This window comes from Dermacentor variabilis, chromosome 4 (genome assembly GCF_050947875.1).
Source record: "Dermacentor variabilis isolate Ectoservices chromosome 4, ASM5094787v1, whole genome shotgun sequence".
NCBI lineage: Eukaryota > Metazoa > Arthropoda > Arachnida > Ixodida > Ixodidae > Dermacentor > Dermacentor variabilis.
In genome coordinates, this window is record NC_134571.1 from 109,436,177 (window position 1) to 109,559,171 (window position 122,995).

General features: G+C 45.7%; 3 protein-coding genes and 1 long non-coding RNA gene across 8 annotated transcripts in view; 2 read left to right on the forward strand and 2 right to left on the reverse strand.

Annotated features, from left to right (window-relative positions):
• Window positions 1-1,114: 1,114 nt before the first annotated feature.
• LOC142579605 (proteasomal ubiquitin receptor ADRM1-like) lies at window positions 1,115-32,664 on the reverse strand. 3 transcript variants are annotated; one of them, XM_075689993.1, is made up of 9 exons: window positions 32,330-32,660; window positions 28,523-28,639; window positions 24,162-24,372; window positions 21,523-21,595; window positions 20,358-20,596; window positions 15,676-15,729; window positions 12,948-13,066; window positions 5,749-5,851; window positions 1,115-1,395 (listed from the first exon to the last, which is right to left on the reverse strand). In XM_075689993.1, exons 1-9 carry the CDS (start codon window positions 32,531-32,533, stop codon window positions 1,292-1,294), a joined length of 1,224 nt encoding a protein of 407 aa, XP_075546108.1. In that variant the 5' UTR covers window positions 32,534-32,660; the 3' UTR covers window positions 1,115-1,291. The 3 variants fall into 3 exon arrangements, with proteins under 3 accessions (XP_075546108.1, XP_075546107.1, XP_075546109.1); XM_075689992.1 differs by having other exon boundaries at window positions 12,900-13,066; XM_075689994.1 differs by lacking the exon at window positions 28,523-28,639 and having other exon boundaries at window positions 12,900-13,066; window positions 32,330-32,664.
• Window positions 32,665-32,799: 135 nt separating this feature from the next.
• On the forward strand, window positions 32,800-44,958 carry LOC142579606 (pyrroline-5-carboxylate reductase 3-like). The gene is made up of 6 exons (XM_075689996.1): window positions 32,800-33,028; window positions 33,116-33,177; window positions 34,614-34,793; window positions 38,053-38,265; window positions 39,277-39,369; window positions 42,331-44,958. The coding sequence occupies exons 1-6, from the start codon at window positions 32,929-32,931 to the stop codon at window positions 42,538-42,540; spliced, it is 858 nt and encodes a 285-aa protein (XP_075546111.1). The 5' UTR covers window positions 32,800-32,928; the 3' UTR covers window positions 42,541-44,958.
• A 160-nt stretch (window positions 44,959-45,118) lies between these two features.
• On the reverse strand, window positions 45,119-102,139 carry vtd (RAD21 cohesin complex component verthandi). 3 transcript variants are annotated; one of them, XM_075689990.1, is made up of 12 exons: window positions 101,751-102,139; window positions 84,076-84,519; window positions 83,129-83,235; window positions 82,019-82,345; window positions 75,947-76,126; window positions 71,671-72,000; window positions 69,712-70,095; window positions 67,477-67,958; window positions 63,791-63,949; window positions 55,408-55,776; window positions 52,018-52,173; window positions 45,119-51,353 (listed from the first exon to the last, which is right to left on the reverse strand). In XM_075689990.1, exons 2-12 carry the CDS (start codon window positions 84,447-84,449, stop codon window positions 51,231-51,233), a joined length of 2,991 nt encoding a protein of 996 aa, XP_075546105.1. In that variant the 5' UTR covers window positions 84,450-84,519; window positions 101,751-102,139; the 3' UTR covers window positions 45,119-51,230. The 3 variants fall into 3 exon arrangements, with proteins under 3 accessions (XP_075546105.1, XP_075546106.1, XP_075546104.1); XM_075689991.1 differs by lacking the exon at window positions 101,751-102,139 and adding an exon at window positions 94,019-94,192 and having other exon boundaries at window positions 82,019-82,342; XM_075689989.1 differs by lacking the exon at window positions 101,751-102,139 and adding an exon at window positions 94,019-94,192.
• Window positions 102,140-109,373: 7,234 nt separating this feature from the next.
• LOC142579611 (uncharacterized) overlaps window positions 109,374-122,995 on the forward strand; it is an 85,560-nt gene continuing 71,938 nt past the window's right edge. The window contains exons 1-2 of the long non-coding RNA XR_012827427.1: window positions 109,374-109,579; window positions 122,548-122,637. This is a non-coding gene — a long non-coding RNA (uncharacterized LOC142579611). The remainder of the gene's footprint in view (window positions 109,580-122,547; window positions 122,638-122,995) is intronic.

Below are 122,995 nucleotides of genomic sequence, written 5' to 3' on the forward strand. Positions count from 1 at the left end.
TTAAATATTTAGGGGTTGTTGCAGAGAACCAATAGATGCTGTCTGCAGAAAACTAGCTTTCAGGTGTTACACTCTGGCCCATTCCTGGCCCTATTTTCCTCATTCGGAATATAAGTAGAAACGGTATTGCAGATAAAAAAATTGTTTTAGACATTTTCAAACATTTCCCAATTGAACTGCTATGAGTATCAATACTTCAGATAGTACGCTTTCTATTGTGCTAAAAAAAAAAAAGGTAAGCTTGAAAATCGGTTTTCAATCCCTTTAAAAGGACCGTTACAGGGACTCACTCGCATCTCAGAAGAAGAATGGAGCTCTGCCACCCAGAGCTCAGAACTTTCACATCAAACTTGGGCTGTCCAGAGAGCCCACGATGCAGCGCTTAGGCTCGGCCTACCAGTCCCCACGTGGGCGCGGCCCACAGCTCTGCCCTAGGGCAAAGCTTCTAGGGACCTTGTAAATAAAGTTCTTTGTCTGTGTGTCTGTAAAGGGACACTAAACAGAAAAACGATTTCTTCTGCATCAGTAAATTACGTTTCGACAACACCAAAAACACCAATCCTACCATAAGGCTCTTGGTAAGCCAGAAAAACTGCAAGAACGAAAGACGGGTGGCGACGCCTCCATTAAGTTCCCGCACATGGTCGCTGTGACATCACAGATTTTGACATCTTCTAAGGCCAACTTAATTATATAGCGGTACAGACCGACTACATTGTGTTCTAAAGGAACCAAATATTAACCATGGCAAGTTTTGGGAACCTCTACTCAGCCAACGCGGCCCAAATGCAAAAACATACTTTGGAATCCCCGACGTCATACTGGTGTGCCAGGGTCAGGGCTTCGGCGCGAAATTCAAATACTGATACTTCGGCCTTCATTTTACTATTATTATATATCACTTTTATTATCATTTTAATATCACTATTATTTTGAAATTACCGCCTGCAGGGTTCTCAAACAATGCTTTATTAGTCTATATTGACTTATTGTTTCGCTTCAGTGTCCCTTTAAGCTTGCTTATGTGTTGAAAATGTGGGGAGTTTGACTGCTTCAGCAATTCTCATGGAGATTTGCTCCTGAACAGTCAACAGAGAAAGTTTCAATACAGAAGTGAATGTCACCATAATTTTTTTTTTTTGCTTTATTTGTAAAGCACTTTTACACAAATGTCTGATGGAAAAACAGCTCGAAGGGAAAGGAGTGATGTTTTGAAAAGGTTGGTTAGTATCTCCCATCAGTGGTGACCTGAAACTTCGCCATGAGCAAGCAATTCGCAGAAAGGGCCTGTTCAGTCTAGTCCCATGTCTTCGTCGACGTTCTCGTCCTTCTTTGGGGACTTCGCATCCTTTGCAGCCTTCGACGCCTGTAGGGCTTTCACGAATTGAACCATGTCTGAAACGCACATGGGATATTGTATCTGAGCACAGAAACTTCCATTCACACTAACATTCACAAGCAAGGTCAATGAAGCTCATAAGAATAAAGGCACTTCAGACATTTGGCCAAAAAAAAAAGCACTGACAGATGCCATATCTCCAGTGCCCAAATTTTGTCCTGCGTCGCTGCTTTTATGCAGAGGGCAACTATTTTCAGATCTTGCCTAAAAATATGAGTCATCAACCCTCTTACATTGTCCACTTCCTGTTCCTTGGGAAAGCCTTGGGAAATATCAGTTTATCCAAAACTCTTAGTTAAATTCAAGTACAGCAGCAGACGGTGCACCTGCCATTCATAGCATGCCTTCTAAGAGCAAAACAACAAAAAGTTGAACCTTGACAAACACAGATATAAAGGAATTACTGCACATAACAAAGTAAATCTAATGAATATCATAACCAAGGTGTACCGGATGCCCATTTGTTAGAGAAACTACAGTCGAACCTTTATATATCGAACAGCGCAGTGATCGCGAAGTAGTTCTATATAGCCAGAATTCTACATATAAAATCACGTAAAAATGGGTAAAAAACCTGTACAAATCAATCAATGAACCAATCGTGGCGCAGTAAATACTTACTTGAAACTTCACTCATAGTATTTATTTCATTGGCTGAAAGCTACGTGCTTAACCATGGCGTCCTCAACATAGTCTAAACAATCTACAAGTGGTAGGCCGGTGCCTTCTATTGTGCAGCGGTAGCAGCATAGAAGGGCCAAAGCAGCTACAGCCTCAATTTGGGTCAGGAGCGAGGCAACATCAGCGCTTATGGGATCAACCTTGGCAGCATCTTCGTTTGGCCACTACTTCTGCTGCGATCTCCACGTCCGTCAATCGAAGCGTTTTGAAACACTGTCAATAACAAAGTATTAAGTGGCGTCTGCCAAGGCGTCTATGAGTGAGCCCAGTGAGCGCACGCTGGGCTCATTATGGATGTGTCATTATGGATGCAAACCGCCAGTACCCGCGAGGTGCGGCAGACGCAGAACACGGCACTGAGGTGGAATGTTCATGCAAATGCAATGCATCATTGACGTTGTCGAACTAGCCAAGCTGCCGCGTACGTACACCGCTACGTTCAAATGGCGCCCTCAGCGTGATCGATGTGTGCAGCTATAGTGCGCCGAAGTCTGGAACGCACATCGCGCCACCGCTATCTTCAAGGGTGTTGCAGGAAAGCTCACCGCCTGCCAACAGAGCGCACGTGGTCTGGGGTGGCAGAGTTCGATATGTCCATTTCATGTCCGACCCCATTCGAAATAAAAAATTTTAGATGCGTGTGATTTTCCAGGCAATATAGAAAGTGTTCGATATATGCAATACAGTGAAACAGCGTTACTACGAACACCACATTAACAAACTTTTCAGATTAACGAACTTTTCAGAAATCCCTTGCTGGCTTCTTATAGTTGCAATGTAAAAATATTTCAGTTCTACCAACTTCAGAATGCCGAACTTGTCAAAATAATGATCGTTATTCAGTTTCCCTGTGGTGTTAACGCCTCAGTACTACGAACTAATATCCTGAGATCTGGGGATTCTTAGATTTCACTGTATCCTTCACGGCAGCCGAAACAGTAGGCTACCAGATGACAAGGTGCAGAGCGGACATCACGGTGCATGAGTTTAGAAAACTTGAGAGGGCGTCTGCAAAAAAAAAAAAAAAAAAAAGAAGAATGCGGGTGAGCAGAGGCAATGACACATCAGGTTTCGTGAGCGCATGCTCCACCCAGAAAAGTGTCGCCTAGAAATGGAGGCACATCTCTTCCTTCTTTCGCCCTTCTTTCTGTGCACGTCTCTTTCTTTCACGCTTCTTTTTGCGGCCATACTAGCTACACCTTCGTTGAAACGTGGCCTCTGTACTTGCGGGGAGGCCACAAGGTTGCACTTTGCATTTTCCAGACGGTGTCATTTGCGTGCGCTTGTGCTTTCACATACATAGCTCAAGTGTCCACCTTGAGAAAGACAGTGGCGGTGTCCACAGCAAGAAATTTGAAAACAAACAAAAAGCAAGAAACATTGCGCTTTGGAGGCGACACGGAGCTACCTTTTTGTCGGTAGTTTTTTCGGCATCAGTGTCTGTTTTGCGCGCATCGCTCTTACTATACGGTGCTTCAGTGGTGTATGGCGGCGGAATCTATGGAAAATAGCAACAGTGTGTGCCAAGAGCCAACAGTGATGTTTTCGTGGATAGTGCATAAGGTGACAACTTATGAACTGACAAGCTGATGGGTGGAATGGTTAAATTTGGGGCTTTCACTATAACAATCTTTCAGAATAAAAAAACAATTTACTGCAGTCCCCAGATTTATGTTATATCGATATTTCATTGTAATTCAATATATCTGTGTTTGATAAATTGAGGTTTGAATGTATAAATGCCCAAAGCAGGCATTGGACCACTCACAGGAGCACAGAAAGTGTGGTAACAACAGTGTACAAGGTCACCTACCTTGGTCGGTCACATTTCTTCTGTACAACCCACTCCTCTCTACAGGGTGTCTACCAAGTTAACATTTTCGAATTCTCTGAGGTTACCAGGTTTTCGCTGAGCGACACAGAACTTTATTTTATGTCAAGACAGGCTGACACCACATAGCCCGATGCTGTCACTCTCAAGTAAGCATTTTAAGAAATAAAAAAAAACTTAATCCAGTTTGAATAGTAAGGAGTAGTGTATATTTTATTCAAAATAGAAAACTGAAAGGAGGCGATAGTAACATGCACAGCGAATATCTTCGAAAAAAATGATAAAGCCCATTGCAAATCAAGTCGAACATTTTCAAAGGAGATGCATACAGAAGCAAATATTTTTGAAAATGAGCTATTTCTATGAAGTGATCGCAAGATCATTGGTATTAGGCCCAAACTTTGTCGCAAGTGAGATTTCCTCAGCAGCTGGAAAGTCAACCTCAACTGTCGTCGCATACTCTCAGCCCGTGCACAATGCCTCAGTGTTGCCTTTCACTGCTTTAAAGAGTTTATTTTTATTTGGCTAAGGGACACCTGCATCTTGGCTTCAGCCAACACTTTGCTTTTTTAGCTCAAGCTCAATGCGACAGTCATTTCTGTTCTTGTCCTTGTTCTGGCGCACGTTTGCCCCACAGACCTTCTGACGCATCCTGTTGGTCAGTTGTACATTCAACGTCCAATTTTTCGGACTTCCTAGGGGCCACCAAAACGTCCACGAAATCAAATCAGGCACTCCGAAAAAATGAATGCATGTCTTTTACTGCCCCTAAGGGCTCAAATCATCACAGGCACGTCCGAAAAAGCTATGAAGGCCTGCAGTAAACTTACTAGGTATATCGGTGCTTGTACTGGGTCAGGAGACAGCGGGTGCACGCGTGTATAAATATGGAATGCGTACTGTGTCCCGTGACAATTGTCCCTTCCCACGCTTGTGAAGCTTCACCACAGTACCTCCCGTACGCTTCACCGCATAACATTACTGTGCTGAGGCGAAGCTGCCTTTCGGGAACCAGTATTATGCAACGCGCCATGCTTTTTAAGCTTCGAAGCCAATCGAAAGCGACGAATTCTTTCAATGAAAAACACGGCACCGGACGGTAAGAACCTTAATAGCGAACGTCGAAGCAGCTAGGCCTCGCGTTGCTGCAGGGGTGGCCATGACTGCCAGTGGATCTGCGTACGAGAGCGCTGGTTCAAGACGGCGAGATAATCGAAACAGCGGCGTTGCCTTTGATTAATGACATTTTGGGACCTGCGGTCGCGGTTGAAAGTCCGGAAAATCGGACAGCGAAGGGTTCTTGCATCTGAAATTACATACTTTCTTATACATTGATTCTATAAGGCATGTGGTAGTGCCGCGTAGCCGTCAAGGCATTTCCCAAAAATCGGGCACCAGGCAAATCGATCACTGACTGTACACTGGCAACTCCTCCAGCCGACGACATGGCATCAAAGAGAATTCGTTATGAATCCTCTCTTACTCGAGCCAGCAGTAGGGAGACTCATTCCCTTTCAATAAAATGACAGCTAATTTTCCCTGATTGAAGCAAAAATTCTCTGCGTTTTCCCTGAGTATTTCCAAACTATTCATAATCACTAAGAAATCCCGGTTTTCCCAGTTGCTAGACACCCTGTCTTTATAAATGCCCTCGGAGCCAACAGGGTAACTGAAATAAATAATGCAGCCAACCCTTCCAGCAGCTGTTACACACACCTTCTACGTTGGGTTATGAAACACAATGGGACCCAGGTGACAGCGTGGCAGAAAAACACACTAGCAATGTGCACCCCAACATCTCTGCGACTGAAAACACACATGACGGTGGCAAGCTCACCTCCAGAGTTTGCAGCTGCAACAACACTGTCGTCCATACCAAACTGCTGCATCAAGGGCCCCAGCTGCCCAGACTGCAGTGCTGTGCTGAACATGCTCAGTGCCTGGGTGGAAGGCAAGAAGATTCACGTTCAGCTGGGAGCAGTATTTGACCGAGCATGATGAGGCAATAGCACACAGACACAAGCACCGTAGTACAACAAATGCCATTTGCTCGTGTGTGACAAGACTGCTCATGCCTTTGCACACAAGAGGCCTCCAGCTGCTACGATGAAACAAGAGCCACAGCTGGCAACATTGTAAAAAATTTAGAGAAGCACTCAAACCTTACCCCACGCTTAGAGGGCACTTGCAGGAAATAAGGGGGCCTTGCTCAGATTTACTCCAAAATTAGAAATGGCGGCAAGAAAAATTGCAGGACTTCTAAACACAGGTGGTAGGTAACATTTGCATGGACGACGCATACCAGTATCTCAAAACTGTACTGCATCTTTGAGTGCACCCTGGTTTCATTGCAAGATGCTTTACGGTGATCTTCATATCAGTCGGAGAAGGTAACTGCAGTACTTCTGTTAATTTGACTCCGGTTAATCTGGGTGCTGCGTCATGCCTTTTTTTTTTTTCACCTTGTTCAATTTGACCCACGGTATGATTCTATCAATTCCATCGGTCCCGCCAGGGTCGAATTAGAGGAAATAAGCTGCATTGGCCCAAAGATGATGCAAAGTTGAAGCAGTGGGCTCTGATCGACAAAGAGTGTACAGGAATACAGCTACGGGAGTGATAAGCCAAGGGTGGTGGATACTAAGCTTTCTGTTAAACTCACTCAGCTTTATGTTGTTCAAAGTTTCAGACATAGTAGTTCCCTAGGAGCAACTAATGACACAGCTGTTATAAAAGCAGCACCTACACTAAGCAAATCCCACACCACTTTTGAAAAAAATAAAATATTGTGCAAGGAAACAAGTAAGCACAACACAGATCTCCTGCAGCAAGAATTACTTCAAGGCTTGCCATGTGAGCAAGTTGGACAGTTTCTTTGCATGAATGTGAAAGCCTAAATGGTGGTAAACTCTCGCAAGCCGCTTGTCTTACATATTAAAAAGTGAAGCTGGAGGTAAGGGCAAAGAGAGGACATAAAGGGCAGGAAAGTGAAACCATCAGCAAATTACAAGGATGAAATTAGAACCGAGACCGAGATCAGCTTCGCAGGCAGTGATAGAGGTGACATGTTCAAATGCACAGAATACCCCCTGGATAAAATGGAAGGTGCCATGCATTTTTTTCTGCGTATCAGTTGTTGGTGATGTGCACAGCCACCAAGTCACTTGTATACCGGTCACCTGGCATACCAGCCAGTACGCCAGTCACAAGCTTACCAGTAACACTCATGAACAGCTTTTTGTAGCAATAAAGGGAAAGCTACACACGCAAAGCTTTTGCACATGTACAGTAGAACATCACTCATACATTCCAAAAAAAAAAAAACATACTAACTGTGAAAAGTCGCCAAAAAATCTGGTCAACTCAACTGTAGTTCACACTACGTTATGCGAAGCATTACACAAATTGTTGCAGCAGGAGACGCCGACACACGCATACCTTGCCAACCTGGCGAGACCAAAATCGGGAGACGTTTTTTTCGCGCCAACGGGGGGGGGGGGGGGGTGCATTGACTGTTTCAACTTCTGGTGGGACCGGGGGGGGGGGGGGAGGAAGGGGGTTTCGTTCAAACTCTCAGGCAGTGTTCATTCAACAAATCCTTTTGCAGGGACCTTGCAGTAGCAGACTTCGCTCACTTCAAAAATTTGTCAGAGTAGCTTTGCTCAAAATATGGTCCAGACTGGCGGCCCTTCACTAGCAGCAGGTGTTGGAGGGTTGTGTTGCACATTGATGAGCGGAATTCAGTCCTAGTTTTTCACGCCACGCTAAAAATCCTCTCACACTCTGCCTTGCTACACAGTATCACGAGTAAATCGAGCAACACCTCAGAAACTCGGTGTAACATGTTTTCCATCAGGGTTTTTTATTTTTCCAACCACAGACCACTGCACGACCCACCTTTCTTCATTCAGAATGTCCTCTTGAAGACTGTACTACGCCTGTAGCATGGTAAACTCAGCTTCAAGAGCATCTAAAGCGTCTTCAGCAGATTGATTGGAATATCGGGGCAGCAGCTGAGGGTAAACTCTGAATAAAGGAACAAAGATTCGACAGCGATGCCTGTGAAATAAATTTCAGGTTGGCCACCTCCGCATTCTTCAGAGTTGCGTCCACATCCATAACGCTTCACCTCGTCGCATTTCGGAAACATTTTCCATAGAAGAGGCCCAACGTGGTCGATGACACTAAGGGATAGTTTGGGTTCGACAAGGAATCCCGTAAACAGGCACTCCACACGTATGACACTGTCATCACAGTTGATCCGGAGAAAGTTCACTATGTTGTTTTGCTGCTCAGCGGTGCGAACATAGCTTTGATGCTTCACTGTGGAAACGTGCAGTTTCAAGTCGCCTTTGCCATCATGGGACACACTGACTTCGCATCCACACATTGTACAAAATGCAAAATGTTCTTTTCTTGATGTCAAAAAGCACAGAAATACAGAAGTATAAAATCCCAAAAACTTCTGCAAGCACCTCTTCTTGGGCTTTGAAAGCGCCATGGCACCAAGCACATGAGGATTGTAACTTTCCACGGTGCACCACACACACACACGGCCTAGCCGACACTAATCATACACACAACCAGCGGCAACAAGATGCACTATAAAGGAAGGCATGCATGAAATGCAAGAGCTACATTGGCTCTGGCTTTGGTCGGCTTACTAGGCACCGTAGTCAGCTGCTTAGTCGATGATACCGACGGTGCTAGTGCGGCCATTGTTTGTGATGCTGACGATTACAATGTGGCCGTAGATTCCGTGGTGCCAGTTTCGCAAAAACTATTATTACGCGAACAGAAAACACTTTTTGGGAGATATAAGACAGTGATTGTACAATCGGAAATTTAAGTAAAAAAATTGGAGGACGCTTAAGCTTCGCCTTCAAGAGTGCAACGCAACAGCGTTATCGCACCTCGTTTGCACCGCCCACTCATTCGCTCGGCATGCTCTTCAGTCACACAAAGACGAAACGTGCACCTGAGCAAGCGGAACGAACCAAAGAACTCAGTGTCTTGGAGGGAGAAACGATCTACGCGAGCCAAACGTTGTGATCGTCACGGAAAGCCGGGCCACGACGCGCCATGAAGGCGGACGTGATCATGGGGCTGACACCTCGATGGGATCGTCCTCTATCTCGCTTGGGAGCACCACACAGACGCATGACTCCTCGCCAGCAGCACGGCACACATCGCAGGGGAAGCTTTCCCACCAGACGGGCTACGGCTCAGCGATCATGTCAGAGGCGTCCCGCATCGGACGCTGCACCTAGGAATCGCGCTGTGAGCGGAAAGAGGAGCCGTGTCGCCTAAACGCAAGGGTTTGAGTGATGCAAGCTGGAAGTTGGAAAGGGAGAGAGCGAGAAAACTTATTAAACGCAAGGGTATTGGGGCATCCTCGCAACGGTCCCCGCATGGCCCCAATGCGCTCAAACGAGACGTGGGCGAGTGGCGCGGCACCTCTCGGGGCAGCGCCATACATTGAGAGGAGGGGGTCTTCTGTGTTTGCCGCAAGATGGCTCTGCGTGTGCGCCAAGCTCAGGAGAAATGTAGCGGAAACGTACTTCGCTACTCGTTTAATTGCAACTTCTTTAATTTGCATGCTAATAATTACCAATATACACCGCCGTATAACTTTCTACGGCACATTTCTAAGGCAACACCACATTCACTAGAGGTGCTTTTGTCCCGCTTTGAACCATCGAACTCATGGCTGAGTGGTAGCTTCTCCGTCTCACACTCCGCAGACCCTGGTTCGATTCCCACCCAGCCCATCTTGCAAGTTGTTTGTATTTATGAATTGCCTTCCGCCATTTTTCGCTCACGGCCAATGCCGCCGACAGCCACGCCGACAACACTGGCTCTTCTGCGACACGAGCTCCTTGACGCTGTCACGTTAAAATCGGGAGTCCCCCGGGTGAATGGGGAGGGTTGGCAGGTATGCACACGCCAAGCTGGTGGGACTTGAGCAGCCCAACACGCGCATTGTCATTTCTGCGGCTTCAGCAAGCTTAGGTTTGCGCTCCTCAAATTCGGCCTGGGCTAGCAGCTACTTCAAGCGGAGTATTTTTGGCAGGAAGTTTTGACATGCCCATTTGACAAGAATTGTTGCGGCACAAGACAACATGAGGATGCACATTGAGCTTGTGGGGCCCGAGCGACCTGAGGGAGACATCGTCGTTTTTATATTGCGTAATATTTTAACCCTTTTAGGGTCAACAACGTAAATATAGGGTCAACAACATAAATATATGGCGCTGCGAGCAAGCCCAAAATGGTCGATGCCTGTGGGGCTCTCACCCGTGCTCTTGGGACAAAGGAACGAAAACACAGTAGTGCAAACAATCACAAGGGCATTTATTGCACCTTTCATAGACTAATGTTTGCTAGCCGAGTTGCTATCCACAAAACATGCCGATGGGCGCGCGACAAATCGCAGAAGTCAGACTCCCCACGACTGGATAGCGAGCGAATATGTTTGCCCCATGCTGGTCACCAATGCCTGGTCGTTCGTGCGTACGGTCATGCAAATGGTGGCGCGTTCAAACGATTGTGTTCGTCCATTCCGGGATAGGCCCTGCGAGACGGTCTCGCAGAAGCATGAATCGGTGTACGCGCAGAACGTCTGCGCCGCTTCCTGATCCCGAGCCAAAGAGGAAGAGCCTTCTCCTTTTTGCGCCCAAGTAACTCCGCCGTTAGGTGGCGTTATCAGAGCAACACTCGCGCCATCTCTCGTACTACCCTGCGAGCATACCGACCGCCGCAGTAAAGCCACGCGGCAAAACCGGATTACAGGAAACGAGACGTATGCAAGAAAATAACATATCAGGGGACGCGTGAGAGTCACGCATCCCCATATGCCGTATATTTGTGGCACCGTCGGTATGTTTAAAAAGCACGCCTATTTCCTAACTTTCTTTTCTGGCATGTGCTGCCACTATGCGGAAATACAGGGAATTTTTTTCTCATGCCTCCCTCTCTCTCTGTTTTCGTTGCATGGTTTGTTTCAAAGCTAGTTTGCTCCAGCACTTCTACATAGTACCACTCGCACGTGGGGGCACGCATGGGCGGCAGTTTGGGTATTGTTCCGCAGGTAGTTTAGGCTTCTTGTGCTCGCAAAACTGATGGCTCATCATCATCATCATCAGCAGCAGCAGCAGCAGCAGCAGCCTGGTTACGCCCACTGCAGGGCAAAGGCCTCTCCCATACTTCTCCAACAACCCCGGTCATGTACTAATTGTGGCCATGTCGTCCCTGCAAACTTCTTAATCTCATCTGCCCACCTAACTTTCTGCTGCCCCCTGCTACACTTCCCTTCCCTTGGAATCCAGTCCGTAACCCTTAATGACCATTGCTTATCTTCCCTCCTCATTACATCATTACCTCCTATATATAAACTGATGGCTATCTCATTACTAATAGCTCAAAGGGCGACCGGCTGTTTCTCGCTTGTTTAGTGCTCACAGGGGTGGGCATAGGTAGGATGCTGCCATGCATGTTTCCTTTTCTTTTCTTTTTTGTTTTTTGGGGATGCACAAAAACTAATTGCCTCTGGTTGGCGATAAGATGAAGATAAGCGGAAGTTTGTCACACATTTTGCTTTTTTGACGGGCACACAACCACAGTTTTCTTGACTGTGCTCACCTACACAGTTCGATTACGCTGCGGACGTAAATATTAGTGTAAGAGCAGGAACATTTGAGAGTAGCAAAACATTCTCGTATGCACATTTTCCAAGCCTTGAACTATGTGTATAACAACGCATCAAATTTTAAATTCTGATGAGTTTATTTTCTTTTTTATTGATGTTATTCACGAATGAGCAGTACATATATACCAACGCGAAATATCTTTTTCGCACTTTACGGTCACCCTAGAAAAATTACAGAAATTTTTTTTTTCGAGATAGGTCCCTCAGAAGGATTGGGATCTGCAATAAAAAAATCGACCCTGGCCGGTCGCCATATAGTGAAAAAAATCAAACCTGAAAGGGTTAAAACTGCAATAGGAAAGCGAAACAAACTCAAGCTGGTGGCCACCTCCGAAATAGGATGCCACCAGAGCAAAACATGAGGTTCTCACTTCGTGTTGCCTGCAGCAAGGAAAGGTGGCACGTTCGGGTTATCACGAGGTTCGGGGTAGCAAGAGGTTGGCCTCTGTTACACAGAGGGAGCCGTTGCTGGGCGTGGATTTAGACACCGTATTTGGGCACTAATTGCACTCTCCAACTTTATCTCTGACATGACCTTGGTCAGTGTGGTGCTAAGTGCTCAGGTGTGTTCAACTCCTGAGTGAGAATGGGCACGTTAGGTACCCAGTGAGTACCAGTCCGACACGGTATCTTCAGTCAAGATTTCAGGATATCCGAAGTCCAGCACCTTCGAGATAGGGAGTGAAAAATACATGGAGTTGACACAACGGACGGAAAAAAGTTTCAACTTAACCTTATATCTCGAGATATCAGAGTTCTAGTTAAAGAGTATTTACAATATTCTCATGCCAGATGTGACTTCACTGTAACAAGGTTTCGCTGCATCATTTCTAAAAAAGGCCAAGAATAGAGGAGCCGAAACACAAGCCTCAAAGTAGGAAGCATGGCACCAAGTAACCAAACCTGGCAATACTGCATATGAAGGTGTGCAAGTCAACAAATGTCTTTCCAAGGCCTATACTTCCCATGGCCCCTGTGGTAGGTGAATTATGGCTTCACCATACTTCTTCCTAGTAAGTCTGCAAGAGATCTTCCAACTGACGATAAGGAAAGATGTGTTGCAGGTGTGTGCTCAACAGGGCTGGCTGGTGCATGTTTTGAGGGTAATCAAACAGCACAACAGACGGACAGGCAGACAAAGGCTGCCTACAGACAGCAGACCGTCGTCTACACTATGTTCCATCTTTGGGGCACTGTTCAACTATCTCCAACGATGGGGTGGAGAGGGGGATGCTTGGGGAGGGTAAGGGTCATGGGGTGGGGGTACTCGGCTGTAGTACCTGCTGAAACTGTGGGGATTTGATGGTGTCCTGGAGGTGTTCGCTTACGTCGGGTTGCTTGTCAGACTCTATGGTCGCAGGCAGCAGCTTCTCCACGCGCGACATCAGCTCCTTGTTGTCCAGCAGAGGCTGCAGCACCTCCATGTTGATGGTCGTCGACAGGTCCACTGCACCGAAAGCAAATGAATATGTAAGCGCCAGCACAGACGTCACACCCACACACGAAATGCTCGAGGTTAAGAGAATCAGCTGAGGGCCACACAATGTCTCTTTTAGGCCCACTGCAAACAACAGGTACATTCATCGCAAAAAGCATGAAGGCTACCACCTTCGTCATCAAAGCGCGTTAAATCTTATGTGTAGTGGCTATGACCAGTAGCTAGTGGCTTTTGTTGGCAGCAAGAATAACACCCGATTGACCTTTCATTTCTATGTGCCCAAACTTTCGTTATTTCAATCCTAAAATTAACCTTCACCGGATAATTTTGCCTGACCCCTATGGTGACCCTGATGATAACCCCTTTGGTGGCAGTGTCTGCCTCAGCGGAGCTTAGAGGGCAGTGAGTGCATTGAATGCACGTCATCGCTTGTCGAAAACGCTTGTCATCGCTTGTCGAAATTATTTTCAAGCGATAACCATAGCTTACACTGGCTGATTACAGTATTTACCCAATTCTAACAGGTGACTTTCTTTTCTTTTTTATTTTTTAAAGAAGAAATTAGGACGTAAATTGCCTGCGAGGTGCAATCGGATAAGCAAAACAGCCTTTGCAACGTTCGAGTGCTTTACCGCATCAAACGAACATCTTGTGGCAAAGCTAACTCTAAGAAACGTATGGTGAAGCTGACTTTAGGAAACCGGTCACCATTGTGCAAGAATATTTCTTGTACAAAAATCGAGTGCGCATTAGACTTCTACTTTACTCAGGATCTTTAATGTCATTGCTATGTTATTTTTCTACTTTGGACTCATAAAAAGTGGGAACGTGTTTGATTCAGGGGTGTGTTAGAACCAGTCAGCTACAGCCAAATTAATCAGCGATGTGTCTTGCCATTTTTTCGGCATCGTGTTTAATTCAATCAATTTTGCCAGTCCCATGAGGGTATAATTAACAGAAGCCGACAAATTTAATGCTTATAAATTTTGGGCAAGAAAACACTGTGTCGCACTTGCTCAGCAGTCTCATAGCATTGCATAACAAGACTGCAGCAAGCTATCAGTAACTTAGGTACATAGAAATCAAGAGACGCACTTTGTTCTTCTCTTATTAAAGGGAAATCTAAATTAGTATGGCAGTACTGATCACAGCTCAGTTCTAGTATATGAAGGTCTGGAACATACCTTATATCAATAGAATGCCTGCTGAAAGGAATCAAGTACTTCTTTTTTTTCTTCCGAAGCCAAATAACTAGTGATGTTATGATGTGCTGAACACCAATGAGGTTTTCAAATTAATGGTGGACCTGTGTTTTATGGCGACCTTTATTGCACAGAAAGTTTTGTTTTCCAGTTTTTCTCCAAAATACAGAAGTTCTTTCTCATCTTCATGGCAGGTGGGTTACTGTAAGGCCAATATGCACGACATACAAAAGACTGTGCATCACATTACTCTATCATCGCTCCACACATAGCCATCATTGGTGCTGTACGGGTCAACTGCAGCCGGTTCCGACACTAAAAAGCAGGCATCATTTTATTATCAGGTCTGGCGTGATTTGCCACCTGTCGAAGATCCTGAAATCAGAAGGGTCATGGCAAGTTTATGTATGGTGCTTGACGGAGGTAGAGGCTGCAAACAACTTTGTTGCCATCCTGTACACTTGCTTTCGCTTGCTGGGCGGTTTGTCGGCTTTCAGAGTGTCGTGCAGGTGCTCCAAATAGATCTGCATCGATTCGGCACCAAACCACAACTTTAGTTGTGTAACTTTAGTCATCGACACCCGATGACGCAGCTCTGATTAGGCCCAACGGGCTAGACAGTATGGCTAATGATCTGACCACGACAAAAATTTGTCGCCGGACAATGTGACAACAGGCCGCAAACCGTCACAGAAAGCTTGTCACTAACATGTTCCTACAGGTGGCTCATCAGTGAGCAGTCATGAAATCGCAAGTACTGGTTAGAGTGGCAGCCACTGAAGCAGTGTTTGGGCCTGCAGTCGAGCAGCTGGCAACTACAGCAAGCATGTGTGCCAAGTTTGTCTGCGTGCTCACACGTGGATAGAAAGCTCCCAATTGCACAAATCTGTGCGCATGAACAATGAGCTCGTACATTCGATGCAATCAGCATGTCGTTCGGTGGCTAATCAGGCTGGTTTTCGTGCGTGCTCTCATGCTTTTCATAGATGCTGCTGTTGTAGTTCCTTCTGTAAGCGTTGCATTAATCGTTTCGATCAGTATCGTCAACCTGGATGAACCTCGTACTGAGAGAGATTGCATGCTGTGGGAACGATGCGTGCATCAGGGCACCAACCACGGCCAGGTGGTCATTCCCGAAGGTACCAATATTAGAAAAATTGGATATTAGATAATCGATTCGCAAACTGAATTATTTGAATGCTCACTATTCGATTTAAAATCGGAAATTCCAGTATTCATACACACCGAAGTAAAACTGGTGGGGTTCCGTTCTAATGGCACGATGACAGAATTTAAAAAAAGATGTTATGATGCTTGAGACAGCTTGCAACGGTCACATTTCAGCACAGGATCTTATACAACCCTTACCCTTCATCCTTCAAAGCTCTGAAAACCAATACAATTTATGGCACTCACCATTGACAGATTGTTCCTTGCTGGCTTCTGCTCCAGCTGACTCAGATGGCGGGACTGCAACACAGTGAACCATAATAATCAAAAAAAATTTTTTTTCATGGGAAAGAAATCCTAAACAAATACAAAGTTGCTGGTTCGCCACAATTGCAGCGTAATATTGTTTATGTGGCCCCAGGCAATACAATCAAATACAGTTAAACCTCTATATAACGATCTTCAATATAATGAAGTTCTAACGAAGTATTTACCTGTTCATAACCTCTTGTCCACAGAACACCATGTATTTAGAACCTCAATGTAACGAAGTGCGTTTGTATGCCATTTCAACATAACGAAATTTCACCGCCACCGCAAAGGAATGCCGAGACAATAGATGGAAACTTTTGCGGATGCAGAGGGTCAAATCAATGAATTAAAAGTGGCTGCTTGCAAATGCACCTCTCAAGTCGCTCACCGCGCAACAAGAGCAACCGCTGAAGTTGAGCCACATCATGTTCCGCATAAAGTCTAAGTTGCGATAAAATCCTATAGCGACCCGCGCCCTGCGTACTTTAGGTACGAGTGAAAGTGTGCGAGGGTGAGAGAAGAAAGATGGTGGCTTCACAAGTGGTGCCCTTCCGGGCGACCAAAGGGAAAGAGGGGGAACGTAACGAGCTCACATTAATGCGATCAAGCACGCGCGCGCGAGGGGACCGGAGGGTGGAGGGGGTGTAAGTTGGCACACGTCTCGACCTTGGCTGCACATGGCTGTAAGCGTGACTGAGCGCATACGCAGCCGCACACCCTGCTTTAGAGGTAATCTGCCGCATACGCAAAGAATGGACGTGCAAAATAGCGTAGAACCATGTAAGCTGTCTTACTGCGCATTTAGTACTGGAGGTTGCGTAATCTCAAGTTTTGCTGACCCATTGGAGCGAGAGGCAGACAAAGTATTTGCTCCCCACTGCCAGCACTTTTCCTGATAACATTGTCCCAGTGCGGGCGACACTATCAGCCGCAGGGACCGAGTGCACGTGAAAGTGTGGCTGGCTTCACTTAATCTGTACCGCCGAGAAGATATTGTCAACGTACGTAACATGAAACCACATCATACATTGCCTGCTCCCAAATTTATCAAAATGAATTGTTTTCTCATTCAAATTTGCTTTTCGATTGCCTGATAATTCGGGAAAATTCCGCAGCCCCTTCCTGAATCCAGTAGAATGAAATTTCGGTATAACAAAGCAAACTGCCGATTTTACCGGCTTTGTTATATCGAGGTTTAAGTGTACTGTCAACCGTGGTGATCTTTCACTTCACCTTTTATTTCTCGCTAATTTTTTTTGCCAGCTGAACGAACTTTGAAATCACACTTAAAGGAAATGAGTCATTTTTCCTTTTAACTCTATTCCTTAACATGTTTTGTATCACACAGAAAATACTCCACGTTTAATTCAATATTCATATTACAAATTTATCACTCTGCATGTTTTGTAGAAGTGCCTTTTGACCCATGCTACCTACCAAATAGCTTCTCCCTATATGTACTATTACAAATTTAAAACACATGGAGCTGACGCTGTGTCAAATCATGCATTGTTCATAAACGCTTTGTGGCTTCCAATAGGTCACTGCTGTTCCACTGGTATTACGCTATCTGCAAGAGTGTGGTCATACAAACATGTTACTCCACTCTTTCCATGGCAATTAGGTTCAGATGTGTGACATCTATGTGACAACTCCTTCTATATAACTATAAATTCTGAAGTTTATGTTACATCATACATTAAAACTTCCTTAATTCGGAAAATCTGACAATTTAGACTAGTCCTCTGGTCTCGGCAGGCATATGCATTGTTTAATGCAATGAAACTCATTCATTCAGACGTACTTGGCCACCCATCGGTTCATTCGGACAACTCTCAGAGCTTGGTGAGCGAGGAGTGCCGCTAATGTGCGACGCAAAAGCACAAAAACGGCGCTAGCATTCAACCTAACGAAGCAGCAGAGTCTGTGTCACCATGTCATTAGCAGAAATTGTACGTGAATGACAGCAGTGCTAGAATGCTTCATGCCTATATACTCTCGTTTACCGCAGTGCACAACATCAAGTCGGCCAAGTGCCTTCATAACTAAGTAGTCGCCATCCATGATCACGTTGACGGCAACTGTGGTTTCGTCTGCAGCGGCCGCTGCACAGTAGTTTCGTTTTGACTCTGTGCAAAGTTGTCGAGGATGACCAGCACTGGCTGCACCGCAATGGATGGCAATCTGCCGGCAACTGGTGAACAAATAATTGGGACGTGTGTACGGTAGTGAAAAGTGCGGCTGCACTGCAAAGGAATTTTCAAGGCCTTCGCCGCTAACAGCAATAATTGGTCACGTGATGAGAAGTGCAGCTTCTGCACTGCTTTTGAGCAAAATAGAAACAGGATTTACCGATTTATTTAGTGAATAAAACCGTGTTGACGTAGTAACGCATTAGTTTGTTTTCTTGATACCTTCGCTAATTCGACATTCGGCTAATACGGGCAATTTTTTGGGGTCTGATGAAATCCGAATTAACAAGGTTTTACTGTACAACGTAACAACAATGTAACATATTTCCATTTCTTGCTTTCATGCCTGAGCATCCCATGCAAACAGCACAGCTGCGCCAGTTTCCCTCTAGATACCATATGCACTCATATAGTGTCCACGTTCATGCAAGGGCCAAGCCCATGCAAGGGCCACACTTATGTATAAACAGGGTGTCTACCAAGTTGACATTTCCGAATTCCTCAAGTTCTCCAGGTTTTCCCTGAGAACCTCTGCAAAATTCCGTGAATGAGCCAGAACTTTGTTTTATGTCAAGACAAGCTGACACCATGTTGCCCGATGCTGTCACTCTCTAGTAGGCATGTTGAAACAAAAGAATGACTTAATCCAGTTTGAATAGTAAGGAGTAATATCTATTTTATTTAAAAAGGAAACAAGGAAGGTGTTAGTAAAATGAACAGCGAAAAAAACGGTAAAACTCATTCCAAATTGAGTCGAACATTTTCAAATACGAATGAAAAGGAGATGCATACATAAGTAAATATTTTTGAATATGAGCTATTTCTATCAACTGACAGCAAGCTCATCGGTATGAGACCTGAACTTTGTCACAACTAAGATTCTCTCTCAGCAGCTGGAAAGTCAACCTCAACTGTCCTGACATACTCTCAGCCTGTACACAACATCTCAGTGTTGGGTTTCACTGCTTTAAAGAGTTTATTTTGGTTTGGATGAGGGACGCCTGCATCCCCGCGTCAGCCAACACTTTGTTTTTTGAGCTCAAGCTCCTTCAAAGAGGCGGCGGCACGCTTCCTTTCCCGTTAATTCCTCAGTGCGTCAGTCCTTTCTGTTCTCTTCCTCCTTCTGCCACGCGTCCACCTCATGGATCATTTGAAGCATCCTTTTGATCAGTTGAACAATCAATGTCCGATTTTTCGAACTCCCTAGGGGGCCGCGAAAACATTCGAAAAATCAGGCAGTCCGAGAAAAATGAATCCACATCTTTAACTGCCCTTAAGGGCTAAAATTGTCACAGGCATGTCCAAAAAAGCTCTTGCCAGTACACTTATTAGGCAGCAGTACACTTGTTAGGCACGTCGGTGCTCGTACTGTGACAGAAGACGGAGGTGTACGCATGTACAATTAAGGAATACATACATATCCCATGACAATTGCCTCTTCCCGCGCTTGTTATGCTGCTGTACTGAGGCGGAGCTAACTTTCGGAGACTGGCATTACGCAACGCGCTGTGCTCTGCAAGCTTCGAAGCCAACCGCGAGGATTACAAAGGCGGAGTCGGTGCCATTGCTGACAGCGGCGAATTCTTTCAACGAAAAACACGGCACCGCACGACAAGAATCTTAATAGCAAACGTAGAAGCAGCTAGGCCTAACGCTGCCGCGGTGGTGGCTACGGCTGCCAGCGGATCTGCGTGCAAGACTGCCAGTTCGAGGGGGCGAAATAATCAAAATGACGGCGGTGGTGGCTTTGATTAATGCCATTTCAGACCTGCAGTTAGGGCAATATACATTGACTATATGGAGTACGTGGTGGTGCCGCAAAGCCGTGCGAATTATCGGGCATGTTTGAAAAATCAGGCGTCCGGAAAATCAGTCGTTAACTGCTCTGGCAATACCTCGTGCCGATGGCACGGCGTCAATGATGATTCATTGTGATTCCTCTGTTACTGGAGCCAGCATTCACACGACTTTCGTTCCTTTTCAATAAAGTTACAGCTAATTTTCCCTGATAGAAGCACAAATTCCCCAAGTTTTCCCTGAGTATTCCCATACTATTCAAATTCCCTGAGAATTCCTGGTTTTCCCGGTTGGTAGACACCCCGATAGATGTCACAGGCATTTCAAAATCATGGACAGCATGGAGGACGACTGCATCCATGAGTGTGCTGCTAAGTCAAGCCTGAGCAGCAGAAGCTGTGATAGCTGAGATGACTAGCCACCCACCACGTACCTGATGTGCAAGCATGAACAAATAAATGCATTGTGAAAATAATAGCATAGGCTCCTTTGTTACGCATTGCCGGGAAAATTGAACCAAAATGGCCCACTTGTGTGCAAGGGTTGAACCTCATCAAAGTTACATACAGGATGCGACCCTTACACACGTTTATACAGTGATTATAAAAAGCTATGCTTGCCACTCACCCTTGATGCCAGAGAGGATGCTTTGGAGGTCGCTCAGCTGAATGGCGGGGCCAGACGCGGCAGCACCACCGCTTGAGCTGCCAGCCGTCGTCGCAGGAGTGGAAGCTGCTGCAGCAGTGGTGTCGGTGGTGGCCGTGGCCGTGGCGGTTGAGCTTGCCGTCGTGCTCTGGGATGGAGGCGAGACTGTGGTTGCCGAGACGGCCTCGGAGGCAGCTGCACCTGCAGTGGCCGGTGTGCCACTAGCAGAGAGAAATGAGAATGAGGCAAGCTAATACCTTTGCAAGTTACCTTAAGGGCCAACCACAGCAAACTTTCAGTTCAGCTAAATTGGCTATAGATGAGTAGCATATACCACTGAAGCAACTTTTGCAAATCCCCGGTGCTGATAAAGGTATAATTCTCTTATGAATAGCCTTTAAATAGCACCTAAGCAGATGACTCCTGCACCTGGCGGCTAGAGGATATGACGTTAGCCCCAGCACATCAGCTCCAAGATCTTTCAGTGCACAAGTTGAAAGTTGTTTCTTTGCAGTGCTATTTATTTTGAGCTATGTATCTTCTTGCAGTTACAGCATGCTATGAGCAGCAGGTTACTGCAGCTGGAAGGCTCGCAAGCCTGCTTTTATAAACCAGCATAATGCCCTTGGTTTTTCAATACCGGTGACTCCGGCCGAATGGTGCTCGCATGCCCCAGGTGTGCCAGTGAGTCTTGAATGCGAAGGTATATCTGGCAAATCAGTTGTCACTTCACTGCAGTCTCCTGAACCAAGTCATCTACAGGAAAGTATGCTACATTTATGCGAACTTTTGTGCCGTCTTCATCACAAAGTTCTGCCTTTCTTGGGGGGGCTGTCTTTTCTGACATCACAGTAGACAATTAATTATTAAAAATTTAACTATGGGACTCAAAATCCCGAAACTGCACAGTGTGTTACGAAGGACACCAAGGTGGGGGTGGTCCGGGACCAATTTCGATCCTTAATGTGCACCCGGAGCACAGTAAACAAGCACTTTTTGCATTCTGAACCATTAAAAACGCAGCAGTGGCAGCAGGGAATCGAACCCACAACCTCGTGCACAGCATCAGAGTTCCTCAGATCCCCAAGCACCCAAGGTAGATGTCAAAATAACGTGGCATGCAGTATCCTACACCACCTGTACACACCTCTGGCTTCCTGATCGCCCTCCACCCAGCAGAGAAGTCAGGTTGGCCACTCCTCCAACACCCCCAATACCACCTGAAGACAAAACACATTGAGAATAAGTGCGCGCCGATCCAACACGCACATTGCATGTGAAGCGAAGCTTCTTTCGTGAAGCAGCAAATTAAATGTCATAAAAGTAAGCGCAATGCATACAAGTGTCCTTATTGTCATCCTAAGCAATGTGTAATGTTATGTAATGTTTGTGTTCCCGCACCTTAGGAGATAGAATTTTAGTGTCATGAAATGTTTGTTAATGCTGGTCATAAGATGTGCCGAAACGCAAACAGCAGTCCAGGTGAGTGCACGCTGTGAGACGTCATGGCAGAGATGCCAAAAGCAATGTTTGATGTTTGTCGAGGGAAGAATGGCGAGGGGAGGTGCATGATAAGAGAAGTACGATGAGACAGACAGTGGTAAGGCTGAGAAATAGTTGGCCATTTCATTCCTGCGTATGTCGCCTAATGGAAACTGGCACATGCAAGTGCTTTTGTACGCGTATGCCGTCTCGCACATGCCACTACGTGACAAGACACGAGCACCAATCGTCTCAAAGAGCTACTTGGCATTGGTGTGCGAAACTATGCGTGCGAGTGTAGCCTAATGGTTAGAACGTTGGGTTATTGTGCTGAGAAACTGACATTCGATCCCACCATCAGAAATGCAATTGTTTAATTTTATTTGACACGTGAGAGTTATTCAGCAAACAGCAGAGCAGCCACGGTCAGCAAAGCCCAGGTAGAGAGAGAGAGAGAAATTTATTTACAGAAAGGCAGAGAGGTCGGCCTGAGCTATAACTTGCTCTGGCCTGCTACTCTACTCTGGGGAAAAGGTACGGGGAGGGAAAGGGCTGATGAATGATGATGCTATAAGGAAGAGATGCGTATATACAAATTCACAGAGTTGTGGTATCTCTAAAGGCGTGCGTCCAGCCCAGTGGCTTGGAGAAAAGCTACAGCGGCTCTTGTTACCAGGACTGCGCTGGTTGCATTAGGCCAAGGACCTAAAAGAAACTCGTCCGATAGCGGTCTCTCATGGATGTTTGCTATGGAAGAGACAAGTTGCTGTCGTTCTTGCGCGTACGCGGGACACACGCAAAATATATGTTCAAGTGTTTCTGGCACCTCACAGCATTCACAGTTTGGGCTAGTATCACTGGCACCTATCATATTTCTATAATGGTTGGTAGGTTCGTTAAGAAAGCTTCACTTTAAGAGCACACGACATTATGGCCGCTCACTGTGGCACATGCGAGCTTGTGAGAGTTTTGAGAGTGTGCGTGCATGCTCAGGGCATGGCAAGAGCAATATAAACATGAAGTGTTTAATGCTTAACCTGCACATCATAGCAGGCTTTCTTTCGTAAGCACGTCATCAGAGTATGTGAAAGAAAAAGAAAATGACATTTTTATGGTTAGAACTTAGTTGTTGCATTTCTACTGTGTGCTGCCTTCAGGTTGTTTCTTTGCTTACTTTCTATGTGTGTGCATCCAGATGGTAGTCATTTGGTCCAATTGCCAACTGATTCTTCAGCCACTGACGAGATCACAAAAATGTCCGAAAAATTGGGCAGTCAGATAAAATGAATTTTAAAAGAATTTTTTTTTTTATTTCTTACAAGCCAAGTGGCACGGAAAATTGATCAGCAGACTTTTTCTCGGTATTGTGCTTCTGTGACGTAATATATTCACTTCCAATTTCATGATGGTCAATGTCGAGGTGCATCTTGCATTTGCCATCGCACAACCTGATGTGCATTGCATGTCACCATGTACAGACGCCGCATGCAACCTTTACAGTGTGGTGTGGCAGTTTAGGCCATTTCGTGCGAATTCAGCTCAGACCTTTCTGCCTACACGCAAGCTCACCCATTCCTGTCAAAGTGCACAAATTATCTCAGTAGGTGTTCTCAGAGCAGTTGCCCGTGCGTGTCAGGCCCAATCACCAATGAGCCACTCGTACAAACAAATTAGTCACAATCTTCCCACCAGCCTGTGGCAAATTTTTATCATGTTCACAGTGCCCAACACTGGCCAGGCATTAGGCCTAACCAGCACTGGCCCGTGGGTTGTCTGCTACTGAAGCTAAATTTAGGTTCAAAGTCGATACAAATCAATTTATAGCAACAAAACAACATTTTGAAAGCCTAAAAAGGAACTGCCAATGAAAGCAATGGTACAAACTTGGTTCACAGCCATCTTGGTGATCTCGTGCGTGCAAATCATGTCTGAAAAAAATCGAGCAAGACACCATACAGGTGTCCAAATTTTCAATCACCTCTATTCATTGGTTTATGAAAAGTGTGATGGCGCCGCAAGGAAGTTGGAGTAACCAAGCAAGTACAAAAAATCAGTCAACCGAAAAAATTAATCCACGACTGTATAGTTCATAATCGACACCGTGTCCTGTGTCTTTTTTTTTTTTCTGAACCTTCTGCATTGTTTGCCCTTAGGCATAACTTTAAGAGACAGAAAGAGAGCGGTTTGGATGAGAGATCAACGGGTATAGACAATATTCTAATTGACTTAAGAGAAAGAAATGTGCAGACGGCACAGCAACAGTGTGCTGAAACTCGTGTTTTCATGTAATGCACCCCAACGCACCGAGCAGCTGCACAAGCTGGGTCTGACTCATGTTGTTCAGCAGGTTCTGTAGATCGTCATCCCCAATGTTGGGCAGCTCTGAGTGCAGGTGCGAGCCCGAACCGCCAGCACCACTGGATCCAGCCCCACGGCTAGAGCCTGGCACAGGCGGATTGTTGAGGTACTCATTCACCTTACGCACCAGCTCATCATCTTTGTCCTCCTTCGGTTCCTGCAGGCGCATCAGGACACCTTTCACAAATAAAATCATGTTGCTGTTGCACCAGTACTGCCTTTAAATGGGCTAGTTAGTTGCGAGATTCTTGATTCCTGTTACTAGAGCGATAGAAACGGGACAAAGAGGAGATGTAACTGCAAAGCACTACGTCTCCACTTTGTGTCCCATTTCTATTGCGCTGGCAACATGAATCAAGATTCGTTACACAAACAATGCAATGTGGACATTGTGTGATCGTAATCACCATCATCATATTGATACATGCATATTGCACGTTTCTTGTGGCCAATGCACGCGGGCGCCCCGACGAAGACGACGAACGGGCTCTGGCTCTCGAGCTGCCGGCTGAACTGGCTAGCGCTGCATTATCCTTTGTAAATACACTTTGTAAATAGTCTCCAGTTCTTATTCCTTCATTCACGTAACAATACCTTCCCAAGACTCATAGGCCACGGAAGGGCACAAGTGCTTTGTGAGTCAGTTCTTATTACTCACTAGTACAATTTTATCAACACGCGGATTTATTATTTTTTTTTTCACGTGATAAACGTGAAAAACCAATTTTTTGTTGAAATATCCCAGTTGAACGCCAGAAGTGCATAAAAACTGCTTTTATTTGCTTAAACAGAGAGATGAAGATGCAAGATCATGTGGTGGGTTGCCATGTTCGCGCTGCATCCGAGATTTTCATGTCTTTTCATGGTACAGTGAAACCTCGTTAAACCGAAGTTGGCCAGAGCTCGGAAAAACTATGCACTAAACGGTAGGACTGTTTAACCGAAATAGCATGAGATCGCCGACTTGCCTGTCGAAAACGGAACTCGGAAAGAGTGCAATGAAAGGGGAGAAAAACATGCAGTATTTATTTACTTCGCGCGACAAAAGTGTTATTTTCGTTTGATGCCGCGGTGGCTTAGCACAACGACAGCGGCCTCAAACTTACTGAAGCTGCGTGCCAGCTTTTCAGCCAGCCCCCTCTTCTCGGGAAACACTCGCATGGCAGATTCCTCGTTGGCATTACGTATTCTCCGTGCACGCACGCAGTAGTGCTGCAGAAGTCCTGGGGGCGCATTTTCATTTTGTTTGGAATACTTTTCGTTTAGAATAGAGTTACGTTATCACGCCCCTGTTCTTGTCGCAACGATTGCATTCATTAGGCTGACGTAACGCGTAGCTTCTGCCACTGTCAGGCCTGAATCGCCCATGCTGTCGCTTTCCGTGTCGTCCTTATCACTGTCGCTAGGCGACACTTCGGCAACAACAGAGGCAACGATGGCGAAAAGTCGAACTTCGTAGCCGACATGTCTTCGCGGTCGCAGCAGTGCTGCCGAGCAACTTCTTCGCATTCCAAATGCCATACACCGTAGTCAACAGCAGATCCTTGTCGCGTGCCAGCGCCGACTTCTTCGTGTCTCGTTTGATAGCACGAACAATGTCTAATTTTTCTTCTATGCTGAGCACCCGGCGTCGTTTTTTATCCGAGCTTGGGAATGACGCGAGTCCTCGCTTGCACGACGCCATAACGCTCTCTCACACGGCGTCAAAATGATGCTGATGGTGATGTGGCTTCACGCGCAAACGCACAGGGTGCTTGGAGGCCGTTGTTCCGATCTCTGAGGCTTGTTGTTCTGCCGGGCCACCCGATGGAGACAACGCACCACCGTGTTTGCGCGCCGAAAAGTTGAAACGATACGTTTTAACCGATGCGTCCGCAATAAGTTGGTACGGTTTATGCGGATACAAAACACATTATGTTCAATGGCCGCCGAGTCGGGGATTTGACTTTACTAGTTTTAAAACGAAACTACTGTTTAAGCGGGTACGGTTTAACGAAGTTTTACTGTATTCGAAACATACTTCATGGTTGTTCTTCGCTGTCTGTGACAACACAAAGGCCTATGTCAACTAGTGCCATTTTTCTCGAAAGCTGGCAGCATGAATAAACCCCTTCCATACACTTCCACAGGCCTCTGACTTCATGTACAGTGTGAATAGGTTACACGATAGCTCCTGAATGAACTCTGAAAAGGATTGAAAGCAACGTGCAAGATAATGTACGAGGGATTTCCGGAGGATATCCTCCTGAGACCACTTGTACCATGCTTTACTATGCACATAAAAGGGTGACAGTTGGCAAGTTTCAAGGTTTGAAAACACTCATTTCAATATGATGCCAAATTAATCACAACACCAGACTTCATATCGTTGACATTTACGTGATGTGATGATACAGAGCAAAATTTGATGGTGTCGTGTAGTAACAATTCTAGGCATGATGACATTGCTCGTCAAGAAGAAAAACAAGAGTGCTGGCTGCACTCTCATGAGGTAATAATAATTTAAAATTTTGATTACGGGGTATTACAATAAAAAAACATGATCTCATTATGAAGCACACCTTAGTGGGAGACTCCGAATTAGTTTTGACCACGTAGGGTTCTTTGACATGCACCTAAACCCAAGTACCTGAGTGTTTTCTGCATTTCACGAAATTCAGCCACTGAAGCCAGCATCGAACTCGCCAGCTCAAGCTCAGCGGCGCAATGTCATAGCCACAGGGCTAGTGCAGCAGGCATCGCAGGTAGCATGGCACAAGAGCCAGTCAATGTATCACAATGTCATGATCCCCTTTCCTTGGCACTCCAACTAGTTCATAGGAACAAGCATTACAGTAAATTATTAAGGGCAATCCGATACTTGCCAGCATTCTTCAAAAGTGTAGGAGGCTTTGACCTTCATTTAGCATAACAAGTAAACCGAAAATGTTACATCAGTGCTACTCTAAGGGCAACTTAAAGGGCATTACATAATGGGATCAAGAGGAAAGAGCAATGATAAAGAAGTAATGGTGTGCAGATAATCAAAAATACTGAACACCATTGAATATTATATTCTGAATATTTGTGTTCGATACGAGAACTAGGTATTCAAAATTCAAATATTCACTAGGATACGATTATTAAAAAAAAATTATTATATTGCTTGCCGTGCAGGAGCACACATGGTTCTCTGCATTTGTTTATATCTAATCTATGAACATGTGTCCGATATTGTACTGATTTTGTGTCGCTGGCAGAATTCAGCACAAAGTAAGCCAGGCTGCCAGATGACTAAGCTTTGTGGAAGCGCCAACCCCAGTGGCAAGGGGTGCTGGTTTGTGAACAGCAAGAGGAGCTCATTGAAAGGGCAATGGGGTGCTATTGTGCAAAGAAATCCAGTTGAAATAATAATGCTCTTTCCACTAATATAGACCCAATAAGCTGATCCACAAGAGCTATGCCTTTCCACATGGCTTCACTTTGCAAACATGCCAGCTGCCCATGTGGTACCTCAGCGTGGTGTAACACCCTACTGTTATAACATTTAAAGACTGAGCGATGGGCAATCCACTACTGCAATCTGAACCCAAGCTGGAGCCGGGGCCTGACAAGATCTCGTAGGTGATGGGCATTACCCCAACGCCTGCACGCATTGTAGTATAATAAAAGGTGCCACTCTAAAACAGTGCAGATACATTGCACAGGCTTACTTTGTGCTATAAACAAAACATTATCATTTTTTTCATGCAATCAAATGTGCCTGTCCCCTTCGCACCCTGCATTAGATTTGCAGTTGCATTATGCTCTTGTAAACGCAGTACTTGGTCAACAGCGAGTTGATTGGATGTCTCACACTGAAGGAAAACAACAGAAGGGGGCTTGCCACAAAAGCTTTGCTCTTACTTACATGAGGCACAACATATGCAGAAAAGACAAGAAGCTGTGTTCTTGTGGTTCTTTTCTAAGAAAGAGCCATAGCAAACAGGAAATCCGCCCTTAATTTTGGTTTCGTGCTAGCGCAGCTGTAGCCCTGCTCATTTTTGCAGCACTACCTACATTTCTGAGCTGATTGCTTCACAACGAATGCACCGAGTCACAACTGGCAAAGGGCCAGATGCCTCCAAGTTGACAAACAAGAAGAAGGAGAATAGAGGGGCCCGACTTTCTTGTTAGTCACAATTGAAGCCAACAGTCAATGACACCAAGGAAAGCGTAGGATAAATTGTTTTAATTTAAATATAGAAATAATAAATAAACATCAATCTTGTGCATTCAATTCGTAGCGCACTGAACACCTGCACTTGGAAAAAGCCAGCCTGCCTCACCTGCATCCAATAAAAGCATCTACGACTGGACGACTTGAACTTCAGCACATACACGCGGCCTGTAGTGCACTGGGTCACTTTCTTGAATTCTGCATCGTCGGGGAAGATGATCAAGTCCTGCGGAACACATTTCCACATTATGGAAAATGTACACACACACAAAGGCAGGCTTTAGCATTCCAAGTGAACCAGCACGGCGTGTGAGGCACCCACTTATAACTTGTCAATCAAGAAACACAGATGCAACACAACTTGGAACTATATTATGCGAAGTCTGTTTGAGTTAGCGAGGCAGTAGCAGTACATCAAATTACACGAGCACAACCTTGTTGCCTGTAGCCATTAGCTGCCTGTGTCACGAGAACGGAGGTCACGTAAGATGCTTGCTGAGGGAAGAATGTTGACTAAAGGTTAACGGCACAGAGAAGTATGATGTGTACCTAAATACATTTAAGACTTCATAACCCCTCGTGTCATAGTGGCATATCCATTCTGGGGGATTGGCCAAATGGCACATGCCCAGCGACACACGCCCAACGGCACAAGTTGTCTACTCAGCAAGACAGCCACCGGTAAAGCTTTAGCCACCAGCACGTACCAAATAGCCCAAGCTATCTATGTATACGCGCAGATATATTCGGCTAGGAAACAGCTATGAATGGCAAACCACGGAGAAGAGGCAAAGAAAGTGGTGCTTTGAAAACTTAAGACCTTGAATGTCTTGAAACTGCACACTGAATTATGAGGGATGTCGTAGTGGAGCGCTCCCTATAGTTTTGACCACCTGGAGTTATTTGAGAATGTAAATCGACATACACAAACATTCTTGTATTTCGCCCCCATGAAAATGTGGCCCCCGTGGCCTGAAATGAATTGATTGATGTTGAATGTTCAACACCTCAAAGCAACACGCAGGCTATCAGAGATGCCATAGTAAAGGGCCCTGGGTTAATTTGGACCACCTGGCGTTTCTTAATGTGCACCAAAAGTATGATACATGGGCGTTTTTGCATTTCAAGCCCACTGGAACATGGGCAGTGCAGCCGGAAATTATACCCGTGACCTTGTGCTGGGCAGTAGACTGCCATAGCCACTGAGCTATCATGACAGGTAACATTCTGTTGTGGCGGAGCATAGTGAATTAGAATATACAATGCACTGCAGCATGGCCCAGAGTCAAGCAGAAGGCACTGCTTGCGCTCCAGTAGCAGTGCTGGCCTCCAAAAAGCAAAAGTAATGTGCCATCAGCACTCTGCACAGCCTCACATACAAACAGCTAATGGTTGAGACATCCAATGACCTGAAGTACTGATGCTAAGTACTGGCCAGTGGTGTAGCACTGGCATGTGATAAACGTCTTATTTTTCTGCAATGTTATGAATATTTGAAATACTGGAAAATGATCACAAATGGCCTAACTAACAATAACTGATTAACACTTTCCCATTTTGCTTATGCTCTAGAAATCTGAGCTCCTTTTCTAAGCACTGATGAATCATGAAAGGTATCTGTAAATATATCAAGTGTCAAGGTTACTGCATAAAAACTAAGGCCAAGCTGTCCTCACCACTTTATATTACTACATAGGCAGATAGTATACACCATGTATCAAACTCACTTCTTGCGCTAAACATGGTTAATTTGATAAAGAAATTTTGTTGTAAGTAGTGGGATTTGAGAAGCTTCATTTCAACATGAATTCCCTTCTTTCTCCAAAACATGACATTGCACACATATGACACATTTCGTGCAGGCAAGAGGCGAGCTTTGCAGATATGCCACTGGCACGGCAGAGGCATGCTGTACAGATGTTGGGGCTAACATGCAACACCACGTTAAGAACATCATCTTTTCAATGATCAAAATACAAGGTTAAAGCTGAAAATTTCAGAATACTGTTCAAAGTGTAGAGCTTGTTATTCTTGAAAACTTTCTTCCAAACAAAAATTTATCAGCAGTCCCAATCCCACATTTCTCTTGAAGAACACTATCTGACCTCGATGAGTGGGTTGCCCGAATCAAAGGTTTCAGCTATGATTGATCCCTAAGTGATGAGAGGAAAGGGTTTCACCTCATTCTGAAGCACAGATGCACAAAATATTGGTTTGTGACATGCAATTTTCATATTTAAAGAAAAAAACTAAGAAAAATGGACACCTTTCCACTCGCACTTTCCTAGTGACCTCCGGCACTTGACCCCCAATTACTAAATCTTGATCACACAACATTTTTACTTCGAGCATAAAGCTCGAGATAAATTGTAGTTTATGGGCAAGAGTTTCTTGCTGGCACAAAGCTTTGCAGGGCAGCCAATTTTCTAAATCTGGCAAATAGTCCATTATGTGCTACATTTTTATACAGCTAAAGTTCAGCAGTTGGGCAACAAGGTTAGGTGGCACTCACCAGAGCGAAAAAGAAAAAAGAAAGAAAAAATAAAGGCCGCATGCAATTTGCTAGCTTTGTTTTTGATTAACTCCTCTATAAGGTTAAAATGCAGCATGACTGGGAATACAAGCAAAAATGAAAGCACAGGACAAGCGCTTGTCCAGTGTTCTTCTATGCCTTGTCTTCAGTTGCACTGGGTTTCAAACAAGCATCTTTCATTTTCATAGAAATCAGAAGCACTGAATGCAATCATTTCCTCACACAGCTAGAACAGGGTGAACTAATGCAATGCCAGTAATCAAATTTGTCACAAAACAAAACTATTTTCTTCTGATACTGTAATCGCTATACTAAGGAGCAGAGGTACAAAATCAGCATATGCCTTTCTGGCGTTTAGCTGCACCAGGCAAAGATATAACTCGCTTCTATAATGAAACAGACCCAATCGGATTGTGGAGACACATCTTTTATGCTTACATTTATCGCAACAAGTGGGTATGTGGCATTGCTCTGTACAGTAATAATAATAATATTTGGGGTTTTACGTGCCAAAACCACTTTCTGATTATGAGGCACGCCGTAGTGGAGGACTCCGGAAATTTTGACCACCTGGGGTTCTTTAACGTGCACCTAAATCTAAGCACACGGGTGTTTTCGCATTTTGCCCCCATCGAAATGCGGCCGCCGTGGCCGGGAGTCGATCCCGCGACCTCGTGCTCAGCAGCCCAACACCATAGCCACTGAGCAACCACGGCGGGTTGCTCTGTACAGTGACTAGTTCCACGAGGCGCAAGTTAATACGAGTGATATCATGAATACATGCCACAACGGTTTCGCTAAGCAATACTGTGCTTGCTCCCGTTATTGCAAAACTACTACGAGACATATTGTACATTCGAAGTTTGTTAGAATCATGGAATCCTGCTCTTTTGTTGTGAAAACAATAAAACGTTTTTCTCAATACACAATGCCGCTTTCCTGTGTCTGTTTACTGCTGCAACTACGCGATGCGGAATCGGAATTAATTTCACTGTGCCGCATGTGCCCAAATTTGCACTTCCCTATTGTCTGAAATGAATCTGAAACAACAAAGGCGGCGGAAGTATACTTGGATCTCCTTCATAACACCAATCCATCCTGTGCTACAATGTCGCTCGAATTTTTCACCTACGAGGTGCACCCAAACAAAATGTTCTGTCAGCGTCAGCTTCTCCGTACTCGAGTTATTTGCAGACATTGTGACTGGGTATGATTCGGCGGAAACGTTCCGCTTGGAGCACGGGGACCAATTTCGGTAGTAGCCGCCAAATAAACAACAACCCGCAAGAAGCAGTTGGCCGGCACGAATCTTGCGCCGTACAGCGGGCAACGTGGCTCAGCAGTATTATAGGTACGATAATGTTAATAAAAAAGAAAGCTCACGTCTTCCACAGATCCCGTGGTGCGGTCTTTCCAGCAAAAGTGCATCAGCGAGTCCTCGCTCTGGTGAACGTAGACGGTTCCCTTGCGCTTGTCGGGATGGACCATATTGCCCTTGCGCGTCATCCTGCCAGCCCGGAACTCAACAAGGTACTTGCTGTGGTTCTGATTGCCCGAGGTCGAACCGAAGAGAAGTCCCCTAGTCATGTTGAACTTTGTTCCTGAGCTACAACCTTACAGCTTCGAAACCGGCAACCAAAGTGACTCAGCGACTGGCTTGAGTGAGCAGGGCAAGATGCGTGCTTACAGTTTCGGCCTGAGCGTGCAGACTGCTGCGCACGTTCCGTATAACCGTCAGACGTAAATTAGCCACGCGGCTTTTAGAGCTGCAACGTATCTGTTGGTTTCTAAATGTATATAAAAAGCGGAATTTCGGAAAGTTTGTTTAGCATTTCACAATTGTAAAAATAGCTTCGGCAGATACGACAGCACGTGTTCTTGTAAGGCGCAATCACAGCAATCACGTGGAGAACGTCGCCACTTTCGTACTCTCCGTTAGTTTCTGTTTCTCGGAGCGGTAATCACCGACTGTCTTGTTTCCCATGGCGACAAACGGAAAAATCCTCAAAAAGGTCGAAAATGTGGGCTTTATAGGCGCGGGAAACATGGCTCAGTGCATCATAAAAGGCATCAAGAGCGCAGGTAAGCACGTGAATGGACGTCAGTCGCGCCGTAACCGAGAGAATGCAAGCGGCTCGTACCCCATCTCTTTGTTTGTTTTTCACGCAGGCATAGCGGCCAAGAACATTTGGGTTAGCGCTCCATCCATGAAGAATCTGGAGACACTAAAGGTTGGTTCCTGACATTTCAAATAATGTAAGTCGGATGCGCTAACCATGGCCGACTTCGTCGCGTCACGCACTAGCATCGCCCGTGCCGTGCTCGCGCTACGTCCATCACCTGTCGCAGCGCGCGTTTAGGCGGGAACTTCGAACATTAAAATGTGAATTCGACGCCGTGCACGATTTGCCTCCGTTTGTGGGTGCCACTGCCTTGCATGGTTACCCTGTATATATTGTCTCTTACCCATTTACTGTATTTAAAGAATAATAAAACTGAAACTGAGCTAAGCCGTACTACTTCGTCTGGTTCTGCACCGATTTTCTTGCAGGTCTTTCTTCTGCCACACGTCCTTGCATTTCTCGCCGACAGTAGTAGATTGGGAATAGAGTAATTGGGAGAGCCAGAAGATGGGAAATGAATGGCCTCGACTTTTCGTTTGCATAGCCGGCCGGGTTCGCTCAGCGTGCGCAGTGCGCCTCAGGACACTTTAATCGCAAATGGAGCCAAGAAATATTACTCGCTGCCTCGTACTTGTGCATTCGAATCTTAGTATATTTCTTTATATGTGAATTACATACGCGCGCGTCAAATGCTTATTGATTACGTGAAGGCGGTTGCATGCCTTGGTGCAGAAGCGTTGCATGGCGCCATAAAGATTATCAATAATTTCTTCCTTGGCATTTAAATATCTAAATACCATTTTGCAGTGGCGAGTTGGAGCACCATCCCTAGCCTTGATGGCGTTGTCCGCTAAGTATAAAGTGTTGTACCGTTGAAGTTTGTTGTAATGATACTGGTTATAACGAACCACTTGATATCGCGATGTAATCGTAATTGCCGTTGAAATTTTCATAGCGAATGAGGCATTTAAGATTAAAGGAGCAGAAAGCCTCCCATAAGTGAATAAATAACATTTCTATAGTTTATATATATATATAGAAGACTTGCTCATCATAACAAGTGTTGACAAGGCCGAAATTTCATGTCACATTACACTGCTATTGTCTGATAAAGCAGTCCAAAACACTTCCGTTAGCGTGCTAAGAAATGCTGATAAAACCTGTTGCTCTGTTATTTCTGTGTGTGAGATGACTGTGATAATAGATCAGTATTGTGAGTCGCATTTGAGAAAGTCTGCTCACTGACGATGGTGCTGAAGAAAACAATCGGCGGTCCTTCAGCACTGCACTGCGGGCTTTTGCATCGACCCAAACCTACACCGTCGTAACTATTTCAACAAGAATCTCCTTCCCCCAACTCCCTCCCCCCAGAGGGCAATGATAACTGTGAGGAAGAACAACAGCCATAACGAAGTTATGGATATGAAAAATTAATTTCACCTCTACGTTCAAGTACGTTAAGCAAGGTTTTACTGTATGTATATACATGTCAGTGATGTCGATCGGCACTGTATACACGTTGCTGATGCCGCCTGGTTTCTCAGGAGGAAGGATACAACACGACGCAGCGAAATGGAGAGGTGGCCAAGAAGTGCAGCATAGTGTTCCTGTGCGTAAAACCACACCTGATGGACGTCGTGGGTGCCGAGATACAGCCGCAGCTGACAACGAACCACCTTGTCATCAGCGTCGCAGCTGCTGTCAAGATTTCTCACCTAGTTGCTGTATGTACTCACCAATTAACTTGCATAAAATTTTTTGAAATAAGTGCAAGCAGTACTGAATGGGAAAATTGGCAAAGGCAAGGAAAAGAACATACTTATTTATTTATTTATTTCACAATAACCCTAAAGGCCCTCTAGGGAGGGTATTACATAGGGTAAAGGTTACATCGGTGAGGTGAACAGTGCGTAAATGTAAATACAATGGAAAAACAAAACTGGGACAAAATTAATTACAGTGCATCAACGTACAAACACAAAAAAAATGATAGTTATCAGTACAGCAACTCTAAATGATTTGTACAAACTATGACACTGTCGTGGAGGCTTTGGTTATCGACGCATTAAAAAAAGTCTGTTTACAAATCAGAGAGTGAAACGTGATATATTCGGTATGCATGGTACTGCGTAGAGCGTCTGTAAATTTCAAGGCATTTGTTTCAGTGACAATGTGCGATGGCAGATTATTCCATTCTTTCGCGGTGCGAGGTATAAATGACTGATCAAATGCGAGGGAATGACACATTATGCATTTGACTTTGCAAGAATGATTCTGACGCGGAAAAATGGCTGAGGGTTCACACATGAACTTGTTATGAAGAGATTCGTAATAGTAGAGCTTATGGAATAGTGTTAAACGAGATATATTACGGCGAAGTGACAAGGCTTCAAGCTCGGCGTAATTTTTAATGCTGTTACACTGGTTTCTCATGAATAATCTAAAAAGATGAAGCGTACAGCACGGTTCTGCAGGGCTTCTGAGTCAGTTATTAGGTATGCCTGATGGGGATCCCATATGGCTGACACATACTCTTATTTTAGGGCGTATTAGTGTTGTGTATGCCAATTTGCGTAAGTGTACGGAAGCATGTTTGAGGTGATGTTTAAGGAAACCAAGCGAACGGTTTGCAGAAGCGAGGATATGGTCAATGTGATTATTCCATGTCAGGTTAGGGGTTAGGTGTACGCCAAGATATTTGTCGCTGGAAACTTGTTCAACAAGGCTGTCGTTTAAGATGTAAGATGTTGATGTTCGGGGCGCCTGATTAGTAAAAGACATGAATTTAGTTTCAGTAAAATTTAGAGGCATTAGCCAAGTTGAACACCATATGTTTATTGCGTTTAGGTCAGATTGAAGAATATCATGATCACAGTTAGAGTGAATATTACGATATATTACGCAATCATCAGCAAATAGTCTGATATTGGATTTGATGCCGTCTGGTAGATCATTAATATAAATTAGAAAAAGTAGAGGCCCAAGCACACTTCCCTGTGGTACACCAGATGTTACGGGTACTAGAGATGAGTGTGTGATTGTTAACCGATGTAAATTGCATCCTGTTAGAAAGAAAGTCTTTTATCCATGTGAAAACAGTAGAGTCAATGTTCAGCTGTGTAAATTTGTGAATAAGTCGACGATGAGGGACACCATCGAATGCTTTTGAATAATCTAGGAATACGGCATCTACTTGAATTCCGGTCTCTATTGATGAATGTATGTCGTGAATAAAGCCAGCAAGCTGAGTGTCACATGAATAGCATCTGCGAAAACTGTGCTGTTGCTTAAATATGAGGTTATGTTCTTCAAGGTAGTTAATGACCTGGGAATGTATAATATGTTCGACTAATTTACAAATGTTACTTGTTAAAGAAATTGGTCGATAGTTAAGTGGTGAAGAACGATCCCCAGACTTGAAGAATGGCACTACCTTAGCCACCTTCCGATCGTGAGGGATAACGCCTGTTGATAGTGATTGTGAAAATAAGGCGGACAGTATTGGGAAGATGCTTGGGGCAATATTTTTTTAGAATTGTTTTATTTAAGCCAGTATTATCAGCGGAAGATGAAATCTTATGATAAGTAAGGAGAAAATAAATTCCAGAATCAGTAATTATTATTTCCAGCATAAACGAATCAGTGCGAGTCATGGTGGCTAGCGGTTCCAAATATTCACGCGTGAATACCGATCAAAATGTTTCGTTTAGTAGTTGGGAACAATCAGTCTCAGTTATCGCTGCGCCGTCATGATCAGTAAGGACGATGTCAGGATTATGCTTGGGATTAATGACACGTCAAAAGCGCCGAGGGTTGGTTATTAACATCGATGACAGGTCCCGTTTATAGAATTGTCTGCGCATGGCTTTGAGTAAACTTTGGTATTCTTCGGCACATGTCACCTACGCCAGGATTCAGATGATCTATTTCTGTCAGCTTGCCTGAATAATCTTTTTTTCTTGTTATTTAGGCGACGAAGGTTCAGCAAAAACCAAGGAGCAGTGTTATCGGATTTTATGGAATTGACCGGGATGTATTTTTCTATGAGATTAGTGAGTGTGTTTTTAAGTAGTAACCAGTTTTCTTCTACTGTCCGCGACAAGTAATCTCTCAGAAAGTCGATAAAAAAAACATCATACATCAGCGCTAACTTTCTCTTAACATTAACTTGAAAACAACATCGGCTATATACATAGCATGTGTAAACACGCTATGTATGTTTGTGTTGTGCACACTCCTTCCTTGTGTTTGTCCACTTTAGTGCTATTCGTATTTATTTCATCATGTACCAGCATGCCCTAATTATTCTTGTCAATGTTAAAGTGGACCTGCACAGTTGTGGAAAAGCATCTTGCAACACACATTCAGAAATTATTTTGAGTTCTAAACAAAATTGTAACAGGGAAGTGAGACGGTGAATTCTACGGCAGGTCATGCCAAGTTCATTTGCAGTGAGGAGCATCAGCATGTCATTTTCAGTAATATGTGTACATTGTGTCACAGTATCTCCTTTCGTAAATTAACATCTGCCAGATGCTCCTGTGATAAATAATTTTAAATACAGCAGATTTACATATGTAGAAGAGCTTGTCACTGCACACAGTCTTTTTGTCACTATATTTGATATTTGAAAGTTCATGTCAAATATTTAAGTAGTTCGAATAGATTTTTCACTTGATTTTATGTACATATTTGCCACTGCATTCTCGAGTTGTCACTAACCACACTCCATTTCATACTTCTCGGGCAACAAGAGTGACGCACTGAGAACACTCGGATTTTTGTAGCTTCTTGAGGTTCTAACCTCAACTGCAAATCCTAGTGGTGTTTTCCTCTCAAGCCTGTTCATTAAATCTCACTTAACCAATTTCATGGCTGGTACGAATGGCGAATGTGTTTGTTGAAACCTTGATTGAGCTACGTCAAAGTGAACACCTGAGAGAATTAGCAGATTTCTTTCGTTCCTGGTTTCCTTCATCGCAGGTGCTTCGCGTGCCATGTCGAGTGGTGCGTTGCATGCCCAACACCTGTGTGACAGTAGGTGCAGGTGTGTGCGCCATCAGCCGCGGCCCTGGTGTAGATGCGGATGATATTGCACTAGTCATCAGTTTGCTGGGCAGCATTGGTCTCTGTGAAGAGGTCTCGGAAAGCATCATGGATGCCGTCTGTGGACTGAGCGGTTCAGGGCCGGCCTATGTGAGTTACTGGTGCATGTCTCACACTTTCCACACTTACGGGGACCAGATTTCATTGCCAGACGCGAAATCAATGTTTTGATGGCATCTCGTCTGGTCGGGCAGTAAATTGATGTCAAGTGAAAGAGTTATGATGCCAACAAAAAAGTTATGGTTAATAAGTATTGTACATTCCGGCTTCCATAATTGCCAAGGAAAGAAACTGTATTTCATGGCAGTATCTCAAGTCCCTGGCTGTTCAGACTCTGAGAAAAACATTAAATCGTAACAACGTCTCAATCTTTCGCCTGCATGCGCAAGATGCCTAGGTCGAGTACTAAAGCATACACCTACCTAAACTCGCCATTTCGAGCAGTTTGTGTTCTGTAAACAAGCCAAAATTTGCAATACGTACTTAATGACCACACCCTTTTAGTTGCCATCCTTTTCTTTCTTTTGACATGGTTTCCTGATGTATGTGGATGCAATGTTTGTGCGCTAGTGTCCCCTCCCCCAGTGTGGGCAGCAAGACGTGCAACCTTGCTACCCTCCCTGCTTTTCCTTCTCCCTCTCATGCATTTGCAGGTCACTTTATTCCTCCTAAAAATGTTTTGCCTAGCTTTTCTCAAGACTAGCTGGTAAACATTTGTAAGGACAAGAATCATCAGCATTCAAGAATGTTCATCACCAGTTGTTCCTCAAGTGCGGGAACCTCAGTCGTTTGCTACACCGATTACCGGTTGCCTGCTTTTTCACTCACCTTCTTCTTTTGTAAATGCAACCTGTCTTCTAGTTGCAGAGATCTGGAGTTATTTTTTTTTTTAAACCTGGGCAGATGGCAGATTGTGATGATGCGACCAGGCAATTTTCGGCAAATTTGTTGTGGAACATAGCAAGCAGCCGCTAATCACGACGGTCCCGAGACTGGTTAGAGTGTAACCAGTGGACACCCAGCTGTCAAAAAGCTTGAGTTTTCTACACGGAGGTAGGTTGAGCGGACAATGTCTTGTTGCTCTTTACCTGCTGCCCACAGGTGTGCCTGGCTATCCAGGGAATGGCAGATGGAGCAGTCAAGATGGGCATGCCGAGGCAGCTAGCGCTCAGATTTGCTGCACAGACCATCATGGTAAGCTCCGTGCACAGGCCTCTGCCATTTCCTTCCCAAATTCTAGTACAGTCATACCTCACTATAACAAACTGGCATCTGACACAGAAATACATACCTTCATTATATCTGATTACTCGTTATAAGCATATATTTATTTACATGCTGACACTAGTGAAAAAATTTGTGTGTTCTTTATGTCCATATGTACTATCCTATGCAGTCCTCGATGCATCTTGTGAAGATTAATGTACTTTTGTTTCAGCTCTCACAGCGAGTCTTTCTTCTTCTTCTTCTTTTTTTTTTTTTTTTTTTGTCCTCTTTATCTTTCACATATAAGGCCTTTAAAAGTCACCTTGAGTGTTAGTTCCTTTTTTCCTTTTTTTATTTTTTTATGCTCTGGCAAAACAGAAAGTGCTGTAAATGGGCTTTAAATTGAATTGGAAACTGATAATACTGCCTCATTTTGTGTTCAGGGTGAAAAATATTCTCTTGGCCAAACTTTGGTTAGGCTGTAGGGGGAATATGAGAAAAATCTGAAGGCCAGTCCATAAACTCGAAAGTTTGGTCCTAAAGAGACCCTGAAACTCTTTTCTAACTAATCATAGAGTGGCCCGACTATTAAAGGATGTCATCTCACGAATCTTGTGGTGCAAAAACTTTTCGAATCCTTCAACTTATGGGTGGAGTTATCGCACCAGTACCCAGCTTTCTCTCTCTTTTCGTCTCTGCTAGCGCGCTGAAAGCTACACACTGGAGAAGCCAAGAGGGTAAAGCCCTGCTTAAATCTTTAACGTTGTGGTGGCAAAAGGGCTCGTCGCTGCATCTCGTGGCCATCACAGCAGAGCACGCTACCCAGCACACCGCTGCTGTCTTTTTGACATCACAGGCATTTGTATGTTTCCTTTATTTAACTCAAAATTAGCAAATTGTGTATTACTGAGAATGCTCTCGCAATCACGAAACCGGCCAATAGCATTGGTGGGTCCAGCTACTTGCGATGGCACTGCGCGATGACATTGTGGAGGCAAGAGCAAGCAATTTATCAGTTTTTGGCACGAGATTGTAAATTCATTGCTGCATGCAGTTTAATAATTGGCTCACATGTTCACGGGTTTTTATAGTGCACTTTAAAAATACCTGCTCCAGGAAGCCAGCTAAACCTATTTGCACGCACTTTTTGTTCTAGATTACTTTTCTTTCCATGTATTGAACTATTTTCTTTTTATGCACCGTAAGTGTCATTGGCATGCATAACTTATTTTTATTATCATGCATTAGCATTCTATTATATATTGTAGCTGCGTGTATGTGTACCATGTTGTAGGTTAATTGTATTATCATGCATTCTTTTTGTTATGTATTACCCTATACTGTTTCAGAGTTCACATTTCCTTTTTTCATTTATTTTCTTTCTCAGTATAAATGGATTTATCATTTATTGCTTGCTTTGTCGAATTTAGTGCTTGTACTTACATGCTTTAGTTTATACCCCCTACTAGCCTTTGGCTCTGGGTGTAACCAGTTTTGCCTATTTTAATGTGTTGTAATCAAGAACACGTAATAAAAGAAAGAAAGAAAGCCTCTTCTACAGAACGGCAACATTTTCTTACTAGACCCAAAAAGTGTTTCAGAGCCCCTTTAACCATCCTTTTCTTGCTAGAGTCTGCCAGACTCTAGCGATCTCCAAGTTTACCGTATTTTCACGAATGTGCTGACCAAGTCACCTGCAGCATTGCCTTGTTCTGTGCTATCGGTCTGCCCCCAACTACAAATTGCAAGACACCAGAGTGGTGTACTTGCTGTGTCTGGGAAATGATGATATGAATAGCGATTCGGCTGTGACAATGAAAGCATTAGTAAAGTTGAGGTAATGCCGCTTTCCTGCACTTGAGCTAGTCTCAGCCTCCATTGTTTTTCAGATTACCTTGCTTATCAAGCCAGTACACACCCAATTTATTTTCTTACAGCAATATCTTCTTTTCAGGCACTATTCGGTTCCATCTAATGAAAATAACGTTTCCCTGCAGCTTCAGTGCAGTCAAGAACAGATTGCGATGTTTCAACAAGCTTCTTTTTTCTTTTATATATATATTTGCAATTGAGGAGTGGAGGTGTCAAAATTCACCCCATGTTTATGCCTCCACCTGCATTGTCATAAACCACCGAAATGTCAGTCTTCCAGCAGGTTTTATTCTTTTATCTCTTTCCTGTTTAGTTTGCACATAACTTTTTCTTCCTTCCTTCCTTTATCATCTACTTTAACCACCACATGGCACAGGAGCCAGGTTTCCTATTGAATCGTTTTCGTGGTCCTTCTTTATCTTTATTCACTGCCTTGCACAAACTCTGATGCATTATTCTCACTAGCACAGGCAGCCAATTCAACAGTCTCCTGGGTTGCCCATGTCAGTGTTATCTTATTTTATCTTTTTGTCTTTGGTTCAAGGCCATAAACTTGGCATTTACACTTGCAGCGTCGCCCATCAGTCATTCTGAAGAGGAAGACGGCCACACGAATGGCCACTGACCGTGGACGTTCAATCTTTGCCTGGACTGGCTGCAGCTGTTAGCGCTCCGCGCATTTTTGCATCTGTGCTCTAATAACAATATGACCGTAGCCCCATTCTAGGCAACCTCCACGTCTGTGGTGACCTGAAGGAGCTGCAGCCTTTTTTACGATGACACATGGCTACCACGTCTAACTAGCTGGACCCACAATTTCACAAATGTCGGATGTCGCCGAGAAGGTGACCACAGCCATATTTATTAAGCGGCACACGTGCGCAGAGTACCAAAAGCTGCGGCCAGCCCAGATGAAGATTGAACAACCCCTCACAGTGTCTGTTCGTGCGGCTGTCTTCCCCTTCGTCGAGCTTCATCATCAGTCGAGCCCCTTTCGTCGGGGGCTCGACTGATGGCAACGCCACTGCAGATAAAATTCTTAGCGGCGCTCGCTTTGTGTTCCCTCGTGGGTGACAGGGTGCTGGTAAGATGGCCCTAGACAGCGGCTACCACCCGGAGGAGCTCAAGGACAACGTCTGCTCACCGGGGGGAACCACAGCCTACGGGCTGTCCGCTCTCGAGAGCCGCTGCGTGCGTGCTGCCTTCGCCGAAGCCGTCGAGGCCGCCACACGCCGTGCTCAGGAGCTAGGGCACAAGGTTGAAAGCAAGGGCACTGCCTCAAACTGACTCCATTTGGGTTCGCTTTTGGGTGCAGCGCCCACAAGTTCCTCTTCAAGCATGCCCAAGGCCACCGCAAATATTTTACTACCGTTTCAGCCAATTGCACTGAGAACCCTCCTTTTGCAGTTTGAAAATACTGGCTATAGCGCAGTACCTGCTGGACATTTAACCTGCACCATGATACACTGTGAAATGCTCATTTAACCTGCGCCTAGATACAATGTGAAATATTAACGACCTGCAGACATCTCGTTGAACTGGAAAGTTACGGGTAAAAACTGACGAAAGCGTTTACTTCACAATTGTGATTACAGGGTTTGCACAGTGTTCAGTCCTCATTTAATGTATTTGTTTCTAAATGTATAGCACAGATGGCGAATAAAGGCGTGTAGATTCATTGATGCAGATTGTCATGCGAGAGAGGGGAACCAGGCAATTCAAGCAGTGCACATTTTTTTTTTTTTCAAACTTTTTGCGCTTGCTGAAGGACAGACTAAGAAGTTATACATGTGGAATACGTTCCAAAACATAAACTTACTTCAGACCTACCCGTGTCTGTGCTTTAGGCTGGTTATCAGCTACGCAACCTGTAGTTGCCCATGCTTCCCGATGTAGGCAGAGTGCAAGAGCAAAAACACGGAAGCGGCGAATGAGTCAACAATGTGTGTGCTGCGTTTATGGACAGTTACAAAGGTGTTGTTTTAGAGTGTGTGTACCTCAGCAGTAGAACTTCAACCTGCTAAACCGACTTCTAAGTTTCTGCATGGGCCAAAATCAATGTCGCAGTATATTGCACCTGTTAGGTAAATTTTTCTGTTTGTAGGTTATTAAAGCAAGGTCAGAACTAAGTGTAGCCCATCTTTCCAAAGCTTTAGGTTAGCGGGGAAAGGTGCCAAGGGAAATGTCCCCCTGAATTCCACTCTCGCCATCAGTCATGCTAATCAATCACTGTATTTGCGTTCGTGGTCAAAAAGAGAAGGCACAATCTTGAGAGGAAAGAACATCATTCACCATTGGTGCTACTTACTACAATCACCATTTACACAGTACTCAAGCGAATAAGGATGTTTTAAACATGTTACATTATAGATGCAGTAAATCCAATTGTGTTAATTGGAGCCAAGAAATCAGATGGTGCACATCATTGGTCAATTGTTATGATGCCTTTAGATCTACCAGAGCATGTGCCTTGGTATTGGTCACCAACTTCAATGTACTCATGTATACTTTATCGAGTGCAACAAATGTACATCGTAATTTGCTTTGATGCAGTGCTTAACATTTCGTTACAAGATATTGAAAAAGGTATATTGAAGTTTAAACTATAGCAGTGAGGGCATACTAAGAGGTTTTTTTGATGCGCATGACTGTTTGGCAAAGCATTCTGCAGAGTGTACCAGCCTTGTTTCAACATTGCAATACAACGTATTTGGGCCATTTTGTGTGCTGTATGGTAAAAAAATGAAAAAAATCGCAATACATTTCTTCCCGTCATCTGCTTAAAAGGAAGCTTTAGCACAGAGCCAATTCCAATTTCCCTATTCAAATACGTGTAAAATACAGCTAACTAAAATACTAACTAAAACTGAAATACTAACTAAAATACTGATTTGAGTGAACATTGTTGCATTTGAGAGAATGGTAAAGTCTCGTGAATCTAGGAAGCGGAATTCTGAGTTAGGGGCTAAAATTTCTCTTGAAAACTTCTGAAGGTTTCCAAAAACTTGCAGCACGTTTACAATTCCGCAACTCTACATCATAAAAAGATATTGCAGTTCTGTAAATGGCATCTGTTAGAGCATCTAAAGCGAACAAATTTTATATATGAATTTACGACTTTGTGAAATGGTTACAATGTTAATGGGGACTTGCGAAAATCCTCTCACATTGGTCGTATAGTATTTCAGTGCAACGTATATTCACTTTTGTTCACTTTAGATGCATTTTGCGCAGTGAACAGAATTGTCATAAAGTTTTTCTTTGCCAAGTTACACAGTTGTAAACTTGACGGTTGAGCGTTCTGAAATTTTGCAGTATTTTTTCTTCAAAAAATTGACGGCACAAGTCTGCTTGCCACAGTCGCTAGATTTCAACAGTTTCTTTCAAATGCAACAAACCTCATCGAATTCGGTGCAGTGGTTGCCAAGAAAAAATATTTCTCCATTTCCATGTATTTAGATGAGAACTCCCGAGCTAAGGATTCCTCCTAACAGTGCCCTTATTCACAGAAGCAGGTACCAATCTCCAGATTTTCTTTCCCCGTCGTTCTGCACTGGAGGAGCAGGCTGTACAGAGTTCCAATATGTTGAGAGAAATCTCTGACCAGACGGTCAATGATACCATGGCAGCATCTTGTAACCACCACATGTTTGACAAGATTAGATTTTAAAGGGCATTAAAGACTTGCTTTGGTTGAAACTTTTTCGTCTTGCCTGTTGCTTCGTTATTTCCTGTGTGTTCCTGTATGTCACACTACTCGCAATACGACTCACTTCCTCGTGAAAGCAGACATTTACCCTAGTGTGATCAATGTTGTAGTCTGGCAACAGACACCACACAAATAAAGCACAACCGGTACAAAAAGTGTGGATGGCATATTCACAATATATTTCTTTATTTCATACAAAAGGAAGAAAACAATATGATTACACTAATCTGCTTTGTTTTCTTTTAGACAATGAATGCAAGGACTTTTTTCGCTGAAGTTGGCAACACAACTATGCTTTTCAACAACAAAAAGAAAGGCGCATGTACATTTTTGGGGGGGCAACGTGCAAGTCTCGGCTGCGGGAAGAGCGTGGGTATCGTCAAGTAACAGCACAAGCACCATCTTTTTTCTATTAATTTTTTTTCTTGAACCCACCTCTCAGAAGTAAGCTTGTCCTAACAATCAAACTCATCACAATAAGAGTTGGTTGCTGAGAGTTGCACGTTGCCATGACCAAACCCTTCTTGATATCTGGTGTGTGCTTTTTATGAATTATTTACACTGGACTCATCCTGCCTTCAATCATGACGGAGGTGGCAAGCACACATAAACCGTGCCGCCACTTTCTCAAATGTACAATTGACAGCCAATGACCGCTGCCACGATGAGTAACGAAGAATGCCTGGTCTGTTTGGAAATGACCCTCTCACCTGTATGCTTCAATGATGAGACTTCCCTTCTCGCTGCTTCGAGCCTCAACACATCAAGGTCCGCCTACTCTCGACAGTTTTGGCGACATGTTAACACAGAAGCATGACATCATTTTGATTTTTTTTTAAAATGAAACAATACAGAAGCAAGCACACATCTACAGAGTACCGAGAATGTTTCACCACGAGCGAAGTGCTCCGCAGGCCGACAAAAACATCCTCCTTCCTGGGGAGCATAGATGACAATACTTTCACGGCATCACACAACTAAACGAACTGAAGAACGAAGCCCTTCTTGGGGAGCAGACGCAACAATACGCTCGCAGTGTCGCACAACTAATGAACTGAAGAACAAAACACCATGCACATCTTGTGCTACAGCTTAAAATAATTTTATAAAAAATTAAGAGCTGATGTTTTCCAACTAGAAACAGTTGCTCATGAGAAAAAAATATTTTTGCATCACTTCGTCTTGAACAGTTTACAGGTTTGTCCAACCGCATCCCCCCACACTTGTACCCATTATCAGTCCGCTCTTGTTCAACGGCCTGCAGTGGTTTGACGACAGAGTAAAAGAATCTGCCAGCGAACGCAAACACGCACATTGCAGTGAAAACCAGTTTTCTGCTACTACTAAGGCATTTTGGTAGCCATCATTAATATTTTATATCTGCAATCCCTTAGCCATTAGTCGTTTCTTTTTCCCTTTGCAAATTTTGGCTGCATCAACGTCATACGAAAGTTCTATTGTCTGCAGCGTGCAATTTATCATTGCTGCATACTCCAACATAATGTGAGGAGAGCCTTCGCATTTATGCACCCCAACTTACATGTTCTAATGCAAATAGAAGAGCCTGACATGAAGCATTGACTGCAATGCATATGGCAACAACAGGAAATTTTTTTTAAGCTTAACAATGGAAATTGTAGACATTGCACTGGTGACTTGCGTCAGTCTACAAGTGCATCAACCACACTGAAATGATCTCTCTTGCTTCCTCTAGAATGTTTATGCTTGACATGCTGTCATTTGAAAAAAGGTTTCAATCGATGCAGTGCTCAATCTCGGAGCACATCAGCACTACGAGAGAAATGGTTTCAACAGTTCCTTTAAAAAAAAACACCTATAAGCAAACCCTAAAACTGACAGGTCCATTCTCCACTGAATCGCCCATGCAATTACAAAAAAAAGAGCACAGTTGCTCTGGAACAGAAGTTTGCAACAGTGGAGGCTTTGAAAAGATCTCACCAAATTAACGTACAATGCTCAATGAAAATCCAGACGCACACACATCTACGGCCTTACAACTATGATCTCGATATTGTACATCACAAGTGTAACCCGTCAGATCAGATCAGCACAGGCAGACCACACACTGGTGCTCGTTCGAAAGACACACACCCGAAAATAAATCGTGCCACCAATCGTAAACAACACGAGAGAAGGCTACAATAAAACCAGAGTTGTCGTAATGCCCCCACCAGGACAAATGACGGCGCTACAGTGGCAAGATGCACACGATTACAAAGCGTGTGAGAAAAAAAAAAATCAACGCTTTTCAACAGTCATAGACCAGTGGATCCACTGCGAACAATTGCAATGGTGGTGCTCCCCATTTCAGCTCTAATATAACGTCTCGCTGATGACATCACTTCAGTCAGCAGCACTCAATTCAATCAGAACCACAGATACACCGAGCCAATGGTTCGATGCAGCGTGCACTAGAGATAAACATTCCAGTAAGCTCTTAACGGACAAAGATGACATTTTGGATACTCGGTGGGCACTGCTGGAGATGCCTGCTTGCTCTCTTTCACCTCTAGTTTAAGAAGAGATTCTGATGTCTCATACAATTTGTTTAAAGAACAAAAGTTATTAGAAGCATCTCCAACACAACTGAAGGTCCTATACCTCTCCGAGAGAATGATTCGTAAACAGAGGCAACCAACACTCAATCAAGTATCACACACTATACGGCCAACAGCGCCATCGCACAATACCCTGCAAAGACATGCCCTCTCAAATGCTTTCGAGAATGTACCACCCTCACTCACTACATTCACGCCTTAACATTTTATCCTGGCAAGCTCTGCACAATGAGGTGTCACGTGAGTTAGGACAATAACATCCTTGCGTTATCAACCTGCTAATATACATGCGTAGTAGATGCTTGCAATATACAAGAGGCATGGGTGAAAAAAGCATGGGCGTACAAAGTACCCCAACACAAGGTTTTAAAGACGATGCAGACCTGTGCAAAGCACAACGAAGAGCCCTTCGCGACGTCTCCCAATTTCCATATGCCGCATGATTATGAGAATCCTTGCACTTCTGCAAGGTCGGGGGGCGAGTCGTGGAACGATGCGGGAGCTCACGCTAGCGGTGCTGAAGTTACAATGGAAAAGATGTAGTTTACATTCGGCTTGCATAGTCTCGTGCAAAAGAATTCTCAAAAAGCCAAACGCAAGACGCAACTCGGCACCCTCGACACGGGCCACCATTTGTGTTGACTTCTTACACCAAAACGTGATACAAAAGTATGTATGCATATAAAGAGATAAACAAAGCATGTGTGCGACTAGACCAAATATAGTTGCTTTGTTGACGGGGGTGCCCTAGCGAAGCACTTTTAAAGCTGGTGCAAAAACATTTTCATTTTGATTTAAAACAGCTGCTTGCTGCAAAACTCTTCGCAAGAACAAAAGTTGCCCTAAACAATGAGAACTTTTCACGATTTCCAGGTCAAATAGTCAGACCTACTTCACTGAGAACGATCCGAGTGCCTTAGAAAAATTCAAACAAAAAGAATGGTAACTTCACGATTTCCAGGTCAAATAGTCAGACCTACTTCACTGAGAACGATCCGAGTGCCTTAGAAAAATTCAAACAAAAAGAATGGTAAAAATGATATGCTCTGCAAGCACACACAAGTAAAATGTCGACAGTGGACACACAAAATAGAATGCCGACAGCAGACAAGTTGTAGCTAATGACAGATTAGTTACATGTCAGTGATGGTCCAAAGGCTCTAATACACTGTGAGGTACAATTCCTCACAAGGAAAAGACTGCACCTTGAATGCAACAGTTCCACATCTATCAGCATTCCCAGAGATGCAACAGCAGAATTTGGCATAGCTTTTAGACAGCAAAATATGAACACAAGGTATGAAAAAAAAGTAAAATAAAATGTCCAACAACATAACTTGCAGCCACAAAAGTTATTCGAAGTCTGCTTTAAGGCTGCCAGTGTTCTCAGACACTGTGGCTTACTCAAACTGCAATGCAGATCACCCCATTGGGCCCAGTTCACATACAATAAATGTTTACTAAAGATAAACCTTAAGTGAACCTAGAATGCTAGATAAAACTCCCAGAATTATGAGCTGGGAAGAAAGCAAAGGTGATAATCTGACAACATTTGTGCACTTTTGTTGTGCTCAAAAAAAAAAAAAAAAAGGCCCACACATGAGCCATAGTTGTTTGGCTTGGGCAGATGGGAATCCATCGCACTGGCACAATCAGACCACCACTGATAATAAACTGTTTTAGCACAGCACTACCGCTTACTGTTATGTCTGCCATCCCAGTCATCAGCCAGCCTATATGGCCGCTCAAGCTAATCAGTACTGCTGATGCATGGTTCAACCACGGTGCTAATTGACCGGCACGCTTTAATGAGGATTGTATTGCTTGGTTTTTCATGTCAAAGTTAAGGTTGCACTACACAAGCTTTTTTATTACCCTTTCTTTGTATCTTATTTTTTTTTCCCCAGTATAACTCGCACATTGAAACCTACATTGCAAGCAGCAGGGCTGGCTTGGCAATGGCAGCTATGGTAACTGTAAGCGGGCGTGGCATATTAATGATAAGCTGTCAAGCTAAGATGTACAGCACGTCTGTACTGCCCAATCACTGAAAGTGACTAACAAAACCCCAAATGCAGCAAGTGAAGTCATAGCGCTGGATTGACACGAACAAGAAAGACGACAGGACATGCGCTCCTCCTGTCATTTTTCTTGTTCATGTCAATCCAGCGCTATGACTAGCCCAAAAATCTACTCTCCCAAATGCAGACTGTACAAAATAGACACAGGACAACAGAGGGCACACTGACCGCGTGAGAAGGTTTGGAAATCAAGCCATCCGCCTTGCAGCATGTCATAGCCAAGGCAGGACAGTATACAAATTCCACGATGAAGCAGCAACGACGTGCAAAAAAAAAAAACAGGCATGTGCAACAGCATGAACCAAGCACAACGAAACAAACAACAAGGTTGATGCAAATGTCCGACCTTCCAAAAGAATACCCCACGCTCCCCAATTAAGAATTTGCAAGTCATGTACAGCAAAAAGTGAGTGTGTAGACAAGCAATGATCTGGTGAATAGGCCTGGTGCAGAGAGATGTGGAAGCAGAAATGCTTTGATTGACAAGTGGCCCCACGTTAATTTTCGTTTTTTTTTTTCTTTCTTCCCTTGAACCCTGCCGTGTGAGCCAGAACGCCACACAAGCCTGACATTATTTCTCAAAGCCTCGGGCAAGCAAAAGCCGTGCGGCATGCAATCACAGAAAATTTAACTTTCTTTTCTTCAACGACTCGTCTGTTCAAAGATTTTCCAAATGCACACACCGGTGTCCATTAGCAAAGGCTGCATTTTTAAACGTTAGCAAGAGAGGTTGCAGCGAACTCCAATTACCAGATATGAGCACTCAGACAATGACACGCTTGCATTGTTGTGAGGCAAAGGAAGGTGGAAAGGGCAAACCCAATCTTACTTCTCTCACAATAACGCAATGCCATCGTCGAGAGTCCAAGAACCAACACCGCTGAAAAAAATTGGGGGCTCCGTGAATTCCAACTTTTCCCTCACAGCAGAAAGCAGGTGGCAGGCATTTTTTCACACAAACCACACGTTATTTGTTACAGGCCCTCTCTCTCTCTCTTTTTTCATCCCCACTCGCACCATTTAGCAAAACGAGCGCGAAAGTTCGGCAAGTAAAAAATTTTAGCGGTGGCAAAGATGGAGACGAGATGAAAAGAAGGAAGGAAAAGACACGTGCACCAACCAAAAGTTTCCCGCCTGGGTGTTTGTTTGTTTCTGCCAGGTTGCATGTCGCGCGTGCTCTCACAGTGCCGACGGCCATCGTCGACCTTGAAGGAGGGCCGAGTCGAGAGCTCTTGGTCTAAACCAAAGCTTGCACGCGCACTCCGGGACACTGCAGCAGACCGTGCGCGAATTCTCGGTGCGTTTTTCCTCCCCGAGGGGGCTGGAGACGGCGGGAGGAGGAGTCCACATCGGGGGTTGCACTGGCGTCGTTTCGCGCACATGACGGTGGTGACTTGTTGGGGGTCGCGAGTGGCGGCGGCTGCTTGAGAACCGCGAACGAGGCGAATGAGGGTGGAGCGTCTTGCACAAGGCAGAGTCTGTGTGTCCGTGCATGCTCGTTTACAAAAAGGGTGCAACGGTCATAACAGTGGTGTCCATGGGAGAGGAGGAGGTGCTGCCTCGATGGCCGAGGTGAAGGGAGTGAGAAGAGATGGTCGTGGAGGTGGGCTAGAGCGACTGCTCAAACTTGGGTCCTTTCTCGATGTAGAGCTCGGCGAAGGCGCTCTCTTGCCGAAGCTCGACAGCCTGCTGCTTCTTCAGCACCAGGAAGGTGTAGAACTTCTGCGCAACCTGCAACAATAATGCGGGCCCAGTGGCTCCAATTCAGCGTCCTGAACGTGCGAAAACAACAGGGATGTACTACAGCATCCAATAGCCTCACAATCTACAATCCCCATCCCAGGATCCATTGGCGCTCAAAACTACACTGCTCCTTTTGCACAAGAGGAACTCTCAGAAATGATGAAGAAATGATACAATAATGAAGAAAAAGAGAGGATTTATTCAGTACGCGAGTGCCAAGACAACAAACAGCTTCTGCCATTACCCAGTCATACAGTGTCAATAGTTTTTCTGTGAATGACAACAGTTTCATCAGTTGCACTTTTGGGCATACCTTGCATATCACACATGGACAGGAGTACATTTCATTACAAGGCTACAAAGCAAGTTTAAATATGCACTTTAAGTAAACAGAAGATCAACGATGTGGAAAGCAACAACATTAATAATCACAGGTCTCTGTGTGTCCGTATTGCAGTTTTTAAAATTTTTTTTCCATTGACTTATCTGCTTCTGTAATGGGAACAGAGAATCGGTCTGAATAAGCTAATTTTAGGTTAACAGAGTACAACCATACTTCTAATGCACCTGCTTGTACACATCTGGCCAATGCATGCGTCTCCCAGGCGCGGCCCATGGGGTGGCAAAACTTAAGGTGGCGGCTCGCACTTACCTGTTTGCGATTGCTGCCTCGTGCAATGTCACTGAAGCGCACTTGGCGGCCCGCTTCGAGGGGTGTCCGGATCATGTGCAGCATGTGTACTGTGCGCTTGTTCAGTATCCGCTCCTCAAACTGTTCGTACGTCTCGTCAGCCAGCTGCTCCTCGGCCTGCGAGAAAAGGGGGGGCCAGACATGTCAGCCTTAGGATATCTTGACAAGCACAGCAAGGGCTGGACGGCACAACCTGCACTGTTGCCAGCAAGATGCCAACAGCCCCCTAATTTAACATTGTGTTTCTTAGTGGAAATACATCAGATTGCTTAATGCATAGAATGTGTTGATGCTGTTACTCAACATGGCAGTGGAATAAATGGGCGCACCGACCAGACAAACCAGTGACTGTATAGTAAACAAGTCCAATAAATGAATACTGGTAAGCGCAGTTTCAAGACGGGACAAAAGAAAACACAGGACAAGCACTTGTCCTGTGCGCCGGTGTTTTCTCTTGTCCAGTCTTGAAAACTGCACTTACCAGTATTCATTTACTAGCACAGCAGCAAATTTTGTTAGTTCCTCCAATTCTGCATTTTTTATCAATCAGGCAGAATGGGCCAATCTTGAAAATAAGCGTGCCACACCGCCATTAGAGCAAGTGATAAAGAGCAAAAGGAATGGATTGGGAAATGAACCATCACTGGCAACGAGGCTCACATTTAACCCTCACACATGGCAGCCACATTAAGAAGATACTGACAGAATATTTTTACTATATTGATTTCTTGCATTAAATGAGTCCAATACTTCTAAATTCTCACAAAAAGAAGCAATTTGACAAACCTCAAAGTACCAATAATAATTTATTATACTAATAGGTTTTCTGCGGCCAGTTTCGGTTTTGTTCCCAAGATTCTGATTTGTGCTGTCACGGCACAGTACCGCACTCGTCACAACACAGTACGTGGGACTGGATGTTACAAAGTCCAGTCCCATGTGACCACATACTGTGTCAGGATGTCACGACATAGTATTGGCTTGGGAAATGCAGGTTACAGTGCGTACACCTGAAGACAGCTGCTACAGTACGCCCGGCATGCCGTTTGCTGTGGACGCAAAGAAAAACATGCAAGGGTGAGTCGAGAAGGATGGTGGCTTTGTGCGCACCATCTTCCTGCGTGCCCAATGTTGAGGTGACCTGACCGAGGGCGTGCTAGGAAGGGGCTTGGGTGAGCACGTGGTGTGCAGTAACGTGATCGAGTGCACACTTCCAGAAGGGGCCGAGAGGGCGTCCGAAGAGCATGACGTAATGTGATAATGCGCACTGAGGGCTCCTTCCTGCTACTTATAAGCCAGATGGGAAAGGAGAGCACAGGCCAGTCTGCTTGCTCCAATTCGATCCCACCTTCCATGCCTCTTGTCATTTTTTTATGGCACGCAGCATTGCGGTAGCTAGCGACGCATCAAACCTTCATCTCTTGCTCGGGTTTGTCTGAAAAACGGTCCATGGGAACGAGAATTTTTTTTTTTTTTTTCGAGTAACTGTTGCATGGTTTTTGGAGTCCGGATTTGCAGAAGCATAGCACTTTTCCAGGAACAACAGAGAAGTTCAAACTATTCGTCAATTTGGATTAAAAAATTTCAAATTATCGAGGTTGTAATGTACATCAGATTAAGACAAATGTGATTGCATTGGAGCACAATTCCACGGCAGTACCACTGCACTTAAGAAAACTTGTGCAGCATTACAGCATTGCATTACAGCAGTGTCTAGTATGCAACTTGCAACAACTGGACACTGCTATTGCAGAGGCTCGACAAATCTAAGCCAGTTGAGAGACCGTCAAAGCCTATTACTCTAAAGTTTAATTCAAATACCTCCGCTACCAAATAACTCCAACTACAGGTAAAAAACTTGTTCACACTGCAGCAGTTGTAATGTAATAATAGCTGGCCAAGAGCAAGCAATGCCCACATGTCATGATGTTGACCAATGGAGAAGTTGCAAGAATGATGCCGGACAACATTCTGTAGTTCTAGAACACATAGTGAAACCTCGTTAATTCGAAGTCTGCCAGACCGCAAGAAAAATCAAGTTAAGCAGATTTTGTAAGTACCCAAAAAGAATTTAAAAATTCAGAAAAATAAGGGCAGAACTATGTGACACAAATATGCAACATTTATCATGTGTGAGGCAGGACTACTTGAAGCAATCCATGCAGGATTGCTTGGTAGGGTAGTTCACTGTAATTTCCAGCATGCTAACCATGCGCAGCAATCTCACAGTCGCCACCACTACATTCGACGAAGCTGCAGATGACATTATGGATACAATGATTATCGCTAAAGCGCGTGATCAAGTGGACTAGGATGTCTCCACCACTGCCTACTATGTCGGTAACTTCATCTTGCATGCTGCCAGACAATGTCTACACATCTACTTCTACGTTCTAGTTGTCGAAGCCTAGTCGGTCTAGTCCGTCACTCTTGTCACGATCTTAGTACATTCGCGGAAACGTGGATGTGGCCAAGATTTTTCATGTTGCCTGGAAGCATAGCAATCATACCATGAATCGTGCGCACACAACACACTAGAGCGGGCATTCTGTAAATGTACACCTAGTGGACATGTCCATTTCATCTGCTGCTGAAGTTCTGATTGGTTAGGCTGGGGTGCGCAACAGGAGACAAGCGCTCCCAGCCAATCCACGCTTTAGCAGCAGACGAAGTGGACATGTCCACTAGGTCTACATTTGCAGAATACCCCCCATCAGTGAAGAAAAGGTGACAACACGTGTTGCTAGGGAAAAACCAGAAACGGAAAAGCACAACTGGAAATGACGAATCATCTGGTCTTATCTGCATCGAATATTACAGGACTGCAAAAAATTTATGAATTGATTAAATTTTCAAATAAACCAAGATTAAATTATCGAGACTTCACTGTATCCCTCACGTCTGTCTATGGATTGCAGGAGCACATGCCTTGCTGGTGAAACAAAAGCAACAAGACTGAAATACACCCGCTGCAAATGTGGCACATTTTGCCACAATTGCACTAAATCAGCAGAAAGAAGGCGCATTCTTACCACTATAGTAGAAAAAAGCTGCACAGTATTGTCCATGCTGACTGACTAATAGCACAGCCTACCGCTGCAACAATATCGTTGCAATAAGATGCTCGCTTAGTAACCAGATCGTGGCCGTATTATGGAATGAGAGCACTTGCGGATTACTTTCATTTCAGCATACTGAAGCATTCCGGGCTATGCTGATGGGCTGTGCGTCATCCGTTTCATCACATCTGCTTCCACTGATTTAACCAATCAGTGCACACTGAAAGTCACCCAGAAAGTAACTGCACACAAAAGTGACTTGTCACAAATCGTGTCCCCGCACTGTACTCACTGGTCCGACAGACGCGGGAGGCCCATAGTCCTCATCGTCGTCGTCCAGCTGGGCCAACTGGTCCTGCTGCTGCTGCTCCGTCAAATGGTCCTGCTGCTGCTGCTGCTGCTGCTCCGTCAACCGGTCCTGCTGCTCCTGCTGCTCCTGCTGCTGTTGCTGCTGCTGCTGCTGGTCTTCCGTCGACGCATGTTGCTCCATCTGTGGCTCTGACTCGGGCTCTGGCTCCTCTAAGTGATGCTGCTCAGCTGATGTAGACTCCATGGGTCCCCCAAAGCCATGCAGCGCTGGACCCGAGGCCACCAGGGCGTCAAACTCGGATGGTGGCGCCAAGGGTTCCATGCTCGGAGTCTCCTCCTGTTGATGCTGCATCTGGAATAGTGTAAAAAAATACAATAAGAACTTGTTAATTCGTACTTGTGCCTTGTTTCTGGCAAGCCGTATGCATTATTTAGTGACATCAAAGTTTCGTCATTTTGGCCATATTGGCTACACGTCAGTTAAATGGGGAACTGAAATGAAATTTTGGACCACCTAGGAAGCCTAGTTTGAGACAGTCTAGATATAAAGGAGTCTCCATGCAAAATTTGACTTTTGAAATAGGAGTAGAAGCATCACGAAAAGCTTTCAAAAAAAGCCATTCTTGATAAAGACTTCTTTTTAAATGGCTACATTACCACTCACTGGAAGTCGCGCACAACCTAGAATGACCAGCTCCTCGGCAAGACTTCGAGATTTTGTGGCGCCCAGGGCTGCCTGCAGCAGGCTGAAATATCTCGAAGGCAACGTGCTGGGACTTGCATCATAGCTGCTAATCACCAGATGCTTGCATTGTCTGCTTAGTGGCTGTTAAGATTGCTTCAATAGAATATCCTATAATCAACTTGGCCATAGTGGAATTTCCTTGCAGTTGGCCTTTCATTCAAACAACTATCGAAGTGCATGAAGCTCTATAATTACGCAAAGCAAATGAGCGAAAACGGCACTAGTGTCCAACTGAAACAAGGCAACAGACTTCACATCGCCATAGTCATTACCGGGAACCGTAGAGGAACAACACGAGAACGCTTTGCGCCTTTTTATTACAGTAGACTGTTCCGTTCATGTCTCTGTGTGCTTCTTCGAATATTCTGTGCTAAAACACTAATAAGTAGACTTCTGTAATCCGATTCTGGTCTATTCAATTTTTCGGTTAATATGATCTCGACTGAAGGTCCTGGCCATCGCTGATGAATTTCTATAGGTCCAAACTTTCATTATTTCAATCCTAAAATTGGCATTTGCCGGTCAGCACGCACAAGCCTGACCCCTATGGTGACGACTCCAATAACGACCCCCCCTTACTGGCAGCGGTTGTCTTGGCAGAGCATAGGAGACAGTGAACGTGTTGAGCACACATAAAAAAATATATATCCCGTCGAAAACGCTCATTTTCGCCCTGCCCTGGGAAGATTTTCAAGCAGTAATGGTGGCTCACAATGTCCAATCAGGGCATTTACCCCATTGTAACGCATGGCATTTTTTTTTTTTTTAACTGGGCCAAAACCCGTGTTCGCGGCGTTCGTATGCTTTGCCGCATAACACGTGTGTATTGCGACAAAGCTGACTTTAGAAAACCGTGCGGCGAAGCTGACTTTAGGAAATCGACCTCTACCGGCAACACGTATTAGACCCGTGCCCATTTGTTTTGCTAGAAGCGCATTACATTTCTAATTTGTTTAGGAGCTTTTAATGCAATCTCTACGCTAGTTTTCTACTTTGGACACATAGAAAGTGGGCGTGCATATGATTCAGGGGCATGTTAGAAATAGCCAAATACTGCCAAATGAATCAGCATTATTTTCACACATTTCTTCTGCATCCTGTTCGTTTCGCCGCACCGGATTATTCTATCGTTTTCGTCGGTCTCGTCAGGGTCGAAATAATGGAAGTAAATTGTACTACATTTACCGCCGTAAAAATTGAATTCTGAGGTTTTACGCATCAAAACCCCGATACAATTATGAGGCATGCATAGTGGGGGACTCCGGATTTATTTTGACCACCTGGGGTTCTTTAGCATGCACCCAATGCATGGTACAGAGGCATTTTTGACGCATTTCGGCCCCATCGAAACGAAGCTGCTGCAGCCATTTACCACCATAAAATGATAATCTGAAGTTGATCACGACACATGTTATGCCGTGAGACAGCATATTGTTTTCATAGCATGCGTTAGTTTAGCGGTGCAAGCAGAAGGTGCTGTTTTTTCATTCAACGTGTTGAATTGTCAGTTTATTTGCTCGCAAGAAATTTAGAAGCAACAGCAAACAGGTCCCAGCTTTGGAGCGTTCGACCTGCGCATAGCGCCATTAGCTTGCCTTCCGACGCTGTACACACACCTAAATTCCATTACAACTGGCTCAGTTCATTTCCAAGTCATGCATTTACACTAATACAAGTGACTTTTCCCAAAAGAGAGCCTTCACAAAATTTTGGAAACCTGTTGGAAGAAATGCAACTTGGTCCGATTGGTTGTTATTGATTCTCACGTTTCACTAGTCTGAGAACTCCTACGGGCGACAGGTGTCTGCTACATTTGCAAGCTCGAACACTGCGTACTGCAAAGCCTAAGCAAGCACCAGTCATTGGGCACAGATGACCTTATCAGATGTATAAGCTAAACATAAAAAGAAATGTGCGGCCTTGACTCACAAACGGAACTTTCATTTGTTTTTATCCCAAGACACACTGATCAGGTAACATTACATTTTTTAGCCTCAGTGCAGAATATCCGTATTTGGCTTCTGAAAGCAAGACAGACGTTACTGCCTATATATTGCAAGACGCCTTGTGTGATATACTACAACACGAGTCGCAGTGCGAAGTTGCCTATGAAGGTCGAAAATAGTCGAGTATTACACCTGTACCAGTGGAGCCATGCCGTTAACAAGTGCTTGCACCTTTCGGAGGCCCGCTACACACAAACGCCTCTTCCCTTTTTTTAAACCTCTGTATCACTGGAAAGGCTCTTTGTACTTAAAAAAAAATATCTAATACAGCTCGCTGGGCAGGCTGGACGTTGGTACGCACAGCAGAACGATTTCCACGGTTTCGTCGCTAGAATCCTTAAGACCTATCAAAATAAGGCAATCGGCAGCAAGGACCCTTTTGGCTTCAATGAAACACCTCGCTTCAACACCATGAAGGACAAACGCGTGAGCGCAGCACTAAGTGAAAGAGCCACCGTGAACCTGCATGTTGTAGCCTTCCGTGTTTATTTGGGCAGTGTTGCCAGCACAAGTAATGGACACTGGAGTTTCTAATACAATGCCTTAAATTGCGAGGACATTTCAAGCCTCCGGCTTCGGGCAGCATGGTGGCATGTGTGGTGTGGGAGAAGAGATTGGAACGGCTTGGCTCGGCTTCTCATGGAACTCGTAAAAGCAGTCAACAGTCGCTCTACCATAGCCGCACCCTCACTGCTCGTGCGCCGCCATTCCAGTATGATTTTAAAATTTCCGCGCCCCTCTGGCCAAACTCTAGAAAACGATTAATTGAACATGCCAAATCGATTAAGTTGATTAGATTAAAGGTGAACATCGTTGAATATTAATAGTTTTGCAGGACACCATTAATCAATTAATTGTTCATCAATATTACCAACTCTAAAACATGCACAACGATTGTCAAACCCAGCCACATTTTGTATGTAAAGTGAAACCTTGTCAAACCGTAGTTGGCTGGGGCTCAGAAAAAGTATGGTAGTACTGTGTTTAATCGCATAATGATCGCACTCGCATAATGATCGCACTCGCATAATGATCGCACCCCTGAATTTTGTCACCAAAATTCGATTTTTTTTCTTTCCCGTGTAATGATCGCACCCTGAACTTGTCGCAGCGATATGTCCTGTGCCAAGTCTAGCTACTGGTGATCGCGCTTACCACCTGTCGAATGCTACGCGAACGACTCTTGAAGACATACCAAGCGGTCTGCACGCAGCCAACATTCTTAATCGGGTGCCCCATTTCATTCCTTTCATCACTTTCCACACTTCCATGAAAAAAACCTACAACCAAACTTGCCTTGGCTTTATTATTTGTAGGATTCATAATGGTTTTGGTCAACAACAACATAAAGGGCGCCTTTCGATCTTCTCGTCTGCACTTGTGGGCACGTAACAAATAGCAAGCGGCAACGATAATGGCCACGTTTACTACACTGATACATTAGAAGTGTACCCTATACATATGCCGCCACTTGTAACGCAGCTAAGATATTCGCTCACCCTTAGCGGAAACGTGCCGTATTAGGAGAGCAGTGAAGACAAATGCCGCAGTTTCCGCACCATGCCCACCATGTGTTTCTATGTCACTGGCAGCTAAGCACGCTCATCTCTGTTTCTGTCCCCTCAAAGTGGACATGGCTACATTATTGTTGCAAACTTGCCGATATTAACAATATTCATTACTGATATGAAAGAAACGGTTTCAATGCGCATAATGCACTCACTAGAAGAAAAATAATCGCATTCGGCTTGCTCCACCGGCCGCCATTTTTGTTTTGGTGTCCTGCACTGACAGCGGCAGCCGCCTGCTTGTCATCCCGCAGCAAATGCGAGATGAAAAAAGAAAATGTTTCTTTTCGTGGGAAATTTAACCCGTGTAATGATCGCACCCCATAATTTGCATGAATTTTCTTGAGAAAAAGGTGCGATCATTTTGCGAGTAAATACGGTACTGCTTAACTGAAATAGCATGAGATCGCCCACTTAACTGTCAAAAACGAAACTCAGAGTGCGATGAGAAGTCAAAAACATACAGTATTTACATGTATTCACTTCGCGCAACAAAAGCCTTATTTTCATTTCATGCCGCGGCGGCCTAGCAGCGACGACAGCGGCCTCAAAGCTGGCTCGCAGCTTTTCAGCCAGCCCCCTCTTCTAGGCAAACACTCGCCTGGCAGATTGCTCATTCACGCTGCATATTCTCCATGCACGGGTGTGGTAGTGCTCAAGTAACGGGGCACTTTTTTAATTGCCGGGTGCCAGTCTTGTCGCGACGATTGCATTTATGAGGCTGACGTAACACACAGCTTTTGCCACTGTCAGGCCTGAATCAACCGTGCTGTCCGCCTTCCGTGTCATCCTCATCACTGTTGTTAGGTGACACTTCGGCAACAACAGAGGCAACGATGGCGAAAAGTCGAACCTCGTAGCCGATATCTCTTCGCGGTCGCAGCAGTGCTGCTGAGTAACTTCTTCGCATTCCAAAAGCCACACACCGTAGTGAATGGTAGATCCCTGTCGCGTACCAGTGCCGATTTCTTCGTGCCACGTTCGATAGCACAAGCAATGTCCAATTTTTCTTCTATGCTCAGCACCCGGTGTTTTTATCAGAGCTTCAGCATGACGCAAGTCCTAGCTCGTGCGACGCCACAACCACGGCCACAAAATTACCTGGCGCGGCGCCGAAATGATGTTGATGTGGCTTCACGCACAAACGCATAGGGAACTCGGAGGCCGCTGTTCCGACCTCTGAGGCTTGTCGTTCTGCCAAGCCACCCAATAGGGACGACGCAGAGCCGTGATTGTGAGGCAAAAAGTGGAAACACTACGTGCTAACTGATACTTATGCAATAAGCTGGTATGGTTTATGCGGATACAAAAATGGGTGCCGAGTCAGATGTTTGACTTTACTGCTTTTAAAATGAAACTGCTGTTTAAGCGGGTATGGTTTAAAGAGGTTTCACTGCAGTACAGTCAAATCCACTTACTATGATACTGGTTTTAACGCTATATCGGTTATAACAATGAGAAGCTGCTATACGGTCAACTTTGGCATGTTTTCTAAGGTGAAATAACCCGTTTACCACAATGTCCCAATGCCACATTATCGCTTATAACAATGAAGTCTGGCTGCTGGGTCCATGCCAAAAGATAACGGAAAGCAAAATCCTTGAAAAGAAGAAACATTCGAGCCGCTCCGCCCTCGCCAGCCGCCCCAACGGCCGCTGCACAGTCATACAATAGAACCTGTTTTCCAGCCTTCTCCGCATCGCCAGACTCGCATACCTCTCTCCCTTCACCCTTCCAGCCCTATGAACACGAATTGGCTGTGCCCATAGCTTTATGCAGCGCCACACTCTGAAACACGAATGGACCGCACCAACTGTGCTGACAGTGCTGCTTCCAGATTGCTCGATGGCCTCTCACGGTGTGCAGTTCTGCCAACGAATTAAGCAGCTCGCACTCGTCTTTGTTGGTTGCATCGAAGTCGTACCTGGCCACGTGGTTTCTGCGCCTCGCCGCCGAAACGGAAGATGGCTGATCCACCCGCTGATCATCGACAATGTGCGACGTTGTCGGTGAAAAGAAAGCACACTGCTACAGATTTGGAAACAAAGTGCAGTATCATGAAGGACCACAAAGACGGTTAAGAAGTGTGTGATTTCGTGAAGAAATAAGTACTATCGCAACCAACAGTGTAGACAATCAACCGCTGAGCAGAAAAGTTCGACAAAGCACCTATAAGGAGGTGAAAGAGTCCTTCTACGAGTGGTTGCTCAATGTTCATGCCATGAACTTGCCTATCAGTGGGCCAATTCTGGCCACAAAGGCAAAGCAGTTTGCCCTGCTCATCAACAACGTGGACTTCCAGCCCGGTGGCAGCAGGGTACAGCACTTCAAAGAGAGGCATGGCATTGTTTACAAAGCCATCACTGGCGAGGGAGCTTCATTTGAAGTGGAGGCAAAGCAGAAGTGGGTGAAAGAAACCCTGCCCTGCATCCTCGACAACTACGTTTACACCGACGTACATAATCGCGACAAGACAGGTCTCTTCTTCCAGATGTTGCCGTCCAAGACGCATGCAAAGAGGAGATGCGTAAGGGCGGCAAAAACAGCCAGCTGTGCGTCACTGTGTTACTGTGCGCCAACATGGACGGGAGCGACAAGTGCCCCACATTTGTCATTGGGAAATCGAAATGTCCCTGCTGCTTCCACAATGCTGCCAGGATACCAGTAAGATCGTCTCATCCGCAAGGCATGGATGACGCAAAAACTTTTTCGTGAGTTTTTCGTGATCAACATACCGAGCAAACTAAGAGGAAGGTGGCGCTCATCCTAGATAATTGTAATGTCCACGAATCCCTGCCTAAGCTCTCAAGCGTCACCTGAAGTAGTTTTTCCCTGCCACCCAACACGACGGCAGGCTTGCCGCCCATGGATGCCACCATGATCGCCAATTTTAAGGTGATACATCATCGGCACATCCTGAACAAGCTAGTTGCCTTGATGGAAATGGCCACACGAACAAGCAGGGAGCAATAAGACTTGAAGATCAATCTATTGATGGCCTTGCAGTTTACCTTTGGTGCATGGTCCGAAGTAAGTGCTTGTATAGTGCAGAACTGCTTTAGGAAAGCATGCTTTCTCCGAGGCAGCAGTGACTTAAATGAATCCTGCGAATCTCCCACCGCCGAAATGATGCCTGAACTTTGGTGCTGCAGTCGACGAGGACGCTTCAGGACTCGAAGAGTTTCTACATGCGGACAACACATTAGAAACATCAGAAGTTTTAACCAATGAGGTGATCGTCACAAACGTGCTTGCATCCGATAGCAACGGCGACAGTGACAGCGCCGATGGCAGCAATGACATCGTAGGGCAGGCTGCCTGAACATTGTCCTTGCAGGAGGCCCTGCAGATGATTCAGTCCCTACGGGGCTTTGTTTTCGCAAGGGACCTTCTGCTGCACTACGTGGAGCATGTGGATGCCTCGGGGGTGAATGTCAGCAAGCTCTGTGTAAAGCAAGCAAGGCTGACGGACGTGGGGTTTTCTCAAGCGAGCCAGTGAGAAGTATGTGGGGAGATGCTTGCGGTGACCTCGCCCCAGTGTTTCTTCTCGATTTCTCAAGCTCAGAGGCTGCCGTGGCAACCTTCTCCGATTTCTTAAAAGGCTCCTTTTAGAGCCACGAAAGTTATTCCCCGGCAAAGCTCGCATGTCACCTGCCACCCATGACCCCCCTCTTGCAGTTGTTATAGCAGTGCTATTCGTGAGCGCAGGCAGCCTTGGCTTGTTACTCGCGATCGGAGCACACAGGACGCAAAATTACACGAGTCAACCCAATCAGCAGCCAAATTGAAGAAAGTGGTGGGGAGAGGCACTGATCTGCCTTCCATTATAGTTTTCTCACAACTGCTCTGCCATCCCCCTACATTGCTTTTTTTCGTGCAACTCGGTTATAACAATGGAATTTTCGTGGCACTTGAATGTGGTTACAAGTGGGTTCGACTGTATAACCTATTTCAATCACCATAATGACATAATGAGGGGGTATTCACATACAGTAGGTGTCAGTCACAATTTCAGCACAACAATTAACACACAATAATGTAACATACCTGTGGCGTGGGTGGGTGCATCATCTGTGGTGTCGGAGGTGGTCCCATCTGGGCTGTGGGAGGCATCATGGCTGCCGGAGGAGACTGAGGTGTTGGCACAGGCGTGGCTGGATGAACTGGGTATTCCGACTGCAGTTGGTCCGGCTGGAGCGTTGGAAACTGCACCGAATATAACACCACCCATTTCTCATGGAATGTGCAAGTGACTATGAATAGGAAAACAGCAAGAAATAACAAACCATAAACTTTCATGTTCATCTTGTGTTCAAAGAGGCTTTCAGTTACCCAATTTAGAGTCCACATAATTCTGCTGTATCTTTGCAATACTGTGTTAAAGCGAAGCTTTCTTTGCCTGCTTTCCTCGGTTTTGTGTGGCTGCCAGGCTGCTGCTGGGTCAGTCGCTGTCTCGGCAGATATATCTGTGGATATAGTATATATATATATACTTGAACCTCTCGTTATAAAACGAAGTTGAAAGGGGGGCTGAAATTACTCTTTTCTATCCATTACTTCATTACATGCATTACTGCCATTTACGGCAGTATACGCCTAATGAGGTGCACAATGGTTAACATGGAAATAAGAAGATGGTTTTGCGGCTCGTGGAAAAGCCAAACGGCCATGCATGCGATGAAATTTGAATAAAACAAAAGACTCATCGGCGTGTGCAACACGCGGCTTAGCAGCTGATGTGACAGCGTTCAGAAAGCTGCTTCATGTCCCATGGTGAGCGTTCCGCAAAATACACAGTTGCTGCCAGAGAACAGCTCCACCCCCCATCCCTCCCATCCACACCCCAACGACCTTTCATGCAGTGGAAGATGGCGCATTTCCTCTCAGCTTTCCGGCCTTCCGTGTGCCACATCGAGCCGCGGTTGTCGGCTTCCCTTGCGCGCTTTCACTAGCTCATACAGCGTACGGTGCGTAGCGACGGTGTTATCGCCCTTGGACTTTATACGGAACACCACGGCGACGCCGATGGAAAGCGTGCACCTGGAGAGTCCGTATCATGGCTATCGCAAAGAATATATGTTTTCCAGACCTTCATATACTGGAACTGTGCTGTAATCAGTGCTGGCATAGTAATTTGATGTTCCCTTTAAAGGGGCTCTCGAACACCTTTCGAAGCCGCCACAGTTTGCAGGTTGCATAGACTATCGGTTAGAGATCCTTTTAGTGTAGGTCAAAGCAGCAATATGAAGATGTTTAATAGTTTAATCACGCAAACAAACCACTACATCAGTGCAGATCGCACGATCACCCAGTCCTGCTCACTAGTAGCGTCATCAACGCCACCTTTCGCTCTTTCGTGATTGGTTAAGAATAAAGCTGTAGACAACCACTGCACTGCAGCAAAAACATGATAAATTATCATCTTATTTTTGTTTGCTGTGCTTTTTATATTAACGCAAACAGACACATTCGTAAAAAAAAAAGCAAAGCTAAAGAAACACTACAACCACAATACATGGTAGGGGGGGCACTGGCTGGTCTTTCACCTCTGCTACGGCAGCATGCCTGCTGCCTTTGAGCACAAAAGCTTCTCTTTTTGCTCGTGAGCAGCCTTGTCGCCTCGCTGCCTTGTTCATGTGGTGCAGTTTCTCACCTCGAAGCATCATTGTTGCCACACCCTTTTCGTTGTTCGTGGCGCTGCAGTGAACTATAGCTGGACTATCATACCTGAACTGATGAAAAGATGCAGGTTGCTCGACCAGTAGTGCAAACATGAATTGTGCTAGAATGCGCATAGGTAATTTTTTTTACCGCGGCAGCAGTGTCATCAGCATATCGGAGTAACCGGAGTCCACGAACACAGACCATGTAGGATGGCAAGCATAGAGTGTGGACTCTTGCTACATAGGCACATTAGACTCTTGCCACTGGCAGCGAGGGGTTACATCAATGGGTGAGAGAAATGGGGACAGAAGACTGTGCTAAAGTTGAGCCGAGGGCACGTACATTTTCTTTCATGCACTATATTGAAATTTCTCAGCTGAATGACTTCAGACTGCATGCACCTATCGCCGCCATTTTTGTTGGATCTATCTCTCCAACCATTTATCTGTGCAACCTGCGAGCGAAAAATGGCGGCTTGGGAAGTGCTTGGGGGCCCCTTTAATAAGAGTAGACCCTACTGTGCATCTTGATTTCTATGCACTTAAGTTACTGATAGCTTGCTACATTCTTGTTTTGTAATGCTAGGAGACTCCTACGCATGTGCAGCACCATGCTTTCTTGCCCGAAATTAGTAATCATTAAATTTTGTGAAACATTTTTTTATATTCAATTTTCTATTCGAAATCTATTTGGTGTATTGCCACAGCGCTAACGATTACTGCATAAACTCATTTATCTATCATTTATTTTAATTTCAATGTTCTCATTGTTTTTGCAATTGACTTCCATTTAGGCAGTGGCAAATAGGCAAACTTCCACCACTTCACAACATACCTCGGCTCTAATTTTGTATAGAACGACCTTCGGATGTAACAGACACTTCCCGCTGAATTATTACAGTCCACCGTAACGAGCACCAATTGTACTAAGGCAAGGAAATGCCACATGGTGAACAGGTCAAACAATGTGGAGCAATCCAACACGAGCACCTAACTTTCCACACAACAGTATACTAAAGGGACACTAAAGGTTAATATTAAGTCAAGCTAAAGTGATAGATTAATGGTTGAGAATCTCTGAGTCGTCAATATTATCGAGAACAGAACCTTAATAACCGAGAAACTGAGGTAAATGCAGGACAAGATTAGAGATTCTCCCCGGACATTCAAGTACTTGCCTGATGACGAAAGCACTCCTGTGAAATTCTGTCACTAGTACACTACCACTCCTTGCAAAAAACATCATTGTATTGTATTGTAAGACGAAATAAAATGCTACTTGTACAGTTCTATTTCGTTTTTATAAAGAGGAACTAATTGAAATTACCCTTGACAATGGCGCGGGCGGTCAAAAGGATTCGTTTTCGTTCCACTCTGCGCCGCCCGTGCTTTCGCGTTTGAGTAGTTTTGTTATCGCGCACTGGTGCGATGGTTTTGCCAGCTCGCAAAACTCGCACAAACTGCAAGTAGCAGAGAACTTCCATGTTATGTCGCGGGATGCCCGAACGGTCTACGCCACTTGACAAAGAGCAGCTGCAGCAGCGAATCAACCACTCTGTCTTGGCTCAGTGCTGCCGTCTGTCGGGCGCTGTTTTACTAACCGACGGCAGCAAAGGGTGGTGATGGTGTATGCAACGTCGCCACTCCCCCGGTTGGGCGGGGGGAGATTTGAATTTCTAAAAACGTATTTGAACCCTTCAGATGCATTTTTTTTGTAAATTAAATCCTCCCTTGGCATGAAACAACTGTTGCAAAGTTTCTGGAATGGTATTTAAACAGTCCACGTCGACTTAGTACTTGCCTTTAGTGTCCCTTTAAACCAACTCTGCCAAGGGAAAGTTCTAGTGCGTCACTTTGGCACCTTAGCTCTTATATTACATCCATTCTGTGCTGTCTGCAACAAAACAGGCCAGCTTTTATAGTAAATAGCCACTCAAGCTTGCATTTCAGAGCACAAGCTGCTGCTAAAGGTAGTTTAAGATTGGGCTAGTTGGTGGTAGTACTCCATTCCTGGACTCCTAATGTACAACACAAAACGCATGAGACAAACACTACCACTGCTTGACTTACGAGTGCTGCCGCTGCCTGGTGGTGTCCCGGGTGGTGCTGGTGGTGTTCTTCCTCCAGGTGGGGGGCAGGTGTGAGCTGCTGCTGGAGGTGAGGGTGGTGCAGGGGTGTCATCGGATGGTGACCCATCATGGCCACCTGCTGCTGTTGCTGCTGCTGCATCTGGTATGCCGCTGCGTAGTCAGGCACCGGCGTGTGCGGTGGAGGAGGCGGCTGGGCATAGGTGTAGTCGGCAGGTGTGGGCCAGCCGTCCTGCAGGGGTGTCTGCGGCTGGGGCTGCTGGTACTCCTGCTGGTGCGGTGGGACCATGCTTGCCACGGCAACGGAGGCATAGGGGTCGACGGAAGGTGGGCCTAAGTGGCTGGGAGGGCCACCGTGGGGAAAGTCGGGTGCGCCAAGGTCGTAGTGGTGAGCCGGCTGCTCATTGCCCGCCCCATGCGGACCCACAAGGTCGTCTTCCAAGCGTCGCCGCTTTGTGTGGTGCCCTGAATGCCAGAAGAAAGGAGCAGCGTCACAAGCCCATTCTGAAGAAGGCCGGAGATGTTATTCACGGTCAATCAGGAAACGATTGTGAATGCGATTCCCTTTCGGAGGTACTATGTCACATGGCGTGGCATCAGGCATGTCTCGCCCACCACTGTAGCCTGTGGCTATGGCATTGCACTGCGCTGAGCTCAAGGTTGTGGATTCAATTTGCATTTTGACGGCAGTAAAATACAAGAATGTTTGTGTACTTATGTAGTTAAGCCTCGATATAATGAAGCTGATAAAATCGGCAATTTGGTTTGTTATATTGAAATCTTGTTATTAGAATTCCACCTTTTATCCAAGTATGGTTGCCAATGGACTTTTCTGACATGTAGAGACCACAAAATTTTCTAATTATTGGCAATCAGAAAAAGCACATTTGGAAAAAAAAAATTCCCTTTGTTGAATTTTAGAATTGGCTACAAAAGGCACGGTTTCATGCTCTGTCTATATCTTCACATCGGCTGCACGAAGCGAAGCCAGCCTCGTTTTCGCGTTTACTCTATCCCCGCAGCTGATGGTGTCGCCCACAGCGGGACGATGTTACTGTATAATGAAAAGTGCGAGCAGTGTGGAGCGAATGCTTTGTCTGCCTCTCACTTCAACAAGTCTCCGAAACTCGACATTATACAACCTCCAGTACTAAACATGCTGGAGAACCACACACACACAATGCCACGACACCTCAGTATGCCCACACTCTTAGCACATGCGGCAGATTACGGCACATGCGGCAGATTACAAGGTAGAGTACATGCAGGCTGCATATGCACTTAGCCATGGCCACGCTAGAACGAGAGACATGTGCCAAACAACACCAACCCCCTACATTACCGCAAACGAATGCAAGACTCCAGTGTTGCAATTCACTGCAGCTCACCCTCTCCTCACCACCACGACAAACCAGTGCAGTAGGCTCTGCGGGCTCCCTTTACAATGAAATTGAAAGGCCCTTGTAAATTCGTCTCGCCACTAACTCAACCTAGCACAAACTCACCGAATCTGTGGGTAACTAAACAAATGTGCTTGTACCTTCCAGCTTATCGTATAATTCATTTCAACAGTGCTTCCATCTCGGGGAGTCTATTGTGCACAACAGCTGAGTAAGGCTTTTGGAAAGCTGGAAAGCTGAAAAACTACTCTACTCCGCAAGAGCTGCAAACTCTTAATTAAATGACCAGAGTTTACACTGTTGCATGCCTTCAGCTAATCATGTTTCAGTGTACGACAGATGGCTAAGCCAGTAGAGGCAGACATTACAAAAACTTGTTGGCAGGCACACTTTTCATCAGTACCACTTGAATATTGCATAACTGCCCTGTTCCTCGAGAGTACAGGCAAGATGAATACGGCTAACTTCAGGAATGCCTGTTCACACAAGGTAACGGTGCCACAAAATTTGGCTGCGTGCCATGTTGAAGCATGCTGCTCCAAGGGAACGGGGGTATGAGCATTGCTGGAAGGGCAAAACTCCCTCCACTCTTTTCTTGAGAGCGTCAGTTTGGAGACTACTCATGCATTGCGGCTCACACTGAACATGACAGTACCAACGTCCCTACTACAAGGCAACCGAAGTGAAAATTCACCTTTTTGTTTTCCCCTAAATTTTACGTGTACTGACAAGCTCCTTGAAAACTCTATCCTTTCTCTGATGCTAAACGGCCTGAGAAATGCTTGAGCTCAGCTGCTGCAAGAAGCAAGCATCCTCACCCAGGCTGTTCTCCTGCATGTGGTCCTCATGCTGCGGCATCTGCTGCGGCTGCTCAACGATGGTGTCCTGCTCATCTTCAAGCTGCTGCAGCAAATGCTCCTCCCCAGCGGCCAGCTCGTTTTCGACGGAGCGCGTCGTCAGGTGCCGCTGGTAGAGGCGGGAGAGGGCTTTGGACAGGATCGGCCGGCCGGGCAGCGCGAACAGCTTCTCGACGCCCCCGGTCTCTTTCCAGTGCATGAGGCGCTTCGTGGGCGGCGCCAGGTCCAGCGTGGTCACAATGTCGCTCGTGTCCGACAGCTGGGACTTCATCTCCTCGCCCGAGATGTTCTTCACCTCGTCGACGATCAGCTTGCGCTTCCGCTTGGCACGGGCTTTCTCCACGCCTGCAGCGGGATGGACACATTCGAGCTCACAGGGTGGCAGTGGTTCGAGAAATCAAATCGAATTGGGGAGTTGAAACATTTGAAAGCAATGCACGGGGGAAGAACAATGTGCACTCATACGTCAATACAAAACTGACACCAATAACTTGAAACGTTCTGCACATCAAGCCATTAGATCGCAATGTAGACAGAATGTACAAACAAGACATACAGTTATAGTATCTGACGGCACAACAATATGCTTCTGAAGTATGGTGCACACAGTGAAGTCTTGTGAGGGACTGTCAACATGTGCATTTGCTATCTCTACAGCAGCGGTCCATTCTAGAGTGCTTCTCTAAGACTATGCTATATTATCACCAAGAGCAGCATTAAAGCACAGAATATGGAATGTTGCCGTCTGTGCATTGCAGAGCTTCAAAAGGGAATTAAAGGGACCAATTCAGTGTGGAAGTTACATGTCTACTTGCTACTGTGAAATCTTGATATAACGAACTTCAGAGGACTGCGTAATATTGTTCGTTATGCTGAACGATCGTTATAGTGAGAGCCCCAAAATGAACCATTCCATTCACCAACCTATCAGTTCATAAGTTGTCCCCATATGAGCTATCCACGAAAACGTCTGTTAGCTCTCAGCACGTGCTATTGTTGTTTTTCATAGATTCCGCCACAATGCACCACCGAAGCACCGTATAACGTGAGTGACACGCACAATACAGACACTGACACCGAGAAAACTGCCGACAAAAAGGTAGCTCCATATCGCCTCCAAAGCGTAATGTTTCTTGCTTTTTGTTTGTTTTCACATTTCTTGCCGTGGACACCGCAACTGTCTTGCTCGAAGCGGACGCGTTAACTACATCGAAGCGCATGCGCGCCTAGACGACATCGTCTGCAAAATGCAAAGTGCGACCGTGTGGCATGCCTGCGAGTACGGAGGTTACGTTTCACCGCAGTCACAGCTAGTACGGCCGCAGAAAGAAGTACAAAAGAAAGAGACGTGCGCAGAAAGAACGGTGAAAGAAGGAAAGGACATGCCTCCGTTGCTAGGCAACACTCTTTTGGGCGGAGAATGCACTCGCAGAACCTGATGAGGCGTTGCCTCCGCTCGCCCCCTTTACTTTTTTCTCAGGCGCTGTCTCAGGCTTTGCAAACCCATGCGGAACCCATGTGCTGCAACGTCCACTCTATGCGTCTTGTCGTCTGCTAGCCTACTGTTTCTGCTGCCATAAAGGATACACAGAAATCTAAGAATCCCTAGATTTTGTAATATTAGTTCATAGTACTGAGACGTTAACATCACAGGGAAACTGAATAACAATCGTTATTCTGAAAAGCTCGGTATTCTGAAGTTGGTAGCACTGAAATATTTTTACGCTAAACTAAAAGAAGTCGGCAGGGGATTTCTGAAAAGTTTGTCAATGTAGTGTTTGTAGTAACGAGGTTTCATTGTATTACTTGTTCCTTGCTCTTATTCAGCAGTGTTTTTTCAGTCTGTCTTACCTTCTCTCTTTTCAGTAACTCTCACTTTTCTCCCAGAAACAAACTTCTATGTGTGACAGCTCTCCCTACCTTGGACAATGGTGTCTAACGGCGCCAGGGCAAAGCTCTCATCCTCGTTGTTGAGCAGCGTCGTCTGCTCTCCAGGCCCAGCATCCACGCCACCCATCTGAGCTGAATCCACAGAGGGCGGCTGCGGAGGTGGGGGCATTGCAGCTTCGTCCTGCTGTTGCTGATCGAGCAGGCCTTCGTCCACACCGGGCATCGCCGAAGAGGAGGACGGACCGGCCGCTCCAGCAGCCGCCGACGTCGTCGCACCCCCATCGAGGTCCCTGGCATCACCGACAGAGCTCCCAGGACTGGACGGCCCTGATGGAGCACCCATTGACGGAGGGCCCATATCTGCAGCAAAGTGTTCATTATTTTAATTATGGAATTTTAAGTGCCAGAACCACAACCTGATTATGAGGCACGCTGTAGTGGGGGATTCCAAATTAATTTTGACCACCTGAGGTTTTTTTACTGTGCACCCAAATCAAGTACAAGAGCGTTTTTGCATTTCGCCTTCATCGAAATGTGGTCACCAGGGCCAGGATCTAACTTACAACCTCGCGCTCGGCCGCGTAACACCATAGCCACTATGCTACTGCAGCGGGTCACAGTATAGCGTGTGTAGATTGTTATAGCAGGAGCAAAAGAACAAAGAAATCTTCAGATTGATGATATGAGACTAGTACTGAGGCTATGCTGACACTGTGCAAGGTTAGGGCCAGTTTTAAGGACAATCATTGAGCCATACGGATTACCTTCACGTTGCCAAAGTGCGTCAACCTGACCAATTGTATTTTACGACATTCTTCTTGCACATAAAAGGGCCGCACTTATCAAGTTCATATGAAGGCTTAGAAGCACTTATATCTTAATTTGATGCTAAAGTCATTGTTAATCAATGCCATTACCATAACATCATGACACAGAACAAAAATTGCTGACATCATGTAGCAATAAGGCTAGGTAAGATGATGTTGCTCTTGAAGAAGTAAACACAGGTTGTCTACCTAAAGTTGACATTCCCAAATTCCCTGAGTTTTCAAGGTTTTCCCTGAGTCATCATCATCATCAGCAGCAGCATGGCTATGCCCACTGCAGGGCAAAGGCCTCTCCCATACTTCTCCAACTACCCCAGTCATGTGTGAATTGTGGCCATGTTGTCCCTGCAAACTTCTTCATCTCACCCGTCCACCTAACTTTCTGCCGCCCCCTGCTACGCTTCCCTTCCCTTGGAATTCAGTCCGTAACCCTTAATGACCATCGGTTATCTTCCCTCGTCATTACATGTCCTGCCCATGCCCCCCCATTTCTTTTTCTTGCTTTCAACTAAGATGTCATTAACTCGCGTTTGTTCCCTCACCCAATCTGCTCTCTTCTTATCCCTTAACGTTACACCCATTCTTCTTTCCATAGCTTGTTGTGTCATCCTCAATTTAAGTAGAACCTTTTCGTAAGCATCCAGGCTTCTGCGCCGTAGGTGAGTACTGGTAAGACACAGCTGTTATATACTTTTCTCTTGAGGGATAATGGCAACCTGCTGTTGATGGTCTGAGAATGCCTGCCAAACGCACCCCAGCCCATTCTTATTCTTCTGATTATTTCCGTCTCATGATCCGGATCCGCCGTCACTACCTGCCCTAAGTAGATGTATTCCCTTACAACTTCCAGTGCCTCGCTGCCTATTGTAAATTGCTGTTCTCTTCCGAGACTGTTAAACGATACTTTAGTTTTCTGCAGAATAATTTTTTAGACCCACTCTCCTGCTTTGCCTCTCCAGGTCAGTGAGCATGCATTGCAACTGGTCCCCTGAGTTACTAAGCAAGGCAATATCATCAGCGAATCGCAAGTTTCTAAGGTATTCTCCATTAACTTTTATCCGTAATTCTTCCCAATCCAGGTCTCTGAATACCTCCTGTAAACACGCTGTGAATAGCATTGGAGAGATCGTATCCCCCTTGCCCGACGCCTTTCTTTATTGTGATTTTGTTGTTTGCTGCATAGAGGACTAGGGTGGCTGCGGAGCCGCTATACATATCTTTCAGTATATTTACATACGGCTCGTCTACACCCCGATTCCGTAATGCCTCCATGACTACTGAGGTTTCGACTGAATCAAACGCTTTTTCGTAATCAATGAAAGCTATATATAAGATTTGGTTATATTCTGCACATTTTTCTATCACATGATTGATAGTGTGAAAATGGTCTATTGTTGAGTAGCCTTTACGAAATCCTACCTGGTCCTTTGGTTGACAGAAGTCTAAGGTGTTCCTGATTCTATTTGCGATTACCTTATTAAATACTTTGCAGGCAATGGACAGTAAGCTGATCAGTCTATAATTTTTCAAGTCGTTGGTGTCCCCTTTCTTATGCGTTAAGATTATGTTGGCGTTCTTCCAAGATTCCGGTACAATCAAGGTCATGAGGCATTGCATATACAGAGTGGCCAGTCTTTCTAGAACAATGTTCTCGCCATCCTTCAACAAATCTGCTATTACCTGATCCTCCCCAGCTGCCTTCCCCCTTTGCCTAGCTCCCAAGGTGTTCTTTACTTCTTCCGGCGTTACTTGTGGGATGACAAATTCCTCTAGACTACTCTCTCTCACATTATCGTCGTGGGTGCTACTGGTACTGTATAAATCTCTATGGAACTCCTCAGCCACTTGAACTATTTCATGCATATTAGTAACGATATTGCCGGCTTTGTCTCTTAATGCATACATCTGATTCTTGCCTATTCCTAGTTTCTTCTTCACTGCTTTTAGGCTTCCTCCGTTCCTGAGAGCATGTTCAATTCTATCCATATTATACTTCCTTATGTCAGCTGTCGTACGCTTGTTGATTAACTTGGAAAGTTCTGCTAGTTCTATTCTAGCTGCAGGGTTAGAGGCTTTCATACATTGGCGTTTCTGAATCGGATCTTTCGTCTCCTGTGATAGCTTACTGGTATCCTGTCTAACAAAGTTACCACCGACTTCTACTGAACTGCCCATAAAACTGTTGTTCATTGCTTCAACACTAAGGTCCTCTTCCTGAGTTAATGCCGAATACCTGTTCTGTAGCTTGATCCGGAATTTCTCTCGTTTCCCTCTTACCGCTAACTCATTGATTGGCTTCTTATGTACCAGTTTCTTCCGTTCCCTCCTCAAGTCTAGGCTAATTTGAGTTCTTACCATCCTATGGTCACTGCAGCACTTGACGAGCTCGTCCACATCTTGTATGATGCCAGGATTGCAGAGTATGAAGTCTATTTCATTTCTAGTCTCACCATTTGGGCTCCTCCACGTCCACTTTCGTCTAACCCGCTTGCAGAAGAAGGTAGTCATTATCCGCATACTATTCTGTTCTGCAAATTCTACTAATAACTCTCCCCTGCTATTCCTAGAGCCTATGCCATATTCCCCCACTGACTTGTCTCCAGCCTGCTTCTTGCCTACCTTGGCATTGAAGTCGCCCATCAGTATAGTGTATTTTGTTTTGACTTTACCCATCGCCGATTCCACGTCTTCATAAAAGCTTTCGACTTCCTGGTCATCACGACTGGATGTAGGAGCGTGGACCTGTACTACCGTCAATTTGTACCTCTTATTAAGTTTCACAAGACCTGCCACCCTCTCGTTAATGCTATAGAATTCCTGTATATTACCAGCTATATCCTTATTAATCAGGAGTCCGACTCCTAGTTCTCGTCTATCTGCTAAGCCCCGGTAGCACAGTACACGCCCGCTTTTCAGCACTGTATATGCTTCTTTTGTCCTCCTAACCTCACTGAGCCGTATTATATCCCATTTACTACCCTCTAATTCCTCCAATAACACTGCTAGACTCGCCTCACTAGATAACGTTCGAACGTTAAACGTTGCCAGGTTCAGATTCCAATGGTGGCCTGTCTTTCTCAATAGCTGTTACATCAACCTCGACTGTCTTGACACATTCTCAGCCCGCGCACGACACCTCAGTGTTGCACTTCACCGCTTTAAAGAATTCATTTTGGTTTAGGTGACGGGCACCTGCACCTCGGCGTCGGCCAACACTTTCTTTTTGAGCTCAAGTTCCTTCAAAGAAGCGGCGGCACACTTCCTTTCCCGTTCATTCCTCAATCTGTAGGTCCTTTGTTTTCTTGTTAATCTTCTGCAGCGCGTTCACCACACGGAGCATTTCAAGCATCCTCTTGCACAGTTGTACAAAGACAAAAAATTTTGAGAACCTCCTTTTTCTTTCAAGGCGCCAAATCTCAGGTTGTTCATGACCCACTGCACTACTTCGCCAGGTTTCCCAACAGAGCAAATACACTTACCATACATGTCATCATCATCATCACTCTCGTCAACGGGCCGGGCGTCGGGGACGGCTGGTGCGGGTCCCGGAGCGCCCAAGGGCCCATCCCGGTCTGACCCGCTGGTGTCTAAGGGCACGTGTCCCAGTGGCGCGTCGTCGAAGAGGCCCGCTGGCTCAAACAAGCCACTCGGTTCACCCTCTGCACACACACACACAACATTCAAGACCAAAGCTAACACCCACACAGTTCTACGCAACAACACCCAATTTATCGTATTTGACACGCTCAGCATGATACCTTAAAATGCTGATTTACCGTAGTTACTATGGGTGTACAAATACCCAGCAGCAGACTTTGTGATGAATGAATATCAGAAAATGTATCACAAAGCTTAATACTAGTTACACATTTTTGACAAAAAACACAGTGCTGCCGATGCTTGGGAGTCTCCTGGCATTGCATAACAAAAATGAGGAACTTAGGCACACAGAAATAATTATATACAGTTCAGTCTACTCTTACAAAACAGAATTTCAATTTAGTATGCCAGCCTTGATTACAGCTCAGTTCTAGCATGTGAAGGTCTGGAAAATATATTTTCATCAATAGATTGTTTGTTGAATAGAAACAAGTTCTCTTTTTCCCTCTGAAGCTAAAGAATTAGTGATGCTATGTTGTACCAACCATCAAGGAGGTTCTCAGTTTAGTGAACCTGTGTTTTACGGCAATGTTTTATTGCATAGAAAGTTCTGCTTTCCAGATTTCCTCCAAGATACACAACGGCTTTGCCATGTTTACGGCAGGTGCATTTTCGTAAGGCCCAATCTGTGCGACTGACAAACGCATGGACTGTGCATCACACGAGTCCATCACCGTTCCGCGCACGTAGCCATCGTTGGTGCTGTGTGGGTCATGTGTAGTTGGCGCTGACGGTAGAGAGCAGGTGCCTTTTCGTTGTCAGGTTCAGCATGATTTGCCACCTGTCAAATGTTCCTAAATCGGGAGGGTCACAGCAAGTTCGCATGACACTCCCTCCCCCCTCACCCTCCTCATCCATCCACGGTCCATGCAAATGTACACAGGTGTATGGTCAGCACACTAGTCACATGACAATTTCACGCCTGCCGTGTAAATCCAGAACCAGTCTTGTGACAGGTTGCTCAAAGCTACAAAAGGAGACCAACGTGCGCATACAACCCCGCCAGGAACAAGAGGCCACCGTACGGCGTGTAGCAAAGATGGTGACATTCCATGGACAACTTTGTTGCCATTCCTTAAGCCCACTTTTGTTTGTATGGCGGTTTGTCGGCTTTCCAAGCAACGCGCGGCTGCTGAGAATAGATCTGAGTTGGCCCGGCACCAAACCTTAAGGGGGGACACAGCTTTCGCATCGCGAAAAATTACCAAAAAATCAATTTTTCGAACATCACATTTTCAGTTTTTATAACCCTTTTTCTATCTGATATCCAAATATCATCACTGTAAACCACTTAGAAGTGCTCTAAAAGAATTCGTCTTATCAGCCAAGGTGGCGAAAAATCTCGCGGAAATCAAGAAAGAACAGCGTTTTTCAAGCTGCAATATCTCCGGAATGGCGCGACCAAGCGCCGTCATCTTGGTCTCGTTGGAAAGCGCATTTCTCAGTCTTCAAATTTACCACTTCACCGATCTCCTCCATACAGAAATAAGCGCACAAAAAGCAAATGATTGAAGGTCATGCCGGAGTCTGCGATTGGCCGCGCCCGCCACGTGACTCCAGTGCGGTTCACCATTGGCCCGGCGCTCGCATCGTCTGCTCGGCTCTTTGCACCTCGCGAGTCTGGACGTCTCCACTCACCGTAATCTCAACGTGTCAAAACGGGCGCTACGCGGACATTGCAGTAGCGTGGCCAATCCCTACGCTGGTGCACGTTTCAGACTCGCGGCTAAGCATTCCGAGCATCGGCGACGCGGACTTCGCGACCAAGATTCACGTGCGGAATCCTCAGACATGCGGCTAGGCCTTTTAGCACTCGGTGCTTCGGAATTCGTGACGAAGCACATCGCACACGCAATCCTCAGGCACGCGGCTAAACATTTCGCGCATAGAGAATCTCCGACTCAGCGACCATGCACATCGCGCGCGGACTTCTCAGACCCTTACCTAAGCATTTCGTGGGGAAACTCGACGGCGCGGCTCCATCTAACCGCTCTCCCTACTGTGACCGCGCTGCTTCGGACGAGCCGTCGACACCCCCCCGCAGAAAATGATCCTGGCAGGCCCGCAGCGCTTGCTCAGACAGCCAATCAGAGGCTCTTGTGCCCTCGTCGTGCAAAATGGCAAAAGTGCGAGTTGTCTTGGTGCTTTTCGGGTCCACTGTGTGTGTTCCTTGTGGGCCTTCTCCCGCAGCGTTGCCGTGATGAAGCGGCAGAATTTGCCTTTTGTCGTGAAGCTCAAAATCATAAATTGGGTCGAACGCGGTGAGAAGTCGGATGTGTTCCCGCAGCGTGAATGATTCCGAGGAACACTCTCAGGGCAATCTTGAAGAATAAGGGGGAAATCAGGGCTAAAGCGGTCAAACTCTCGCCCCGGTGCCCGTGGCGCCCGACGCGTAGGCACGGCCGTGTACGAGTGGTTCATCTGAAAACGCTTCAGCCGTGCCGGCTTCCGCGTGCTCGGTGATGACTGTAAATTCTGATGTTGCCGGAACTTGGAGCGAGCTGTCCGAATTTCCGGAAGCTGTTGACGAATCAACAGTGGACGAGTTTGTGAGTGCAAATGATGGTGTCGCGACCACAGGAGAGCCCGAAAACGAAGACTACATTGCCGACATCATAACAAGCACAAGTGAAAGTGGGCACAATGAGGAAAGCAACGACGGTCCTTTGCCTACATCCTCCGAAGTCATTGGTGCGCTCGCACTAGTCCGGTGCTTCTGCGCGAACGCGGAAGGTTGCGGCCTCAGCTGCTCCCGACTCCTTAGACAATGTGGAGAAGTGCGTGCGTCGCAGGCAGCGAAATTGCCCAAGCAGAAAGAAATGCAGGACTTTTCATGCGAAACTAAGCTAGTTTCATCAATAAAGTGATTTCATAAATGGTATGTGCTTTTATGACATCCAATTATTCAGCAGGCTTATATCGAATTATGCTCTATATCAAACTGATAGGCGTTTTTTTTTGCGAGTTCGATATAGCCGGGTTCGACTGTAGAAAGAACAAAAGACATTGTAAAAGACATTGTTTTCTCAATTATGCACGGAATAATGAACCTACAGAAAAAAATAACTGCATTTTTTGAATCAGGAGAAGCAACTAAATAAGCATGCTAATTTTTATCAAGTTTGGTTCATAAATAAGTAATGATAACTTTTAATCACCACGTCCCCCCTTAACTTTAGTTGCCAACACCCGACGAAGCTGCACCAATTAGGCCTGCAGTAGGGGCAGTGATGAAAATTCGCAGCTGGCCAATGTGGTAACGGTTCGTAAACAGTCACAGAATGCTTGCTGCTAATATGTTCGTACGGATGGCTCATCATCGATTGGTCTGAAAATCACACATACAAGTTAGCTTGGCAGCTATTGAAGCAGCATTTATTTCGTCGCCGTGTGTACGACATGGTCCCCGCATGCCTTTTGGCAGCTAATCGGCCCGATTCACACTTTCCAAAATACATGCTCCTTTTGTTGCCCCTCCACCTGTTCAACATCGCATTGTTGTTTCAATTGGTCCTGTTGGCCTGGGCAGACCTTGTACCGACAGTGTAAGGTGAGGCAGCCTGTCCGCAGCACACTCAATGCTACTTCTGTGCTGAAACCAAAGTAAGGAGCTCGCTTGTGCGGCATCAAGCACAAGGGGTTCCACAGCGCAAACGACATTCAGCACCGTGGGTCTCGACAACGAATAAATCTAACAGTTGAAAAATCTAATATTAGACATTTGATTTGTGAATTGATTTATTCAAATGTTCACCATTCAATTTGGTGACATTCAAGTATAAGCACACCTTTATTGACTCGTGTGTAACTCCTGCACATTTTCCTCTTTCTGTTACTTTACTGGGTGCGGGAATTACACGAGGCAGCCTTATTGCTACGCACTGTAGCCTCAAAGTTCACTCAAACTGCGATGAGAAACAGCAAACGCTCGTAGTTAACCACGAACACATTTACAGTCACAGATCACTTTTTCTGACACGGACAATGTAAAAACAATTTACAAATAATTAGGCAGTCCAAAAAAAACGAAAACTGCAACAATAAAATCGATCTCACTGTTTTTTAGAGTGCCAGCACAGAGGAAAATTTATTTACAGATTTTTTCTCAGTGTTGTGCTCAACTTAAATGTAGTTTACTTAAACACTTATAATGCAGAGGCCGAGGGCGCGTTTCACGTTCACCCGTCATGCAGCCCGACATGCGTCGCCGATTGTCACAAATGCAAGTACCGTGCACACCAACGTTGATTCCGCCACACTGTTTTGAAGTTTTATTACTTTTATGCCCACACACGAGCTTACGTCGTTCTGATCAGTAAGCGCAAAAATAAACTTGGTAGGCATTTGCAGCAGTCAGCTTATTGGCCACAGACACAAACTCCACTTTAAGCATGTGGCCATGAGTCCAGCACGTGTACGTGATCCCACACTGATTGCCAACGTGGTCTACTAGTACGTACCTACATTCGAAGGGCAAACTTCCCACAACATCTTGTCGCCCGCAGCACCCGTTAGCTAGGCTTAACCAGCAACACCTCGTTGAAGTTGGTGACCATAGTTGGTTTGGCATAGTTTGTTCCATAAGTGTGGAACATGGTGATAATGACTATGACAATGCCACCATTGGCATAACTAGTGTCATGTGGTAGCAGCTTGCGAAAATTAACCAGCACAGTGGCATGCACAAGACACTTAATGAAACTTTTTTCTGTAAATTTTTGCACCCCAAAGAAGCGTTGCAGGCCTTACACGAGTAAATATAGTAAGCACTGGGAACTTGATAGAAAAGCCATAGTAGTGCGCTTGACATTCTAAAGTGAAGTTCAGTTGTGGATAGCTCACGAACACAATTGTTACAGATGAGCTCAATGAGAACAAACATTATAGTCATTATAGTCATGCATTCGTTAAACTGATCGTTCATAATAAGTAGACATGCAAAACAAGCCAATAAAATGGCAAAAACATTGCTTCCTGAAGTAACTCGTACACCTTCTTCGCATCTTGAATGCTGGCCCAACAATTATGGTTTCCAGAATGTTCAAAGCAGACTAGTGATAACCTAGACCTTTGCTGTCGTATAGCTGTTTCAGTGACAGGATGAACTTGGTTGACGGTTGATGCACTTGCGGGTTGGTGGTAGTGGTTCCACAGTTTCCTTTCTTCAACCAACTGATTGCTGACAAAGCCTTTCCCCTCACGGACTACGAACTCATCAGTGCATGACTCTGTGATACTGGCTTTATCGGCCGCATTAATAAAGTAATCCCAACCGACACCTACAGCACTCGACCACTTTGACCAAAAGGTTCGGTGCTGTATGAGGGCCACACTTAATCAAAATTAGTACAAAAAAAAAAAAGAAAGAGCGACCCTTACATGAGTCTAAGCAGTAACCGAAAATTCGTGATAACTGGGGTCATTATAAGCACGCTCGATTACAAATTATTTCATTTTTAACTCGAATACCATTTTTAATTTTTACCACTATACCAACATACTTTTTTTAGTATGAATTTACTCTATCGCCACAATGTTTTAATTTTCATCCATTTGGAATAGCATTTGAACATTCTTGAGTTTTAAGGGAGTCATACTATCCCTTTTCCTAAACACAAAAATTGGAAGAGCGTTGTAATTACCTGTATAACAAAATCAAAACACTGAATGGCTTGCAGCCCTCCAAAGTGCCCACACTGACCCAGCCTGGAGTACCTTTAACAAAGCACACAGTTCTCAAAATTCTGAAGTGATGCTACACTGTGTTGCGACGATTATTCACTAACAAGCTCCAAAGCAAGCAGCAACTTGTTACTGAAAACAGCCAGTCAAGATTAGTCAACGGAACAGTGAGAAAAAGGAAGTGGCAAAAAGAATTATTTTGCATTTACCGAGTAGCGTCCCTTCCCTGGCATCCTCGGCCACTTCGGTCTCGGTCGAAGCAGCCGCTGTTCCAAAAGGGTCGGCTTCCCCTTCCCGAGCATTCCTTCCATCCTCGATGGACTCGCCGGGCACTGGCATTGCCGCCAGAGCCGAGTTCTCGGCAGCAGTAGACGACGCGCCAACCTCCATGTCGGCGGAGGAAGAGGCGACCCCTCGGGGGACCTCGGAGGGGCGCCCAAGCATGGACCCTCCCAGCAGAAGGCTGGCCTGGTCAAATGCCTCGTCTATGTTGGTTGCCTCACGAGCCATCTCGGGGTCATCAAAACCCATGTCTCCTGTAAGCAAGGGGGGACACTCCTGAGTCACCGCTGACACTGTTGGGAACAGCTACTGGTCCTAGCAGTTGTATCTTTGCATTGCAGCACACAATCAAATGAATATACTATTTCGCAAGGTTGTGCACTGAAAATTTGCAGCAAGAAGCACTTCTTAAGACAAGTCTGCCCACACACTTCCACAATATGTCACAAATGCTCCAAGTGAGTCGATGGTTATCACACTGTGGTAATTTTGTGCCAAAGTTATGATATGACGGACCACTTGCTGTCCACAACCAAGGTTGCTGTGACAACAGTGCATGCTTGCATTTTTGGCCATTTCTTTTACTGTACCTAACTATGAATTTTTATTTTTTTTGTTCAATGTGACAATATTTGCTTTTCTCGCAATGACATCAATGTGAGGTTTGTCCTCCTCTGTGCTTCTTGCCCTGTTAGGTGGAATTAAACTTCAATGCGGTGTGTGTTTCAAGCATAATGTATAAAATTCTCCTGCCATCTTCACAACTGTTTCCTCACAAGCTCAAAGATTATGCATAAAAAACTGATAAAAAGAAGCTACAGCACCAGCACCAAGCCAACAAACAGCTATAACATTGCAGATGTCACACACTGTGTAACTGCTCCTACTTTAATGCAGGAGAACCTTGTTCAGGGAAAACATCGGCACACAAGGGCTTTGTTCATTTACAAGTACAACAGCTTAGTTCTTCGCATCTGCAGACACAGAAGCTACTTGCTCACCCCCGTACATGCACATACAACGAAAAATTTACTCACCAAAATTGTCATCGTTGATGAGGCTGAGCGAGCCATAGTCCTCCTTGAGTGTGATGTCTTCCGCGCGGCTTTGGTTCAGCGTAACTGCCGCTTCCATGTCAATGTTGCTGCAGATGCATATGGACATCAAGAATTCAGTTCGAAATGCTTCATGGTTCCAGGTGCAAGAGCACTGTTCCTGTTACCGCTAAGCTATTGCAAAAGTTCTGTGTTGCAATCTCAACAAAAATCAAACTCATTTTTATATGTGACAAGGGTGCCGTTTCAATGGCAACAGTAGTATTTCACATGCCTTCCCACACATTACGTCTTACATTAAACAGATTCTCTAGTTAAGTTGCTTGAGAAATTACTAGAGAACTGAAACGTTAAAGATACACAGCTTCAGTACTGCTTTGACTGAATAACTGGGTCTGGAATGGCTTTCATTTATTTGAGAGATTCAAAACACTCGTACTTCTTTCAGCAGTATTCTGGGCCCAACCTGGTGGACAAAAAGTTGGTAATAATGAGCCCGCACCTCCAATCTTACAAAAAAAGGAAAGAATGAGCTATAGAATGCACTGTAACCTGTTTCTCTGTGCTACAGGTCATAAAGCTGAAAGCCCAGTAGCTCGCATGAGGTTTATGTCGCAGAAGCAAAACTACATGTTATGGAAATGTTCCGGGCACAGCTGCTCAGCCCAGCCTCCATCACAGTTAACACGCATTAGGTGCTTTTTCATTCTTCCCGAGCATGGCGCTGAAGACTTCTGCTTTGGTAGCTTTGAAATTGCTAGCTAAATGCGCTTTCCTTCTAAAGACTTTTGTGTCTGCTCCTTATGGTTTTCGAGTTAAAATGATGGTAGCTACATGTCGCCAGGCTGCGAGAGCAACATCTTTTAATGATGATGAAGTTGACAACTCCCAGCCCTACCCCCTTGTGCCCATCCGAACCCCTTCCTCACCTGAGGTCGGGCATGGTGGCCTCAAAGTCGTGGAACACCTCAGGCAACGTGATGGTGCTGAGAGCAGCCTGCCTGCCCTCCTCAGGCAGGTCGACTGCTCCCGGCCGGAAGGCCATCTTGATCTTGATGAACGCTTCATTGCAGTCGGCGAGCAGGTACTTGGCCTTGCGCGAGTAGATGCGCACGATTCCCAGCAGCAAATGGCCGGAGGTGCGCAGTGCCATCTTCACCTTGGGCTGCAGGATGCCCTCGACGCTGCTCTCAATGTTGGTCTCAAAGACGTGTGCCTTCGTCAGCTTCTTGTCCCAGTGGGCTGCCAGCCAGATGCGTGCCAGTGGGCCCTTCTTGGCCAGCACAAAGTGTGCGTAGAACATGGCTGCGGCCTCTCCCCGTCAGGGGGAACCCTGCCCCCCGACACTTGCCCTCCACTCACGACGTCCACTCCTGCGAGATCACATTCCAGACAGACTGCCCTGTCAATAAATGCACAGACATGAGCTGCTCCAACCTCACACCACAAGTAGAAATAACTTCTTGAATATAAGCCCAAATTGCCCTGGCTACAACAATGCTGTATAACATGTAGTCAAGGAATCTACAAGCGGTACAGAAAATATAGCGATGGCAAATTGTTTCAACAGCAAAGTTAATCGAGAAACAGCCACAGGTGTCCCTCCTTATTACAATACTTCAACACGCCTATTTTTTTTAGCCTACTCTCCACTCCTAAGCTTCTGACAGCAGCAGCCCTAGTACACAGCATCCCACTGCAATAAGAAAACTGCCAAGGTTATAGACTGTTGCAGCCACCAATTGAAGTAAATAACTTCAGAAGAAAGGTAACTACTACTGCCCATGCAGCTGAGCTGCAATTTATAACATAAAGGATATCACAGAACCATGCTAGACCAAATAGACCCACACAACAAAAAAGACCATGAAGTCCAGTGTCACAATATGGTCTCATCACCGCTGCGACATGTATGGGAAACTGAAAAGGGCAAGTTTGGCCTCGGACATCACCTATACACTCTTGAACAAATGTGCAACCTTTGGGGTATATATCTGCCACACAACAATAATCGTCATCTGTCTTCTTTGCGTTTCCTTTCTTGAAACAGTGCGCTCGCTACTTTCCTGTCGAGAATGCTCTGTCATGCTGATGACACGCATGCCATTCGTGACTTGGAAGTACCGAGCTCACAGCGCTAAAGAAAGGAAATGCGGACAAGACAGATGACGAGTATTGTTCTGTGGCAATATGCGACCCAAAGGGCGTAATTTTGCTTAAGAGTGTAGACAGTCCTCCACCACTTTTTTTTTTGCATAAGGAGGAAAACTTCTCCCTTTGCATACAACACCTAGCCACTGCCCCTTTTTTTCTACATACAGACAACCTTGAAAGTTTACACACCGCATTATCCGAGACAAAAGCACAGCTCTCCGCAACCTCAGATCACACCCTGGTATTCCATATTCTAGCTTGTACAAGCATTTGCGTGCAAACGACATAATGTTGTACGGTTTTACTTACTATGCTAACAAACTGGGCAGAAATGAAATGTTTTCTCCGACAACACTGTCCGTAGACTTTTCGCAGTTGTCGCGCTCCACATATAGTGCTTGTGAAGAATATGTCTGCCTCTTTATTCGCTACCAGTATTGTGACAAAGACGGGCATCCGCTTACAGACTAACCGTGCCACTTTTTTCTTCCTTCAATGAATGATGCCAGAGAACCCATGCTCATTGCCAATAAATTAAGAGCATGCAAATGAAAGTACTGAAATTAAGTAGAATTGAAATTTCGTTTGCTATAAATACAAACATTAGAGCTGCTCAGTTATCAAAGGCTGCTGCAGCACTCTCACATCAACTATGCACTTGCTGAGCCTTATCCTTCACAGCAATTTTTTAGTGCATATGGAAAATGGAACACTTCACGATATACCACATATGAAGAAAAAGACTTTTAGCATACGTGCTTGGAAAACATGCATTACAACATCCGCTACAACAAGGTTCCTGTTCTTACTTTTTTGCTGTAAGCTACCTGAAGCCGCTAAAGGTGAAAATTTGCCTTTGAGGTACTTCAAGGTAGTACGAGACCCTGATTTAGATAAGCTGTAGAGGCAGGCATACAAAGTCGTAAAACCCTGAGAGTGTGGTACCTTGCAAGTTGTCAGCCTGAGAGCTAGTGCGTGAAACTGGGGCAGCAATCCAAGTGCTGGTTCAAAATGAGCCTTCTAATAATATCTAGGCACTGAAGATTCTAATTGCCATGCGACTAGATTTGACACGCGCCACTGTACAAAAGTGGCATGGCCCACTTGGACATTTACAGCAACTGGTATTATCCCGCACCTTGACATGCTGCCCAACTCTAATACAGGACAAAAACTGAGGTGCACCTTGGTAAATGCTTTGTCCTTACAATTGGGGGCAAGATGTAACATGTTCCGCCTCTGCTCATTTATTACAGCAGGTGAAACAGGGGATAGTGTTGCACGCGCCGTAAGTAGCACACCTGGACTGAGCAATAAAGCTGCTCTGAAAGGCAAGACTACTACCTACAATATTTCAACATACACATCTTATAGTGGGTGGCAGAATAATGTCATCAAACATGTGTTAGCGCTTAAAGTTGTGTTGCTTTCCTGAGCTGACCTTATACAATTATATACTGTCTTTTTTTTTTCACATTTATAAAATTTTTTATCGCCTGTGATAGCTTAATGCGAGGTATTGAGCCCAATTACTTCAAGCACACATTAACTGCAGGAGAATCAGAAATGCATACTGATCAGTAAAATTTCATAAATTAGGTTAACTAATTACATATTGCAATTATGAATGTTGCCAGTGAGATCATAAGACATATCCACTGGGAACTTATTCTGACACCAGTTTTGAAAAATACCTTTCCAAAATGTAGGACGAAATACATTGATGTTTCGATTATTTTTGTGCATCAATGCATAAAACAGTGTTTCGTTAAAAAAGTTAGTGGATCAACAGTGCATTTTTACTGCAAGTTTGATGGCACATATTTAAAAATCAGAACCGCCTTCAGAATTTGTTCCAAGTGCTTTGTAATCTTCCCGGTTACAATTTGTAAACTGAAATATGTGCTGTAAAGTAATTAGTTATAAACTTAATCAGTGAAGTTTTGCTAATCTGTCAATTTCGCATTCTAATTGTGCAAGTAACATCCACCTCTTGAGCAATGCAGTTCAGGGATTACATCTGTGCTATCTGCTACAAGCAATCTTTTTTAAAATTTTGTACAGTTAAAAAAATGCACCTGGTATAAGCCAACATCAACTGACATTGTTAAAGGTGTTATAGATATTTCAAAAATAGCAATGGAACTAAAAACAAGGGAAAGGGAAGAAACAAAATGGGAACATTGGCACTCGCAACAAACAGCAAAACTTCACATTGACTTGACAAAACTTGATTTTCACATTAGGAGGAAGAAATGAAGTTGGGCAGCCCATGTAATGTGTAGGACAGACAACCGGTGGTCTATTAGTAGGGGAATGGCTGCCAAGGGAAGGTAAGCACAGTCGAGGACAGCAGAAAATTACATGGTGCGATGAAGTCGGAAAGTCCCTAGGTAAATGGGGTCAGCTAGCACAAGACGGGGCAATTGGAGATTGCTGAGAGATGCCTTGCAGCTGCAGGACCCCCAGGGGCCATCAATAAGATGGTGGTGGTAGGCATGATGCTGTTACATTGTGTAGCAGCGCTGTCGTCCTAAATTATTTAAGGAAGAAGTAGCCAACCAAAACAAAAGCAAAGAAGATGGCAGTCTTCCCACTGTAGGGGAATGCTGCTGTCGCAGCAAACAAGTTCAGAGGCAACGGAATAGCGGAAGTCTACTGTCTTCTTTTTAAGTGGCACTAAAGAGAAACAATAATCAAGTTTAGGCTGATAAGACCATCTTTCAAAACTCCATTTTCGTAAATTACGTTGCAATAGGTTGACTATCGGAAGCAAAAATGAAGAAAAAAGTTAAATTTTGTCCCAAAACCTCACACCAGTACATCTGTGCAGTCACGGATTTCAAGGTATTTTTTCGCATTCAAACAGTTGTGGCTTTGTAAACTTTCTTGATACTTGCCAAGTTCACTCTCTGGCTTCTTTAGAATAGAATGCAGTTAATACTTACCAACAAACGATCCAGTGGGCCCAAGAAGGGAATCATCAAAATCCTTGATGTCAGAGAGAGCTGGTGCGGTAACTTCAAGTTGGCAGTGCCACTCATTATTCATTTTTTTACATCTTTTTCGGAATTACAAGACCTTCTATCACTATAAGAGTGGCTTTTTCGGCATTGTAAGAAACAATTTACCAATGCAGTCGAAATAGGTTTTCTTTTTAGTGTCCCTTTAAAACTTTGCCGTTGCAACTTTTTTAACCACAGTTTTACGTGAGCTTATCCAAGCATGTTATAAAATGTGCTGGATACATATAAGCATCTTATTATTTGAACTATGGCCTAGGTATTCTACTAACCATTAACCACCTTCAATCAAATACTACTGGTCAGCGAGACAGACAGGAAGTGCCTATCAGGCAGGCTCCCACACGACAAGTATTGCAGTATTGACATCGGACCAAGCTGTTTATTTTATTAATTTCTCTGCTTACTACAAATTTTAATGGGAAAGTATGAAACAAGATACAGAAAAGTCTAAGAGAAAGTGCAAAACTGACATTTGATATGCCTAACTGGGCCACATCAGCATTTATAAAGAGGTCAGCTACGGCACCAAACACAAGGCGTAGTTTCTTTAAAGGGGTTGGTTCCCCTCAGCAAGTCCTTCTCTGGGTAAGGGCACTGAAGAACCCAAGAAGTTAAAGGCCTCAGCCCTCTTCTCAGACATGCGAAGGTGGAGAAGGTTTTCCGTAGCATATAATGAAGCGTTTGGTCAGCATTTAGAGTTTTTCCAGAACCCTGGCTTCCTTTAGAAAGCTCAAAAACATTTGCTCAACAAGTGTGTTTTCTCCTAAAATCGACGCTGGATGGAAAAGAATGTGTCCATTGTAAAATGGGGTAAAATGTTTTTTCCGTCAGTGTTTCGAGTTCTGCGCACGAAAATAAGAAGTGATTTATTGTCAGTTCATGTCCACATTTTTCCCAACCAGGCTTGTTTTCATTTTGCCAGAATTAAGTTGTGTGTGAGGTGGGCATGTCCAATGCACAAACGACATAATACAACTTTAAAAAACCATTCCTGATGTGTACATGACTTCCACTCTCTTAAGATGGGTTTTAGCGTTTGCAGCTTGTTATCTAGTTGATTACTCCATGTAGATTGCCATTTGTCCCTCAGTTTGCCATGTACTAACTTCATACAATCTTTATGGGGCATACTTACTTTTTCTGTACCACTGCTGCGAGTTTGTGCAGCGCATTCATCTGCTCTCTCATTGCCAGCAATTCCTATGTGACTTGGAACCCAACAGAGTTTTATGTAATATCCTTGTGTTGCGATCCTCACTACATTAGGTATTACTTCTCCAAGTAACAGCATGGCCGCACTTCTGGAGTGTAGTGCGCCATTACACTGAGGGAATCAGTGTTGTTGAGGCTGTTCTCGCATATTATTTTCTTTACAGTTAGCAACACAGCATAACACTCAGCAGTTAATATTGGCACACACTGAGGAAGTCTTGCCATTTTTCTCCACTTCCCCTCCACTACTGCACTTCCGACATAATCTGCAGCTTTGGAGCCATCTGTGAAAAATTCCGTGTAGTTTTCGTGTCTTTCTTTAAGCCCGAGATATTCTTGTACGATGTGTTCTCTTGGGGTTTGCCTTTTGTTCAATTGTGCAAGAGTCAGATCCAACAGAAAACTGTACCATGGGGGCAGTGCGATGTAGTTTTGTGCAGTGTCAGGTAATGTGCCCAATAAATGCAGCTTGTTGCATATCTCTTCAAAGCTTAGCAGCAATGGCTTTGTTGCTTGTGGTCTATTGTTGAACAGCATTCAAAAAGGACAAGTTGTGACAATAAACAACACAGATGTTTCATTCATGCTCTGATTCTAAGAACATATGCACATATGACTGCTATTCTTCTATTGTCTAGAGAGGGCTCATTTGGTTCTACACAGACTTACTACAGGTGACGTTCTGTATGCTGCGCACGAAAGGTGCAGACCTAGATTATGAACTGGATCTAATCGTTTTAAATATGAGGGTCTTTCTGAACCATAGACTATGTTCCTGTAATCTAGACAAGAATGTACCAGAGAACGATAAATGTGTGAAAGGCATGTTCTATCAGACCCCCAGAACTTCTTTAAGAGTACTTAAGGTTGTTCGGAGCTCTGGAAGCTTTGACTTTCAAACTGTTTGTGTGGTAGGAACGTGAGCGTTTTATTAACCCTTTACTGCACCTTGTTGCATTTACGCAACATACCGATCAACAGTATTAAAACAGAAGCAAAGTCCGTTTGGAGCTGCTTGTACACATTGTTGCATTTCCACAACATTCGTCTAAAAAACGCGCCGCCTTGTGCTGTCATCTGTGCTCATCCTTCGCATCATCTACCAAAACAAACTTGGAGGAGGCTGCGCGTGCCCGCTAGAAGTGATACAGGTAAATTTTGCCACTTGTAAATGTATTTCTCCATAAGACAAATTGCAAACAAAATTCTTGCGCTAAGCTCTACATCCTTCCGGCTCTGTAGATTCAGAAAAACATTGTTATCTCAGAATAGTTTGTTCCTGGCAACGGAACGTTGTTATGTTGCACAAATGCAACAACGTGTACATGGTTTATTTTCTGCTGAAAAGGGAACTGGCTTCTAAACGCTTTTATGGTCAAGCAATTCCTTCTGATAGTGAAGGCAGTGACCTTTCCGGGAGTGATGAAGACCACGAGTGTAAGTCCGTTTCGATTCAATATGTGTGCAAGATGTTTTCTGGTCGAATTTCCTTCTTTTTTTTTTTCAAAAGGATGTGGTGCATCCGCGCGCAGCCGTGTAGCGTCGTCACGGGCACAGCCTTAGGTCTGTGCTTCTATGTTCTAAATTTCGATGATAACGCGAAAACGCTGCATTGTTTCCTGGCTGCACGGGAATCTGCATGACATACTGCACGAAGTGTGGGAACCACCTGGGCTGCACAAGCAAGTAAAATTGCTTCTTTTTGTTCCACACTAAAATATAAGTGCACCAATGATTGTCACGGTCAAATAAACATCTGAATATGAATCGCACTAAGTCTATCTTTCATCTTCAACTTCTTCTTTATTTGCACGTTGTTGCAAATATGCAACATACCTTTTTCTGCAAATTAAAACCACAGAAATTCGCTAAATTTAGTTTCCATGAGAGTACAGCTGTTATGCTTCCCTACAACTCCGTGAATAATATTACAAGAAAACAAAAAATTGTGCAGTAAAGGGTTAAATGTAATGCCTAAAAATTTGTGTTCTTGGTTTACTGGGAGTATTGTTTCATTTAAGTGCAGGGAAGGATCAACCTGTAGGCCTCTGTAGTGAGAACGGCAACTATTTTTTTGTGGGGAAAACTTAAATCTATTTTTGTTTGCACAGATTGCGAGTTTGTTCAGTGCAAATTGTATCTGTCTCTCACATGTTGGCAAGCTAGAGGACATTCGTGCAATTCGGAGGTCATCGGCATAGACTAAATGCATAATAGATTTTGGGATTATTTTTGCAATTGTGTTGACTTTTACTATGAAGAGTGTAGCACTTAAAATACAACCATGCGGCACTCCATTCTCCCGAGTGAAGCTCTCCGAAAAGGCTGAACCAAGGTGTACTTTAAATGAACGGTCGAAGAGGAAGTCTTTCAGGCATTTCTGCATCCCGCCGCGGATGCACAAGTCTGCAAGGTCGCGGAGAATCCCAAACCTCCATGTAGTGTCCTAAGCTTTCTCCATATCAAACTGCCAGACAGTGTTGTTTGTGTATGAAAGCTAGCCTGAAAATGTGTTTAAAAGATTAGCCGCTTGACGTGTTACTTGTACATTAGTGGAGCATTAATTTGCCATGTGTATGCATACAATATTTTAGCCTGCTCTCAAAGGCTGCAAGAAAATACATTTTTTATTCAATATGCAGCGGAAAAAATTTGGAATGAACAGTAGGCACGATGCTATGTTGTGTTTTACAAACCAGAATTTAAAAGTTATGCTGCTGCAACTTGTGCTAGCCATAGTCTTCATGTGGCTTTATCTGAATTCCCGCGGTCACATGCACTGCAGGAATGCTGGAGTTGAAGGATTCAACAAGTATGTACTAATTTTAATATAGCAGCCAGGCACTTAAAGTATCCACGATGACCCCAAAAGAAGGCCAAGATGCATACAACATATTAGGCGGTCCGGCCACAGACTCCTCTGAGCAATGGTAAAGCTAGCCTAATAAATAACACGTCTGCGATCTGTTAAGATATTGCGATTTGCCTTACTTTTGTACACCAAAGAGTGCACTAGCTGTCCTGCAATGGTGCGATGCCCTGCTACCCGCCACTGCGTGACGGTTCCGGGTATTGTGCTGCGAGAAATGTGAACACGCTCGACTACCGGGAACGCAATAGTCCACGCCAGGTGAACAAACTGCTGTATTACTCGGTTGCTGCCTAGCGCTTTTATTCGTGTCTAATGTATACAAACAACCAAGCGCGTACGACCCGGCCACTTACGGGCTTCCAGCTCGAAAGCGATGAAGGTATCGATAGTTTGTTCCAGAATTCCCACACACGTCTGCAAATAATCGTCCCTTTAGATGCAACCGCAGCGTGCAAGCTTGTCGCCAGCGATTATCGGTGGGAACAGTTTCATGCAGAAAGATGAAAACACGCCGAAATGTATCGTACATCAAGCGCATTCGATGTGGAACGAGGAGCTGCAAAGGTGCGGTTGAAAGAGACGCAATTTATACTAATGATTTAAGCTTTGGATGATTAAAAACACGTTTATTGAAAGCGAGGTGCTTAATTGCTCCGCATTTCACTACCAACTACGACAGGAAATAAACGATAGCGCGCGTATCGCCGAGGCGGATTTCTTTTTCTTCTACTTGCAATTCGTACGAAATTAGAGCCTACACACTTCTGTTTCGGCAACGCATTACAAAACGTGTACGAGCACTTCGCAAATCCCAAAACTTTCCATCGCCAAGCGTAAACATCTGGCGGGCACTACCCGAAACGGGCGCGCTATTTCCCGCCTTCTGGACAGGTGACTGCGATTAGCAGTACTCGCGACGTTGACAGTGCCACACCGCTCGGTAATAACGCAACAATGTACCAGTAATACCAGATATATCGCGCAGCGAACGGCTGCGATGCCGCGGCCTCCTGTCATACGGAAGTGCCAGCGCGAAGTAAAAAAAGTACACTTAAAGAAAACAGCGCCCGCCCCCGAGGGAACTACGCCAGCCTTCGCTGCACGCAAGGTGGTCGGCACTTAGCGCCGGTCGCACATTTGAGACAATTATTAGATGGAGACAGACGTGAGATTGCACTTGTCGGTAGCGAACGGCCACACGCATCGCCCAAGAGGGGCTGGCCACGCCAGCGCGATACGAGAGAGCGCCCGGAGAGCGATAAATCCGCCATTGCAAGTCGCCGGGCGATGCTCGGGGCCGCGTTTTCGAGCGCGTCGGCGACGCTGTTAAGTCGCCGGTACTGCTGCTGAACTGCAACGAATGCAACGGAGAAAGCCATGAGGAACCCTAAAAACGCGAGCTTAAAATCTACAGGCCCGGGAGCGATCGGCGACCATTTTTTTTTCTAATGTGCGCCGTCGGTACCCAATATTGCCCAGCGGGAACAGGCGCTATCGCCGTAGTGCTTCCGTTTCACCCTAGATGTCATGAGGAGCGCGGCGGCTTGGCCGCTCGGGCGACTGGACCCCGAGAAATGAAGCGAATTGGAGGCGCCACGGCGCGCTCACCTCGATTATTCGCGTCCCACGATGGTCCCTGGTCACTCCGGCGATCAGAGGTGGTCCGGTAAGCCGGATTTGGGCGACGGATTCATCCGGAAAGCGGTCCTCGGCACCGCTGAGAAAATCGGGCCGCGTACTTTTTCACATCCAAAATGGCGTCCTGGTGTTTTCCCGCCGATTCTGCCGTTTCAAAACAGACGACGCGCACCAGGGCACATCCGCACAAGAAAGTAGTCCCAGTCGCGTTTACCGGCGATAGCGAGCTTCATGTAGATTCTGCACATTTTCTAAGAATACCAGTTTACTATCCGAGATCTTAAGTGTCCAATAAATTTTATTTTAAAGGTTTGGAACAATGTTTAATTTTTTTCTCATTGAAGCGCTGCGACGACGTAGTGTCGGGGTCCCTTAGTAGAGGGCGCAAGGCGGCAAACGGTGTCACGTGGCTAATCACGTGAGCAACTGACGCGGCGTGTCCTGCGTGTTTCTCTCTACGTGTTTGCTTGATTTGCTTCCTTTGTAGGGCGTGGGGGGCTGCCGCCTCGCGAAAGGGTCTGCCAGCTGCGCTGCAAAGCCCGAGCGACTGGGAAACGCGGCGCCGACGACCTCTGCGCCGGCCGGAGCCAGTTTGCGATAGCGCCTCTGTCCTTCGCGGCGCTGTTGCCTCAACCGTAGCGAGCGGCGTGCGGGCGGGTGCGCTCTTTGCCAACCGCCATTACGCGTCACTGTACGCGTCTGGTCTGCCATGGAGGAGCGGTCGTTAAATCGCTGGCTCAAGCATCGCGTTTGCTCGGCGTACTGTATTTACGTTGCGTATTAAAGCAGTGCGGAAACACGAATCAGACGCAACTTAGCTCGCGCACGCCGTCTGCGGAATTCCAATTATTGTAAATGTAATTCCACACCCGGTTACAAGCCAGCGAAGGGACGAAATCCGATACCGACGCCTACGTGTCAGCGCAGCCAAGTTTCCGGCGGTCGCTACTATTTTAAGCGCGCGGGAGGGGAGGTAGCTTGTATGCTGCCTTCAGGGGAGCGCGCTATGCAGTCGGTCTTGTTTATGTCGTTGTATTTTATGATTTGGGTTCGTCGTGGCTATGGTGTTTCGGGAACAGCCCACGCTACTGCGGAGCTGCAACGAACGGCATCTCCTGCCACGCGTCCGTGGACAATATATTTTCGGAACGCAGCTCGAACCTTCTTCGTCAGCGTTGAAAAGATTAATTAAGTAGCCTTTTGGCTATGTAAGCTTGACCTAATGCAAGCGCAGATTTACATTGTTCGGGACGACCTTCTTTTTCTTTTTTTTTCGTCGCCATGTGTCAACGCAGCGAGTGAATGGTCCGTGAAGTGAATGCAAGTTCCCCACAGCTGAAAAGCGCAACCGTATAAAAAGTTCTCTTTTTGTTGTTGTTAAGGAAGCAAATCGTTCTGCTTCTCCGGATAATTGGCTGGAGCTTGATCTCACTCATATAAAATTATGATGATTACGTTCCCTTACTAAGTTGATTTTGCAGGTTCCGTGCCACATTGGGACGGCCGCCTTACGGTCAATGCTATGACCTAGCAAAATGAGTCTATCTACTGAATTTAAATCTGCGGTTTCCAAAACCGCGTCTGCTATACTTAGCACGTAATTAAAGATTGAACGCTTACTTCCCTTATTTTCGCAAACACCTAGGAGAACACACGGGGGTGAAAAATTGCACTCTGTGTTGTCACCACTTCTCCTCTCGGATACTGTCATGTACTTACATTTGGCGACGAAATACTGTCATCAAATGTCGTAGTATGACAGCTCAATTTCGACAGTAATACGACCATTAGTGCTGACACAACGCAGCTCCTCATGCAGCTGGGGTGCAGTCGTGGTTGATCGTACAGTGAATGCTAGCTCGCTTACATTCATGGTTAATCGGGCGGGAGTGGAATCTATAGAATAGCCCATGCACTTGCAGATTTTAGTGTACTTAGAAGCATCTCATGTGGTCTAAATTAATTGGGAGCATTCCACTTCAGTCTATATTGTAATAACCCAGGTGTTGCCTTGGGAGGTTAACGTCCATCGATCAGTCAACCTTCCGATTCACACATAGCAAACAAAAACTAAAATCACGTGCTACGACGACGCTGCAGCTGTGGATATTGTAACGTCAATCTGCTTCAAGTTTGCTTTCGTGAGGTTCTCCCTGGTTGGTGGACGTCAAACTTAGAATCTAGTAGTCGTCTTTTCTCTCTTTTTTTTTCTTTTTCTTTAACATTGTTCTTACGTTAATGACTCTGACAACAGCCCGTTCCAACAACGGCTCCGAAAGCTAGGTAAATTGAAACATTAATATTTCAGGTTGACGGGCTCAGGCTTTCGAACTTTTTTTTCAAACTCAAGTGAAGCTCAGGCGAGAGGACCGACGACGGTAGCAGACTGGGCCCTGAGAATCAGAAACGTGAACAGCGTTTATTAGTTGTTTCTTTATTGCTAAACATCATTTCAGGAGATGTTTATATGTTCTTCGATATCGTCGATAGTGACGTCAAAAAAAACTAACGTGTATTCTCATAATGATGTAACCATAGATTTAATTGTTTAAACGTCATGGAGAAGGATTGAAACGTATCTAACGACGGTAAAGTTGTATATAAACTTAAGCAGTACATGCTAGAATGTGGTGGCACATGTCACCACACGGCGGAGGTGCAGTTCGCCATTAAGGGGCCCACATAGACAGCATCGCTGGTCATCCTTCTTCACAGAGTCAAAGGACACAGAGTTTTTATTTATTTATTTATTTATATACAGTAGTTAGATGACGAAATCTGCATCCCTGTGTACGTCGAAGAAGCGACCATCTCGTCGTGCTTGTTATGACGAAAAAAATGCATTTACTTGCCTCAACACAGAAAGTAAGATTGAACTATGTGCAATACATCGCCATGCTGCTGCATCCTCCATTTTCACGCAATCTCGAGAAATTGGAAACACTTAAGTCGTGAGATTTTACGTGCCAAAAACCACTATCTGATTATGAGGTACACCGTAGTGGGGGGACTCCGGAAATATGGACCACCTGGGGTTCTTTAACGCGCACCTAAATCTAAGCACACAGGTGTTTCCGTATTTTCTCCCCCCATCGAAAATGTGGCGGCCGTGGCCGGGATTCCATCCCGCGACCTCGTGCTTAGCAGCCCAACACCATAGCCACCAAGCAACCACGACAGGTGGAAACACATTTCAAGGTTGCTTTCCGCCCTAGGTAACAACTCAGAGATCCAGATCAATGTAGTTTCAAAATACAATTCCCCATGCACCGGATTTTATATCCAGGATGAATAGTTTGACCGATAGCTTCCAATTTCATTTTGAAAAATACTGAAGGCAATGTGCAATATACTAGAGCGTTAGCTCTACTGCTCCAGGTGCAAACCCAGAAAACGCATGGTTCCGTAAGTAAATCTGGCCTTCAGTCTCAGCCAAGGTCAAACTGGGACTTAGCTTGCCACTCCCGGTAGCTTCTGCGTACGCCGCGTGGCCGCCCATATGTTGAAAGCGACCTGCGACGTGTACGTACAAAGTGCACCGAGTGCTGGTAGCTTCGTATGCGCTGTGCTTTCCACGCTTAGTTCGTGTTGGAGCGGGAGACGTAGCATGAAGGTAAGATTCGCTCGCTGCTGCTGCCGCGCTGAGCAGCGTCTGTGCCCTTTCTTAAAGCAAGCAAAACCGCGCTATCGCTCGACAAAGTCGCCTTAACCGCGTTCAACCACGCCAAATTTCCTATTGCAAGAGGTCTTAGGAGAATACGGCTTAACAATAACAGCCAGTTAACTAAAGGCTGTCTATACCTTCGTTGCTGCGCAAAGCTCTTTTGCAACTTTTCAACAAGTATTTCTTTGGAGACCACGAGAAGCCCAAGGTTCTTCGCCAATGACAAAATATTTCCAATCCGCAAAAATATGTTTTTCCATCGACTATCATAGACCCCTTTTGTTCAGACTGTGGGAGCAGTGCGTTCATGAACCCAGAAAAATTTTGTTCATGCATTTCTGACACTCAAATTGGCCAAGAAAAAGGAAGTATTTTGTCGCATAGTATACTGTAGGCACGTATTCTTGATGTGTTCATATATATAGAACGTGCTACATGCGTCGAGCTCAGGTATGAGCTTTTATTTTTTGCAGTTACATACAAAATTCACTAGTCGAACATTCCAACTCTATAGCAAAATTAGTGCAAATTGGAGGGTTCTATAAATTTATAGGCTATTGTAACGTGTCGTTCCAGAGGACTTAACTGGAAGATTTTCTGAGATGTATGTGTGTAAGTATGAAGAGGGTCTATTGAGTGCAGACATGCTGTTATTTACGTCGCGCCGAACTTGTCGTGCCGTGCGTATTAACGGCGTCTGATGTTTACTGAGCGCTGGTATCAGCGAGAAAACTTGATTTACGTCATACTGAATGCACCGGACATCGTCAGGCATCACAGAGGTTCAACAAGTGGTTATTGTTTGTTGTTTCGTTTCGTTTTCCATTACTTGTCGTCGTTGTTTGTCTAGACGTTTCCAGTAGAGAAAGGTGGGCTGCGGCAGCTTAAAATCCCCTGATCTTTAGTCGGGCGTTCTCGCTCGTTAGCAAACACAAACGCAGAGCAAGAAAAATATTTGCACGGTATAAGCAAGAGACTCTTCAAGTGACAAGTTGCTTATAGTAGTAGTAGTAGTAGTTGTAGTAGTAGTAGTAGTAGTAGTAGTAGTAGTAGTAGTAGTAGTAGTAGTAGTAGTAGTAATAATAATAATAATAATAACATGGTGTTTTACGTATCAAAACCACGATCTCATTATGAGGCACGTCGTAGTGGGGGACTCCAGAAATTTTGACCACCTGGGTTTCTTTAACGTGCACCTAAATCTAAGTACAGGGGTGCTTTTGCATTTCTCCGCCATCAAATTGCTGCCGCCGTGACCGGGATTGGATCCCGCGACCTCGGCAAGTCGCTGTGCGCTGTCGATGAACACTCGCATGAGCTGGACTTATTCGCTCGATAGGTGTGGGTGGGTCATATTAATGCTTTCGCATTAATATGATCCACTCTTTTAAGACAGATTTGTTCGGCTCGTTTTTTCCCATACAGCGTTCCAAATAAAGACCGCGAACACTCTGTACATGTTTTGTACATTTAACCTGCTGCAATGCAAAAATTGCATTACATGCCAGAGCTTGCCTAGGAGAAATAAGTTGCAAGTCGTGGCCCATGCGAAAATCGACTCACACCAGCCTTTTCACGTAACACCTCTGTTTGTTTTCTTTCAAATAAGGCTCGTTGTTACAGTAGTACTGCAGGGGCACTCCCAAGTATTTTGTTGGTGTTTCTTGCCATTTAACGTTCATAAACATCCTCGGTGTGACGTCCCATTCCCCATGCCGAAACCCAAGGCACTTGTCGCAGTTTACTGCACTACTACTTTCTTGACAATATCTTTTCGGAGCATTGACAGTATGCATTACACATTCATGATCAACACAGAAAACTGCAATTTCATCAGCGTATAAGCAAGCACGCTGGCCTCGGCTTGATGTAAAAAAAACCTCGTATTGCGTTGTACCTAATTACGCTTGGACAAAAAGGTTCAATATATATATATATATATATATATATATATATATATATATATATATATATATATATATATATATATATATATAAAGGAAGCGATGACAACCGGCCCCTTTCTCTGACTGAACGCTGCAGTGGCATGCACTCACCTAGCGATTTATTATTAGCTTCGTCGCACATCGCACAAATTCGCTGATCACATTGCCTACATTCACGTATTCGAGCATAGATAGATGCAAATCGTGCGGCCCGCGGTCGAATGTATTCTCAAGGTCAACTTGCAGCACGGCTACACTGAGTTACATTGCGTCACAGCATTCAAGGATTGATCGTGCTATGTGTGTATGCTTCATTATTGTCCTTCCTTTTACTCCGCACGTTTGATGTGGACCGACTAAATTTTTCCTTACTGTCTGCGGCCTGTTAGCCAATACTTTCATTAATATTTTACAGGATATGTTTGTCAGACTAATCTGTCCATACGATGTAACATTACGTAATCTGATTGGGTCTTCAGTTTTTGGTATTAATACCGTGTGTGCTGAAAAAAAGGACAGCGGTAGATGTTTGTTCCGTAAGCCTCGTTGTTTACTTCAGTCATAACAGGCGCAGTAACAACCTTAAACGCTTTGTACACTGCAGAGACTTAGCCATCCGGCCCCGGTGTCTTGACGTTATTTAAATGATCAATCGCCTTTTTAGCTTCCTCCACTGCTATGGGCGCTTCTAGTATTTCCTTGGTTTCATCATCTAATGTTGGCATCAATGAAATGAAAGCATCTTTAAATCTATAAATGTCAACTTGGCTACGAAAAAACAATACTTTGTATTATTCAAAAAAAGAACTTGCTGTTGTTTCTTTGTTGGCAGATAGTGACTCATTATGTTCTGTTTCTGTTATTGCATTTTAGGAAGCATATTTCTTTTTCGACTCCCAAGGCACGTTTTGTTGGCATTTCTCCCATGCACAATTTCTAAACTTTGGCTGGAATCTGCTCCCTTGTATCGCTCTTGGGCTATCAACTCAAGTTTTTACTTTATGCTTTTTATTTCTTCTAGGAAGTAACCGGGTTGTGTACTTTCCGTTTCCAATAATTGCTTCACATTCCATCTAAGACAGGACTCGAGTTCTTTTTTCGCGTGACTTAAAACACTGGCCCTTTCAAGCGCCTTCAATGTAATTGTTTGCTTACAAACTTCCCATTTATGTCCCCAGCTATCTAAGTTTTGATTGGTTGTTTTATCTATAGCCTTGAGAGACTGCTTATAAAACTCGTCATCTTTCAGCAAGTTTGCGTTAAATTTCCAGAGATCCAAAGAAAATTCTTTGTTATTCCTTCTTTTTTTCCAACACAGAAAGAAATCAAACAATGATCACTAAACGCAGCAGGTGTGACTCGATAATCTCGACACGAATGAATTAGTTCAGCCGACACGTACACTCTGTCTAGTCTGGCATGGCTCGTACCCCGAAAGTGGGTGAAGATGACCACTTTTCCGCCGCAAAGACATTCGCCCATGTCTTCTAGATTAAATTCTGCAATCATATCTTGCAGAACACCAGTACTAGCATCGTTGTGTTGTTTCCCACTGGTTCTGTCATGTTCCGCACACACACAATTGAAATCTCCCGTCAGGATTAGCCTACGCTCGCATTTCAAGTACGTCTCAATTTCAAAATATTCGCTTCGCTCTAGAACCTTAGTTGGTGCATAAAGACAAATTACACGCCAATTTTCTGATAACAAGGAAAAGTCAGATACAATGAAAGGGCCTGACTCAAAGGTAGTCACCGACTACAATGCAGCGCCAGGGCTCTGACAAATTAACAAAATGCACCCCGAAGCCCCCCCTCCCTCCCCCCCCCCTGCACGGGCATCACCCACGTCATGGCGTCTCACGAAAGGACGCAACATAAGCTCTGTCTGGTCCTCTCTCCCCCCTTTGGTCTCCTGAATGGCTGCAATATCGAAGTCGTGGTCCATTACGAGGCGGTAAAGTTAGTTTTGCCGCCTCCTGGCACTAAGCCCCCGGACATTGGATGTTGCATTATTTATCGACCTCTCTAAGGATTCCATATTGGCGAGTGACACCAGACCGAGCCTACGGCGCTCCCCTCATAGACCTTGCCTTTTAGCATCCCACAGTCCAGCCGACGCTCAGGGCGTCGACTTGCCGCCGCTGCGTGTAGGCGACGCCGACCGCTGATGGCTGGCCACACGAGGGTTATTGGTTACAGGCTTGTTCCCGCGCCTCTCCGTTGCTCGTAACCGCGTGTCTTGAAACGCCGTGCTTGCTTTGTTGAGTCAGCGCTTTGCAGGTGCTGTCTCGCGTTAATTGCAGCCTCGTCCGTCGAATCACTGTCTTCGAGCGTCGCGACGGCCTCGCTTACTGCGGTCTTGAGTTCATCTGTTTTCTCACCAGTGCCGGAAACGCTTGTTGGCAGCTGCCTTCCTAAAAAGTGTGCTTCAGAAGGGCGCCCTGCCGAACCTTCTTCCTCTTCGTGCTTTCTCGTCGAAGCGTCTGCCACAGTGACGTCTACTTTCATTCCCTACCCCCTGTGCAGCGCGGTTGAGGTGTCCTCTGCTGAGAGACAGTTACTGCGCTGCACTTTACCCCAACCTTTCCTTCCCATACTCAAGAATCTCCTTCTCTCTCTCTCTCTCTCTCCTGCCCGAGCGTCTGCTGCCCTGTTCTCTTGCCAGCCTACATCGCTGCTGGACGCCGGCACTGCGGCAGCGTCGTCGTCGTTGTTGTTGTTGTTGTTGTTGTTGTTGTTGTAGCCTGTAGCACGTGTGGCTCCTACCCACGATGGGGGATTGGCCGCTGATGGACGCCAGCATTCCAGCCACGCTCTCCGCTTCCTCTTCGTCCATGAGCATCTCGCTCCGGTTCACTTCGCCGCCTGCGCTTGAGACTCTGGCGTACGAGCGAATACAATTAGCCTGCTCGTGCCCGAACGTTCGGCAACCTGCGCACCTGAACACTCGGCATTCACGTCGGATATGTCCAGTACTGTGGCAACGTAGGCATAACGGGGCACCTCCAGGCACAGCCACGAACGCCGTGCCGCTACCAAGACGCATCTGATGCGGAATGCGGTGTGCAGTGACACCCTCGCGCAGCAAGAGAAATACAAGACGAGTCGTTGACTCGGCGCCCTCAACGTCCTCGGCCTTCCACCGACCACTGACGACTTCCTTTACCTCGCCTTCCACTCAGATGGCACGTCGTATGGTCTCAGAAGTGACGTCGAACGCGACCCAGTGTAGCTTAATCCTGAGCTCTTGCCGCGCCGGATCAATGAGGTGGCATGTCCAGTTCTTCACCAATAGCTTTCCGACGCCTAGCAGCATCTCCGTTGCCTCACCTGTCTTCATGTCCAGCAGCCACACGTGCGACATTTGGTATGCGCCAATTCCGCTTACCTGCTGAATTACCCCAACATCCTTCAGGGGGTTCCGGAAATCGTCGATTCTATACGTGCGTCCAGTGACGTCGCAGTGTAACTAAAACTGCGAGCCTTAGTGCTTCATCTGTTGGTAACGGAGGCAAGATGACACGGTAATCCTTGGGTAACGCAGAGCATGTGGCGCCACGGCCAACATCAGCCGCTTTCGCAGCTCTCGAGGAGCCCCTCCATTCTGCGTCCGTACCGCACGGCGCCCAGAACCAGAATGCACGCCACGGCGTCTCCACAGTTCTGCCTGACTAAAGATGTGTCTATAGCGCGTGCGTCGTTGGGCACGTGACAGCACAGCCAATGCGGAGGAGGTGGTGCCACGTCATGAGCGTATAAAATGATTGTATAAAATAAAAACCATTGCTGTCCCTTTTAACTTCGCAGAGCGGTCCTTCGAGTTATATGAACTCGCGGGCAAGCAAACGCGTTCAGCTGATTGGCGCGCTTTGATTTGGCCTTACCGAGACGCAGTTAGAACGCTGGCGAGGAGAGCTTGCGCGGACAAGGAGCGCGTGAAAAAAAAATTGGAGGACGCTTAAGCTTCGCTTTGAAGAGTGGAACGCGACAGCGTTCCCGTCGACCCGCCTAGGGGTGTAAGACAATGGGCTACGGCGCAGCGACTACGCGCCCCGCATCGGACGCGGTGAGCGTCGAGCAACGCAGCGTTCGGCGCGACAACGAAATGTGCGCCTGAGCAAGCGACGCACGCCTGAGCCTTAGAAACAGCTCGTTTCTAAGGCAACACCGCGTTCACTAGAGGCGCTTTTGTACCGCTTTGAAGCATCGAACTCGTGGCTCGATGCTTCAAAGCGGTACAAAAGCGCCTCTAGTGAACGCGGTTTGAAGCATCGAACTCGTGGCTCAGTATGATTCTAGTAATGCACAGTGTTTGGAAAACCAGAATGTCAGTACGTAATGCGGACGTCAACGCGAGGTCAGCCCGGGACAACTTCAACGAAAGCATCTCATATTTACGCGATGTGTACAAACAGAAGGAAGAAAAGCCAGATTGGTGTGTTTATCTGGACGAACTCCTGACCGTAAAGCGTTTTTTTACCCACTTATGCTAGCCAGACACAAGCTAGCATTTTTAATGTGATGTTATGATGTTGTTTTTTCACTGTATTGTGCCAATTTGGCAATAAAGAAAAAAAAAACTCGTGGCTCAGTGGTAACGTCTCCGTCTCACACTCCGGAGACCCTGGTTCGATTCCTACCCAGCCCATCTTGGAAGTTGCTTTTTATTTATGAAGTGCCTGCCGTGATTTATCGCTCACGGCCAACGCCGCGGACGCCGACGACACCAGCTTTTCTGCGACACGAGCTGCTTAACGCTATCGCGTTAAAAAAATTTCACCAAAGCGACTATAATGCCTTCGCACTCCCACGCGTAAGCAGTCTTAAGTGTCTCTGCCGAATTTTTATTCCGCCGTTTCAGGCATGGCGTCCGTGGTTAGAGCATCGGGCTTCAGTACTGGGGTGAACCGGTTCGAAGGCAACCATTGTAAATATAATTTGTTTATGTATAGCATACGTCCCGTGGCATGATTTTCCCGACTTGTGAGAGCGCGGCATTGTGACGTCATTGCGAACCCGCGCAGTTGATAGCGGTTAGATAGGCAGCTCCAAACAGCAGGAAGAGTCAATAGGAAAGCTTCGCTTTATATAACACCTTGCCGCCTCCGCCTCACTTTCTTGCAAACCTGTCTGACTCTCTGCCTTGCCCACTCTGTAATCTTCCAGGAAACCCTGGTAATACATATCAGGGCCGTCATGGAGCCTTAAGGCAACGAAATAAGTGGTACACAGAGATGTTTACTGTCTCTCTCTGAGAGCTCACCTGCACTTGATAACCTTTAAGGTGTGTCAGCGTACAACGGTGACAAACACGTGGAAGGTCGCGTGTACGTTACGTGCATTAGGGTGAGAAACACTGTGACGGTGACGCTGCCGGAGGTACGTGGGCTGCAGTTTTCGGGATATACGCGCGCGAGCTTCGATCCGCGAGTTGTGTACCAAAGCTGTGGTGCGGAACGGTGTGTAACAACAGCCATATTTGCAGCCTTTTTTTTGCGTTTGACGCTATATGCAGATTGCTTCACGCGTGGTGTGTACGTGTTTCGAAGTGCCCAGCAGCGGTTCGCGCCTTAACATGGACCTATAGATGAGTTTGTTCCTTGCAGTGTGTGTGCGCGAACGTTCTTGAGAAACATTTCGGGAAAGTGTATACACCAAGGAGGATACTGAAAAGGGACCGTAGAGGCACGTGTAGAGCAATTACAGCGTCACGCTAAGCGACGAACAGTTGGCGCTTTAATTGTGCGAACTTTGGTATATATACATCGTAAATAAGTGGTCTCGAACGCAACGTTCTCAAAAAGGCTGTGAAGCGTCCGATGTTTCTTTATTATTATTATTATTATTATTATTATTATTATTATTATTATTATTATTATTATTATTATTATTATTATTATTATTATTATTATTATTATTATTAATTCAGTTAACCGTGGGCTGCTGTTCGTACTATGTGACACGGGATGGGTAGCTTTTTTTTTTTTTGCGCTCCTAAGAGAGAGCCTGCAAAATACTTAACCAATAACCCCGGCCCACAGCTGGAGGGCCAAAGCGGCTTTCTTTTAAATGCCGGGTAAAAAGAGTTACGCAAGAGGCCGCGTGCCGATAGCAACTGAAAGCGATATTTTCAAATGTGTTCTGCATACCTTGTATCGACATTGTGGTGAGGAAGTTGAAACTGATAAGCCGGTTAATTATATCTGTTTATTACTGAGTCAATAAGAACAGATTGGAGGCTTCTTCAGGAGGTCGCTAGTACAACAAACTCTTATTTTCATAAATCCGCCCAGCAGACTTTGCTTTGGCACTAAAGGGAAACAGTAAAACGGTTTAAATTAGTAAAACATTCGTTTAAAACTCTATTTTTGTTAGTTTGACGGAAAGCCTTTGATTAATAGAGTAGAAAATAAAGGCCGAACTTAGATTATTTGAATTTTGGTGCGATACCCCAACGCCATATACGTCACTGTGACGTCGCAAATTTCAATGAATTCTTCTCTCATATACGGGTCGTTATAGCGCAGGAAAAGTTTTAACCATTTCCTAAATGGCAGTCGCTTGCTCATTTGGAATTCAGTGCCAGTTGACATTTAGCGGTTAAAAAACTACCTAGTCTCAACCGTACGTCGTCAGAATCCATGACGTCACGGCGAACTGCCGACGCGGCGTCGCCAACCGCATTTCGTATTTGTGTCTTTTTCTGGAGTGGCAAGCCATCTTCTCACGGTAATGGTGTATTTATTTATTTATTTATTTATTTATTTATTTATTTATTTATTGTTGGGGCGGAAGCGCAATTTCTAAACACAGATCGAATTCTTCTTCTTCTTTTTTTAAAATTATTATTCCTTTAAACGGGGGAGAGAGAGAGAGAGAGAGAATCAACTTTTGTGCTGAGCCCTTAGTGACGGTCGGGGCTCGATCCGTGTTAGCTGGGACGTCTGTGCATTTGCGCAGGCTCCACGGAAATCGCGAAAACGCCTCGCGACGTTGTTAGTCGTTTGTGCAGCTTCCGCATGGCAATGAAATATTCAGGGACGGGGGCGTGGCACAGCTTCAGTGGTTTGTAAGGGTGGCGGGAGTCCCCTGTCGCGGACATCATTTTTTTTTTCTTTTTTTTTTCGCTCAAGGCAGACATCTCAACTATGCCAAATAAGAAGACTCGGCGTTCCTTCCTCTTCGGCTATCTATCTATCTATCTATCTATCTATCTATCTATCTATCTATCTATCTATCTATCTATCTATCTATCTATCTATCTATCTATCTATCTATCTATCTATCTATCTATCTATCTATCTATCTATCTATCTATCTATCTATCTATTCTCTCCACGAAAACCTCGAAGGCTGATTATTACTGACGATGAGTCCGAAGCAGAACTTATAGTTCTGGCGCGATGAAAGCACCGCCGACATACTGATGAAGCCCCGCGGAATCGGGATCCACGGGCCATTTCGCTGCGAAGGGTGCCGTTGGCTGTACAGGCACACACGCGGAGTGACACCGCGCCAGAAGTTGTCTCACACGACTTTGACAATCGCAAAGGAGTGATCGGTTTCTAACATACCGGGCGTTTGCAAGAACCCGGCAGAAGCGGGTCGAGTCGGCTTGTCGGGCTGCAATTTGCCTGTCGAGTTCACGCAAGCGCTGGCCGGTCGGGCTGAACGAACTTCGAGTCGGTCTGAGTCAGCCCGACTGCATGGGGGCATATAGAATTGACCCCAGCCCGAACCGTTTGCAGCGTGCATGCAAACGCAGATGCGTCGAGCCCGCCAGCGGAGGGATCTGCACGGCAGTGGTATCAAGACAAGCACTGTGCAGTACAACCTCATCGTAGCGATAGGACCCACGAAATGGAGCCGTTGCGGACGGCAGGGGGAACCGGAAGCCCAGTTCGAACGCGCTGGTGCCTCGCCTCGACGCTGCATGCCGTCGTTATCCAGACTCGTCCGAAGCGAGTCTGGATAACGACTAAGCGGGTCGAGTCAGAGGTCGGGCTAGGTCAGCCCGACTTTCGACTCGACCCGCTCGTGTCGAGTTCATGAAAACGCAGCCATAGTCCCAGAAGCCGGGTTCAGCATCGTCTACATAGAGGTGTTTGTCATGTGGCTATCACTGCTGAATTTCTTTTTGGATACAGAAGCACGAAAGTAAGCAATCCCAAATACAAGTTGTTGTGCTGTTAACAGCCTTACTTTTATCGGGATTCGTCTTACCACGCGTTACCTGCAACGTTCCCAGCTGACAACTACAATGAATTAGAATTCAGGGCGGAAAAACAAAATAAAAGAAGGATGCATACTCTTTCCCCGTTTCATTTCTTCTTTCCTTGCGTTACATGCTTAACTCAAGTTATGTACGAGCTATGGGCCAAGAAAAGCGCTGTTGGCCACACGATTAATTCTTTAAATCATGTACTTCTAATTCATTCATTCATTCATTCATTCATTCATTCATTCATTCATTCATTCATTCATTCATTCATTCATTCATTTGGCGGCGGCGACTGGCAATGTTAGCAACATTGTCGCCAAATAGTTGCCACCAACACAGGCACAAGGGATACGCTTATTTCGCAGAGCGCAGGAACAAACTTGAACGCAAACGCAAGCATCTGCGACACTAAACTATGGCTGCATTCTCTGTCGCTTACATTCGATGTCGCTTTCGCCTTTGCGTGAAAGTAGCGCGGGGGAACGCCTCGATGGAGCTGCGCGTATCCCTTCAACGCAGCCAGGAACAATGCGACGTGAAAATTACGCTGATGGGACACGTTCCGATGTATACCTTCGTCCCCTGCTTAGCATATATCAACCAACGCGGAGAGAGATGATCCTGAAATTGGTCGATCGAGAATACGGCCTTGGAACTTCGCTGTCTTTCCCTGAAGATTTACTGCAAGGTACTACAGATGAAGCGAGGAAAGAAGACTAACGAAGCGTGGGAAACAATGAGAATATTCTTTTTGTTTTTTAGACATGTCCCTCCTTGGAATCACTCTAAGTCTTTAGTGAGAAGTGGCGTGATGTCTGTGCTTCTTTATCCGTATTCTCATTCTTCCAAGCGGTTGAAAAAGAATAAATTGTTGCACGAATGGAGAAAGATTACGTGAGGTACAATGAACGAATTGCAGCACTAAATAAAAAAAAATGGCAAGAAAGTTAGGCGAATTAGCTTTCGCTAATCAATACGAAAGGTGTGACGCCAAGCTACCTATTGATTGAGCTACCTATCATTTTACTGATTAGAATGGGAGTGTGTGTGTGTGTGTGTGTGTGTGTGTGTGTGTGTGTGTGTGTGTGTGTGTGTGTGTGTGTGTGTGTGTGCGTGTGTGTGCGTGTGTGTGCGTGTTGAAACACGACTTCTCGCGCGTTAACCTTTTTTTCCCGCATTCACGAATGAAACCATAGGCAAAAAAGAAGTAAAAAAGAAAAGGTGGAGCGAAGAAGACAAGAACGCCCTGCCTGTAGAGAGACACTGTTCAGCGAGGCCATGCGCGGTAGAGCGCGCTTGCAAAACCGAAATAACGCTCCTTGCAGAGAGAGGGAGGGAGAGAAATAAAAGAAAACATTAAGCCTTCCAGTGAGAAGAGTTTGCAGGAAGCCGAACGAGAGATCCTTTTTTTTTTTTTTTCCTGCTCACGACGTCAGCTGTTTATTTTCCTTCGCCCATTGTGTTGCGGCACGTAATCGGTCGCGCAGTTCGCTAGTCCCGAGTGTCCCCTTAAAAATACGAGCGCGATGGGCTCAGCTGTTGAGACAGGCGAATAGGCCCCTCAGTGTCAAGACTCTGATGGAGCAAGGAAACTTTAACGAGAGCGAGGCGGCAAGGTTGGCTCGATAATCTTGGTCTCTGGTCTGCCTTCGCTGTGATAACCGGGACGGGGAGGTAAAAGAAAGTGATGACAATAGAGTAAGTATACATCGATTTGTAAGTGGCGCTTACATGAATGCGAAAAGTTGCACGTCACATCCGCGTCAACGGCGGCGATGGGCTATGTAAGGCGAATCGCATTAATGCGACTGGAGAAGGTTAGCTCGAGATTGGGCTTATGAAATTACTAACTTCGTAACTACTATATGCGTTCACTGAGTGCGGTGGATCATGGAGGGCACAATAATGTTTTCGCAGTCTTCTGGCGTGATGTTGAGTCACGTCTATGTCGGAGGATTGCTATAATCGCACCGACGTCGTCAATCATCTCCGACGGATGGATGCGCCGCCATTTTCCCCCCATAACAGATGCGCTCGCTATGACATGTTATTCAAGCTCGTTAATTTTTTCCCCTTGTTTGGTGGTTTGCTGTGACACGTCCTTACTCCTTGTGAAGTAGCAGGAGGCATATCCGAATGTGGCGCCGTCGTCTTTCACGCAGGCAGGCGCGAGCATGCAGCTGTACTAAAGCCCGTTGACCGACCCTCTTCCGAACTAGTCGGCGGAAAACGTCAAGGATGGGCTTTTTAGGACGTACGACACGACTATGCGGCTTAACCGCCACTCCCCTGCGTCTTTGAGACCAAAAAGCAGCGGCTGTAGAGGTCGAAAGAAAGAAAGAAAGAAAAAAAAAGAAGAAGCTCCTGAACTCGCGTAGGTGTCGTTTTCGTTCGATCTTTTTTCTCTTTTCTTTTTTTCTTTTCTTTTTCTTCGACGTTCGTACCTCTCTTCAGAACCCCGGATTAGGAAAGTGGGAAGCCCCCGTTTTTTCGTAAGGTCGGTCGGTTCCCCATTTCTGGCGGTCGCGTCCAAGGTACAAGAGGCGAGCGGTGTGCTTCGACGAACGCGGTTGTATCGTCAGTGCGCTCGAAGGCCACGTAATAATGCCAGGCGTATGAACGACTTCCGCACGTGAAGTGGTTCGCTGTGTTGTTTGAATGCAGGTATTGACGTAACACCTGTGTTGAGGCACACTCTAATCAAAGGAACGTCAAAAGCGACGCGCAAACAGAGAAACAAGAGCAATTGAACGAATAACGACGTAAGAAACAACGTGCAACACACGCGAGCAGCGGTCGTCTGGACGATATGCACTTGTGGCCATTTTTACTGTGTGTATAGAATCAGTGTATTCAGTATGGTTTACGGAGACGATCACTCACCGCTGTGCTCATCAAGTTCGATGACCGCATCCGCTGCCGGAAGATACAATCCTCCAACTTAAACGTGACCCAGTGATCCATTCTGTCTGCTCGGCCGGACAGCAAGCAGCAAATACCTAGTGGCCCAAGCTACAGACCCTTCTCGCGGAGATCCTGTGGGCGCCGCCATGTTCGATCACGTGATGACGCGTCCATTCTTGCCTCAGCTGCCTCCGTTGCCTCCGTGTTTACAATGGATGTGCATGACCCGGTGGGGCTCAGGAAACCTGTGTTTCGGTAGATATCGTTGGCGGTGACTGGGTGGACGACACAAAACTTTGGCCACAACTTCAGAGTGCATGTAAGTGCTTTCCTGAGCTCATTACGCCTGGTTCCAAACGGCGCGAGCAGCATATTAGTGTGCTTGTACTAAAATCGGCGATATAAATGTATTCCAAGCTGTCCACTTAACTTTCCGCTTATGAATTAAATCAGGATCAGTTTATTTTGCTCTTCGTTCTTTATTTGCGGACACTTTGCAGCAACGGCTCGTCATGTTGCTGATTCGGTGAAGTTCCTCGGTGTGGGCACTATCCGATTGTTTATTTTATGCCTAGTCGCTCGCGGGTGTGTTTAGTTTCAATAGATTTGTTGTTGCCGCGCATAAAACATTGAACGTAGACCTTCTGTACTTTGAAATAGCTTGTAGCAAAGACGTATTATCGCTAGTCACTCGCTCACTCTGTGGACTGCCACGAAATGTACAGCTTGGAACATTCATGTGCTGTCGGTTTAGTCGCCGTCAGCCATGCTTCTGCAGTGCATCGATCCTAGAGTACGCCCATTCGCACATTCCTGATACGTTGGTGATAGAGTGGGCGTAAGTTTGCCTGTGATTTGTGGTGGACATGTGTAAACAACGTGTGAGAAACTAACTGTGCCGGGAAGCGGCACAACTCCTTTTGTCGCCGTGTAACGAACGAGTGTATACTCACTCTTGCCGACGTTCCGGGAGGAGGAGGAGGAGGAATAAACTTTATTTGTGCACAGCAGATTTTAGACCTAGGCCTCTACCTAAATGACGGCCTCGAGCCCTTGGGCCCTGGCGGCAACTTCGGCCTGCTGGATTGCCTTGAGTTGGTCTTCCGGTGCACAGCTGAGCAACGCGGTCTCCCACTGCTCTCTGGTCCTAATTATTTTATTCTGTATGGGTGTACGAGGACAAGCCCAAACCATATGTTGTAGGTCCGCCCTTTCTTCACAGAATCTACATCTATCCGTGTAAAGGTCCGGGTAGTAGCGGTGGTAGGCCACCGGCTTCGGATATGTATCTGTTTGTAAGAGGCGCCATGCCGTCGCTTGCCGTCTATTTAACGAGGAGTGTGCCGGGGGGAAATGGGCCCTTCCCAGTTTATAGTGTTTGGTGATCTCGTTAAAGCTGGTCATCCGGTCTCTCTCCGTTCCTAGTATTTGTTGCGTGTCACCTGCTCGGCCTGTCAGTTCTCGAGCCAGGTTGTGCGCTATTTCGTTCCCGGGAAGGGAGGAGTGTGCGGGTGCCCATATAACGTGAATGTCGCTATCTTCACGAAAGTTGTTTAAAATTCTCAGTGCTTCCAGCGAGATTCTTCCTTTTGCATAGTTCTTGACGGCTGTCTTGCAGTCGCTTATTACGATGTTAGCTTCCGTGGATGCTATTGACAGTGCTAAGGCAGCTTCCTCCGCCACCTCTGCCTTCCATGTTTTTACCGTCCCACTAACTCTGCAGTCACCCTCTAGACTCGTAGCAACTATCGACATACTCTGTCCATTTGCGTACTCCGCCGCGTCCACATAGACCACGTCCCTGGCACTACGGAATCTTTTGTGGAGAGCTCTCGCTCGTGCGTTTCTTCGATCTTGGTGAAACTCCGGGTGCATGTTTCTGGGGATTGGGGGGATTTAAGGGATTTTCTTGGACGTTGGCGACACAACGCTGGTAGACGAGTGACTTCTTTTTTTTTAATCCTCGGGGAAAGTCATGCGTCGGGAAGGGCCAGTAACACAGGCAGTCTTCACGTAGCAGCGGCGCGTGAACTTGGTCGCACAGACTCATTCCACTTATTAGAGAGTTTTAGAATTGGGGGCCCAAGCGGCTTGGGGACCCAAGAAAATTGCGCGCCACAAGTACGCATGCGCAGAACCCAAGCCAGTCTTGGGTTCTTGCGTTCACGTTAACCCAAGACCCAAGAATCGAAAACTAGCGTGGGCCCCCAAGCCGTCTTGGGCCGCCCTCGCGGGTGACAGCGATGGCGTACAGCAGATGGTCGCAGAGCAAACTTTATTTACTTCGACTGATTTTCGCCATTTCACGCGGGTAACGCGGGTGAACTCGCAGTTTTTTCGCAGCGCGTCACAAGAAAACACCAACTAAGAGCACTTGGCTTCGATTGGCTTTGCTTGGCTTAGAATCGCACACTTAATTCGTAATGCTAACCGGTACTAACACAGTTTCTTACATTTTATTGTTCGTTCTTTTTGCTCAAAAATGCATTCTGTTCGTTTTCACTTGTAAGAAAAGAGGTTCATTTTGTTTTTGTTTTTTTTTTTCTTTCAAGCAACTTTCTATTTTCCACACTGCGGCGCCCCGAGCGCTCAACCCAACGCTGTCTGCGTTCGACCCAATCCTCAAACTCTGCTGCTCACCTAGACCCAAGAGCAACCGACGCAACGCGGCTTGGGGGCCCAGAGCCTTGCGCCCCCAATTCTAAAACTCTCTATTGATACACCAGCTGCTATCTTCGCGAACGCGTCCCAGTTGCATTTCCGACAGTTCAACGCACAGGAGCAGAACAGTTGTTTTAATGGTTTCCGTATTCACGCGCTTTCGCTGAGGTCACGTGCGGTGCGCCACCAAAAGCGCCGCCTCGTTCCTCAAGAGCAAACTGATTCACGAAACGGGTAGGCAACTTGGGTCGCTGGGCACACACGTGAAAGAGGTCAGATACGGACGCAAGCAAACGTGACGCAAATTGGGGGAAGTCTCCCAAGAATGCCGATCGTGTTAAAGACTGTAGGCCAGAAATTAGCAGCGCTGACTCTCTCAAGTATAAAATATACATAGATTGCGACGACTGCGACGGTCTCGACAGCTGCATGCGCGTGCCTCACGGGCGACTTTTCACACTGTTATTTGTCAGAGTGACGCTTGTGTACCTCGTATCTCTTTAGCGATTTCTCACATACTGTGCACGAGATCACGAACGCTCAGCACAGCTTAAGTTTTCTGTTAGATGCCTCCCAAAGTGGGTGAAGTTGGAACCTCTGTCTTCCAGCACGGCATCCCAATACTCTGACCATTATAGGTCACGAATCGCACACATGCTTCTCTTGTGCCAAAGTCGCTCTTTAAAATTGAAGTTCTGATGCTTGCATCAGCTGACAGTTTCCAGCATTGTTCCATCGTAACAGCTATAGCGCTTTGAGACGCTGTGTCAGACCGCGTTGCCTTCGGGATCGGCCCTCGTTTTACGTCTGCAGGATATCTACAACGTGTGTGAAGTCCGCCTGTTTCGTGGACGTTCCATATTAATACGGCAGCCATATATGTTGTCTGCGCTTGAGACCAGACCATCGATCACGTTTCGTGCCTCCTCGATTCAACGTGCTGAGGCGATCGTCAAGCTCCTCGTCGTGCTGGGACAATTAAACAACCGGCCACTGTATTAAAAAAAAAAAAGGAAAGGAATTGAAGCGCCGCCAGTACTCTGTTATTCTGCGCAGAAGGCTCTTCTCACATCATCATTAGCCTGTGCTGGCGTTTCTTTTTTCTTTTTTTCTTTTTTTTTTTTGATTCCCAACCAAGTGTTCCTGCCATGTTAAGCCTTTCCTCTCATTCCCTCATCTTTTTCGCCCGTTCCCATCTTGCAGTGTAGGGGAGCTAACTCTGTTAACATCTTAACCTCTGCTTCATTTCTTTCCCTCCGCTTTTCCAAGCGCTCTTCATTGTTCCGTCATCAATGAGAGAGATCTGAGAGAGATCGAGGAGAGGAAAAATGCGCCATTCTTATGTAACCTCTCTCTCTCTCTCTCTCATTGATGACGGAACAATGAAGTATAGCGCCTTCGATATCGTCCCGCGTGATTATTCTCAATATCGGGGGCATAGTGTTCATCGGTATACATTTGTCACCGTTCTCGCTGCGACGAAAAGCCAGCTGCGAGCTCAATTAATCTCTTACGCCTAGTTGGTCCACTGACTCGAATTTGGTCACTGTCGTTAGTCTAATTTCTACAGCTGACGAGTTGAATTATGCATTAATTGTCGCCTGAAGACATTTGCATTGTTGGAATCGTGCGCTAAGAGTAGAGGCGTATAGCCAGGTATTGCCGTAAGGTCTAGAAGAGCAGCTTACCTGCCCTGACTTTTTTTTTTTTTAAGCAAGGTCACGTCTTGCCTGGCTGACAGCTGACCTGGGTACGGTGTAATCTGAGTCACGGCTGACCTGACGAAAAAAAAAAAAGAAAATACATTTTGTGTCACTAACCCCTGAGGCTTCCCCGCCGGAGCCGGCCTTTCAGGGAAAGGTTGATGAAAAATCTCGTTTGCTGAACGATTTCAAAAGGACGAAGTTGAAAACGTAAAGGAAAAATAAAAGCTCGTTATAATAACAAAAGGCCGAAGGACGGAACAAAGAAAAGGTCAAGGAACAAAGAAAAGCTAATGGTAGGGGGGGCGCTGCAAGATAATTTGCCTGCCCCCTCCCTTCCTTATGGAAAACGCTGCGCATGCCTATGACTATAGGTGACGAGACTGTGTTGAGTGTAGTGGCGAGGTTAAGAGAGTTGTGCGTGAAGATCGTACGTGACACGCGAGTAGGCCAAGGCTATACCATAATTGTGAGAGGTTGCCTCAGTAAGCTGACTGCCGGCGCTTCTAAGCATTAGCCTTGACAAACCGCAACATGACACTTCGTAAGCTTACATCTAATCTCTAATCTGGATAGAGAAAAAAATTGCTAACGTGTGTTTGTGATTTTGCTCCTTCCAACTGAAGAACCGTAGCCCGAGATAGAATGTCGTATTATCTCCAATTTGAGCATCCATTTTCTTCAAAATTTAGTAATTTCGAACTACTGCAAAGGGGAATGCTCATGTGGAATCATGTTTGCATTCAGAAATTTAGCTCCTGTGTGTGTGTGTGTGTGTGTGTGTGTGTGTGTGTGTGTGTGTGTGTGTGTGTGTGTTTGCTAAACAAAGTGCAAACAATTCTTCACAGTCACACGCGTAGTACCAGCGTTACAGACGATACTTTAGTCCCGTGGTACATCCAAAGCTCTACAAACGAGCGTTTTCTTTTTCTCGCAATGCGGTTCCCGTGCCTGGGAGTCGAACCAGCAACCTCGTGCTCAGCAGCAGAATGCCAGAGAAACGATGGCGGGTCAACTAAAAAAGAAAGAAAGGGACTGTCACGTCAAGTGTAAGATACAATCTGAACATGACACTTCCTATTTTTAATTGACTAAGACGTATGCCGGTAGAGCCAGCGCAAGAGCGTATATAGGCCATCGGGTTTTGATATTTATTATTCACTGCACCACTGAGTGTCGAGTCGACGCAGCGATTTGCGGCAGCTGGTATAGGGGCCAAATAAGCTGGCCCGTGGCAGTTATGCGCGTAATTCGGGCATTGAATTATGCAACAGCTTGATGAATAAGTCATTGCGCACACGAGTAGTCAAGCGCTGTACGCGCAGGGAACGACTGAGGGATCGACCGTTGTCCGCGCGTCCGCATTTCTTGCACGTGAACTCGGTATATATCCCGGCGTACAACGGGAAATCGAGTGATTACTGAAGAGATATACGTGTCCTGTTTTCACACCGGTGCTTTCCGTCATGTTCCTACGCTCGTTCGTCACCGTTTCGCCACTGTAACGCGGTCACGTTACGCCTCTCCGCGCCGTCTAGCTGCCACACCGTGTCCGTAACCCGCACCGGTGTCACGTGTACCAGAGCCAGCTACAGTGCTGTTGTTCCCGATGATATCTAGAGCTCGCGGTTGTAGGCGCTGCTCCGTCCGGTAGCCAGTGTCTGCTACGATATAAATACCCGCAATAGCCTCTTTGTCGAAGTGGGCAGTTCTTGCGTACTTATGCACATGTGCCGTTGTCGGAAGTTAGGACAGTGTTGCTTAGCATGGGAGCCCACTCCGGAGTTCTTGGGGGTGGGGGGGGGAGGGCTGAGCCCCTCGTTCCCGGCGATGCTGGAGCCTAGGCCCCCCCACCTAACGTGTCATTGGAGAGTTTTGACGCCCACATCATTTGCGGTTTCTTTTGACTTGCCTCTACCTTTTCACTTAAAATGTTATTGTGGCTAATAGCTTACCGCATCATTGTTGCCGCGGACGTGCACGGATTTTAATTCATACTTTGCTCAATTCCTGCAAATCCTGACAATAGGAGAACAAGCGCATTAGAAGTACCAGCGGCGGCTGCCTCATCCATATTTTCTAACTTCAACATTGTTTTAAATTTCCGCTGTAAACACCGTGAATATACACAATATATTTAAATATATACACAGCACAATGTTTATTATATTTTTAAAGAGAAGGAGGTAGCCAATTAACAATTATTTGCAAGGGTATGGACATCTTATGCCTGCAGAATGACTATGTTGCCGTATGTTCACCTCACTTCAAAATGCTATGCGTGCTTTTTTGACCCTGAAAAAAAAAAGAAACTGTAGACTTTAGTGACCCCTTCTCCAGTCTTTTATCACGGCGTGTGAAATGCACGTGAATGATATGTGTCTCAGTATCGCTTCTCTTTCCAGTTAGCAAAGTTAACGACTCATTTAAAAAACACTTCTAGTAATTTACAACATTAATTAAGAATGCTCTACCTAGATCTAGGTAGAGCATCGCACGCGTATGCGAAGACGTGGGATCGTTCCCCACCTGCGGCAAGTTGTTTTTTCATCCACGTTCAATTCCATTAACTTATATTTTCTTTGTTTTCAATTAGTAAGTAAAAGTAATCTCCCCTGTGTTGTCCTTGCTGTTTCGGTTGCCTTCTTATGGTATGAGTAATAAAAATCGGGCCCCTCGGTTTCACCCCCTCTCTTCTCGTTCAATCTCTCTCTCTCTCTGCACACACACACACACACACACACACACACACACACACACACACACACACACACACACACACACACACACACACATATATATATATATATATATATATATATATATATATATATATATATATATATATATATATATATATATATATATATATATATATATATATATGAGAAGAAAGGGGGTTAACCGAGGGTCCCGACACTCCCAGGGTTCTACTAGGACACATAAATACCCAAGAAAGTGGATGGGAAAACAGCGCCGCGGTAGCTCTATTGGTAGAGCATCGCACGCGAAATGCGAAGGTTATGGGTTCGGTTCCCACCTGCGGCAAGTTGTTTTTTCATCCACTTTATTTTCCATTAATTCTTCGTTTCTTTATTTCATTTATTAAGCACAAGTAATTTCCCCTATGTTGTCCTTGGTGTCAATGTTTGTTGGCTTCTTATGATATATATATATATATGTGTGTGTGTCTGTGTGTGTGTGCAGAGAAAATCTTCAGGCTACTTTTCAAACGTAAAGAACTTGAGCGACGCTATAAGGTAAACAGAACAAGTATTAATTTCAAGAGTTTCGACCGGGTGGGCCGATCATCAATATTGGTCCACCAGTCGAAACTTTTGAAATTAAATACTTGTTCTGTTTACCTTGTAGCATCTCCCAAGTTTTATACATATATATATGTATGGGGTTCTGGCAGCTGGTCGGGCACCCCCCCCTCCCCCTCGGAAAGCTGAAAACTTCCGCCTATGGTTCAAAGCACAAGACACAACACATGTCTTGGAAGAGGTGTCCATCGCGATCGCCGGCGGCGCATCAGGACTCGCGGGTCATTATTACCGACACGCGAGGTGCCTGCAGGAACATCGAAAGGGACTTCATTCCCTACTTTGCGTACCACGCACTTCAAGACAGCAATTATTTCGGGGCCGCAGCGTCCCGCACGATAATATGGACTCCCGCGCACAAGGGTCTCGAGGGCAACGAAGCGGCCGACGCCGCTGCCCGCGCGCTCACTCTCCGGGCACCGCCCTCGCCTACCCTCGATGCGGACTCCGACCCCAATCCGCCTTTCACCTTTAAGGAAATCATCCAACATTACCAATTCGGCCATGCAATCTTTCCTAAGCCCTCTAAGGGGCTCACGAAGGCGGAGGAGCGTTTACTCCTTCGACTCTATACGAAAACACTGCCGTGTCCGGCAGTCGATCCTGAAGCATTTCTACCCTGCGTGCACAGGGAAAAGCCCACGCTGTGAGGAAAAGTCTTCGGACATTTTCCACATGGTATGGGCATACCAATCAACCCCGCACCTTCCCCCTGTACCCAACCCTACCTGGGAGGACTGACCTTGCTCGGCTGCTCCGACCTGGAGAGCCAGGAGGCCCTGGTCGGCCGTGCCCGAGCAGTGGGCGGCTACAGTCAATGGTCTCCTGTAATGAGGAGCCCACCTAGTCTTCATAAGGAGTGGCCCCTTGAGGACCGCTCCACACTCTCTCTGTAAATACTTCGGCCAATAAAGTTTTTCAGTCGGTCAGTCCACACACCAGCGCAAACTGCACTAGAAACAGACCGCACACTAATTCACGCGCAACATATTATTATTATTACTGTTGTTTGCACAACCCTCGCAGCATGATTGAACACACGGTGTACGCCTAGCCTTTGTGCAATGAAAAATAAAGAACGACGACAACAGCAAAAAAATCGCAAGCACATCGAGGCACCTCGCAACGAAGCACAGAGACCGAACGCCTCCGTGCTTCGTTGCTAAACATTTGCTCAACATTGAAGGAACGAAAGGAAGGAGGAATGCCGCATCGCGCCCGCTCAGACTACTTCTTTCCCTTCAAAATAAATGTTTCTACTACTACTACTACCGGGCCGTCGCATTCAAAGCTCGCGCGGTGAGCGTTCGAATCAATCGACTTTCATTTGGAGAAGTGTTTCTGGTGGGACTCGCCTTCTCGAGCTGCCACGGGAAGCCGAAACAAATGAATAATAGAAGCGCAGCTTACCGGTGAAAGAACGCAAAACTCCATCGAGAATGCGCTGCATAACGAACAAGGAACAACGCGATACGGCGCAAAGCGAGCTCGAAGCGGGAAGCCGCGCGGGTGCGACCGGGCAGCGGGCTTTCTCGCCTCACGAATGCTGTTTAAAGGTACGCGGCTCCCTTTACAGCAAATGTACGCTTCCTTGTTGTTCACCGCCAGCCTCCTCGTTCCCTACCCTAAACCTTTCCTTCTCAGGCATGAAATAGCACGCAAAAGGCAAACAATATATAAGACACGTAACAGAAGGCAATACGTAATAAGGAGTTCGAGGTTGGGGTCTGACCGTCTCTGGTGAGCCGCGCTCGCTCCGCGTTTCGAAGGCAGGGAAGCACAAAAGACGTTCTCAGAAGCAAAATTAAACAGAGCCAGGAGGGAGAGACGGTGCGATACTACACCAACGCGTCCTTCTTTCTCCCCTATATTCCCAAGTGAATGCGCGAAAGGCGGGGGAAGCGAGACGACTGCGAAGCGTGGGGAATGCATACACTTGCGGCTCCTCGCCCGCTGCTCCGGGACTTGTCACACAACTCTCTTTTGGCGGGGTGGCGTTTGAGTCGCGCACGCAGCGCTTGTTCATTTCTGCGGTTGCCCCGCGTGCTACAACAACGCCGCTCGCCCTCCCTCCCACCTCTCCGTCTTCTCGAATCCAACACCACGTACAGCCGCGTCCTTCTCTCCTTTCGCCTTACCCAAACACGATCGCACGGTCGCGGTTACAAATGGACCGCTCGTCGCCAACCCCTTGGCGGCGACCGAGACTGCGCGGACGCGAGGCGTTCGTCGTCGATGCGGTGTTTGTTGTACATCGCGAAGGCGAGTAAAGAAAGAGGGAAGGGAGATGGGGGAGGGTCGGCGAGGGGGGTGAGAAAGGGTCGGTCATGTGCAGAGGTGTGGGAGCTCCAGCATCTCGCGGTCGAGTAAGCAGTCAGCACCGCCTTTTCTTTTTTTTTCTTCTTCTTTTTTTTTTGCGAAATGAACCGTGCACGAGAGAAAGCCCTCGTTCTGGAAGCACGGCGCCCCTTTCCTGTCCACCTCCGAATTCGAATCCACAGTCCCGGCCCGAATGAAACAAGGCGCGTATTCTGACGCGCGACAATGGGCGGCCGAAGTGCGCAGGTGTTTGTACCTCAAAAGCGTGTTACACGTTATGGAGAATTACGTTGTGAAGGTTGGCGGGGTAATTGTGGAAGTGGAAGTGGACAGCCCGGAGTAACACACACGAAAAAACGAAAGAAAAGTGAGAGAAACAAGACACTGTAAATTGGACGCAAAATGACGGAAACAAAAACGCACACCATCGCAGATTTACGAAGATGGCAAGCAAGCAAGAAGTGGGGAAGGATAATATGTGCGATAACATAAATGACAGTGCCTTGCTATTAGAAGCTCGAACTGTGAAAATATTCACTCGGCCAGGACCGTAGGGAACGTTCGTTTTCCAGAAGCACTGGATGGCAGCGTTAACTGGGGAGCGATCGAGATAAACAAGAGACGTTTAGAGTATCGGTGGCAAGAAAGGCAGGGGAGAGATGAAGCCGGGGACGGTCCCAGACATAGGTAACTGTACAACATATATCTAGAGGGTTTAATGAACAGAGATAATATAAAGTACAGGTAGGCAAAGTGCTAGACTGCATTAGATGTAAAATCTGATTAGCTGACGTAGGCTAGGTGTTTATTTTTGATCGCACCGTTGCCACTACACATCGTCACCTCCATCGTGGTCCTCTTAATTACGATCACTCTGACATTCTTGCGTATTCCTCAGATTATTCCACTCATAAACGACGCGGTAAAACGATAACACAGTTAAGCTCCTGAATCAATTGCTATAGGCACTCATTTTTTCCCTAGAATTATTATTTATTTGAATAACCTTATTAATAATGTTCTAGTGCAACATACATTCTCGTCGTTGGAAAGCCTTCTATCTTGGTCTCTTAATTTATGTTTCGTGCATTGACGTAAAATTTTGTTCCTGCTTCAATTTTTTTCTCTTTTAAATTATCTTTACGTAACCACCCTGCTTTGAACTTGTACAAGATCGCCGTTGTGATAAATAAATGAATGAATACATAAATAAGGATTCCTGCGGCATGCACCCATGTGTCGCGATGAATGCCCACGGTAATGCGACATATATATATATAAATATATATATATATATATATATATATATATATATATATATATATATATATATATATATATATATATATATATATATATATATATATATATATATAGACGCGTGTTGCCGAAGACACTTTTGTTTACAATCTGTACAACGGGAAGGAGGCTAGGAATGCTAATTGCATTAACAAGCAAATGCGCGTGGACGTGAGAAGCGGATAGACAACGGCCACGCCACAACACACCTCGTCGCACGGGCGGGCTCGTTTATCCGATGTCCACGTGTATGCGTGGCGATGAATGAACCAGGAAAGGGCAGGGCGCGGGGGCTTCAGAGACAAGAGAATCAAAAGACCCGAGACAAGAGCGAGGCGCTCAGCGACGGTATACACTGAGAGCGCGCCTGTGGGCGCGGGAAGCGAGACAATGTTCGGCCACTACAGCCGCGCCACCGACAATTTTTTTTTCTTTCTTTTTTTCTTCTTCTTAGACGCCGCGGTGTGGTGGTCACATGCCGGCGCAAATCGGATCGCCCAAGGAGTGGGCGGCGCCGTACACGTTCCGGATGCGCTGGCAGCTGGTGAGTATATTCGACTGCTGAGAGCTGGAACGGACAGAAAGAAAGTTCGCAACGGATGGATATGCTTTGAGTGGCGGCAGTGTCACATACGGAGCGGCGACGATATATATCTCTGGACCTGCGCCGCACGCGGGAGGCGTCGGAGGCTGGGTATTTTTTTTTTTTTTTTTTTCACTTTTCACCGCCTATGAGGCGCCCAGAGTAATGCATGCCCGTTGCCGAGGCCCCGAGTACTATAGGACGCGTCGAATGCAGGGCCTGGTTCGTGCGCCTGCCGCATCTATGTACCGACCTTTCTCTTGACATTTCGAAGCAGTTGAAGTGCTTGGACTGTATACGGTCACGCGGCTCGCAAGCC

What these genes read in the sequence shown, in the direction of transcription:
- LOC142579605 (XM_075689992.1), bottom strand. Translation starts at nt 32,533, where the DNA reads ATGACTAGGGGACTTCTCTTCGGTTCGACCTCGGGCAATCAGAACCAC. An exon ending in CATCCTCTCTGGCATCAAGG is followed by an intron (nt 15,730 to 20,357) that starts GTGAGTGGCAAG and finishes ACTGTGTTGCAG; the next exon opens with TCCCGCCATCTGAGTCAGCT. An exon ending in AATCCCCACAGTTTCAGCAG is followed by an intron (nt 5,852 to 12,899) that starts GTACTACAGCCG and finishes CCTTCCACCCAG; the next exon opens with GCACTGAGCATGTTCAGCAC.
- vtd (XM_075689990.1), bottom strand. Translation starts at nt 84,449, where the DNA reads ATGTTCTACGCACACTTTGTGCTGGCCAAGAAGGGCCCACTGGCACGC. An exon ending in CATGCAGGAGAACAGCCTGG is followed by an intron (nt 67,959 to 69,711) that starts GTGAGGATGCTT and finishes TCTGGCATTCAG; the next exon opens with GGCACCACACAAAGCGGCGA. An exon ending in GAGGCAGCAATCGCAAACAG is followed by an intron (nt 51,354 to 52,017) that starts GTAAGTGCGAGC and finishes TTATTGTTGCAG; the next exon opens with GTTGCGCAGAAGTTCTACAC.
- LOC142579606 (XM_075689996.1), top strand. Translation starts at nt 32,929, where the DNA reads ATGGCGACAAACGGAAAAATCCTCAAAAAGGTCGAAAATGTGGGCTTT. An exon ending in AGAATCTGGAGACACTAAAG is followed by an intron (nt 33,178 to 34,613) that starts GTTGGTTCCTGA and finishes CTGGTTTCTCAG; the next exon opens with GAGGAAGGATACAACACGAC. An exon ending in TTGCTGCACAGACCATCATG is followed by an intron (nt 39,370 to 42,330) that starts GTAAGCTCCGTG and finishes CGTGGGTGACAG; the next exon opens with GGTGCTGGTAAGATGGCCCT.